Source organism: Mytilus galloprovincialis, chromosome 12 (assembly GCF_965363235.1).
Source record: "Mytilus galloprovincialis chromosome 12, xbMytGall1.hap1.1, whole genome shotgun sequence".
Classification (NCBI taxonomy): Eukaryota; Metazoa; Mollusca; class Bivalvia; order Mytilida; family Mytilidae; genus Mytilus; species Mytilus galloprovincialis.
In genome coordinates, this window is record NC_134849.1 from 23,117,574 (window position 1) to 23,261,752 (window position 144,179).

At 32.1% G+C, this 144,179-nt stretch overlaps 3 protein-coding genes and 1 long non-coding RNA gene across 4 annotated transcripts in view; all 4 read left to right on the plus strand.

Moving 5' to 3' along the window:
• Positions 1–1,282, plus strand: part of LOC143054451 (tyrosyl-DNA phosphodiesterase 2-like) — a 15,648-nt gene extending 14,366 nt beyond the window's left edge. The window contains exon 6 of the mRNA XM_076227460.1: positions 973–1,282. Within this exon, the coding sequence (XP_076083575.1) occupies positions 973–1,266 (294 nt within the window). The 3' untranslated portion in view covers positions 1,267–1,282. The remainder of the gene's footprint in view (positions 1–972) is intronic.
• Positions 1,283–20,981: 19,699 nt separating this feature from the next.
• LOC143054128 (putative GMC-type oxidoreductase Mb1310) lies at positions 20,982–44,693 on the plus strand. Its single transcript, XM_076227032.1, has 12 exons — positions 20,982–21,052; positions 23,455–23,600; positions 27,906–28,111; positions 29,946–30,135; positions 31,048–31,176; positions 35,752–35,873; positions 36,476–36,643; positions 38,656–38,806; positions 39,574–39,725; positions 41,982–42,156; positions 43,426–43,651; positions 44,508–44,693. Exons 2-12 carry the CDS (start codon positions 23,468–23,470, stop codon positions 44,641–44,643), a joined length of 1,788 nt encoding a protein of 595 aa, XP_076083147.1. The 5' UTR covers positions 20,982–21,052; positions 23,455–23,467; the 3' UTR covers positions 44,644–44,693.
• A 13,836-nt stretch (positions 44,694–58,529) lies between these two features.
• On the plus strand, positions 58,530–66,663 carry LOC143054252 (uncharacterized). Its single transcript, XR_012971617.1, has 4 exons — positions 58,530–58,662; positions 61,415–61,627; positions 65,166–65,237; positions 66,592–66,663. It is a non-coding gene; the product is annotated as an uncharacterized LOC143054252 (long non-coding RNA).
• Positions 66,664–86,201: 19,538 nt separating this feature from the next.
• On the plus strand, positions 86,202–98,166 carry LOC143054253 (thrombospondin-1-like). The gene is made up of 8 exons (XM_076227179.1): positions 86,202–86,267; positions 87,102–87,173; positions 89,093–89,164; positions 90,931–91,085; positions 91,920–92,087; positions 92,701–92,868; positions 97,406–97,471; positions 97,942–98,166. Exons 2-7 carry the CDS (start codon positions 87,160–87,162, stop codon positions 97,432–97,434), a joined length of 606 nt encoding a protein of 201 aa, XP_076083294.1. The 5' UTR covers positions 86,202–86,267; positions 87,102–87,159; the 3' UTR covers positions 97,435–97,471; positions 97,942–98,166.
• The last annotated feature ends 46,013 nt before the right edge of the window (positions 98,167–144,179 follow it).

Consider the following 144,179-nt stretch of genomic DNA (forward strand, 5'->3'; position numbering starts at 1 on the left):
TGCTTCATAAATATGGACTGTTTTTGACAATACAATGCACAAATATCGGGTACTAGCATCATAAAGTCATGCTATATTACTGAAATCTTCACAATTTTAGCATTTTAGCTAAATTTTAGACGGTTTCCGTCTTAAATGAAAGTGGCCGCATTCCTGTTCATTCATAATATTGAAATCTAAGTTGTATTTGGTGATAATACATAACATATATAAAGGTTGAGGATGAACACGGATGCGGCCACTTTCATTTTTGACAAAAACCATCTGAAAAGTGACGTTTTTTGGCATATTTGATAGATTTTTCATATTTAAGCTTGAATCGGAGCGTTTTTAAAGACTAAATCAGTCAAAATCTTTCACATACACGAATTGAATCAATTGAAATAGACACTTAAGTGTTTAAAAAGTGTCCAAAATCTTTCTTTAGATGAACCTGAAATTTGAGGCCAAAATCAGCCCTTACCGGACCTACTCCTTTCTATCTAGATGTATTACTGTAAAATTTCTATCTAGATGTATTACATGTTGAAAACCAAGAAATTGACTACAGGTAATCAAATTTACACACAAATCGACATAATTTTAATCTCACAAACATTTATTTTTCTATAGGAAGTTACAAGTACATGTATTAAAAAATATAGATTCCACCACTACATCAAATGTGTAACAATATTTCTCCACTCGCATTTAAATTTTGATATTTAAAGTAGGAGGCTTGACAATCCTAGTCAATTTAGATTGGGAGTCGAGTGCACCTGCCACATGCATGGTGTAGGGAATGACTTTTAGGTGTACATATCTTGCTTGAAGGGTTCACTTAAATTTTAACTCATTAACATGGATCATTGCAAATGTTCGGTTTATGTGATACTTGTAGTAAAACTGTTAAAGACTTTCAACATAAATTTCATCATTATCAGTAAAGCAGACAAGCATAATAAATTCTATTTCAAACTTTTGTTTTTTCAGCTACAAGAGCTAAAGGGTCTTCCAGAGGGAGTTTCCGACATGTGGCAAGTAACTGGAAGTAGAAAGGAAGCTGAATTCACATGGGATATGACGAGAAATACCAACCTAGAATGGGCAGGAAAGTTCAAGCCTCGTTGTCGTTTTGATCGTATATACACTAGACATTGTAAACCAAAATCTGTTATTGTTCCTAAATATTTTGAACTTGTTGGACTGGAAAAAATACCAAGTTGTGGACTGTTCCCTAGTGACCATTGGGGCCTTTTGGCTCATTATGATAAAATTGAGAAATAAATTAATGTATATTGTTGACTTGTAGCTGTATTTAATTGGTCTTCTATTACTTAGGGACGACATCAAAATATCAATAAAGGATAAAAAAATTACTTCAAATAGTTTTGGGTAAGGGGGTCAAAATTGCTGCAAGTTTTGTTTATTTGACATTGATTTTTTATATATTCTTATTGGTCAATCAACTTTTGCCAAATTAAGTTAAGAGGGGGTGGGGGGGGGGGGGGGTCAGTGAAAAAACTAAATGAATTAAGGTTTTTTATTATACATTAAACTTTTGATGTCACCCCTTACAGTAATAAGTTAATACTGGACTAACTATACTGTCAGTTTAACCTGTAATCTTTATTCTCACCTAAAAGCAAGGGCCATGTGAGCTTTTGCCATCACTCTGTGTCTGCCGTTTGTCCTTAAGCTTTTCTGTAAAAATAGTCTCCTCTGCAACTGCTCATTTGAATGAAATGAATAGTGTATGTTCATCTATAGGAAGTCAACTTTAAGGAAGTTCGCTGCTCAGTTTCAAAATGTATAGCTTCCCATTACACTAGTATATATTGATAGGAGATTAGTTGAGAAATCAAAAAAGCCAAAAAAATATAGGGGTCAATGTGCTTGTTTTCGAGATATTAGCCATTGGAATTCTGGCGGAAAAAATTTCTCTCTTGATTTTTCATAGCTGGATCATTGACCAGTTAAATTTCTCAAAAACTATAAAAAATAAATAATATTTTATAAGACTTTTACAAATGGCTTAAAATTATACATATAAAAGATTTATAAAAAGTAAAATGGGGAGTCCATGGGTGATCATTTTTAAGGCATTCAAATGGATAAAACCAGAGGATTTCGAAAATCTGACAGAAATTCAAAAACATGACGCACACACATCCTTAAAGTTTGTTATTTTATTCTTGGTTGATCAACCAACAAGACTGCCTTGTACTGTGGATTCAGGATTATTCATTGAATACCAATTTTTGTGGTATACGCAGGTATAGATTAACCATGAATTCAAATGTTCAATGATTTACACTTTTTCTTTAGACTTCATGGACTTTGTATGCAGAGTTTGGCAAAACCAGGAAATCAAATTCCCACGAAGTTTTTCTCAATCCACAAAAATTAATATAAAAAAAAAAGAAAATGAATCCACAGTATAAGAATTTTTTTTATATTTTTTTTGCATTTCCCTGCCAATGTTCCAAAAACAAGTGAAAGTTGCAAACATGGCAAGCATGATGAGATGTATCTGACCTGAAAGTTGAAAAAAAATCTGACTACTTGCATTAGAGTAATTGCATTTGAAATATATTCATTTGCCATTTTTCAGCTGTTTTGGACTGTTATCATGAACACTTAAGTGTGAACTTCAAACAAGTTCATAAGGACTAGGTGTATCTAACTTGAAAATTGCAGAAACAAGAATGTGTCCCCAGTACACGGATGACCCATCTGCACTATCATTTTCTATGTTCAGTGGACCGTGAAAATGGGGGAAAATCTCTAATTTGGCAATAATATTAGAAAGATCATATCATAGGGAACATGTGTACTACGTTTCAAGTTGATTAGGACTTCAACTTCATCCAAAACTACCTCGACCAAAAACGTTAGCCTGAAGTGGGACGAATGGCAGTCATCATAAAAGGATCCAAAATGAAAAGAAATTTTATGGAAGACACTAGTAAATTTATTGTTGATTTAAGTACAGCTCTTTGTAAGAACCAGGCAGAGTGCGATACATGAAGGTTTCAGATTTTTTCTATAATTGGTCTAGTAGAAGCAGTAAATGAATACTGCTCAAAAAAGTGGTTGAAATAATTTGTAGTGGGAAAATATGAATGGTTGCCATGGTAACGGACACACTATTTTATGGTTGATAAGCGTGATAAAATCTTTCAAAAATCAGCTAAATCACCAGAACTCAGAGCCTGATTATGAATAGAATCATGCTTTTTTCATTAATGTTCATATGTAACATTGATACAACTTGGTTTAAGCTTAATTTAAGTGATTTTTAAAAGATTTTACCACGCTTATCAACCAAAAAATAGTGTGTCCGTTACCATGGCAACCACTCATATTTTCCCACTACAAATTATTTTTTGAGCAGGATTCATTTATTGCTTCTACTAGGCCAATTATAGATAAAATCTGAAACCCCCCATGTATCACATGTATATGGCACTCTGCCTGGTTCTTATAAAGAGCTGTACTTAATCTGTGTATCTTACGCTTATGAACGATGCACTTTAAGAATATGCCTTATGTTATGAAGTTATATGTCTATTTTCCTTGACCTCATTTTCATGGTTTTGTGACTACCTTTTTATGAGTAACAGGATAACTTTATTTGGTATGTGCGTACCTTGCAAGTTCCTCATTCTTGTCAGACAATGTTCACATGACCTCAACCTCATTTCATTGGTCTGTGAAACAGATTAAGTTTTCGTGGTTCAGTCTATATCTCAGATACTATTAACAATAGGTCTACGATATTTGGTGTATAAAATAATTGTAAGATGTATATATGTATGTGTCAATTATCATCTGGCCATGACCTCATTTTCTTCATTCTGTTCATTGGTCAATCTTAAAGTTTTCCTGGTTAAGTTTGTTTCTTAGATACTATATGCAATAGGTCAACCAATTTAAAGCTTGTTATAATTGTAAGGTGTAAATGTCAGTCTGGCAAGTTTCATATGACCTTGGCCTCATTTTCAGGGTTCATTGATCAATGTACAGTTTTCTTAGTTACGTTTGTGTCTAAGATGTGCAAGAGATGAACTATAATAAAGTACATTTGGTGTATGGAATGATTGAAAGTTGTTTATGTATTTCCAGTTTGATTTATCTGATCTTGACCTCATTTTCTCGGATCATGTTAAGTTTATGTGATAGTTGTAGTAAAGCTCTATATTTTTGTTATCAACATAAAATCAATGGATAGTAAAGAAAGCAACAATGTCTGCGTGTAAAACTTTTGTTTTTTTTAAAGGCATTGCTAATTTAACGAAGATATCACAATTTAAATTGTAAACAACAGAGTGCTCATTTAATAATACAAAATCTGATACCCTTCACCATGTTCACATCTTCCACTCGGTGATCATTGATACCTGTGACGACTGTCGCTGATAAACCAGAGCACTTTCAAGTTCTTGCACACGTTCCTTCAGTTGTTGATTTTGTGTTTGTAAAGTTGTGCTTTCTCTTGATAGAGATAGTATCTGTTTGGTTTTTACTTTCAATGAGGATTCTAGTTTTTTGTTAGCTTCTTTTTGTTTTTCGAGGGCTTTTTTCGTTTTAGTGATTTCCTTTTCATATTTTTGGTCTAAGACTATAATATTTGATTTGTTCTTTTTCTTCTTCTCCTCATGGAGTGACCATTTCATTTCAGTAAGACTGTTTTGTAAACAATGAACTTTACGGTCTATAAGTTGTGAAAGTGACAGGCACGTCATTATTGGATCCTGATCACGTAACGATATTCCTAGAGATCGGTAACATCTGCTATGCAGAATACGCACACTGTCGGATATTTGATTAACTAAATATTCAGGATGCGTTTCTAGTGGCAACACAGAGCTTTGGTCATAAAGACCATGAACCAATCGACATAATTGGTTGTTATAGACATCCAACAATTTTGTATTGATATCTTTGGGTATTTCTCTTTTCGCCTTTTCATGTTCTGTATCAAGTTTTTCTGCAATCCAAGGATAGTCTTGGCGTAATTTGTTAACAAATTGTCGAAAACAAGATGGTCCTCTGCGTGGTAAAACCTCTAATAGTTTGGAAGCTTTTGCTCTCCTGGTTGTTTCTTGCTGTAAGTAAAACATACATTTTACAAGAATATCAATTGTGAAGTATACGATATTTTGATATGAAATAGAGATTGATACAAATAAATTAGTTCACAAGCAAAATTTGAACACAGTATGCTATGACCAAGGTAAAGATTGAGCCATGGTGTAGTGGTTAGTGCATTGGACTACTAACACAAAGGTTCCTGGTTCGATCCCAGTTCCAGGGAGAAAATTTCAGGGACTTAGTTTTCGGCTCTCCATTGACACCATTTGCGAGTATGGTCTTGAGAAACGATTATAGTCCTTTGGAAGGGGACAATAAATGGCTGACCCGTGTTAAGAGAAAGCACTTGCATGCATCGCAAAGTTGAAAGGGATTAATATAAGTTGCGCAATAATGTGTTTCCCAATCCCCTATAAATAGATATGTTTAAACTAAGGTAAAGTTTCATCTCTATCATCCAAAATTAGTAAATCGTTGCAAACTATATTGGATAATATATTAGTCAACGCATTTTAAAAATCAATAAACACTATCCGACTTCCACTTTTGTTTTTTCGTTTTATTTTATCACGGGGTATTTTGGACATTTTTACCACTTGTGTCCGTTTATTTTCTTCACACATCGTTGTCAATATAATGGAATTTGATGCGATTGTCATACAAGTGAGAGGTTAAGCTAGCTATAAAACAAGGTTATAAAAGATATTAAAAGATATCAAACTTCATTTTTAGAATATGAAGTATCTTTATCTTTATAATATTAATAATAATGATTTGCTCTCTAAGGTTGATGTTTCAGTCAAACAAAAATGGTATTTCAAAATAAATCAGGTCATTTATATATCTGATAAACTAAACGATGTTGGATTTCCTCACTGTGGAAATTCATATCATGCAAATAAATACTGCAGACTGTGATTTAGATTGAAAATGCCCAAAATTGTGTCAGTTCTTTTTCGCCTGTTCAGTTCTTAATACAGTTGATGAAAACATGGACCAAATTGTTTTCGTCGTTATTCCTCTTTTTTGGCAATTACCTAACACTGAAGAACATTCAAAACGGAAATTCCCTGACCAAATGACAAAATCAAAAGCCCAAACATATAAAACGAATGGATAACAACTGACTTTTCCCAATTTGGTAAGGCACTTTCAGATTTGACAGTCCTCAATGCTCCTAAATTCGTACTTTATTTGACCTTCTGCTACTAATTTTAAGAGCATTATACGTACTGCACGTCTAGTTTACAAAATTTATAGCCTGGTATATTTTACAACAACTGTCGTTTGAGGTCAGTTTTTGTTTTCCGAGGGTATCATATGCCCAGAAGTGAAACATTCTGTGTTGTCATGAACCATCATTGATACTGTCAAATTGTATACGGTGTAGGAAATGCTTACCCTTCCAGAGCACCTGATTTCACTCCTGGTTTTTAGTGGAGTTCGTGTTGTTTCTTATTTATTATTTATAACTGTTGATGTAAATGTCTTTTGGTTTTATGAGTCTTTGTTTACTCCTTGGTTTTGATTGTAAATCAACTGCTTTAAAACCTTTAAATTGATCGGAAAACAAAGATTTTCTACCAAAGATATGAATTGATTACCATAGCTGTTAATTGCAAAAGCTTTCGGAATCTAATGTTGTGAATGCTCTTCAACTTCGTGCTTTATTTAAATTATCAATCAGTATACATCCAATATATCCAATGGATTAAGGGTAAAGACTTTATAAACAGTCAGAGAAACACATACCCTGTGCAATGCCAAGATATAGGTATAGACAGATTGTAGATCCATGAATTGGTTTACTTTTATAAATTGTGACTTGGATGACGAGTTGGTCTCATTGGTACTCAAACCACATCTTCCTATATCTATATATGTATGTAACAACAATATTTAGTTTGCTTTTAATTGACTGATAACAAAATCAAAATTAATACCAATAAAATAACAGTATTCAATAATTACAGTGTTGAATTGGTAACTTTATTAACTTTAAGTTAATTAAAAGGATCAATAAGTTTAGCAGGATCGTTTCTTAATTTCACAGCATGGTAAACAACATTTACATAAAGATGATAATGTGCTATCCTGTTTGAAATAAGTTTTATACAGATACAATCTAACTTCAAAACCAAATCTTTAAATTTATGGAAGATTTAAATAAAGGTTTTAAGTAAGTTGTGGTAACAAAATCCCTGGTTAATAATTTACCAGTAATACATGGTCCGTCAAAACGAACATAATGCAGCGCTATTAATAAACAAATGAAATTTCACTGCCATATTCCTACGGTATTCACCGAAGTAAATGGTGGGGAAAATTGGTGTTACTGCTAGATAAATTACACACTTATATGCTATTTGGGCCCTTTTAATTAGGTCAGGAGTATGAAAGTGTTGTCCATTCTTTTGATGTGATTTGGCGTTTGATTTTGCAATTTGATTAGGGACTTTCGGTTTTGAATTTTTCTCTGAGTTCAGTTTTGCTGTGATTTTACTTCTAACAGTACCGTTTAAATGAACATGTGATATTCCGTTGTTAATATTCTGTAGAAAATGGGGCATTAAACCCGGTTGTATAGCTACTTCTCACTTGTGTGACAGTCGTATACAATTTCATTATATAGACAACAAAGCAAACAGACACAATAGTAATACAGCGGTGTACATTGTGTTATAATCTTACAATCAAATATTTAACATAGAAACACCAATATATGAAACCCCATAATATCAATTAAATAATGTTATAACAAAACGAAGAAGAACGAGACAATACTATTACTTAAATTATTTGTAGGATCACAATGTTATCACGTGTGTTAAACAATCCGTTAATCAAAATATCAAGATCAACAGATATTTGTTATTACATTTCTGTCGTAAATGATTCAAATGCATACTTCAATGTCATTTATCTACATGTATATCAACTGTTAAACAATCGATAAGAACCTCGTGTGAATATAAAATTATTTCACAAAAGTATTAATACTAATTGTAGTAGAATAATTATTATAAGTTTAATCAACCTACAGTTTGTTGATATAAACTCTAATAATTACTTTTTTAAGGTCTGTTCTATACCCCTTATACTGTTTTATTTTTTTCCTGCAATTTCTTTTGCAATTAATACAATGATTTCCATTAAATCTTTTTTAGCTTGAAGTTTTTTCTTCGCAGATTGCAAACATTTGAATTCTCTTTTTTTTGCGGCAAAATAAATCAAAATATACCAGTCAAGGAATTTGTGTTATCATTTTAAACTTTCTTTCTCATACATTCTTTAAAAACTTTTTTTCTTAAATGTTATAACCAATGTTATTTCAACTGATCGGGCGGAGCTAATGATTTAATTTGCATAATGACAGTCTATTTGAAGATGTGTGTGATAAGAATGATTGCCACTATAGTTATTATTGAATTCTAATTACTTATTAGTGTCACCGAACGTATATACAAAAGAACTGAGTGTATTATATGGGACGAATGACTGGATATTTCATTGATGAGGTTATCCGAAACTCCTGTCTATAGATGGACTGGTCTTAAATACGCGAACTTCATAAACCCCGCCCAGTCAAGGGAAATAAATCTAGATATAGTATTTATTCAAGAGCTGTTAAAACGATACGATGCTGCTAGTATTTAATTTTTTTTTACATCTTCCAACATAAACAACAGCTATATGTTACCCTTTGGATTCTTTATTTTTCGTTGGATACCTAATTTGGTAAATTTTGTGGGTACAGGAAAACTACGAAATTAAATGTTTAACGAATAACAATTTTCTGTAGGCATGTATGCAGGTTTCAACAAAAACACGAAAATAAAATCCACGAAGTTTTACTTAATCCACGAAAATTGGTACCCATGAAAATAAATAAATCCACAGTATTGGGAGGTTATACACCTATATGTACATTATGAGAAGAAATTGTTTTTGTTTTTATTTCTAACCTCTATCTCATCGCTTTGAGCTTGAGTTATAATGTTGTCTATGTACATTCTGAGAAGAAATTGTTTGTCAATGTCCACGTCTCGTAGAATGTCTGGATGACATTGGTCCAGTGCTCTCATTTGATTAGGATCCATTGCTAAAGAAATAAAAACAATCAATTATCGTGCATTAGAAATTAAATATAAACAAAAGAGCTACACATATTAGTCACACCATAAATGCTATGTTTCATAATTGCAAGTCTTCAGATTTTGTAAATAAAAAGGAAAATTGCCAGCCCTAACTGATGTCAACTGTTAATTTAGAAATTAATTATAGTGAGGTTTTTATTGATACGATTTAGTGGGTGTCGCATTAATAAAAACTGGCAGTCTGATATCGGAAATATTTATCACATGCTTTACCTAACAGTAGGTCCATTATTGAAAATTCACAATTATAACGAATGCATGCAATTATATCTAGATTTACAGTATTTAACATGTATAAACTATTTTAAGTTTTTATGATGTATGGTGGAGAAACTATAACTTCCAAAAGATATTTATGTTCTCCAGATTAATTCACAGTGCTATGGTAAAAGTATAATCTAAGAGACTAATGCTACGTCACAATTCCCGTCGCGACATGATGTACTGTTTCTAATTAAATGTTGGTTACATACAAATATATCAAAATGAACGGTGTTTTCCCGTATGCAAAGAACAAATGTCTTAAAATTTCAAAACAATCAACACCTAACCTGTTTGTAAATATAAGTTCCAAATATAATCCGGTTGTATCAATACATTGTTTTTGTGGTAACTTTCTTTGTGCACATAGTAATCGTATGATAAAATCAATTATAAGTGTATGAACATGTGCGTCTATAAAACTTCCATTATTAGTCATTAATGTGATCAAATCTTTGTTTTATCTACTATAAATTTATATTGAGCATGTGGGTATAAAGAACTTCCATCATATCTATTAATGTGATAAAATCTTTAATCTTTATTATCTTGATCAAGATATCAAACTGATAAAATTGCTATTAGATTGTCATTGGTTCTCATAAAGAAGTAATTTGGAAGCGAGTTTTATAGGCCATTAACCTGTACATATAGGGAATCAGGACACTTATAATTAGGAATGTTGGTCCTCAATGCTGTTCTACTTTATTTGGCCTTTTAAACATTTTTTTATTCGAGCGTCACTGATGAGTGTTTTGTAGACATGGTAGACGAAACGCGCGTCTGGCGTAAATATAAAATTTCAATCCTTGTATCTATGATAAGTTTGTTTTGGAAGTACACTGATTGATACGTAGAGTGAGAAAACATGATTTATTTATGAGGTGTTATTGGCTCTGAACTAAATGAATTTATCAAGAACTGTTATACTGTGAATTCATTTATTTTCCTGAGTACTAGTTTTCGTGGAATAAACTTGCATGTTGGTGGATATTACATTTCGTTGTTTTGCTGAAATCTGCATACAAGCCGAAAGAAAATTTGGATTTTGTTGAACATTCTAGTTCGTTGTTCACCTGTTCTCATGAAATTTTTTATTCGACAAATAATGATGAATCCATAGTATCTGTCTTTCAACTTATTTATACCTAACTTAATCGAGTGTCTCGATTTTATAGCAGGCAATTACAACTGTTTGTTTTTACTTTGTGCTGCAACACTACTGTCTCAGGTTTAATAAAACTTCCGTGCTAGCAATCATTTTTATCCCCGTCATATTCTTGATTGGTTTGTCTCATACCAGGAGCATGTATTTCATTAGTTGTCGCGACTGTCTCTCATATCTATTTTTTGAACTGATTTGTTATAAATAAGACCGTTATTAATCTTTATTTTCAATATCGTTGCCTTTTGAAGCTCACAATTCTTTTATTCTATTTTTTTTTTAGCTCTAGTGAATATTGTTTTCATTAGCAATCATACCACAGAATATACAATGTTTACTTTTATCTAAGAATGGAAAAAAATACAATTCTTGTTTTCTCATTGTTCAAGGTCTTTTAGAAACCTATAATTGCATGTATTCACTTTTTTGTGCTCTAGTGAATATTGTTCTCATTTGCAATCATACCAAATAATATACTATGTTTACTTTTATCTAAAAATAGAAAAAAATACAATTCTTGCTTTTTAACACATTCCAGAAAATATAATGTAAAAGTATCGAAAGTATTGCACCTATCGTTCAATGGTTGTAGTTGGTTTATGTCTGTCATGTTTTTTCTTCTTTAATCGTTAAGTTATAAATTAGAGTCAAAGACGTATAAGTTTTCATATCGTTCGAACGAATAAGAACTGTACCTAAATGTTCGTATATATAATACTGTGGATACCAATTTTCGTCGATTGAGAAATGTTTTTGAGGATATTTGATTTCGTAGTTTATATGCCAATGTCTCCATACCATGTCTTTAAAAAAAAAAAAAAAAAACATGCAATTAGTTGTACATTGGAATTTAAAGTTATTTGGTAGCCACCAAATCCACGAAAATGGCAATTGATATCCAACGAATAATGATGAATCCACAGTAATGTACCATATGGATGCACTTTCTACAATGTTATCCAAAAGATATAAGAATTTGATAGGACAATGTTAAGGCACGGTGATGCACCACATGATTTTCTTGTTACGCTTCTATAGCTCCTTTTGAGATGTTCTTTAATGTTCATTTCAGACTTCAAAAATAATCAGTATGTTGTTGGTGTTCAGTTTCACACAACTGGATACTCTGTAAACAGATTTTGTTCTGTGGTTGTCGTTTGTTGATGTGGCTTATAAATGTTTCTCGTTTCTCGTTTTTGATATAGATTCGAACGTTTATTTTCCCCGTTTCAATTGTTTTAAAATAGTCTTTTTTCCGGGGCATTTATAGCTTGCTGTTCTGTGTGAGCCAATGCTCCGTGTTGAAGACCGTGCTTATGGTTTAATAGTTTACTTTTACAAATTATGACTTTAATTGAGAGTTGTCTCATTGGCACTCATATCACATCTTCTAATATCTGCTTAATTGAATACAAGAGAGTTTCTGAATTCATTGCAATAAATGAGTCGGAATTCATTGCAATAAATGAGTCGAAAATTGATTCAAAAACTAAAAATAATGAAATAATCTATTGTTTAGTCTTTTAAGAGTTATTTAGACTCGACATGTTCAGAACAAATAGACCGTTTCAAATCAAATTAGTTCTATCAGTAAAATCTGTTGTTCAGTATTTTCAGAGTTATTCAGAACACATAAACCGTTTCAAATTAAATCAGATTTATCAGTAAAATCTATTGTACAGTCCTTTTTGCTTTGTATTGAATATAAATACTGTTTCATATCAAATAAGGTCTATCAGTAGTATCTAATGGTCAGTCCTTTTAGAGTTGTTTAGAACATAAATATCGTTTCAAAACAAATAAGGTCAGTCAGTTAAATCTTCTGTTCAGTCTTTTAAAATTTATTCAGATAACATAGACCGTTTCAAATCAGCCGCGGCTACCTACCTGGTGGAGCGACCCGCTGCCTTCTCTCTCCACAAATTAGGTCTATCAGTAAAACCTATTGTTCAGTCTTTTTAGAGTTGTTTAGAACACAAGTACCGTTTCACAACCAATAAGGTCTGTCATAAAAATATATTGTTCTGTCTTTTTAGAGTTGTTTATAACACATATACCGTTTCAAATAAAACTAGGTGTATCAGTAAAATATATTGTTCCGTCCTTTTAGAGTTGTTTAAAACACAAATACCGTTTCAAAACAAATATGGTTTGACAGTTAAAACTGAAAAGTGTGTTTTCTGAAAATACCACGACATACCATATTTACTGCCAGTCTATTCTTCTTCTACTTATCATAGGATGGATAGGGCTTTCACTGAAACTTGTATAGAAAAATGATTTGACGAAAAAATATGTTTTAATGATAGCTTATACAAGTATTCGCTAGTGTAATGAAAAATACCATTTTCATGGTCAATTTTATGATAAAAGATAACTATGTTGAACTTAACTGGTGTGTCGCATATGTAATAGCTACAAACTATGCCCCTGATTGGTTTGGATGATTTCACATCATGAATGTTTTTTATCCTTCTTTACAAACCGATGAAATTTAAAATTATCGTATGTATAAAATCATATGCACTATATATAACAATATCTATTATATTTCCATGTGCTGTAAAAGTTTTTTTTTATGTTGGTCTAATTTGAAAAAGTAATGAAAATTGAAAAAAACCCAAATTATTCAGACATGTCGGTATGTAAATAATGTAACTAGTAATCATACTATCCCTCAATGACTTCAAAAATCTGTTCTATCGTGCAATTTGCTTGTCAATTAATTAGTCCTATAATCTAAACGTATGTACTACCCTGATATGTGTTGATGTCAACTTGTTTAACATTGTATTTTTTCTTTTCTTGTAACAATATCCAAAAATTATCATTAAGGTAGTTAAGGGGTATAGTAAAAAATGACAGAATTTTCTTATACTTTGCCAAAATTTGCTTAGATTGTTCATGAATTAAACACATTTTTGTGCATAAAGAGAAATCTATGAGACAGATTGAGAAGATAGGTTTTATAATGTATTTTAAGAAAATTCAAAAGAAATGGGGTCACCGAACTTGTTTTCTTGCCACCAGTAAACAACTAAAATTTCCTTATATGTCCAGTATAAATTTTGTTCTAAGAGAGTCATCTCCTCTAAAATGGCTTATTTGAAAAAAATAATCCTAAAAGCAAATATATTTGGTATTTAAAAAATAAACTGAGAATGCGATGAATATCTATGTTTTCTTTATTTAAATAATCAGAGTAATCAATAATTTGCAAATCTGTCTCCAAATTTGCAGATTTGGACAAATAACTAGAGAGATTATTTACTGTTATTGTACAATGCAAGATGGCAGTATACTCCCGAATTACCTTAAAGGTGTTGCCAAAGGTTTTAAATAACCTTATATCGTATTTAATACTACGCGAGAATTTACCTTGATCGTTATCTTTCACGTAACTTACGTTAACGTTTCACAAGGTTTGATAGTAAAAAACGCCACTCAAGGGTGAACAAGTAAATATAGTTGTTTAGCATAACTCCAAAATCTTCTTTTTCATTATTGGTTAATTCCATGCGGCATAAAAAACAGACATTATAGAACCAAAAACTGTATGCAATCCTTTAAGGAAATGTTGATTTCCATGTGCTATCTTTTATCGCGGAGGATTAAAACACTTTAAGTAAACTGTCCAATTTGATAATATTTGTATGCGTTCCTTTAATTCAAGAATTAAAAGCTTATTTTTGTGAATGTATTGGGTGTAAAAGCGTTGACCGAAGTAATTTTGTTTGATCCGCGGAAGCGCTTCATTCAAAAAATGAACGTACGGTCTAAGCTTTTACAACCCTTTAAAATAACTAAAAGTAGTACCATTCAATACTTATAATTACATTTTTTGCTAGGATCATAAAAACACGATTTTCGTCAAGTTTGTTTTAGTTTATCTGTGCACTTTGATGTAAAATTTCGTGTTATCATGAAAGAGGAACGCAAGATACCAAAGGGACAGTCAAACTCAGAAATTTAAAATAAACTGACAACGCCATGGAATGACGTTGTCAGTTTATGTTCATTCTGAAATGAATGTAGATTTCAGGATGACGCTAGATTCAAGTTATCAGAGGCGGAGTTAGGGGGAGCAGGCCCCCCTTTTTCAGAAAAAAGTTTGGTTGGTTATATAGGGAATCACTGAAGCGTGACGGAATCGGCCCCCTTAGGCAGTCAGTGGGCCCCCTCTTATGAAAATTTCTAGATCCGCCACTGTTTATCCAATTATAATAACGTATTGTATTGAAATATATATGTAATATGATAAGTGTTAAATATAGAAATAGATCATGACATGTCAGTGATTTAACAATCAAACAAATTTTCAATCAATCACAACTAGGAACATATGTGGCAGAACACGTCTTCATTTAAATCTATTTAAAACTATGTAGATGAAAGTATTATTATTCATCAACAATTATATTTGTAATTACTTATTTCTCCAAACTATTTAATTTATTAAATGCGCGTCCTTGGTTTTGCTTTAGCATATTTTTACAGATATGATTTATTTTTGTTTGCGGTAGATATTTATTGTTCTCTTATTTAAGTACTATTATAATGAAATGCCTGAATTGATATGGTCGAATCAATTTGATACGTGGTTACTCTTAATTAGATCTAATTAGAAACACAACTCATGAGTTATGATGTCTGAGTGTAGCGCTGTATTGTTTGCATTATAAACGTTGGTCTTTTGGTTGACTTATCAAGGCATGTGCTTAAACCCATTAGAGAGAAATATATAGGATAAAATCTACAAACGCTAGTTATTATAAATATGAATCTGCTTCACTTATTAGTCATTTAATTTTTACTTTTTGTTGTACACATTTTGCAAATACAGGGATGGAGTCCTTAATCCTGGTCCAACTGAAGAACTCGATAACTCTCAAAGTTTGATGAGTTTAACAGTCATATTGGATGTACAAACCTCAAAACAAATTTGACGAAACGTGTAATGTTGAAAACCCACACATTTGTTTGCTTATTTACAACATGAAGACGTCACAGCCGAGACAGATAGTCATGATATAACTTTAAATTTGGTGGTGCAGAAACACATTTACAAAAAGAGCTCCGAGTAAAACTTCAAACGGAAATGGCAAAATCAGAAGCTGAAACACATCAAACGAATAAATTACAACTGTCATATTCTTGATTTGGTGTAGGCATTTTCTTATATAGAAAAAGGTAGACAAAACATGCTTTAATAGCAAGCAAAACCCCTTTATGTGTATGACAGTCAAAAACAACAAACTTGTCAAGTATATTAATGTTAATGCTCCATATAAAAAACCCACCCATATCATCTCATACTTATAAAAATGGGATGGGGTGTTGACAATGAGACAACTCTTCACAAAAGACCAACTGACAAAAAAAAATACAACTATAAGTAACCGTACGGCCACCGACAAAGACCATAACACATAGTCAGCTACAAAAAGCCAAAAATGACAAATGTAAAATAATTCAAACGAGCCAACTAACGGCCTTATTTATGTAACAAAAACGAAATAAAACCCAACAAATATGTACCAAGCAACAAACGACAAACACGGACTTACAGGCTCGTGACTTGTACAAAAAGTAAAATTACAGAAAAATACTGAAAAATCCAAATTCAAAGTCCCTTATCAAAAGACAAAATAAAAAGTCTCAAACACAATCAAACGAAGTCACATACACAAATGTGGCGGAGTTTAACATATACGCGGGATCTCAACCAACTCAACTTATGACATTGTTGCAACAGTACAACATATGAACGAACTTCATGCATTACAACATTTAATGTTTATTCCTACTTCTGTGATATGATTAACCTTTTTCTCATTCTTATATGTCGTGAAGAGAATGAATGACAATATCAAATAAATAAATGTTTTTAAAATACTATGGTTATTTCTGAATCCGTTATATTTATTTCAGGTGTATCCTATAATAAGGTTGTGAAGTACCTCATATTATAATGTTTTAAACTAAGCTTCTTCTACTATTATGATAGTTTACGTCAATTTAAATGCCCAAATCGGTTAAACTACTGATCATAATACGCTTTCTTCTATCATAAAATCTAAGAATGCGAAACAATGTCGGTAACACATGAATTGATTTCCATTTCGAAATGCATTAATAACATTTTATATAATTGTAAATATTTATGAGTCCTTAATTAACATATTGCCCTATATAAAACACAGACTTGAAGTTGCATCACGTATGAAGTGGCTTCCGGGTAATAAATAAGATCATTATACGACGAGTCTTATGTACATAAAACACGTATCTTGTGTACAAATTTATTCATCTGATATTATTTATGGATTTTTTTGTTAAACTGTGACATGATTTAAGAATTGTCTGTTTGATTGTATAAAAGTAGGTTGAAATATTTGACAAGAACATTGATCATTTGTTCGTGCAAATTATATATAAATGACAAAATATATTTTAATGTTTAGTTACATCTTTCTGCTAGTATAAAAACATTGTTAAGTTCAGCGTTTGTTTATGATTTAAGGAAGAGGGCATACATACTCTATATTGTGTTTTATCAAATTATTAGTTATTACTCTTAAAAAGAAAACACAGATTTTTTCTGCTAATTATTTTACATGCAAATTTTTAAATTATGAATTTACTTATTTAACTTTAGAGAAGGCAGTAAACATACAAATGATTATACTAATCTTATTATGACTGTGCTTTGTTTTCTAAACCAGAACTGCACTAAATATTTTTTGGCAAACGGCCGTCATCATAAAACGATAACTATCTATTTCTTTTTTGACTTGCAAATACGTCCAAATTCTAATGGGGCCTGGTAGGCCCAGTCGTTTAGTTCCTACTATTAACACTAACCAGTCAACAATGAGGTTCTGAGCTCGAACCCCGCTCATGCGGGTGCACTCGACGCCTATCTTAATAGACTAGGTTTGCCAGTCTTCCTATCAAGGTCGGCTTCCTCCACTAATAGAAACTTGCTGCCAAAAAATAGTCCAACAGTGGTGCTTAAAAGTGGCGTTAAAACACACAAAAAAAAAAAAAAAAAACAACCAATCAATCAATCAAATGTTAAAGGGTTAAATAAAGGCAACATTAGTATAACGCTGTTAAATATTTATAAATTGATTAAGCAGAAACACATCAATGATCAAACTAAACCGATTGAAACACATCAACTATAAAACATAAACAACGGAACGACATGAACACTGTATGCACCAAAAAACAAACGCCAACATACATTAAAACGGACTATTCGTAAGACTTGGTTCAGGACACTTTCAGAAAATTATTTTCTACTAGTTCATTTCCAAAAATTTGTTTTTCTCAAGCGTATCTTCCGCTGGACAAGAGTGGTTATTTTACAGCGTGCACATTCGTACTCGATTATTTTGCGAACGAGCAGTCTCCCAACGAACAATTTGATCAAATGTTAGTATTATTCTATTAATGATACCTATGGTAAAGTATAACAATGTTTTCATCCGGGTTGGTTTCAAAATCTATCAAATGAATTTAGTTGTAACAAATGTATCATTCATGTTTTAATAATTGCGTTTTCGTTAATTTGAAAACAATACAGTGCATTATATGTCTGACATTTGCATATGAGGATCTGAGGACGACCAGTTCCGCTTTCTGTTTCAAAGACCGTTCTTGATACTCTAGTTTTGTCAGATTAAAACACACATGGAAACTGAAATGTCATTATATATTTAACACATAGCTGAGAGGGTGAGAGAGCAGATTGTTACACCGCCAATCAAGCTATGGCATTTTAACGAAAAGTATTATCATAGCTTTTGTTAATGTTACCAGAATAGACAGTGTTCTCAGATTCTTGTGAATAAAGCTATGACACAGGATTCATCGACATCTTCCTTAGTTAAGGGCAATAACTCGGTCGGTGATAATTTAGGTTCAAATGTATCCGTTACTAACGAGAAAAAAAGCAAAAACTTCATCTGTTTACCCTCACAGTGAAAATAACCCCAGGTTTTTGGTGGGGTTCCTGTTGCTTAGTCTTTAGCTTTGTATGTTGTGTTTTATGTGCTATTGTTTGTCTGTTTGACTTTTTCTTTGTTAGCCTTTTCATTGTCAGTTTATTTTCAATTTATAAGTTTGACTGTCCCTCTGGTATCTTTCGCAACATATAAACTAAATACTGAGCAACACGAAAGCCACCGAAAACTGGGGTAAGTAGATCCTGCTCCACATATGGCACCCGTATAAGGTTCGATGCAAATGATTGAGTTGCGGAACATAATTGATTTGTCAAGGTTAAGGATATTTTCATTTACAATTGAACGTTTGATAGGTCCAATTTTTATTGTTGAACTATACCGTTTACAGCTGTTTGATTTAATAACATTATGTTCATCACATTTGATATGTTTTAAAAAAAAATATGTTTAAATTCAAAAAATGTTCAATCAGTATGGAAATTCTGATTTTTGATGCAAAATGAAAACAACAATCAGAAAAAATCTAATTAACCGATCCTTTAAAAATGTGGCTGGATGTTTTTTTTTATACTAGGAAGTAGAACGTAGCTAAATGTGGAAGTATTATTGGCTGTTCGTGGTTAAGGAAGTTCGCTTGTCATGTTTTTGAATTTTTGTCAGATTTTCGGAATCCTCCTGTTTTATCTATTTGAATGCCATACAAAAAATTGCCCATTGACCCCCAATTTTCTTTTTGAAAATCTGTTACGAGTATAATGATAGACCATCTGCAAAAGTCTTATAAAATTTTAATTATATTTTATTAGATTTTGAGAACTTAAACTTGTCAACGATAAAGGTTTTGAAATATCAAGAGAGAACATTTTCCCGCCAAAATTTCAATAGCTAATATCTCGAAACAAGCACATTTACCTTAATTCGTTTTTTGCTCTTTTGATTCCTTTATTACTCCCATATCAACATGATCAATATATACCAGTTTTATGAAAAGCTTATAATTTTGAAACTGAGAAGCGAACTCCCTTAATAGGCAACCATGTCCCGTAATAGGGTTGGTTTAAGATAGAGTACAAGTGATAATTACAGGCACACACTTTGCAATATAAAGTATACACAGGAACTGTATGCATTACCTTCAAAAACGAATGTCTCATTTCACGAAAGTTGAAAACGGTAAACCGAATTCGGATTTCGTATTTTCTTGTTTAGACTTCCATTTTGTCGACAGGTCGAAAACCTTCATTTTCCACCAGTTATTTTCGGATTTGTGTTGCCAAGTATTTAGTTTTCTATGTAGTGATGTATCATAATATGGTCAGTTTTTCTCTAACTTGTGAATTTGCCATGGTATCGTTCGGTTTTTTTTAAGCGCATTTAACCTGATATTCGCTTATCAATCAATTAATAATCAATCAATAACATTAAGATGAATAAAGTATAGACAATTATTAATTTGGTTATTTTTACAATGCTATGCTGTATCGTTCACTTAACAAACAAACATAATATAATCATAAACTAGTTATCTATAATATATGTATATGCTAGTTGTCTATAATATATGTATGTTTTCCGATGCCTCATTAAGCATAGCGATTTATTAAACCTGAAAAAATACGTTTAATTGTTTATTACATACTAAATATTCGTGCAAATAATTTTAATTGTTTTAAATATTACAAATACTTAAAAACATGTTCCCTGGAGTTACACGTTAAGGGCACTATCTGTTTAGGCAATTACGGTAGGAATTTATTTCTTATATAATTCTATAATATTTGATCAATGTCTTTTACAGTTAACTTTTACAGATAAGACATGTATTTTCGTTGTCAGATATTATATCATATTTATAACATATATGTCATTAGGTGAATGGGTTATTTAGATAGCTTACAAGAATAATACTTGAAGGGTCTATGAGCTGTCAAATTTATGTTAACCGATTCGACCCAAAATTTCATACTATACATATAACATACTAACGTATATCAAATTTATAAAAACTGTAAAAAAAAAAAAAAAAAATTTACGATGCACGAAAACGCTAATTTGTTTCAGCATTACGTGTGTAGTTTAGTCTAGACTGCATCAAATTATTCAACGAGGTGACCTACGACGGTCATATAACTCGATACAAACATAAACATAAATAAAAGTAGATTAAAAAATCGTATATTTAAGTACATTCTTGTAGGTTTGTTTAATTATACATTGTAGGAAAAACACATATTTTAATCGTCGTTTTTACCTGAAAAAGAATGATTTTTTTTGTGGATCACATCTATCAAACAAAGGTTTACCCTTGTTTAAATTCTTATGTTAACATTCTTTTCCTTTCAATTCAGGGGTAACCTATGTCTAGGAGTTAAATTGGAGGTCACATGAATACGGATTCAATAAGGTCGAATCGTTCACTTGTAAGTGTATAATTCATCAATGATGTTTCTTCACTTATTTTTGACAAATTTGAACCAGATTTAATTCTTTTTAAAATCTTGTAGCTAATGCTCCATTAGGACTTAAAACATAGTTGTTGTCTATGATTTTTTCTTTTCTATTTTTTTTATGACCTTTTTAGAATGTGCTGAGGTGAAATTAAAATTATTCTAGAATTTAAAAATCATACTTTAAATCAGAAGAACGTTAACATCAGTTCAATATCATAATGAGCTTAAATATTGGGGTGATATGGTAAAATATATTTTACCCTAAAACACAGGAAATTATCAAGGATTCTGAAAATCTAACAAACATTCTTTACCTGAAAAACTACAGCTTTACGGAACATTAACCTGAATTACACTAATAGACGATCAAACAAAACACACCAGGGTGGTCAGAAGAATAAATGTGTCAGTCATTAATACATACTGTTAATTTTCTCCTTGATAATATTTATGTACGTTTCGGCAACAAAGTTTATCGACAGGTTGTAGGTATCCCCATGGGCACTTATTGTGCCCCTTTAATAGCAGACTTGTTTTTGTACTGTTACGAATCACAGTTTAAAACTAAACTCAGTAAAGACCCGTCGAAATTGCATTTAATTGATAAATTCAACAACACTTACCGTTATCTTGATGATATTTTTTCGTTAAATAATCAAGAATTTTCTCAATATACTGCTGAAATTTACCCCAAGGAACTTACTTTAAGTAAATCAAATTTATTCGGTAATAACTGTCCTTTCCTGGATTTAGATATTTCGGTTTTAAAAGGGAAACTCCACACTAAAATTTAAGACAAAAGAGACGATTTTTCGTTCCCTATTGTTAATTTTCCATTTTTAGATGGTGATGTTCCTTTGGCACCATCTTATGGTGTTTATATTTCACAGCTCGTTCGCTATGCCCGTGTCTGTTGTGACGTTTTTGATTTTAACGAACTCAATGTATGTATTACTGGTAAATTATTAAACCAGGGATATCGTTACCATAAATTACTAAAAAACCTTTACAAAATTTTTCCATAGATATAAAGATTTGGTTTTGAAGTTTGGTTGTACCTGTAGAAAACTTATTTCAAACGGGATACCACATCCTCATTTTTACGGAAATGTTGTCAACCGTGCCCGGAAATTTAGAAATGATCCATGTAAACTTGCCACTCCTTTAAATAAACTTATTCTAAAAGGTTACCTATTCAACACTGTAATAAGATCATTGAATATTGTTTTTATTGGTATAAATATTGATTTTGTTATCAGTAAATTAAAAGCTAACTAAATACTACTGGTATGTTATATACATATACATATTCATGGATCTACAATCTGTCGATACCTGTTACTTGGCATTGCACAAGGTCATGTTTTTCTCTGGCTGTTTATGACGTCTTTACACCAAATCCATTGGATATTGGAAGTGTATGGATTGATAGTTTAGTCTTAGATGCATGATTTTTTTTTATTAGTTGTTAGTGGCTTTGAACTAGCTGCCAGATAACTGCGAGTACTCTCAGATCTGTTCATTGTGTCTTTTTGTGTCGGGATGTATAAGTACCGGGCCACGTCCACTTGTATTTTTGTCCATCTGATGAGTTAAGTCTTTTTCAACTGATTTTTATAGTTCGTTCTTCTGTTGTACTGTTATACCACTGCCCAGGTTAGGGCGAGGGTTGGGATCCCGCTAACATGTTTAACCCCGCCACATTATTTATGTATGTGCCTGTCCCATGTCAGGAGCCTGTAATGCAGTGGGTTGTCGTTTGTTTATGTGTTACATATTTGTTTTTCGTTTATTTTCTTATATAAATAAGGCCGTTAGTTTTATCGTTTGAATTGTTTTACATTGTCTTATCGGGGCCTTTTATAGCTGACTATGAGGTATGGGCTTTGCTCATTGTTGAAGGCCGTACGGTGACCTATAGTTGTTTTAAAATGTCTGTGTCATTTTGGTCTGTTGTGGACAGTTGTCTCATTGGTAATCATACCACATCTTCTTTTTCAAATAGTCGCCCTTTGGAAAATTGGCACCATGTTTTTTGACGATATCTTTTTTTTGCCAGCCGCATTTAATCAAGATGACGTTTTCCAAGTGGTGGAATAATAAAAATGTTTCCCCAAAACAGCACTGTCGTAGCTTTTGTTGTGTTTAACTATTTAAACCACAACAAGAAAGTTCATATACATTATTGGAATCGAACGATACGTACTATCATATAATCTCCTCAAAGCTTACACAACTTATTTATTTAAAATTCAATTACTTTATATTGTTATATTTCCCTTGTCATATTTTTTAACGAACTGATTTCAAGATTTTGCATCTGGTAATGTCATTTTGAAATATTTTTTATCATAAACATGTTCATTTTCAAGGTGATCTTTCATCATGTTCCTCGGGCATTCGCTTTTAGGCAACATCACAATAGCAACTTACCTGCAAAATGTGTTGCCGCCCGGACCTAAAGACCCACCTGGAGTTTTTGACAGATCCTTACGACGATACTACGATTATATTATAGGTATGTGTACATAAATACATTGAGATATGTGATAAAACAGTGAAACCTGTCGGGACTTAAGATTTTGTTGAGTTTTGGCCGATGTTCTGTTTTATCAGGTTCACAACGCATGCGATTTGATGTGACGGTGCTTTAGAACATGTTTGGTTATGACAGGTTTTCTGTTTATGCAGGATTCGGTTTAGTCAGGTTTCACTGTATCCGAGATACCATACATAACAAATTATGTACGCCAGACCAGCGTTTGGCCTACAAAACTACAAAACTTCCTTGAGGGTACAATGTTTCAAAAGGTTTATTCCCAAAAACAAATATTGTAATCTATTCCGGAGGGAAAAGAAAGGTAACTTATGATCACAAAGTACCAACTGAATGGCCTAATCGAGTTAAATAATCTACAACAACACGAACAACCTCATTGTAAATCTCTGACAGTAAAACTATGCAATTGTTGAAAAGGAGCTTGAAAATTAAGATCACATTTACTGTGTTCCGCTGTCTTTGTTTGTCATGTATTGGATGAATTTTCATTTGACACAGTTTGTATTTGCTTCTATCAAAAAGGTTTCGGTATTTTTCGTTGACGAATGGCCATCTTCTTTTTTATTCTTTATACATTGTTATGATAATGTAAGAGTACCGGCTTCTATAAACAAGTCGCCTATCTCGTTGACAATTCTATTTATAAAAAATGTGCCTTTTACTACTTTCTCGGGACTACTTGATTAGTATTTTTATTAAAATAGTTTTATATCATTTACTTTAGTTACAATTCATCACTTTTCCGTTTGATTAACGTTTGTCCAATTCGAGACGTATTGTCATTGCTACATGTGTTTCAACTTATCCTCTGGCATAAAGATGAATGCTATTTTGACATGAGCGTTACTGATGAGTCTTGTGTAGACGAAACGCGCGTCTGGCGTACTAATTATTTAATTATAGTATCTTTGATAACTATTAACGGACAGTGGAGATCTAAATACATTATAATAAAGTCGAGTGCATCCAAACAATTTTGAAAGTTTGGTGTTCCGTTGAACTTATATCCAAAAAGTGAATCATTACATGTTAATTTGCCGATATATTTTCACCCCATCCGACAATTCATACAATACCAATAATTAAAATTGCTCATAAAAAAAAAACGACACCCAAGCCATCAGGGATGGGTTAATCGTAATCTGTAATCGATTGTAATTGATTACATGTTTTCAAGTTATCGATAGTAATCTGTAATCGACCATATTTTCGATAACATGTAATCGTAATTTAATCGATTACAGCAAAAATTATGATGTAATCATCGCAAAATTTCGAATACATTTCGATTACTTTAGTAAAATAGTTTGATAAAATAAAACCTAGAGTGTATTAATATTGTTTGGAGTCTATCATATACCTTCTTTAGATCTACATTAAGACTATCTAGATCTCTTTACAAAATTTACTATATATCCAGCTTTTGAAATGAATGACTTTTAATGTTTGTCAATACTTCTAGACCTTTTATGTAATACACACAAATGATAAACATAAGACAAAGGATTCAAAATTGATAAATACATGTAGTAATAAAATCCCTTAAAGCTTAATTTTCAATAAGAGTAACAATTTATCTTAGAATAGATAACCATTGATTCGTCATAATGGTAGATCGTCTGAATAAGGATAGAATACAAAATTATTTTGAAAATGAACCAATGCATTGGCATTTCAATTATGTCTAATTAATTATAAGTGAGAGATGTATTACATTATATAGATGCCTTAAGGTTATGAATTGTTCTCCATTGACAGTTTTTTTTTTAATTTAAAGGTGTAATTAGAAAAGGATAAATTCATTCATGTAATTATAAATTATAAATGTTTTAAAGCTGTTTTTGAAATGTTCTAAATTTCCACTCTAAATAAGTTGAGCAGCATAGTTGTGTTTAAACTTTATTCATCCTTTTATAGCGTGTAATTGACAGTAATCGATTAGTAATGTAATTGTAATTGATTACATTGAAAAATAAGTGTAATCGATTATTAATCGATTGCACGAAAATCCATTATGTAATCGATTATCAATCGATTACATTTGTCAGTAATTGTGTCCATCCCTGCAAGCCATATAAAATAATACAAAAAATTTGACAAATCCAAAACGCTATCAATCAAAACAGTAAACAAAAAACCAACTTCCATATTCCTGACGTGGTACGGTTGTTTTATGAGATTAGTGATTGGATGAATCTGGTTTTTAGCTAACGTGACCATTAACTTGTATGACTATTATTTAGAGATCTTTATAATCGTTACGAGAGCACACCGACTTTTTCTCAAGTAAAAGCAAATAGGTTCAACCCTAGAATTTGATTCAATCCTTATTACCTCGAATGTCATGAATAGTAATACTTACTAACGTAATTTGCCTGCATTCCTTCACTGTTAATCTTTAATTTCATCGATAATATTTTTTGGATTTATTTGTATAAAATCTTGATCAGTTGCCGTTCAGCTTTTAAAGTCTTCTACTATGGATATATGATCAAAATCGCTTGAACAATTAAAAAGCAAAATAACAAAAATGCCAAACTGCAATATTATTCAAAAACGAATGGCATAATCAAATGACCAAACATATCAAACAAAATGAAAACAACTGACATGTAACTGACTTGGTACAGGCACTTCATTGTGAAGATAATGATAGAGTAAATCTTGTTTTAAAGCTAGCGTCGTCTTTTACTTGAATTACTGTCGCGAAAAATTCCATTACATTGACAACCATGTGTTAGCAAAACAAACAGATGTTATAGGTAAAAATGTTAAAATTTTCGATACAGTTGTCAACATTGTGTTATCATCTTAATCACTAAAAATACAAATTACTTTGTCAGCAAAAAAATGGCATGAAGACAATCTACAGTAAAGCATCTTAGCAAACATGAACGTTATGAACACTCAAAATTATCATAGGACAATAGTCGATTGTAATTAAGGATGTATAAATACCCAGCCACGCCAAACTGATATTACAAAAAAGGGTGAACCAGTAAAGATTAAAAAAATAAAAAGAATACTTTACCACGTAATTGATATACAAAACAGGCAGTACCTATAATCTTTACTTTATGACTATCATGCATCACTTGTGTAGTTGATACTGGATATTTATCAACAAAGTCTTGGTATTTCCGATCAATCTTGTAGAAAAGAACGTGACGTTCTGTGACATAATTTTGTTCATCAACGTTTTACTCAGGCACTGGTGACGATATATAAAGTATAAGAAGCAACTACAAGCTCTTAAATACCGAGTGAGTTGGGCAATGTATATCCAACAAGTGGTGAATTTGGAATATTTAAGCTAAGGTGGGGGAAAATTGATAATTTCCAAATGGTAATCGTCTGATATGTTTTCGATTCTATAAGTCAAAGGTTCTTTGTATTGTGCGATCGGTGATATTTGTGTTCTCGCAGAATGTACAGTGTCGGTAGTAAAAGGATACTAGAAATTTAACCTTTAAGCTTTACGTTTGATAATTTTGATGTGTTCCCGTTAGAATTTTCTCCAAACCTATTCAATATCCGTATAAGTTTTGATCTCTTTAGTATAACAAGTATAAGAAAAAATAAAAAATTCATCGCAATCATCGTGTTTGTCTCTTGTAAATCAATAGCATCCTATGAATTTATAAGTTAAATATAGTATGCGTCTTTTAATATCGGAAACGTTTAAAGAAAATATCAAAAAATGTCAATATCGGAGTTTGGTTTACGTTTACCCAACCGCAACAATATTTAGGTGTTTTCGGTAATAAGTTAGTTCGTGCTCTTATACTTAACCTTTATGCGTTTTAACAACATCCCACTGTGAATTTTGAGTATTCTACAAAGGACCAATTTCATAAAAACAGTTTCATAAATTTTCAATAGAAATGTTAAAATTGGCAAAATGTTCCCTAGTGAATTTATTTTCATTCCAATTCCAAACATATACTCATTAGTAATATTGGTATTTCGATAGGAAAAGGACAAACAGCAATATTTCAAATCAACGCCTTTAACAGTGTTATTCTTAAGTTAAATTCTCAGTTGTTAATTAAAAGACTATAGCCATTGTTCCCAGTGGCGGATCCATAAATTTTCATAAGAGATGGTTGCCTAAGAGGGGGCCACTTTAGTCATGCTTCAGTAATTTTCTATATAATCAACCAAATTTTGTACACATAATGGGAAACCAGTCCCCTGCTCCCCTAAACCCGCTTCTGGTTCGCAATACTTTGCACAAGATGTATGAATATTTTTTTATTGTAGTTGGTGGCGGTTCTGCAGGGTCTTTGCTAGCTTCACGTTTAACAGAGGACAAAGCATCTGTCTTGGTTTTAGAAGCTGGGGGATCAGATTTAGAAAACGAAGCCACTGTAATACCAGGGGCATGGGCAACTCTCCTAAGGAGTAAGCAAGACTGGAATTATCATAGCGTTCCACAGAAACATTCATCTTTTGCTATGGAAGACCAGGTAAATACGATATATCAGTACTCAATTTATAGGAAGGTAGATTCACTATTTCCCACAATTTTTGATTGTACAAAATCAGAACATAATCGAAGTAAATCTTAGCCTAAATCTGCCTATTTTGACAAAGAAGTGTAATTTATATGTAAGAATATGTATATGTGTAAAGAAAAATTTATTGAATCATTTAAAATGTTTCATCAAATATTAAATATTTGTGTTTTTTTCTCTCTCAATTTAGCCATTAAACGGGAGATAACTCTTACAGTAAAGCTATATTTTTTTTTTCAAATTCTATCGCATAGATTTCTTTTTATTTACAAAAAAGCTTTTTGTTCATTTACAAGCTAAGCAACTTGTGCAATTTTGCACCATTTGTGTCTTAACAAATAGCATGGGGACACATACGTTTACTTTATTCTTGAAAAAGCATAGTGCAATCTACATGTTAGCATAGTTTAAGAAAAGTCTAACCGAGGGAGTATATACTAATGATCCAGTTTAGCTCTCATAAATGGATTACTTTTCTTTTGTCTAGACCTTTGTATTATAACAATATAAGCAACTTAGAGATTTGTTATTAAACTACTAGAAAGATGAAATATCATAGGCTGTCAACTTGAAGAATAGCTCCGTGTAAGAAATGAATGAAGTCGAGGCAGTTACTGAAAGAAAGTTACTGAAACAATACATAGCTTCTTGATCAGCATGTTCGTCCTAACATCGGTCTATAGCTCTAACTGGCGTTATTTCAACCTCAAAATATGGCTGCAAAATATTATGAGGACTGAGCAGCGAACTTCCTTAAGTCGCTTCTAACAACAAATGAAGAAGAGGTATCAGCTTCTTTAATTTCAAATTAAGGTGTACTGATGATAAACAGACTTTCAGCATTTATTATTTCAATGAGTGTTTATATCTATCATATGCCAACGACCTCGAAAATGAAGTATACTTTCGGTACAAGCAAGGATGCTTTATTTGTTCTCAAATATGGCACAGCCGGACTATTCCAAATTACGGTATATGTTCCACATGACGATGTTAGCTTTCTAAGTGTTGATACAACTACCAATTGCATAGAGTGCATTTCTTTCTAACGATGCAAACGGCTAAGCGCGCACATGTTTTGATCATGTGTTTCTAACATACGTTTGCAAAGTTTACCTAAACTTTGACAAACTATGCATCGCTAAAAATTCGTCCACAGTTTGTCGTTCATCGTTTGTCAGTAAAAAAAACCAAACATTGTGTCTAACTACAGCCTTATTAAACGTTGTATTTGTTTGAACTTTTATATTAAGTCTGTTTACCTATAACATGTACATGTATTATTGAAAGTTCAAACAGGGTCAGTAAACACTGATTAAACGATGTATTTGTTTCTACTCTTGTAGCGTTTAGTAAAATAACAAACGGCACACAACGTTTACAAAATTGTGGTTAGAAAGAAATGCTCCCTAAGTAAAAATACCATCTTTTCCATATTTGAGTGATTACATATCTCTATTTAATGATAACCGCGTGTATGCTGACATTATCTAGACTACAATAACCCGGATGTCATCCTTACAATTAAAATTTCCTCATTAGGGTTTCGGTTGGTTGTGATTTAAGAATTCAATCTTGTTTTATATTTTCAAGATGATTTTCTAGATTTGATTATCGTTATTCAAATTTTGCCTGAAATCTATAATTTTACAGCAAAAATAGTGATTTTATTAATTAAAACATTTTTTTTTTGAATTACCATTACATATCTTACCGTTTCATGCTCATTACCGTTACACTGTAATTGCATACTCTTTATATGTATATATATAAACAAATTTGACAGAAAATATATTTGGCCAGTGGTAAGATGTTGGGAGGATCCGGGAGTATGAATGGTTTGCTTATGGTAAGAGGTAGTCGTCATGATTTTAATGAGTGGGCAAGACAAGGATGCAAGGGTTGGAGCTACAAAGAAGTTTTACCTTACTTCAAAATGATAGAAAAAACTGAAATACCGGCACTAAAAGGATCACGTAAGTACGAGAGTTGGGTGTAAATATATAACCTATGGGGCATTGTCTGAATAAACCAACGTGTCAAGTCACACGGACAAACAACAAACTTCGAATGAACCACGGTAATATGTTATAGTAAGATGGTCACAGTAGGGAATGCAGATCAAGACTATCACTCGCTTGCACTCGTCATATGCCCGCTAACAGGCAAACCGAATAGAACATTAACAGCTGTACATATTTACTTCTGACATGTGCATTAATATTTTTTTATGATTTCGTTTTCTAAATAGGGTGATGATGACTTCGTTTTTTTTGTGCTAAATTTCAACAGGAATGGCAATTATCTCTCTTTGATATTTCAAATGTTCGTCCATTTTAAAGAACAAATAAAAAGTGTTGTTTCATTCGAAAGGTAAAAAAAAAAAAAAAAAAAATGCAGGAAATAACATGAATTTAATGATCGATATTGTGTTTTGCTAATATACATTCCAAGTATTGCATCTTTTGGAGAAATCTCATCTCAGGTGAAATATAAACAACGGTTTGTAGGAATGTTTATGAATAGTGAAATTTGAATAAGTATAGAAAAATACACAAAAATATCTTCTGCTCTATACATTTCCTTTTTTTTTGGCAAATTATTTCAATAGATATAAACGCGTTTCTACTAGATTGACAGTGATCAGGGGAAAAGAAAAGAATATTTGCATTATTTGTTTGGAGTTAATTCTAGAAAGCATCAACTTAAAGGTGAAGTAGTTATTGGCTTTTTCATATTACCACCAATTTCCTACAAAAGTAATGTCTGATTGTTTTGCCAATTATATATATAAAATGTTTTTTTGAGCGGTAACATATTTCGTTTGTGGGAATTCTTAAAAATTGGGTAAACAGTCCCAGTTCTTAAACATGTATTTATACTTTCAGCTTATAGAGGCACGAAAGGAAACATAGTAGTAACACCTCAGAAAAGCACAACTTTAGAATATTTCTATAGAAAAGCTGCTTCGGAAATTGGTTACCGTTCTGTGGATTGCAATGGATACAGCGAAATAGGTACAATTAACTCTGATTTCAATGGCAAGGTGTTCACAGCAAAATAGGTACAATTAACTCTGATTTCAATGGCAAGGTGTTCACAGCGAAATAGGTACAATTAACTCTGATTTCAATGGCAAGGTGTTCACAGCAAAATAGGTACAATTAACTCTGATTTCAATGGCAAGGTGTTCACAGCGAAATAGGTACAATTAACTCTGATTTCAATGGCAAGGTGTTCACAGCGAAATAGGTACAATTAACTCTGATTTCAATGGCAAGGTGTTCACAGCAAAATAGGTACTACTGACTGAATGTCAACGGTAAGGTGTCAACAGCTAAATAAGTACAACTAACTCTAGTTTCAATGACAAGGTGTAAACGGCGAGATAGGTTCAGTTAAATGTAGTAACAATTGCAATTTTAACTGCGAAACAGTTTACTGTAGTGTCTATGGCCAGGTGTGAACAGCAAAATAGGTACACTTAACTGCAGTGTCAACGGCAAGGTATAAATAGCGAAATAGGTACAATTAACTCTAGTGTCAGTGACAAAGTGTTAACATCGAGATAGGTTCAATTAACTGTAATGTCAATGGCTATGTTTTAACAGCGAGATAGGTACAATTAACTGTTTTGTCAATTGCAGTTAATTGCGAAACAGGCACAGTTTACTGTTGTGTCAATGACAAGGTGTGAACAGCATACTAGGTATACTTAACTGTAGTAACAATGGCAAGGTGTTACCACCGAAATATGTACATTTATCTCTATTGTCAATGGCAATTTGTTAATAGCGAAATAGGTACAATCAACTGTTTTGTTGATTGCAAGGAGTTAACTGCGAAACAGGCACAATTTACTGTAGTGTCTATGGCAAGGTGTGAACAGCAAAATAGGTATACTTAACTGTAGTAACAATGCCAAGATGTTACCACCGAAATATGTACAATAACCTCTATTGTCAATGGCAATTTGTTAATAGCGAAATAGGTATAATTAACTGTAGTGTTAACAGCAAACTCGGTACAATTAACTGTTTTGTTAATAGCAAGGAGTTAACTGCGAAACAGACACAGTTTACTGTAGTGTCAATGGCAAAGTGTTAAGGGCATACGATACAGTTTTGATCCTGTATTTACAGTTTGATGAAAGTTTCCATATAGGCTATTTTTTGCCTGATTAAATCAAATATGTGTAATAAAAAATATACCTGCATGTGTTACTTTTTGAGTTAAATGAGGTCGAAATTTTGTATATTTGCTCAAAATTCAGATTTGTGGCCGTATTTTTTCTTTCGAAAGAAAGACGTAACTTGTTTGTGCTAAAAGATAAACACAAATTGTTTTTTGTTAAATAATTTGTAATTTCTGTATTTTATAAGTATCCTCAAAATTTATGCATTTTTTAATCAGAAATAACTCATATTTATCAAATGGTCATGAATTGAGAAAAAAACGTAATTTTTTGCTGTATATTTATCAAAATTTAAAAAATTGCACTATTTACAGTTTTATAAAATTTGGTCCACATAATCTCCCTGGAAAATGAAACAAAATGTCGTTTTAAAAAATTGGGGTCCATGCACTCGTTTTCAAATTAAATCAGTTTGAATGATACAAATCAGTCGAAAAATGCATCTTTTCCCGATATGTCACAGTTTGACATCGCGAAAATAACATTTTACGTTAGTAACGTCATTACCTCCCCTGTAACTGTATCGTATGCCCTTAACAGCGAAATAGGTACAACATACTCAAATGTCAATAACCAGGTGTTAAATTTGAAACTGTTTCAATATCTACAATAAACTCTAGTGTCTATGACAATGGCCATGTGTTTACTGTGAATATACTGTATAGCGGGTTAATTTTGCGATGCGTAAATTTTCTCTTATTTTCGCGGAGAGAAAAAAATCGCCAAATTAAATTCCGCCAATTTAAAAGTGTACATTAAAGGTATTGATAAAAGTTATGAATCCGCAAAAATGATAACCACCAAAATATTTCGTATACCATTGTACATGTTGTATACCTTATTCAATAAAAATCGCGAAATTTTACACCCGCGAAAATATCCCCCTATACGGTATTTTTCTTATTTAAACAAAAAATCAAGGCATATAACTTGAAAAGAACTTAAGAATTTCAACAAAATGTTTTAGATATCAATACAACGGTACTATGCATTAGTCTAGTCTGTACAATTCTAAGACTTAAGTTATTATTATAAGAAAAATTAGCCTTATCGTCTTGCTAAACACTTAAAAGAAAGCATACTACAATATTCGCATTCATTCATTGTTGAAATCAACATAACGAGTGTTAATTTTATACAAATGAAATTTGATTTATAGCAGTCATGATGCACTTATAATAAAACCTTATACATGTTATAAGTCGGACATAAATTATGTAATACAATGTCATTGATGTACATTATAAGTTTTCTATGTTGTGTGTGCTTTTGTTGTCTGTTTGTCTTTTTCATTTTTTGCCATGGCATTGTTAGTTTATTTTCGATTTATGAGTTTGATTGTCCCTTTGGTATCTTTCGTCCCTATTTTCAAAGAAGAGCATCATTGTTATACTTCAAGTTGAGGATTATTAAAATATGATGTCACATTATGATAGTAGTTATCTTTTTTACATAAATTTGCTCTTGATTTTATAAACGACGATTTGTCAATCAAGAGATATATGAGTTCATGTTGAGCTGAAATTATGAATTTCTTGAAGTATAGATTCTAAGTACTGACGTTGTCTAATATCTTAATAACGTGTTACAGTATTGGTATATTTGTCTTTTCGAATACAATATTTACTGTTTATTGATATAGGAAGATGTGGTGTGAATGCCAATGAGACAACTCTCCATCCAATTCACAATTCATAAAAGTAAATAGGTCAAGGTTTGGTCTTCAATACGGAGCCTTGGCTTACGCTGAACAGCAAGCAGCTATTAAAGGCCCCCCAAAAATACTAGTGTAAATCCATTCAAACGGGAAAACCAACGGTCTGATATATATATAAAAAAGAGAAACGAGAAGCACTTATGAACCACATAAACAAATGTCTTTCTTTTTTGTTTATGTGCTTTGTTTATATGCTTTTTAGGGTTATTTTTATTACATTTTTGTTTTTTTTATAGTGATTAAGATTAGCATACAATGTTGAATGTTGTGCCCCTATTTTGACGTTTTTAACTATTGTGTCTGTTTGTTTTGTTCCCTGGTCGTTGTCAGTATAACGGATTTTTATGTGAGATGACTAGCTAGCTATATAATCAGGTTTAATCCATCATTTTCTACATGAGAAAATGCCAATATCAAGTCAGGAATATAACAGTTGTTATCAATTCATTAGATGTGTTTTAGCTTTTGATATCGGCTTTTATTTATGATTTTTTTTATTTTAATATTCCTCAGACATGTCAGAGTTTTGATTGTTTGTGATTTTACTTTCTCACATATAATATTAAGTCATAGAAAGAAGTATGTAATGGAGTGATGTATTGAATAATACAGCTTAATTTGATGCTGAGTACTTATAACAAAAATAACACTTTGTAAATTTCGTTCGTTTATAACTTGTTTTTTTCTGTATCCATCTTCTTACCAGGAACGCACTTACTAATTGAAAATGCAAGGAATGTTATATATGTTGAAACTTCAGACGCTATGTGACCGAAATAGACATATAAGTATTGGAATGTCTCTGACGTTTCTGCCAAGGCCAAAAATATTCTTAAATTTACTTTAAACAAACATTGAAGAGCTTAAAAAAAGAAAAACAGCTGAACACCAAACAGGGAAAATCGTTAGAAAGTGACAAAAATCAAACAATAGGATTTTTTATTCTAAAATTATACATATATTAACTGCTAAATACAGTACCAAATAAAACCATACTTTTAGCATGATTGACATAACATTTTCAAGACATACACGTACAGTCTCGCCATCAAACTATACATCTAAAACTGAACGGGATAACATGAAGCAAATGGATATATTGTACCAGTCAACAAAATTAATGTGTATAAGTATTCGTTATTATATGTTCCTTTTAACTCATATTCCCATTTAAATTTCGGCTTAATCAGTGAAATTGTATATGTTATTAGTAGTTGACTAAACATTAATTTCATTTTTTGCCGCAAGGAATTATGAATATTTTATTATCCAGTAATTTTATAGTTGTCAAGGGTGAATCGTATCTTCCTTTGACAAGGGTTACACATACGTAATTCTACGTCTGTTCTTGTTTAATACATACAAGTTTACCATATGCATGTCAACCCTTACATTGTGTCAATTAAACCTTTTTTATGTTTAATAAATATTATATAAAGTTTTTGCTTAATATAATTAGTTATCAAAAGGCACAAGGATTATAATTTGATACGCCAGACGCGCGTTTCGTCTACATAAGACTTATCAGTGACGCTCAGTTCAAATAGTTAGTAAGCCAAAAAAGTATAAAGTTTAAGAGCATTGGGGACTCAAAATTCCCAAAACAATTGTGCCAAATACGGCTGAGGTAATCAATTCCGTGGATAGATGGGTTCAATACATGTATTCTTACCATTTTAGGATATTGTCCAACACAGGCCAATATAAAAGATGGCGAACGTTGTAGCTCAGCTTCATGCTTTCTTAGACCTGTTATGTACCGACGTAATTTACAAATCAGTATAAACAGTTATGTAACAAAGGTAAGTAGAATTAGCGTTTAGTGTTAAATATCATAAATGATAATCGTCGATAAGCTTGCTTTTGTCTTATTACATGTTTTGTCAACATTGTCTGGTAAACGGGAGGTTATACTAGTCACAAAAGCGGCTTCAAACCACCTTCTTCTTTAATTTAATATCCAGTTCCAAGTCAGGAATATGGCAGATGTTATTCATGCATGTTATTAAATAATTCGTTTTATATATGTTTGCGTTTGATTTTGTTCCTGGTTTCTGTTGTTCTGTTGTTTTCATTTTATAGTTGATGTATTTCTCTTAGATTTGGATTTAGTTTCGTTTAAACGATTTATGACTTTTGAACAGCGGTATACTACTGTTGCCTTTGATAGAAATATGCTTTACTGTTGATGATTTTAATTATCAATCGTATATTATAATGCTCAACTGTTTTCATGACAGTTAAAATTGGCCCATTAACAAATAAAATTATACGACGAGAAAAATTAAGAAAGAAAATATAATAAATAACTGTCTAAGAATATGAGCATAAATGTATACTATTAAACCATGTTAAAACTATGTTGCACTATACTTTTCATTCTGATCATAATGGCCTTTTGTAGGTACTTATTAGACGCAAACGTGCTATTGGGGTTCAATTTGTGAAAGGAGGGCGGAAATATAACGTTTATGCTCGTAAAGAAGTCATAATGTCTGCAGGATCATATAATTCACCACATATATTACTTTTGTCTGGAATTGGACCCAGAGAGCATCTACAAGAACTCAAGGTTTGTTCTCTCTTTTCTACTCAAACATTGTCAATGTTAAAGATCTGAAGATGATAACTACTAGATATATAATTTATTTTCAAATTGGCCATATTATTCACATAAAAAATATATTGTGTCATATTTTGAACGATAATTATTTACACGATTAATGCGAAATACTAAAGGATTATTCGACGTGTTTTCCTATGATATTATAAGTAGTCGTTTTTCCTTTTACAGCTCATGCAATTCTTACAGTTTATTTACTATGCGAATATCTTTTAAATCAAATAATGGGATTTCAACATCAGAACACTACACTCTCCTAAATTTAAATTCCATAAGGGTTCAACTTTATCTAACGGTAAATGATTAATGTTATAAAAAGAAATTATATTTAAATGCACATTTTACCCTCAGCTACAAAAAGTTTAATTGCTTGTGTGAGGATGTAAAATTGCAAAAGCAATTATAATCTTCAGACTTAAATATAATTAATTTATTTATCGTATTGATTTTACTCTACCTATAATCATAAATTAGAAAAGAAATTGTCTAGCTGACTCTTTTTTCAAGGTAACCAAAACTAATACGGAATTTTCAAAAGAGACAAATGATACATTCTTACGGAAATGACATTTAAATCTTCATGTAAAGATTTACAATCGTTATTTGTATGCTAACGTAAAACAATTGTATTGCATTCATATGCGTTATAAATGGGATACATACCTGTCAACTGATTCTGGTTAATGTTTCACACCCTTGATTTAAAGAGCAAACCCGCAATTTTTCTATAGTTGCCCGCTTCATAACAAAACACGTTATATCGGCATGTGAGCTGTGTTCTCCCGTATTCTTGAGCCTTCAGACTTTTTTAAGTATGAAAAGATATATATTAAATTTGCCTTGAAACACCGTCGATTCTTCTTTGACATGCAGTTCAACTAGCTGTTTGAAAGAGGGACGGAAAGATACCAGAAGGACAAACTAACTCATAAATCGAAAATAAACTGACAACGCCATAGCTAAAAATGGAAAAGACAAACAGAAAAACAATAGTACACATGACAAAACTAGGAAAATAAAGAATAAGCAACACGAAACCCACCAAAAACTAGGAGTGACCTCATGTGCTCCGGAAGGGTAAGTAGATCCTGCTCCACATGTGGCACCCGTTGTGTTGATCATATTATAACAAATCCGGTAAATTGATTCGGTAGGTCACATGCATGATTTGTCAACACATGTGATCAATTAAGTGCGTGACTTTTGTGTTAAGCAGACTGATAAATAACATAATTTACATTGACATGATACTCTAAGAAAAAACAAAATGAAACATTCAGAGAGTGGAAGGTCGAAATATATATATTCTAAACAAATTGAAATGTCAATGCTTATTAAACACAAATAAACAATAAAATCAAAGTTTGTATTTATTTTTAGTAAATAACTCACCATACAATTATTAAAAAAGAAGATTCGGTGTGATTGCTAATGGCACAACTCTTCACAAGTGACAAAATAACACATACATTAACAACTATAGGTCATTTTACGGCCTTCAAAAGTGAGCAAAGATACGGGCTTATTATTTTTATCGCAAGGCGCTCGTTCCGTCTTTGAACCAGTAATTAACTACTATACAATGTTCACTTGAATTAAATAGATAAGAAGGTCAAATAGGGATTGAAAGTATACATAAAAAGATGATTGAAAACCTTACACCTAACAATGTAGTAGACTATGAATTTGATGTTCATTAGTTGTCGTTTGTTGATGTGGCCCATAAGTATGACTTCCTAGCTACAATATTCACTTGAAATAAATAGATTAGAAGGTTAAATATGGAATGGAAGTTTACATAACAATGTCAGATTAAGCGGGGTGTCAGAGTACTCAGGTTTTTTTCAGTAAGGATAGGCATGAAAAAGTAGGATGTTGGAATACTCAGGTGTCGGATTAGGCTAGTTACACTATAGAAGACTCTGTTTGAGGTTATTAACATTATATTTGTTTATAAACAGATACCAGTTCATGCTGATCTGCCGGTTGGAAACAACCTACAAGATCACCCTGTTGTAATAATGTCTTATTCAATCAATACGACGCTGAATACCAACGGCCAAAAATTTACAGATCCTGAGAATGTGTTAGACTATATACTACACAATAAAGGTATAGAACACACATTAAGGACATTTTGAGATATGTTATGATTGTTAAGGATCCTGCGATCTAACAGTGACCAGAAAAACTAGGACCATGGCGGAAAATAGCTCTTGATCATAGTGTGGCCTTCATACATGAGTCAAACTGTATTCTCTTACAAGACAAAATTTAATCAACGACATGGTGTTAGCTAAAAACGATATACAAAATCAAATATGGCAGATGAAAAAACAATTATTACAGGTCCAAAACCTGAGACAATCACATAAATCATTGGACAGTGTTAAACATGTTTATCAGCGGTGATTTCTCCGTCTATTCAAGGACGGTAAAACATTAAAACAAAATGTATAAATCAGTTAGAAATAGATACACTAAACAGTTCTTGGCAACAAAAGAACCACCATAAGAATGCACGAAATTACAAGTAACGTTTATTATGCTTATTGCTTGCATGCCTTAGTGAATATGCGAACGGAAATTACAGACCTTAGTCGATCTATCATTGAATTATATACCTCAATTCAAAGATATGTCTACCGATTTATTTTAGTTTTGCTATTTCATCGTATTTACGCTTGTTTAAAAATAAGAAGTATCTAGTCTAGGTTTTTGTCTATATTCAAACCGATAGGAAGGTGAAAGTTACATGTTTACATGTAGAACCCTATTAATATTAAATTGGAAAAAAAATAATTTGATAACAATTGCCCGTTGTAAAAAAAGTGTGTATACTTGAGAACACTTTGTATTTTCTGTTAATGTTTTTTCAGGTTTTTATACAACACCATTAATGGATGGATACATGCTTGATAAATTGGACAAAACATCGTCTTCAAAGTATGCAGACGCGCAAGATATCTTTGTTCCTATTGCATTTGAAAGGCCAAGTATTACGAGTACATACAGCGACTTTATTGACAAGGTATTTTACACTTTGCAGTTAAACCGAGTGACAGGGACTATATGGTACTTTACACTTTGTGGTCAATGACAATGACACAAAAATAATCGATCAATTTAGCATAAGAAGGTGTAAGGTAGATTCATAGTATACCGCCATCTTGGATTATACAATCCCAGTACAATATTGGTCTAGTTATTTGTCCAAATCTGCCAGTTTGGAGACAGATTTGCAATTTTATTGGCTAGACTGTTATTTATATAAAGAAAATTTGTTAAGTTTTTGTATACCTCAAAATATTTAACGAATATTAAACTTTGTGGCTTTAGAATCATTTTTTTCTCAAATAAGCAATGTGGGGGGAGATAACTCTTTCAGTAAAAACAAATACCAGACTGAAAGGGATTTTTTAAAATTTTTACTTGTAGCAAGAAAACAAGTTTGGTGACACCTTTTTTCTTTTTTTTTCTTAAATCATAATCCATTTTTATTATATTTAAAAATAAGCATGATAGTAAAATCTTCTATTTGGCAAAGTATAAGAACATTATATCTCATGTCAAAAAAAAAAAAAATACGTATGATCTACCTTAAGATTGAAACATAAGCAGACTATTACTAAGTAATCAATTGCACTTATGTCCGCCAACAAATTCACAATACTATTTGCTTCGATATTAAACAGACAGGTTTTTTTTAGTATAAATATCTTCCAACATAATGTTTACGATGTCAAAAAAGGACAAACACTAAAATGAAAAGTTGTGTATGTACAAACTTCCTCTCTGTGTGTAAACTTGGTCAACTATTGGTACCTTTTTAGTTATCAACAACTTTGATTTCAAAACATTGTAAAAAAATAATTATGTTACGAGACTTTGAATTCCAAAAAAATATTATAAATCTTCCAATTCAAATTCTTATGATGCTGATATGGTATTGGTGTTTATTATTTTTGAATTTTGGATTACGTATGTGCTGTAAAAATTAGTAATGCATATTGTTTTACCGTTCCTCATTACTGTACCATAGAACAACACTGTCGAAAAAGTCATATTACTCTGATCAATCTGCTCGATTCAAAAAGGAAGATATAATATAGTCTGCATGATACTTATAAATTCCACATGTTCTAATATGAGTGAGAGCTTTCTTAGATTGGATTGGTTTACTTGGTGTTAAGTAAAAATGATCAAATTGAAATAGCGGTACAATATGGTCACATACTCATCATGGAAAACAATCGTACCAAGTAATGTCAAAAAAATAAAAATAACTAGTTCCATTATACTATTATAAAAATTATCAAATTGAAACAGGAATACAATGTGGTCACATACTCATCATGGAAAACAATCGTACCAACTAATGTCAAAAAAATAAAAATAACTAGTTCCATTATTCTTGTAAAAATTATCAAATTGAAATAGCGGTACAATATGGCCTTATACTCATTATGGAAAACAATCGTACCAAGTATTGTCAAAAAGATAAAATAACTAGTTCCATTACTCTTGTAAAAAGTATCAAATTGAAACAGCGGTACAATATGGCTAATACTCATTATGAAAAACAATTGTACCAAGTATCGTCAAAAAGATAAAAATAACTAGTTCCATTACTCTTATAAAAATTATCAAATTGAAACAGGAGTACAATGTGGTCACTGACTCGTTATGGAAAACAGTCTTACTAAGTATGAGAGCGCTGTCAAACATTCTCCGTGAACTCGCTTTCACAAGGTTTCTTTGTTATTATACATGTACTAACAAAAATTATTAAAACCAAAAATCCTTAAAAATGGTGCGATTAAAATTTAAAGTGGCGATATAGCACAAACAATTGCATATGATGACAGACTACATTTTAAAAGTATGAAGACTGCATGTCAACGTATTTTTGTGTATTGATGTGTTTCGGACAGGATGACGAACGGACAGAGAACATTTCCATATATCTCGTAGCTCGACGGACAGGGTACTAAGATCTGACGTTGAATTATATTCGAACAACGTTAACCTTATAGGTCTTTTGGAGAATTATCCATTAAACAATCATGTTTTCGTTACTTTGCATGTATAGCAGGGAAGGCATATTAACCTTTATTTAAAATACAATGAGAAAGCTGAATAATACTCGTCTTTTAACTTTTTTAACACTAACAAAATTTCAATCATGGTATCTATGATGATTTGTTTTTTGTTTTTGAGAAAGAAAAAGGTGTAATTGATTTATATACAATGAAAATTTAATAAATATCTCATTTATCATTCCCAGGTAAAGCAAGAACTTTTGAAGCGAACTACTGAAAGTTCATTTGACGTTGCTCTTTTTTTGTTGCATCCAAAAAGCAAAGGATATGTACGACTGGAATCCACTAACCCTTCAAAACAACCTCTACTGGACCCAAGATTTTTAGAAGATCCATATGACATAGAAATGTTGTTAAAAAGTAAGTAGAAATAAAGAAAGTCGTTTTATATTGAAAAACAAGAGATAATTGGAAATTATAGTAGGATCAGTGATAAAAAAAATAATGGTTGAAAAAAGGAGTGCAACTTTCATATCCTCCAGACACCTATTTCTGCTAACCCTTCCGAGGCACCTGATATCACCCACAGTTGTTTGTGGGATTCCTAGTGCTTAGTTTTCTATGTTGTGTCTTGTGTACTGTTGTTTTTCTGTTTGTCTCTTTCCATTTTAGCCATGGCGTTGTCAGTTTGTTTTCGATCTATGAGTTTGACTGTCCCTCTGAAATATTTCGCCCCTCTTTTAACTAGAATTAATAAGACTGATATACAATGTGGTATATTGTTCACAAGGCAAAACAGATCAATGATGTATATTATAAATAATGTGTTATTCGTTAAAATTTGATAACGAGTACATTTATGTTTTTTTTTCAGTTTCACGCCCATATTGTTATGTTCAGCTTTTCGTAGGTCAAAAACAGCATTTTTGCACAGCACACGATTAAAATTTCCTTATTCTAAAGTTTGCAGGCAATAATTGTTGATTAATAACATGAATGATATTACAATTGAAGTCCTCGATTGAATTTATTAAGATGTTATATCTACCCAGAAAAGCATAATATTTTACAAGGTTGATATTATAAGTAATATTGTTCGCTACTGACTCCCTACGGATCCATGAGTCGGGCGATTCATACTTTTTATTATTATTTTTAAAAAGCCATGTTAAAAACTTCATTTTGACAATTTATCAAAAAATTCTAGGGACTTTGATGCAGACGTACCAGCCACCTTAACCAACTTAAATTACCATTCTACGTTTATGCTGGATTAATCTAGATCAATATGATTGAAACTGAGACGATATGATATCAATAAGTAAAGTGTGTTATTTGCTATAATGTTTATTGGAAGGACTTTGAATAACCTTACTACCAGGCAATGATACAAAAAAGTAATTTAATCTACTAACATTTTATCATTTGTGTAATACATAACTTATCAAAATTCAACAATTCGCAAATACAACTTTACTTCTAATTCTGTATTTTTATTTTGTAAACTTTTACGTTTTCGAATATGATATAATATTGATAAAGTGACATATAGGTCCAATGGGTCGGGTGTAAATATCAAATTGCTATGTATATGATTGTATAAATGTATGTTGTGATACACATGTCACTATAATAAATAATTACTTACACTGAAATTGCGTCCCATAATTCCAGTATTATAAATTATAGTGATTCGTTGGACACAGAAACTTGAAAAGACTTCGTCATGGAAGAGCCTTGGTGTAAAACTAATCAGATATGATATGGAAGGTCACTGTGGGGAAATAGAATTTAATACGGACGACTACTGGAGATGCATTATTCAACATTTTGTGGTCTCTGGACTTCATCCCACAAGTACGTGTAGAATGGGTTCAAGAAGAGATCCAACTGCAGTTGTAGACCCTACATTAAGGTATAATTATTATATTGTTAAAACTTTTCAATTGGTTTATTTATCTCTTTACGTGTTAATGCTTTATACATCCTTAACTTTGATTTTGTTTTTGTTTGAGTGTTCCTAATGACGGGTAATACAGATAATGATTCGGAAGCAAATACATAATTAATCAATTCGCCTTTTCTGAATCTAAAGGTCTATGAGTAAACTCATTATTTGTACGCCAATTGAAAATAACGTTCCGTCATTGGTTGGATTTCCATTGTTTAGAACGTTTTAAACCAATCACAACGTTTTGATGTACATTTCTGAAAATATTACGTTTCTGCGTAACTATACATCGCTTGTGTTTAAAAGTATAGATGATTGAGGTCCTTGTGGTGGATAACCGGAAAAGCAAAATGTTATTTTCATTAATTTAACACTTCAAAGATCACGAAATAAACAGTAAAACACAAAAAAAAAACCGAAGGAAAATATAAATAACAAACGCATAATAACATAAAACTGATGTGCAACCATTGTAAAAACAATATGTCAATTTGCCATCTATATTTTCATTTGCCTAATAATGTTTCACGTAGGAACGTTACAATGCAAGACTGTGACTATTGGTGTACAATGCAATTTTAAGAGTTTCAACACGTCAATTGTTACTATACAGTTTTTTAATGTACAATTATTACGTTTACTTTTACTAGTATACAGATTATTGTTTACACGTAGTATATTCATAGAGAGGTTCACATAATAAATATCACGTTCCTTTAATTCAAACTACTACTGTAGGGTATGTTTTGAATATAAGTATACATTCATCGAAAAAGCATTATTTGCTCCTAGTTGTTTAATGATAGTTAATATTTTTCAGGGTATATGGTATAAAAAATCTGAGGGTAGTCGATGCATCTGTCATGCGCAATGTTATATCCGGTAATACTTATTCACCAACCTTGATGATTGCAGAAAAAGCAGCTGATATGATCAAATGTGGAACTAGATATTAAAATATGACAATCACTAAGTGTGTACTTAATATATTATGACTTATTATTTACGTCGAGTTAGTTCATTTTCGGTATCTAAGGGACTAAAGGAAAATATCGTAATGTCATTGGCTGAATTTGCATTGTTTATGATCTTTTAATCAATCACAACGTTTTGATGTATCATTTTAAATCTCAGATGTGTTGTCTTTGATGAAAATTGCTGCAAAGATATAAAATGTTGTCGTCTTCAATTCGACAGCATATATAGTATGAGATATCATGCTTCATTTAGATATACATGTAGGTTATAAGATTAGAGCATAAATTGCTCATCCCTACAAAAATCACTCATATGAAGATTTTCTTATCAATGTGTTCTTAAGTACCCCTTCACAATCTAAAAGTTATTTTGGACAATTATTTTGTTCGAATTTATCTTGCGTATCAAATCATAAGAACTAAACGACCATTCACATTCAAATATTGTAATGACGTAAAACTGGCATCGCCAAGGACATTTCTATGTTAAAATGAGGATAATATCATCCGATTAACCACTGAACATCACTTCTTTTTGAAAACATCGAAGAAGAATATTATTTAAGCTATTTCATGAGCTAATTAACTGAAGGTTTAAGAAACTTTGATGTACCGGAAGAACACATACCTAAATTGTATTTCGATGGAAAGAGAAAATGTGTACAATAAGAAAAATGTGGTCGTAAAACTATGAGTGTTCACATTTTTGTGAAAGTGAGTTGAAAGGTCCAACCTCATCTTTATTACAATTTCAAACACGAAGTTAAAGAGAAGGAATTGATGAGATATAGTCAGAAGAATGATACAAAAACGGTTTAATAAAACAAGTTTTTTTTACGTACGAACATCTGGCAATAATGAATCTTTTGATTTTTGGGACAAAATGTGGAAGTGACCTTTACCTTTTCACATCTATTAACTTTTACATTGGTTATCATTTATTTTTGTCATTACGAGGTTTAACAAAGTAATAAGTATTACTTGCTTTGTTTGATCAGTGTAAAAAAAAACTGGTTTTATGTCATGAACAGTCACTTATACTGGTAAAAATGTGTAATCTCATTTTTTCTTTTAGAAAAGTGATTGATTATAATGATCTTCTGTTGTGATTTGACAATCGGTCAAGAACCCTGTATGACTTGGATTGCAAACATCAGGTCTTCATTAAATAGTTATCCTGTCTTCGTCGAGTGTCCCTAACGTTAAAATACAAATCCCTTGGATGTGTTTCAGTAGATGTTAGTCTCTGATGCATGTTTTTTTTATTATTAATTGTTTTGGCTTTTAACTAGCTGTCAGTAACTACGAATACTCTCAAATCATACTTTCTTGGTAATTTGACTTGTTGATAATATTCGTAGTGCTTTTTTTTTTTTATCTAATGTTAACATGTATCTGGTCTATATACCAGTTTTGATTAATTGGAATTACTACAAATTTTCAATTCTTTGTACTATGAATATCAAAATTATTTCCTTGATCCTTTTATACTATTCCGGCACCTGTACATGGAGAACACTGAATCGAGCACCAATTTTATAGTTTTATTGTTGAAATTTACCAACATTTAATTTTAGATTAGATTTATTGATACACGAAAAATTTCTTGGTATTCCTAAACTGAAGATTATACAGACAGAAAAAGAAGTACACTTATAACAACACAAATATTTTCATTTACCTGTGTATGATATGACTTATTTTTTCAAAGTTGATTGTTTTTTGAAATTGTTAACTATTTCACACTGGTATAATATTTTTACTTTAATTATTCATCCCTTATATTTTTAACAACTTTGTATTTACATTGTGTCATAGATCAAATTTATTCGTTCATTATGTGTTGAATGGTGTTACTACGTTTTTTGATTGAGTTAAGCCATTCCAATAGATATTTTATAGTGTGTCTTTTTATGTGATGTTGCACTATTGTTTCAGATAAGGGAGATTATTTGGTACCATTAAAACGTGTAATCCCACTGCAATTGTTTACACCTACCAAAGTTAGAAATCTTATGTTCAGTAGTTGTTGTATGTTTTTGGGGTTCATACGTGTTTCTCGATTCTCGTTTTTCATATAGATTAGACCGTTGGTTTTCCAATTTGAACGGTTTTACATTAGTTAATTTTCGGGGCCCTTTAATTATAGCTTGATATTCGGTGTGAGCCAATGCTCAGTGTTGAAAACCTTACCTTGACCCATAATGGTTTACTTAAGTTTGTGACTTTGATGGAGAGTTGTCTCCTTGGCACTCATGTCACATCTATCTATATCAGCAATAAATAATGCTTCACGTTGCGAAATTATAAACAAAAATCTGATTTCGTTATTCTCGCCGTCATTGTTTGAATCCTCTAAGCGCAGTTGCAGGCTTCACCACCGCCTAACACAGAAAAATGTCGTGTCATGAACGTCTCCTCGGAGACGTTATTAAGAATTGAACGATGGACAGTATGTGGGGTGATTGCTTCTTACTACATGATTGGAAAATATTACGAAACGTGAAAAATTAAAATTCGTTGATTGGTTAGGACAATCCAAACCTAGTAAATGTCTTTCAATCCCGTAAAGTATCGGATTTGTCCTCTCTATTTTAGCTATTAGATGTTGCTTGGTCATTAATCATGGATATTGGTATACAGGTTACTTTTATCTATAAATAGCCGAATCTTCTGGAGTTTTGTAAACACACACAACGTTGAACGATAAACTACTTCATAATGTGTGACCTCACGTGTATAGTAAAATTTGTTGATTGATTTGCAAGGCTATTCTAAATGAAGTAATCTACAAAGCGAGAACACTTTCCATTTTCATCAGCTAAGAGACGGCTAACCTTTTTTTGAAAAGATATTACTTTTAGTAGATTTAGGCTCAATGCAAATTATCTGAAGACCTTGCAGGAAGGTATTTATTGCTGGTTATTGTCCCTGTTTGAATAAACCCATCATAGACACCCAAATTAAAATTATGTGCATCGTATACGCGTTGTGTTGAAAAAAGATTTATCAGTGAAATGAATAAAGAAAGTTAAAAAAGGTAATTATAAAGAAAGAAATTGAAAAGCTTTAGTAATTATTTCCCAAATACAGCGAAGGTAATATATGAAACTACAATTTTTGACGTTTTTTTTTACATTATTGTGAAGAAAAAGATCATTTGTCTCTTAACACTTTTTACTTATTCGACCGTCTTGATTGTGCATCCAATTTCTCTGTCACCAAACACGACATGCAGAATCATTCGGTATTTGTCTCTTAGTGTGCCCTGCAAGTAAGTAACCTATGTTGAAGAGAAATTTTAACATAATTACTCGCTTGAAAGCGTTTGCGTACTTGTTCTGGACTAATATAAAAATGAGAATGGAAACGGGTAGTGTGTTAAAGAGACAACAGCCCAAAACTGCACAAAGCCACTTATGGGTCTCTATGCAACACAGCGAGTGAATCCCGTACCCGAAAGCGGTCTTTTGCAAGTTCCTAATAAAAAATGGACGTCACACTTAACTCCAAAACATATAAATGAAACAAATTTTAACCAATGATACAAGAATAACAAAGGCCATAGTCACCTCACTTGAGTCTGGGGCAAAAGGTTGGCAGAGTTAATCATGAATTGTGAGATAGCATTAATCCCCTATACATCTAGCCATTGTAGAATAAACAAAAACACACCTCAATATGCACAGTGAAACCTAGTTTAAACGAAGTCTGATTCCGATTAAAGTACTTGTTTGGCTTTATAAAAATTTTGATATGAGCGTCACTGATGAGTCTTTTGTAGACGAAACGCGCGTCTGACGTACTAAATTAATATGAGGAAGGCGCTACCTTAAATGCCAGCTTTATACCAAGACAATGTCCTATATATATTGATTGGTTGTTGGTTGCTTAACGTCCAGTGGCAAATATTTCATGCATGTTCAGGACGAATGTCCTAGGCTACATTAACATATATTTTTTGTCTAAAATAAAATAAAAAGTTCAGATGGACTGAAATGTTTAGGGAAATGATTAATTTTTCAATGTTTCAATGAACTTCAAAAGGCAGGAGGGGGTATGGTATTTTTTTTTAACAAAAAAAATATTCAATTTCCAAATTGATGAAAAAAATATCTGTTCAAGCAGAGGACAAACAAAATATTTTGAATCCAGATCTTCACCAAAAACGATTTTATCTTTCAGATATGCAAAATAAATTTAACTTTTATATATCTAAAAACATTTAAAACTTCCCAAACTGCACAGGTAAGTCTGAACACAGTATTTTTTTAGGTGAAAATTAGGTCGTATTTGCCAATTTGTCATGATGAACCTAAATACTAGTGTTAAATTTTGACTAAATAATTTATATCTATAGCGCTGTCAGAAGGGCTTTGGTGAAAAAAATCTAGTTTACTTTTCAAGTTTTCATTATATGACAGCAAAATAAAATTGAGCATGGAAATGGGAAATACAAGCATGTCAAAAATTTGCTTTTCGAGTAATGCTTTATCAAATCATAGTTGTTTTCAACAGACATACAATACAATCATATGTCTCTGTTTTCAAGAAGACACATTTGGTTTCCAGACAATAACTTTAGTTTAAGTGAACGGATTTCTATGAAATTGTGCTAGAAGGTTCAGTACTCAAAAGGAATATTAGAATTGATTTTGGGGTTATGGTACAACATTTTTTAGGGTGTTTTTTTACCAAAACTTTGGATTTTTCTTAAAAAATTTACCAAATATTTACATTGATTATTACTCATTTAGTATATATAGATGCAACTAATACTGATTTTGCAGGAGATGCACACAAAATAGGGTGGTTTAATTATTTTATCTGTAATTTGTGCATTTTTTCCTACGATGTGTAATCCTTGATAGTATCATGATAAAGAAAATATATTTGGTAAGTATATTCACAATTGACATGCGCCAGTGTGCGTCAAAAGGATTTTTTCCACTTTAATTCCAAAAATTGCACTTGATTTTTTTTCTCACAGAAACACATGAGTTATTTGGTAAATAAAACACTTGTCATTGTTTGAAACTTTCAGTAATCAAAATTTAGTTTAAAGCCTTTTTGAATGTTTCACTGATTGTGTGAAAATTTTATCAGAAAATGTAAAAAAAACACTTGATATAAAAATTGCATTATCTGCAGAATTATTGATGACTTTCCTTACTGTTCACAATGACATATATCTAACATATTGTCCATGCTATTCTGATCTGAGTTTTTATTCATACATATACTGGCATGGCTGGTGCTGTTCCAAGTTGTCTTCTTTTTCTGCTTCTTGAGAAGTATTTGTTTAACCTGTTCAGTCACTATAAAGTGTTACAATTCTTATTTAGACGCAACACATAAATAGTGACCAAAAAGGTACTGCTTTCACATGAGAGAAGCTAGAAAGAAAAAAATCTACACATTTTAAATATTTTTGTAGGACTATCATATAAAATTAAGGAGATATGTAGTTAGAGACTGCTGCTGAATAGATATGTTTGGGTTCACCTGATACCTGTTTTCAAATTAGTCCATATTGAAGTTTGAAGGGTCCAAATTAAAATATGCTTGATTTCAACTGACAAAAAAAATTTGGTGTTTTTTATATGCTAAATACACATCTGCATGTACCGTGGTCTTATCAGGCTGTGCATGGCGAAGCTTTTTATTGCCTTTAGGTTTGTTCTTTTTTTTGTTTTGGTCCTAAAAATAAATTTGTAGTTGTGAAGTTGCTAACATGAGAGTACACAAATTACACCTATATTGTCAGTTTTTTCACCAACTTTTTTTGAACCATTCTGTGCTTATTTTGTAGACTATCCTTGTTTACAATATAGTTACACTAATTCAATTTTGAGTCAATGTATGTAGTCATAGAGAAATGGGTTTGAACTGACCTCTAAACAATCCATGATTCTGTAATGAAGTCAGTACCAAAATTCCTTACATCATTACATGTTTAATTTCAAATCCTAAAAAATGGAATATAAACAGATGTTTTGATTTATTTCTTCAAATATTGAACAATTTGACATTATTCCATGCTTCAAACATTATTTTTTGAAGAAAAGGATGCTGGTAACAAAGTTAATTTTTGTTTTACATTGCAGTCTTCACGCTGAACTGCTAAATCTGCAGGCCCGCAGCTCAATTTTTGAAAAATTTTGGTTAGATTCTGTTGGCCTGTAGGTCTGATTTTTACAGGCCTGAGAGCAATTTTACCAGCCTGGGCTGTCACTCGGCGTGGAGACTGACATTGTCATATCAGGGTCTTTTATAGCTGACTATGCGGTATGGACTTTGCTCATTGTTGAAGGCTGTACGGTGACCTATAGTTGCTTATTTCTGTGTTATTTTGGTCTCTTGTGGACAGTTGTCTCATTGGCAATCATACCACATCTTCTTTTTTATAATTAATTTGCCCTTTTTAAAAATATGATAATTATATAACTTCACATGACATGCATGATGGTGAAAGAAAGCTTGAAAGATTTCTGCAGCTTTTTTTGTTAAATACATGTAGGTGCAATTTGGTTACTGAGTGCAATTTTGGTACTGTGATGTTATATAACCAAAGTGTGTATTGCTAAATAGGTTGAAATGTGAACCTGATAGTGATAAAGTACTTGGTAGATTGAAAATGTTATGATCAGGTTTAAACTGACGCAGCGGCATAAAATATACAGGCCACTGATGCAGCTTGAATTTTAATGGATGTAGCCCACATACTTCCAAGTAACATGCCATGTATATATTTATCAAAGTCATGGTATTCTCATGAGTTATCATAATAATTAACTCTATCTTCCCATAAAATCTTATTTTGGACAAAATGGGAGCATACTGTTACAATATGCATGTATAGTCAGTACTAAATGTACTACTCAGACTCAAGTCTCATTTTTTTTATTAAACTTAGAGAAAACAAAACAGTCTCCATCTCCTGTGACTTATAAGGTAGATATCTGAGATGTGACATAATCAATGAAAAAATTTGTTGAGAGTTTAGTTTGGCAAAGGAAGTACAGAATTCAATTATTGTAGAAGATTATGAATTATTTGCATATTTCTTTTTTGTTTTAAACTTTTGTTAAGTTTTGAATTAGTCTGTGGCTAGCTACCATAGGCGGATCCAGGGGTGACCTCCCCTTTCGTGGGAAAAAATCTGTTGATTATATAGAGCATGACAGGAGCCGCCCCCCCCCCACTTTTTCAGGTCAGTCAGGGGGGCTCCCTTGAAAAGTTCTGTATTCGCCAATGGCTACATGAATTACCGTGGTCACATTCAACAGTATAACCAACGTCAGTACCACTGTTCCTTGATGTGGGGAATTATGCGGCAGATGAACATAAGTAGTCATGGTCAACCAGTGCATCGGAGTTTACCCCGCATGCCGCATGGCCATTTAAAAAAAAATCGAAATGTATTGCTTGCGGAGGTTTTTTCTGTGTTCCCGTGGCTGGACGGAACTTTTACGCTAAATATGTTATCGTTAATTATGATTTTGTGACTTTTAAATAAAGTAACTGATTATTTTTAAAAGTAATTTGTTTTGATCTCACTGATATTATGGAAAGTCGAAGCAGACGAAACATGGCGTCAAATGTTGTTGTCCTAACTTCGGTAATTTCCGTGGTCATTGTGGTACATTAAAATTTAAATTAACTACACAAGTTACAAAACATTCTGAATTATTGTTTTTGTAAACAAATAAAAATTCGTGTCTTATTTAAAATCGAAATTACACCGATCTGTCCCGTTTTTTCATATTCGCGTTGAAACGTTAAATTCGGCCGCCATTAAAAAAAATAATCGTACGAGATTTCACGAGAGTGACGAAACTTTTCAGATGGGTCGTGTAGAGAGAGTTATCGTTCTTTATTCCAAAACGATGCTTCTACCATAAGTGCCAGCTAAAGCTGGCATATAATCCTGGTACCTTTGATAACTAATTAAGAATAGAAGAAATTAAACAACATGACAATGATACTTAAATTAACAAAGCAGTAAGTGACATGCCAAATCCAGCCTCCAATTAAACTGATTGAAAGTTTGGAATTATCTAGTTACATACCTACTTTAATATTTGTATAGTGTCTTTTTTTCTGTCATTCATGTTATGTGTATTTTCATTCTTAAAAAGCTTGAAATGGTGCTTCAATATCGTTTTGATATACTATGACGATCAAATTGTTAGTATCTGAATTGGGTTGCAAGATGAACCAATTGAGCTTGTGACTTATGAATAAATCGTGATGATCCCTTTCTAAGATTCGATAGATAGAAGGTTGATGAGTTTCAGATGCAAACACGAAGTACACATTGTTGAATTCTCACAACAAGCTTAATAACACAAGGGAAATTTATACAAAACCTTTTTTGAGAATAATGCGACGTTTATTTCGTTATTGTGTGTAAGTGTATGATATGTTTTGCTACACATTAATACTGACGAAAACCCAGATGGACTGACTAACGTAAACAAGCATAATATTACAGTGAAACCTGATTAAACCGAACCCTGAATAAACCGGAAACCTGTCTAATCCAAACTTGTTCTGAAGACCAATCATATCACATTTTATGCATTGTGAACCTGATGAAACCGAATACCTGCCAAAACCGAACGAAATCTCAAGTCCCGAAAGTGTTCGGTTTAGTCAGGTTTCACTGTATATTCAAATTTTCCCTATGCATGGGCACAACAACATGAACAACATATGCTACTTCACTTGATTTTTTTTTTTATTTTATGTTGTTCCTCCTGCCTTCTATTCCCCCTCCATCAGATGTTCCATAGTGTTAATTACTTCTCAGTTTCCCTTAAAGGCATCTGAAATAAAGGTGCGTACGCTTAATAAAAAAGTCTCAAATTATCATATCACCAACAAAAATATGAAGAATTTATCTTTTAACTTTAAAAAAAAACCAACCTGATTCATATCTAATTTAAATCCAAGTAGTAAATTATTGTCCAATAAGTTATGTCGCAAATTTATCTTTGCGATCTCGTGATTTAGTTAATATGTTTAGCGAATAATTAATTATTTCTACCATGTATTAGCTAATAATAGTACATAGAACGTTTTTCTCTTGATTATTGGGATTTGCCATCTGTTGCTAAAGTATTTCTATTTTTTGTATCTTGTTGTTTGTATAACGTGTTTAATTGTTCTTCCATAATTAAAAAATAAATTCATAGAAAACCAATGAAAATAATTTGACAAGAGCTTCCTTCTTCCTCATACGCAAATATGACAAAAACACATCATCGACCATACAGACTACTCTTTTACTCTTTACGCCTGGTAACTCCATGATGAAAACAAAATATCGATATATTAATTTTGACAATACAGACTACTCTTTACGCCTGGTAACTCCATGATGAAAACAAAATATCGATGTCTAAGTATTGACCATATAGACTACTCAAGCTTGCTCGTCACTTCTAAAAATATTTCCGATTAGTATACGTTTTTGTCGAGAAGAATAATAAATCCAATGAAAGAGGATCGCCATGAGGAGCCATTCAAATCTGTCATTTTTAATTGTCAAAATCGTTTTTTCCTTTTTCTTTAAAATCAAAATGTGCCTGTTATTCTCTGTTCTTTTTAGTATCCTTTAATTCTCTTTTTTTTTTGGCCTATTTGTCTTCGTTTCTATTTAGTTTTTTGGTTTATTTGTCTTCGTTTCTATTTAGTTTTTTGGCCTATTTGTCTTCGTTTCTATTTAGTTTTTTGGCCTATTTGTCTTCGTTTCTATTTAGTTTTTTGGCCTAGTTGTTTTCGTTTCTATTTAGTTTTTTGGCCTATTTGTCTTCGTTTCTATTTAGTTTTTTGGCCTATTTGTCTTCGTTTCTATTTAGTTTTTTGGCCTATTTGTCTTTTGTTTCTATTTCGTTTTTGCATATGATTCTGCACTTTTGACACATACTTTTCTTTCTGTAAACCCCATCCTGACCCTGAAGAAATTGTTGTGAACTACTTGCCTTAAAAATCATATTTGTTGTTGAGTATAACAATAAAGTTTATAGTATGATTGCAACAAACCAGAGTGGTGATCACAGTACGTCCTTCAATATTGTGTAATCATATGATTTTGGATTTAACATGTCTTTTGATTGACAGTAAGTGTTTTGTCTATCAGCTCATAGACATAATTTTTTCATGTCACCATGACTTCACCAACGTTTATTTTCAAAATTTACTCATAAAAAAAAAATTTAGAATCAAATTATAAGGATTGACTGAAATATGTGATTCTGTCCATTCAAAATATCCTAAAAAATGTGGTGCACACTTCTAAATAACTCGATCTGCGGTTTATTCAGTATGCACCACATTGTTTTGGTTATATCTTCATAAACATCAAAAACTACTATAGTTTCCTAAATATACACATTGTCTTTAAGCTGTAAAAAAAACTAACGACTATTCAAAATAGAATAGAAAGACTAATCAAATATACCAGATGTACAATTTTGTACTCGAAACACGTTTACCGTCTACGCAAGACTTATACCTCGAACAGTGGCAAAATACTGTTGTATTTGTTTATTCATAAACAATTCAATGCCAAATCAATTAAAAATGGAAGACCGAAAGTTCCAAAAAGAAAAGAAAAATGGGACTTCAGTGAGAAGTGACAATGACAACCATAATACGGTAGCTGGATTCAGTAAATATTTATAGTGTCAAGAAACCGAGGGTTAAGAATCTCAAACAGTTATTTGGTGACGAAACCAAACCAAAAATAGTTTCTACGTAAGTTGACTTTATTTAAGGCAAGAGTCAAAGTGAAATTATTTCTGTATCACGACATTGTGAAAACACAGAAAAGATGACTGCATATAAGGACAATACAAGTTGAGTTTTTTCCAATGCATGAAAATTACGAGAAACAATAAGATATACTTAGTCTTGATAGTTTTACATCATACTTACTGGTAACAAAAAATAAATTATTGCAAAAGTCTTTATAGTATCTAGTAAATATTTCAGACGGTAATTACAGCACATTTGTTTTTAACCCCAAGAAAACAGGGGACATGAGACCAGTAATAAATTCAAAACCCCTCAACAAGTATCTCCGAAAACAACATTTCAAAATGGATTCCCTTTCTACGATCTCAATCTGGTAACACAAGCTGTACAGTTCCAGGCACTACCTTTCGGTCCAACCTCAGCTCAAAGAAGTTAATAAAATAAATAAATAAAAGTTGCAGAAGTAAAGGCACCATAGACTATATTCATATTTTATCAAGACGACTGGTTTCTTCTGTAGCAAGAAAGAAGTCAAATAATATTAGAGAGAATTAGTACTCAATTTCGTTGTCGAACTAGGATTAATAATAAACTTTGAAAAGTCCACTTTGAATCCATCAACACAGATGCCATACTTTGGGGCAATGTTTCATTTTGATCTGGAGATCGTTTTTGTACAGTGAATATATAAATAAATTGAACAAGAAATTACTATAAAACACACAACAAAGTACTGCTTTGAATGTATCCAATTATGTAAACTTATGAGGTAAATGTAACGTAGTGAATATAAAATTATATAATTTGAATGACAAATTTGAATTTTGTAAACGGAGTTACAATTACCTGATATACTACCCATCTCCTCCCCTCAGTAATATGTTTTGGTGAATTCAGCTGGATTGTCGCCTGTAAATCTGAGGTTCTAAGCACTTAACCGATAAAGATGTATACGATTTTTAAAAGAATAGCTAAGTGCTTGAGCGGCTTATAACCAAATACAAGAACAAATAATCAACTTATATGTAAACCTATCAGGTAAGTGTATAATAAAGATCAAGGTATTTTCTTTTCAAAGAGATATATAGCAATTAGAAAATGTATTTAAAACGAAAGACAATTTTATGATTGTCAGCTAATTTTTAGGGTTATTCTAAACCTTCTATGTATTTGTTGAGTTTTTACACCTGTTGCGCAATGTCCGAACTGAACATATTAGAGCTTTCCACACAGTCATTTCACCTGAATGATTTTCCGTTTTAATTTCTTACATGTTTTTCCTCTGACTGTTCCCGGGCTTGTGTTAAACTTTACTATTATGATTTCTTTAATAGAGGGAGGCTGCTCACGGGAAAGCTATTAAACCAAAAGTTCCAAATGGTGAAGTTGAAATCATCCTTTCGTAAATTTAATGGACGTCTTGAGTTGGTTGACCGTTATGGAATTCCGTTTCACAGATGATATCGGATATGTTCCTTACGTCGTAACTACAATCCCCTGCCCTTTTCGTTAATGTTTTCTATCAAATTAGACTATTAACCGGATTTGTAATAACAAAACGACGGGTGCCACATGTGGAGCAGAATCTGCTTACCCTAACGGACAACATAACAGCACCCCATGTTTTTGTTGGGCTTTGTTTTGCTTAGTCTTTAGTTTTTATGTTGTGTCTTGTGTACTATTGTAAGTCTGTTTTTCTTTCTCATTTTTAGCAATGGTGTTTCCTTCTATAATACACCTTTCCTCTCGCATTTCTCGGTTTTATCAAATCAATAAACAACAGATTTATATCAAATTATATAATTATCAAAATATTAAAATTTCATACACGAGGTATTACCTTCGATAGTAACAGTCCAAATAAGACGAACGACTTATTATAGATTATAAATAGTTTATAAATGAAGTTTTCTTTAGTATTTTTAATTTGAGCTGGCTCGATCAGTCAGTTTAAACTAGGAGATTGGGTTTTTAAAAAGGTAAATAATCAAGTGCTGACTTTTATTCTAGTACCAAACCAAAAGTGGTAAATAACTGAAAATACAAAACAAAGTACAATTTTACAATGTGTCAAATAATTATTTAAGTTAATGATTCATCCGGTATTGAGTAGCGACGTAGTCCGGGATGTAGCAATTCAAAGCTCCGACATTGTGTATTTCAGAATGTAGAAATGAAAAACTTCCAATGTAAAGATAGATAAATTATACTTTTGTTGCACAGTTAAGAGGCTGTCCAAGTAAATATCAGGCAAATCCTATGATATTGGTGGCACAACATATTTTTTTTCCCACGGAATTTTTTTGTTCCAATGCAATGTTTATATTATACAAAGGATATATACAGAAAAGATATTTTTGAATCAACAGTGGATGGCTCAAAAAATGACTTTGAAGTTCACTAATAAAGCAACAAAAGTTTGTACAAAATGAAGAGTTATCTCCCCTTTTCAATGAATTTTCAGTGCTTTCTATGTATTTTTTTTCTCTTTATTTGTTGCAGTTAATAAAAAAACAAAATTTAACTTTGAGAAAGAAAGAATTTATGATATGAAATAGATGCAAAAATTTTGAAAACAAAATATATCATGTGCCATTCACTGCCTGGTTTTTCCATGGACACCCTCTTAAATGTATCACGGACAAGTTGAAGGCATCACTAATACTATTTCAAATGTTACTCACGCTGTGGTTAGCCACAAATTGTGATCAAGAAGAAAACCTGTGACAGTCCTTTGTCCAGTGATGTGACGTGGCAAGGTTGATTTGCAAAAGACAAATGTATGGCTACGGTAAAAAAAAGAATATTGTTCGGTTTAGTTCAGATCAAATCCGGAAATATATAAACTAATCGTGAATATAATTACACAGAATATATAAGGGATCCCAGACAACAGAGATTTGCTATATGTTATTCAAATTATTTCTGTATTTATCTAAACAAGTTTTTTGTATCAAACCATTGAAAATTCATTGATATCCTCATACGCAAATATAATCAAAATATGTAATAGCCATCTGTTACTAAAACATTTCTATAATAACAATAAAAAACTGTTTCGTAGCAAACAAATGAAAATCAATTGACTGAAGCTTCCTTCTTCCTTATACGCAAATTTAACAAACGATATGTAATTTGTCAGGGTATATATAAACAGGTGTATCATTATAACCAGCTACAGGAGATTACAAGACTAGATTGTCTGAATCAGCTGATTTGGGAACAGAATTAAAGGTAAGTAAAAACAAGTATTATATTGCTTTTTTTAATCTAACTGAATTTATAAGTTGAAGTTGAAGAGCATTTGAGGACCAAAAATTCAAAAACGTTGTGCCAAATACGGCTAAGGTAATCTTTTCCTGGGATAAGAAAATCTTCCGTTTTTCGATAAATTCAATGTTTTGTAACAGGAAATTTATAAAAATGACCATATAATTGATATTCATGTCAACACCGAAGTGCTGACTACTGGGCTTGTGATACCTTCGGATACGAAACGTCCATCAGCAGTGGCATCGACCCAATTTGTCAATTTTGTCTCACAACAGTCAATTTTGTCTCACAAAAGTCAATTGTTCGTGTTGTTTTTTCTTTAGTTTTTTATGTTGTGTCATGTGTACTATTGTTTTTCTGTTTGTCTTTTTCATATTCTTTATTGTCAACACTTTATTCATAGATAATTTCTTGCATTAATTGATATATTTCGTTATTAATATGATTCACTCTGATTTTATTTTTGTTGTCTCTTTTTATAAAGCATTTTCATTACACATGAATTAATTCATTTCTTTACGTATTTTTACCTTTGTCAATGGTGTTTGTTCCTACTTTTTTTAAAAAAATATTTATCAGATTTTCGGACGCCTCCGTTTGTATCCATGTAGTGCTAATAAATATTTTGTCCACTTACTCCTACTTTACTTTTCATAATTTTATAACATTTAGTTTAAAAACAAATTTTCAAACCCTTATAAACTCTCTGTTATATTTTAATAGTTTCTGAAAGAAAAAAGGTGCAAATATTAAATAAAGAGTTAAGAGAGTTGTACCCCACCCCTGTTTTCAATTGCACATATCTCAAAAAGAAGGGCACATATCTTTCATTAATTTCTGCTCTTTAAGTTCCATTATTCATAGATGATCAACTTACAACAGTCCTTTAAAGGCATGTTTAGAAGCAAACGTTCTTCAGAGTCAATGATCATAATATGTTCTTATTTTCTTTACAGTAAAACATGATAATTGTGTTTTAATATAAAGAGTCTATCGTGAGTGATACCGCAATCGGCAATCCTCAGGAAACTCCGCTAATCACATAATCGGCAGAGTTGTGACGAAAGATACCGAGCAAACGATCAATTTTGTAAATTTCTTTCTTTTATTATGACTCAACGTAAAATTACCCAGCTTGCAAATGTAGAATAAAGACAAAATATATTTACAAAAAGGTTTTAAAAAAGTTCTTTTGGCAAGCTAGTTAAAATTGCAGAAAATCAAACAAATTTTTCCTACACACGTTTTTTCAATTGTGTTTCAGCATTTATTTTCATCACTTACGTTAATGATAAATTATCATGTTTGATAACACTAATTTATCAACGTTCTTCAACCGAAAGTAAGTTTGAAATGTAGTTTCGTGCAGTATTCACGAGATCAAAGTTTTCAATGTGGATCGTGTTTCTAAAATATTTCATCAAAATTTTTGGATTCGTAGACACTTTTTTTTTGTCTATTCATGGTTATTTTTTTCTGTGGCGTTGTTAGTCTGTTTTGACTTATGAATTTGAGTATCGTATTGATATCTTCTCCGAGAGGGATATTCAAACTGATAAGTGGAAAATAAACTGACAGCACTTTTGCTAAAAAAGAAAAAAATGAACAGACAAACGCTAGTACTTTAACACAATATGAAAAGGAAGGACTGAGCAACACAAACTAAGGGTGGTCTCAGATGCTCTAGAAGGGTTAGCAAATTCTGTTCTAATGGGCGTAGCAACACAAACCAGGGGTGGTCTCAGATGCTCTAGAAGGGTAAGCACATTCTGTTCTATAGGACTGAGCAACACAAACCAGGGGTGGTCTCAGATGCTCTAGAAGGGTAAGCACATTCAGTTCTAAAGGACGTAGCAACACAAACCAGGGGTGGTCTCAGATGCTCTAGAAGGGTAAGCACATTCTGTTTCAAAGGACGTAGCAACACAAACCAGGGGTGGTCTCAGATGCTCTAGAAGGGTTAGCACATTGTGTTCTAAAGGACTATCATACATAGATTCTGCTATACTTCATGTCTGTGACCGGATCATCGATGTTTCTACAAATTCAATTACAAAAAAGACTATCAAAACGTTTAAATATTCTGTTTTTCTTAATTGCATACTTAAGGGAAAACCCGTTGACTGTTGAAGCATGATGACTTGGTAATGCCAAAATACAGAATTGATTTGAGTTTAGTCCAAACATGAGTTTTCGGTGTGATAAAGAATTGACCTTCATCGGATATATAAGTTGGGTTTCCTAAAAGTAATGTTTTGTTTAAAAAAAAGATTGAGTTATATCACTGAGATAGTATACGTTAACGGGTGAATATTTCTGGTAATAATTGATCCAAAAAAGTATGATTCAAACTCAACAAATGTAGGAAGCAGTATTTTCATATTAAGAACTGAGTGAAAGCCCATGTTGTTGTAAAAGATTAATCAATGTTTCATTGTTGTCATGATTTAAACAAACATTAGTTAATTTATGTTCTGTTAAAGTTAGACATTCTAAAGAACCTATGGTTCCGACCTCCATATTTGAAATTGGAATAAGTATGATTTTGACATTTTGTAAGGAAATGTACAGTATCAAATATTTTGAAGGGTATATTCATTTAAATGTATAATCATTACTTTTCCCGCTATGACCCGTTATACTGTATATTTCTCTAGAATATTTGAAAAATTAATTTTGACATTTTTCATTCCCTTCATTTTTTCTATTTTAGTACAATTCGAAATAGCATCATCACTAATTTTGAAACCATGATGTACAATGTGATAGTGGTGTTCATCCTCTGCTTTCTAAAAGACACGTATGCCCAGCAATGTACACAACCACCAGTGCCAATGTGTACTTGCTTCTTACGTACCAACCTATTTTGTTCTGAGAAAAATTTAACACAAGTACCGAGTAATATTCCTGCAACAACAACATCAATGTAAGTTTTGACCTAACGTGATATCTTTTATCATTGTCTATTTAAGATTTTCTATTTTGATCGATTATAATTTGAACAAATCGATTAGATGATATTACGTTTAAATTGCCAGAGCCGCGTTCAATATCGTAGCTGCTACGTAGTGCTACGTAGATTTTGACTATTGAACGTGTAGCTATAGACTAGTTGCTATATAGATATAAATAGCAGCAACGTAGCCGCTACGTTATTGAACTCAACCCTGGTGATGGTTCCGCAATATTTAAATTCCTTATGATCTTGAGTATGCTTAAACAAGATGCGATAAATTTTAATTAAATATTCCAAGTATTAAATAAACTCATCATAAATACCAGGATTGAAGTTAAGTATTTGTACCAGGCGCGCGTTTCGTCGACAATAGACTCATTAGTGTCGCTCGAATTAGAGAAGTTTAAAAGGCCAAATAAAATACGAAGTTAAAGAGAATTGAGGACCAAAAAAATCCTATTAGTGGTGTTGTGCTGGTATGTAATATTCAATCTTTTAAAAAACCCGTAAATCTGCAAAAAAGAGAGAGTTCAGTCTTCTTTCGGATATCATAACTTCGAATCTGAAGCTCTTTGATATCAAAAAGTAGGATTATTAGCTTTTAAATATCACGCTTTAGAATCAGTAGCCTTTTGATTATAAGAATGTAGAACCCTAAACGTTTTACTATTATCATTTTAATCAATGTAACATAGATATCAGGCATACAAAATGTGTACTTTTGCCTTCAAAAGACTCATCAGAGACGCTCAAATAAAAACAAATTAAGAATGCCAAAATAAGGTATAACGTTAACGAGCAATGAATATCACGATGTTGAATTGTATGAATTGAATTTCATGATGAAAAGCAAAAAGCCTTGAATGTCATGATGTGGATCTATAATTTTAAATCGTGAAGTAAAATGTTCTGGATAGAATTATTTAGAATTGTACACTATTTGGTATTATAATAACTAATCATAGGCTTTTGAATACAGTGATTAAATAAACTCTTTAAAAAGATGATGTAGAATATTATCCTTTTGCATTTAAACAATATAGAATCTTCTATATCATGATTACGATTAGAAAGACAAATAGAGAACGTTACCATTTCTAATAGTTCAAACTGTACAATCACTCTAGGGTTATATTTGTGTACGGATGTTACAAATAAATAACTATCTGATTAATTTCGGACATTTCACCTTCCTGCTAAAATATCATTTCCTCATGTCATTTTTGAAAATTCAAATACACTGGTGATACTCTGATAAAATTCAGAGTACATATTTATTCAGCAAACCATTTAGAATCAAAAGAGGGACGGAAGATACCAAAGTGACAGTCAAACTCATAGATCGAAAATAAACTGACAACGCCATGGCTAAAACAGAAATAAATAAACAGACAAGTAACAGCACACAAGGCACAACATATAAAACTAAAGAATATGCAACACGAACCCCACCAAAAACTGGGTGTGATCTCAGATGCTCCAAAATGTGGCACCCGTAGTGTTGCTCAAGTTATTTCCAATCTGGTAAACAATCTAATTCGAATAACATGCTGGGCATACATATTTTACCGTAATATCAAACTGAAATATAACAACGAATAATTAAATATCTATCTAAAAAATTATAAATCAGGTCAGTGGAAAACATCGGAATAACAAAAAGTATTCATAGAGTAAGGAGAAGGGAATCCGGACTTAATTAAGTAGGTCTAGGTAAACAGAACATATTCTATTTGGTTATTTTCATGATATTGTCACGATGGGATATCATTTAGATATTATCGGAAATTTGTTCACATTTACCTTTGATGTGTACTCGCTGATAATGTAAGTATCAGTGAAGATCAGTTAACTGGTTGTGATAAAAAAAAATATTGGGTCTGTCTGCATTAGACATGCGCGAGTACATTGCCTAAGAAACTATTTCCTCTTTGTATTTTCAAAATCGCGGGCAATTTTTTTTTCGAAGAAGAGTTTTAAGGTGAATAATTTTTGCTTTTGTTTCGAACAATTAGTTATATTTTTTTAACAATTTTTTCTAACTGCAAATGTACGAAATGTCAATTAAACTTTATAAATGTCCATAATCCGCAGTAGTATTGATACATGTATCTTACCCTACTCTTCCGAGCTGTTCCAATGTTTCTTGTTTGATACATGTATCTTACCCTACTCTTCCGAGCTGTTCCAATGTGTCTTATTTTTCTGTTTCTTGTGAAGAATTTGTCAACCTGTTTAGTCACCATTAACTGTTGAAATTCATATTTCTAAGAATATAATTTAGTGATAATTTGTTACCCCAATCGAACCATTTTGAAGACTATTCAGAATGGAAAATTAACAGTGAAAGGCTTATTGGCAACAACATACGACAACTTTCTAAAAACTATTAATTACAGGCGTCAATAGGGCTTTCAACGTTTTAATGGTCCAGGTTTACAAATAAATGAGATGACATAGACAATCACGAAAATGTAAAAGTAAATAAACCAAAGTTAACTTACAAGAATAAGCTTTAAGATTATCTACAGAATCGCTACCCCACCTTAAAGAATAAGTGTCTGCTTACAGTGCTTTCCTCAGATAAATGCGTCTAAAGAACAAATAAATAAAGGCAACATAAGTATACCGGTGTTTAAAAGTCATCAATCGATTCAGAAAGAACAATCCGGGTTACAATGAACGCCAGCGAATAACGACAAGATAAATATTGGCCCATGTTCATGCTCAAAGAAAGAATCCCAAAGCTCTAATTGCGTGCTTATCGTTTTTTGCTGTTTCTCAATAATTGTTTTTCGTTTATTGTTTTGTATAGTCTTCTTCTTGTGTGTCATTGCAACACACTCCCAGGTAAGATAAAGGGTTGGCGCTTTCAAACATGTTTTACCCCATCAGATTATGTGTGTGCCTGTCTAATGTCAGGAGTCTGTAAAAAAAAATAAAAAAAAATCAGTCATTTATTATATGTCACAAACAACCCTTACAAGAAGTTAACATTGTTTCAGCTGACGGTTATCTCGTTGTTGTTAAAATGTAGGTTGGCCAATCCTTAGTTTTCAACAGAACCTGTGAATTTCCGAACATTTCGAATAATGACAAAACCTTTGACTTAGGAATTTTTAGTATGTCACCGATCTTCCAATGATAATACCCATTCTGTATATTCATATGTTTTATACACCATTGAGAGTTCGTGACCTTTTGTTTAATTCAAGATTATTTAATTGTACAAACATGCCAAAAAACAACACACTTCAAATAACGTAAGAACATATAATGATAAATGCTAAAGACGAATACATCAATTCCCAATGAAGTGGATGACGAAAGGAAAGACTACTTAAAACTGAATTATTAATAATAATGTAAACACTATCGTGATAAAATGCACGTCTTTGTAGTTTTTCGATTACTGTGTCTTTTTTTTGGTATTTAATTAAGGCATACACATTACTATTAATTTATATAAAAAAAATAGCTGGTTGTATAATTGTACTTCGATTTTTAGATTCCTTAGCTACAATCAAATTAATTCTCTAGATGCTACATCATTTTCTGGATTAACATCGGTTCATACCATGTAAGTACATTAGAACTTGAAATCACATTTGATTGATATCATGATAATATATTACCTGATATCAAGACTAACATACCATATATTCAATTTATGTGTTCATTCCGAAATCCTTTTGTATCATTTCTCCATGTCTGAAGGACAAAGTAAAAGAGCGATTTTCTGATTTTATTTATTTTGATATAAACGTTAAATTGTGCGCTGATATCGTTATGAGAACGTTATTATGTAATACCTTAATGTATTTAATACACATGATCAACCTTGTATGTTAGCGTACTATAAAAGGATTTCAAATGGTAATTATAATCATTATATGATTTTTAACTCATCAGCTATTTTGTTTATTAATTATTACTTTTCACACACTAAAACTTCTAACAAAACCGGTAAACATTTTCTTTTAACATGGATGTTGTAAATTATAGCCTGTTATAAACTGTATTGATTTTTAGATAATTTGAATGATAATTGCAGTAAATGTTTAGTCATTTAATTTTTGAGTTAATTCATAACACTCATTATGAAGTAAATATCTAAATTTCGAATATGTATTTAATAGAACATTGCAATGATAGTGCTCTCATACGAACGTTTATTGTATGATTTTTATGAATCTGTATTAAAGGTGTATATAACAAGTATAATTTTTGTGGGACCTTTATAGCTTGCTGTTCGGTGTGAGCCTAGGATCCGTGTTAAAGACCGTACCTTGATCTATAATGGTTTACTTTTATGAAATTGTGACGTGGATGGAGAGTTCTCATTGGAACTCATACCAAATCTTCATGTATCTAATAACCATGTACCCGAAGATTGCCGACCAACTATTTGTGCTGGATTTATGAACCTTGAAAATAGAAATATTTGGTTTAATTTTCAGAGAACCTGTGTCTTAAACATTTCGAATAAAACCTTTGACTTATATATCATTCGAATAATGTCCATAACTTTTGACTTAGGAATATTTAGTATGTCAACTTTCTTTCAATTATTAAACACTGTCTGTAACAATTCTATTAAAATGTTATTTTTCTCCATTGAGAGTTCATGACCTGTTGTATTCTTCAAGGTTATTTAATTTATCAAAAATACCAGACAACAACACACTTCAAATGACGGTATAAAATTAAAAACAATAGAACATTTGATGAGCAACGCTTAAGACGAATAAATCTATCATCAGTGACGTGAACGACGAAGGAAAAGGCTACTTTAAACTTGATTAATTAATAAAAATGTAAACACTATCGTTACCTCTTGCACGGCTTTGTAGTTGTTTTTATATAGATGTTTTTTTTAGTATTAAATCAAGCCATAAATATTCCTATTCATTGATAAAATAGCTGCTTTTCAGAGACCTTAAACACAATCAACTTAATTCAATAGATGCTACAACATTTTCTGGACTAACATCGCTTAACAATTTGTAAGTACATAAGAACTTGAAATCATATTTGATTAATTTCATGATAATATATAACCTGGTATTAAGGGTAAATTAAATGTATTCAATATTTGTGTCCATTCCAACTTCCTTTTGAATCGTATCCGGATGCTGAAGGACATAGTAAGTGGCCAATTTTCAGATTTTAAACAGTTTGATATGAATGTTTCTTTAATTCATAGCCGCTTATCGTTTTCCTCACATGCTGATTATTTTTATTTAATCAACGTATGGTTCGTTTAATCTCAGATTTTTATTGGTTAAAGTTCGATTATGACGTCTTGCTGCCTCTGAATTTTCTATTTCACGAAAAAAGCAACCATGTCTGATGACGTCGAATAAATAAACTCATCATAGATACCAGGATTAAATTTTGTATTTACGCAAGACGCGCGTTTCGTCTACAAAAGAGTTATCAGTGACGCTCGAATCCCAAAAGGTTAAAAAGGCCAAATAAAGTACGAAGTTGAAGACCATTGAGGACCTAAATTCTTAAAACTTTTGCCAAATACAGCTAAGGTAATCTATTCCGGAGGTAAAAAAGGCCTTAGTATTTCAAAATTCAAAAGTTTGGTAAACAGTTAATTTATTAATATGACCATATCAATGATAATTCATGTCAGCACTTTACTACTTGGCTGGTGATACCGTCGGGGAATTAAAACTTCATCAACACATCTTTTTTTCTGATCAATTGTGAAGAATGAATAACTGTATACTGCATAAAAATCATTGGAGAAAATGATTCCACCACCAAATCTCGTGTAATACGATATTTATCCACTCTTGACAGTTAAAAAATATTCAAAACGCGTTTAAAATTAAAGAATTTAATTGTCTCGAGTGGATAAATATCGTATCACACTCGATGCAGGGATAAAATGGATATTTAATTATGCGCTGATATCGTTATATGAACGTGCTGTTGTTATTTCTTAATGTCGGGATACACATGATCAACCTTGTATGTATGTGTATAAAATGGGGATTTCAAATGGTGAACATAATAATTTTTTTCTAACTTATCAGCTGATTTTTATGTATGATTACTTTTCACACATTTTAACTTCTTACAAACCCGTTAAACATTCTTTTATGTCACCTTGACGGAGGTTGGGTGACATATTGTTATTGTTCAATCCTTTTAAGGAACCTTCAACGGAGTTGGGGTGACATACTGTTATTTTACGGTTCTCTTTTTTCTTATTATGGCACCCTGACGTAGGTCGAGTGACGTTTGTTATTATGGCACCCTCAACGGAGTTGGGGTGACATATTGTTATTCTACGTTTCTTTTTTTTTATATCTATGTCACCCTGGCGGAGGTCGGTTGACAGGGTGGAGGTCGGGTGACATACTGTTATTTTCCCATTCTTTTTATGGCACCCTCAATGGAGTTGGGGTGACATATTGTTATTGTTCGTTTCTTTTTGTCTTATTATTATTATGTCACCCGATCGACAATGTCGGGTGACATATTGCTTTTCCTCTGTTTCTTTTTTTATGGCACCCTCAACGGAGTTGGGGTGACGTATTGTTATTCTACGTTTCTTTTTATGGCACCCTCAACGGAGTTGGGGTGACATATTGTTATTCTACGTTTCTTTTTTTTCTTATTTTTCTTTTTCTTCTTCCACACATTTTGTCCGTCGTGTTTCTCGGAATCCAATGGACCAATGTTGATGGAACTTTACTATAAGGAGGACCCCCATGTAAAGTTGTGCACCTTGGTATGGAATGGTAAAAGATGGCCGCCGTTTCAATGGAAACAGCATAAATGCGAAAAAATCAAAGTGTTCTAAACTGGAAGAAACTCCACAGGAAAGTTGACTGGCATGTGCTGATTTCCAGTTTGACTTTGGAATTTTCAAAATGGCTGCCGTTACCATGGAAACAGCTTAAATATAAAAAATTCTAACTCTTTCGTCCAACTGGATGAAACTTTATGAAAATGTTTTCCAGTATGCCAAGATGTCAAGACAATATTTGGAAAGTTCAAAATGGCCGCCGTTGTCATGGAAACTGGGGCCAAGTTTTGCATTGACCCTATGGAAAAATGCATACAATCAGCATTTTCTCAGAGAGTATTGCACCAAAGTAAATGAAACTGTATTGATATATAACATGACATGTGGCAATGAGATTTACGCTTTTAGAATTTTGGAATTATCTACTGTAACCATGGTTGCAGCACAAATGTTCAAAATTTCCAAAAAAAATAAAGTGCTGCAAACTGGATGAAACTTAACAGGAATAATGACTGACATGTGCGGAGTTGCATTTTGAAGTTGGAATTTTCAAAATGGCCGCCGTAACCATGGAAACAGCAAAAATATAAAAAAATTCAAAATGCTTCAAACTTAATGAAACTTTGCAAAAATGTTACTAGACATCTGTAAATGCATTCTTTGACTTTGGAATTTTCAAAATGACTGCTGCTCACCTGGCAATGAGGGGAAGGGTGCCATCCGTTATTGCTAGCAATTACAAATCTAGTTTTTTCTTATTATTAGGTCTTTCCACTTTTCTGTGGAAAGACCTATTGTTTTTCTTCTGATTATTAGTTCTTTCCACTTTTCTGTGGAAAGACCTATTGTTTTTCTTCTGATTATTTTTTTTTTTTTTCTTCCGCCTAATTTTGTTCTTGCGATAAACATTTGTTTTTCAATATGTCGCTTAGATATTTGGTATATGATATCGAACAGTTTATGCGCTTTTGAAATTTACCCTGCGTAAACGAATACTTTTCTTTGTAGGAGTTATCTCCCCAAACACTGTTTTCCTTGTTAGCGCATCTCCTTCGCAACCGTTAAAGATTATGACAAATTTATTTTACAAAATTGCTCGTTATATCCTTGGCATGATTTGTCCTGTTTTGACCGAAGCGATATGACCGCTCCATATGAGAGTTATTTCCCCTTATGCATCTGATATAAGTGATATGAATTTCTATCTTATAAATCATAAGTGATAGAGACCTAGGATCTCTTGATTTGAGGTCCTTGTCCCAAAAAATAAAAATTAGGTCAAGGTCAAAGGTCAAGGTCATATTCTAATATTTGAATTTGGCTTATTTTGACTTATATCCAAAGACTGTATAAGATATCAACAAATTATTTTTACTAAATTGTTAGTTGCGACATGTCGTAAGATGTAAATTTTGATTGCAAGCGTACGTTGAATGTAAAAGGGAGTTTTCTCCCCTCTTGTATTTAAAAATACGCGTTTGGTGATATAACTCATTAACTAAATATAATTAAGACCTATGGTCTTTTGATTTGAGGTCCTTGGTTTATGACCTTGAAATTGATCTCAAGGTCATAGCTTAATTTGGCGTTCTAGATTTTGACCTTTGCTTTTATTCTATATGTATACATGATAAAGATATACAACTTTTAGAAAAAGGTATCAAACCATTTAACCTTGAAAAAAACAACCGGAAGTGACCTTTTGTAAACCGGAAGTAGCTATTTTTTTGTACTTTATTAATATAAAAGTATATAGAACCAGATATTTTTGGAATTAGTGTCAAGTAAATATTCAAATATAATCGGAAGTAACATTTTTCAAACCGGAAGTAACAAATTATCTCCCTTATTTAAAAAAAATGTATGGAAACAATATATTTTTGGAATCAGCTTACTAGGAGCTATCATTTGACGATTGAAATGACATTTTAAATTTAGTTTCACAACTTTTCATATCAAAATACATTGTTTTGATGGAAAGACCTTCAATTGTTCTCTGAACAATTGGTCTTTAATTTTTTTTTTTTTCTTCCGCCTAATTTTGTTCTTGCGATAAACATTTGTTTCGCAATATGTCGCTTAGATATTTTGTATATGATATAGAACAGTTTATGCGCTTTTGAAATTTACCCTGTGTAAACGAATACTTTTCTTTGTAGGAGTTATCTCCCCAAACACTGTTTTCCTTGTTAGCGCATCTCCTTCGCAACCGTAAAAGATTATGACAAATTTATTTTACGAAATTGCTCGTTATATCCTTCGCATGATTTGTCCTATTTTGACCGAGGGATATGACCGCTCCATATGAGAGTTATTTCCCATTATGCATCTGATATAAGTGATATGAATTTCTATCTTATAAATCATAAGTGATAGAGACCTAGGATCTTTTGATTTGAGGTCCTTGGTCCCAAAAAATGAAAATTAGGTCAAGGTCAAAGGTCAAGGTCATATTCTGATATTTAAATTTGGCTTATTTTCACTTATATCCAAAGACTGTATAAGATATCAACAAATTATTTTTACTAAATTGTTAGTTGCGACATGTCGTAAGATGTAAATTTTGATTGCAAGCGTACGTTGAATGTAAAAGGGAGTTTTCTCCCCTCTTGTATGTAAAAATACGCGTTTGGTGATATAACTCATTAACTAAATATAATTAAGACCTATGGTCTTTTGATTTGAGGTCCTTGGTTTATGACCTTGAAATTGATCTCAAGGTCATAGCTTAATTTGACGTTCTAGATTTTGACCTTTGATTTTATTCTATATGTATACATGATAAATATATACAACTTTTAGAAAAAGGTATCAAACCATTTAACCTTGAAAAAAAACAACCGGAATTGATCTTTTGTAAACCGGAAGTAGCTATTTTTTTGTACTTTATTAATATAAAAGTATATAGAACCAGATATTTTTGGAATCAGTGTCAAGTAAATATTCAAATATAATCGGAAGTAACATTTTTCAAACCGGAAGTAACAAATTATCTCCCTTATTTAAAAAAAAATGTATGGAAACAATATATTTTTGGAATCAGTTTACTAGGAGCTATCATTTGACGATTGAAATGACATTTTAAACTTAGTTTCACAACTTTTCATATCAAAATACATTGTTTTGATGGAAAGACCTTCAATTTTCTTCCACACATTTTGTCCAGGAGTTTTATGGAAATCCATTGCACCAAAGTTGATGGAACTCTTTTATATTAAGGACCCTTAGGTGAAGAGTTGCAAGCTCCATGGAATGGTTCAAGATGGCTGCCGTTTCCATGGAAACTGCAAAAATGTGAAAAATTTTCAAAATTCAAAATTCTTCATTATAAGACCCAAGTGAATGAAACTTTGTGGAAGTGTTACCTGATATACCTAGATGTGCATGCAATATCAAGAGGTTCCAAAATGGCCGCCATTGTCATGGAAACAGGGCGAAAGTTTAACATTGACACTATGGGAAAACACATAAAAACTACATTTTCTTGAAGAATATAGCATCAATCCCAATGAAACTTTATAGATATGTAACATGGCATGTTCCAATGTTGGACCTGTCTTTGGAATTTTGGAAATGGTAACTGTTACCATGGAAACAGCAAAAATTTCAAAAATTTCAAAATGCTCCAAACGAGATGAAATTTTACAACAATGTTAAGAAACATGTGTAAAAGCGCTCTTTGACTTTGGATTTTTCAAAATGGCTGCCGCTCACCTGGCAATTGGGGAAGGGTGCCATCCGTTATTGCTAGCAATTACAAATCTAGTTATGTCACCCGATCGACAATGTCGGGTGACATATTGCTTTTCTTATGTTTCTTTGTTATTATTATTATTCTTCCACCTTTTTTTGTCCGACAGATTTTTTGGAGTAAAATGGAACCAATCTTAATGATAATTCACTATAAGGAGGAACACAAAATTTCGGGTTGCAGTAGGGTCTAAGACCATAAAAAATTGTGCCGTTTCCATGGAAACGGAACAATTTTGAAAAATTCCAGTTTTTGGTTTTGTGAATAATTTAGAGATGCTTAAACTCAGAATCATCATATTTTATCACAATGTAGGTGCCAGCCATATATTGGTTTTGGATGATATTGGCAATCATTGGAACCACTATGTTGCCATGGAAACTACCCCAAAAATTTCAAAAATTTCAAAATGCTCCAAATTTTTTGAAACTTCATAGTAACGATGAGCAACTTTGGTAGATGCCTAATTTGGCGTTGGAATTTCCAAAATGTCTGCCGTTACCATGGAAACAGTGCATAAGTGTCAAAATGCTCTAAAAACCTCAGGGTTTGGTAAATAATTTTGGTATGCTAGAACTTGAAATCATCAAATTTTTACACAATATAGTTGTCCACTATATACAGCTTTTGAATGATTTTGACAATCATTGGAACTCTTCTGTTACCATGGATACAGGACCAAATATTTCAAAAATTTCAAAATGCTCCTAAATTGATCAAACTTAATATGATTGTTGACTGGCAAGTCTGGATGATACTTTTGACTTTGGAATTTCCAAAATGGCCACCGTTGCCATGGAAACTGCAAAAAAGTCAAAAATTCTCTAAATGCTTTGAACTTAATGAAACTTGATATTTTTGTTAACTGGCAAGTAAAGATGAGACTTTTGACTTCAAAATTTTCAAAATGGCTGCCGTTGCCATGGAAACATTAGAATTGTGAAATTTTTTAGAATGCTCTCAATGTACTGAAAATTTACACAAAGATGTATTGCCATGCATATATGTGCATTCACTGTTAAACAATTTTGAAATGGCTGCCGCTTAGTGGCAATTGGGGGAAGGGTGACATCCGCTATTGCTTGCAATGGCAATTCTAGTTTATTATTATTATTCTTCCGCCTAATTTTGTCCGGCAGTTTTTTCGGAGCCAATGGAACCAATCTTAATAATAGTTGTCTATAATAAGGAACACAAAATTTCGGGTTGCAGTAGGTCTTAAGACCATAAAAAATTGCTGCCGTTACCATGGAAACGGAACCATTGTGAAAAATTCCAGTTTTTGGTTTAAATGAATTATTTAGAGTTGCTTTAACTTAGAATCATTATATTTTGATACAATGTAAGTGCCGGGCATATACTGGTTTTGGATGATTTTGGCAATCATTGGAACTATCATGTTGCCATGGAAACTACACCAAAAATTTCCAAAATATCAAAATGCTCCAAATTTAATAAAACTCCACAGGAACGATGAGCAACATTGGCAGATGTGCAATTTGGCGTTGGAATTTCCAAAATGTCTGCCGTTACCATGGAAACAAGTCAAAAATGGTCAAAATGCTCCATAAACCATACAGTGGCATTTACTTTCTTAAAATGGTAGGTCAAATCCATTAAAACTTTGATGGTATGTTCCCTCCCATGTACCAATGGGGTATCTGCCATTAGAAATTTTGAATGGTATCTGTTACCATAGAAACCAGCCAAAATGTCAAAAATTTCAAAAATTTCAAAATACTCCAAAATTGATGAAACTTAATATATTTGTTGAATGTTAAGTCTGCATGAGACTTTTGAAAATGGAATTTTCAAAATGGCCACCGTTGCCATGGAAACTGCAGAAATGTCAAATATTTTCAAAATGCTTCAAACTTAATGAAACTTAATATTATTGTTAACTGGCATGTAAAGATGAGACTTTTGACTTCTGAATTTTCAAAATGGCTGCCGTTGCCATGGAAACAGAAGAAATGTGAAACTTTTAACAATGCTCAAAATGTACTGAAAATTTACAGAGAGATGAATTGCCATGCATATATGTGCATTCACTGTCTACATGCTTTTTAAATGCCTGCAATGGGGGGAAGGGTGATATCCGCTATTGCTTGCAATGGCAAATCTAGTTATATTTATTCTTCCACACTTTTTTGTCCATACTATTTCTCAGAATTGGCTTGAACAATATTGATGGAACTATACCATAATGTAGACCACCACATTAAATAGTGCATTGGAGTATGGCACCATCAAGATGGCTGCCGTTGCCATGGAAACGAAACAAATGTGAAAAAATCCAGTTTTTTGTTTTCTCGAACTGTTTGGATAGACTTGAACTTAGAAACATTATATTTTAATACAATGTAGGTGCCCACTATATACAGGTATTGGATGATTTTGACACTCATTGGAACTACTATGTTGCCATGGAAACAACACCAAAAATTTCAAAAATATCAAAATGCTCAAAACTTAATGAAACTTTAGTCACGATGAGCAACATTGGAAGATGTGGAATTTGGCGTTGGAATTTTCAAAATATCTGTTGTTACCATGGAAACAATGCAAAAAATGAATACCTAAAAAAATCGAATATTAATTTTGATAGTACATTGCAATGTTAAGGCTCCCGTACAAACGTTCATTGTTATGAATCTGTATTAAAGGTATATAAAACATGTATAACCAATGTACCCGAGGAATGCTGATCAACTTTTTGTGCAGGATTTATGTTCCATGGGAATAGATATATTTGGGTAAAAATACTGATAGCAAACTCAGATCTAAATTTCTTGTAAGATATTTAAACGGTACTGACTGCATACGTATCTCACATTACCAATTTTTTTTGTAGAGGTTTATCCTTCAACAGAATTTCTAGTATAGATGCTGATTTTTTTTCTGTTCTTCGGACTGTGAAAATGTTGTAAGTATTTTATCACAACATGCAGATGGAATAGATATATTTAAAATGCTAATCTTTTCGATTGACAAATGTAGATTGAAGAGAAATTTATCATTCTACATAGTTCCAATTATACGTCCGTGCTAGGGGTACGTTTTAATACGCATTTTTTTTCATTATGTTACAGATGAATAACTAGCTGATTAATTTACTTGCTAGATATACGTGTTGTGTCAGATAAAGTTATCGCCGTTAAACATGTTAAACCCCGCTATTTTTTACATGTGCTTGTTTAAAGTCATGATCCTGTAATTCAGCCATTTGTTGCTGTATATCATATTTTATTTTTCGTTCATTGATATAAACCTTTTTTTACACAATCAAATAACTTAATATTTTCATTTCATATATATAAGATGATTCTCAGCTTAGCGAAAAACGTATTGCTAGACAAAAGAGAGAATGCTATAATAATTATTAAGTCTTTCCACTTTTCTGTGGAAAGACTTATTGTTTTTGTTCTGATTATTATTATCATTAAGTCTTTCCACTTTTCTGTGGAAAGACTTATTGTTTTTGTTCTCATTATTAGCTCTGTCCACTTTTCTGTGGAAAGACCTATTGTACAATGTTGTATTTGTTCTGATTATTATTAGGTCTTTCCACTTTTCTGTGGAAAGACCTATTGTATTTGTTCTGATTATTAAGTCTTTCCACTTTTCTGTGGAAAGACTTATTGTTTTTGTTCTGATTATAATTATAAGGTCTTTCCACTTTTCTGTGGAAAGACCTATTGTTTTTCTTCTGATTATTTTTTTTTCTTCCGCCTAATTTTGTTCTTGCGATAAATATTTGTTTCGCAATATGTCGCTTAGATATTTGGTATATGATATCGAACAGTTTATGCGCCTTTGAAATTTACCCTGTGTAACCAAATAAATTTCTTTGTAGGAGTTATCCCCCCAAACACTGTTTTCCTTGTGTCCACATCTCCCCCGTAACCGTAAAAGAAAGCGACAAATTTATTTTATAAAATTGCTCTTTATATCGTTCGCATGATTTGTTCCATTTTGACCAAAGCGATATGAACCCTCCATATGAGAGTTATTTCCCCTTATGCATTGATATAAGTGAAATGAATTTCTATTTTGTAAACAATAAGTGAAAGACACCTAGGATCTTTTAATTTGAGATCCTTTGCTAAAAAAAATGAAAATAAGGTCAAGGTCAAAGGTCTAAATTTTGAATTTGGCTTATTTTTGCATTTTCTCAAATACTTTTAAAGATATATATATAAAAGAACAAGTGGAAAATGTTTGCTGTATTGTAATGAAGATATGTTACATTTGGTCTTAAACAATCCAATGGCATCTTATAGGAGTTACTGTCCCTGAAATGTTCAATTATAAGGTTAATTGATTATTTCTTCAACTTGGTTCAAAAGGTTGGGTGACATATGACCTTGAAAAATGTCAACGGGCAGTGACCTTAAGAAAACCGGAAGTAGCTATTTTTGCACTTTTTTCATGAAAAAGTACTAATAATTCATACATTTTGTTATTTGAATTTATTTACTTATCACTCAAGACTAGAACTGACTTTTGATCAATCAGAAGTTTCAAAACTATCCTGATTTTGAGGCAAAATGATATAGAAACTATATATTTTTGGAATTAGTGTGCAAGAAGCTATCATATGAGACAGGAAGAAATTTACTTCACAATAAGTAGCAAATTATCTCCCTTATTTCACTAAAAGTATATTGAAACTACTTATGTATCACATCAGTATAAAGTAACTAGCTTCTTTTCAAAATTCCTTTGATGTGGAAAGACCTTCAATTGTTCTCTGAACAATTGGTTTTTAATTATTAGGTCTTTCCACTTTTCTGTGGAAAGACCTATTGTATTTGTTCTGATTATTATTATTATTAGGTCTTTCCACTTTTCTGTGGAAAGACCTATTGTTTTTCTTCTGATTATTTTTTTTTTCTTCCGCCTAATTTTGTTCTTGCGATAAATATTTGTTTCGCAATATGTCGCTTAGATATTTGGTATATGATATCGAACAGTTTATGCGCTTTTAAAATTCACCCTGCGTAACCGAATACTTTTCTTTGCATGAGTTATCTCCCCAAACACTGTTTTCCTTGTGTCCACGACTCCTTCGCAACCGTAAAAGATTACGACAAATTTATTTTATAAAATTGCTCATTATATCCTTCGCATGATTTGTCCAATTTCGACCGAAGCAATATGAACGCTCCATATGAGAGTTATTTCCCCTTTTGTATTTGAAATTTTGAAATGTATTTTAAACTGGAACACCATAAGTGATAGACACCTAGGATCTTTTGATTTGAGGTCCTTGGTCCAAAAAAATTAAAATTAGGTCAAGGTCAAAGGTCAAGGTCATATTCTAATTTTTGAATTAGGCTTATTTCCACTCATTTCGAGAAACCGTATAAGATATCGACAAATTATTTGGACTAAATTGTTAGTTGCGACATGTCGTAACTTAATAATTTTAGTTGAAAGGGTGCAGAGACAATGAATGGGAGTGTTTGCCCCTATCATATCTAAAATTATGTGCAAAGTGATATAACTTATTAACCATACATATTAGAGACCTAGGGTCTTTTGATTTGAGATCCTCAGTTTGTGACCTTGAAATTGAGGTGAAGGTCATAGGTTAATTTGACGTTCTAGATTTTGACCTTTGCTTTAAATTCATATCTATACATCATAAAGCCATATGAACTGACATTTTAGACTGATTTTTAATATTTTAATATCAAAATAGATATTAACTGGTGGAATAATTAGTATTATTATTAAGTCTTTTCACTTTTTTGTGAAAAGACTTATTGTATTTGTTCTGATTATTAAGTTTTTTCACTTTTTTGTGAAAAGACTTATTGTATTTCTTCTGATTGTTATGATTAGGTCTTTCCACTTTTCTGTGGAAAGACCTATTGTATTTGTTCTGATTATTAGGTCTTTCCACTTTTCTGTGGAAAGACCTATTGTTTTTCTTCTGATTTTTTTTTTTTTTTTTCTTCCGCCTAATTTTGTTCTTGCGATAAACATTTGTTTCGCAATATGTCGCTTAGATATTTTGTATATGATATCGAACAGTTTATGCGCTTTTGAAATTTACCCTGCGTAAACAAATACTTTTCTTTGTAGGAGTTATCTCCCCAAACACTGTTTTCCTTGTTAGCGCATCTCCTTCGCAACCGTAAAAGATTATGACAAATTTATTTTACAAAATTGCTCGTTATATCCTTCGCATGATTTGTCCTATTTTGACCGAAGCGATATGACCGCTCCATATGAGAGTTATTTCCCCTTATGCATCTGATATAAGTGATATGAATTTCTATCTTATAAACCATAAGTGATAGAGACCTAGGATCTTTTGATTTGAGGTCCTTGGTCCCAAAAAATGAAAATTAGGTCAAGGTCAAAGGTCAAGGTCATATTTTAATATTTGAATTTGGCTTATTTTCACTTATATCCAAAGACTGTATAAGATATCAACAAATTATTTTTACTAAATTGTTAGTTGCGACATGTCGTAAAATGTAAATTTTGATTCCAAGCGTACGTTGAATGTGAAAGGGAGTTTTCTCCCCTCTTGTATTAAAAAATACGCATTTGGTGATATAACTCATTAACTAAATATAATTAAGACCTATGGTCTTTTGATTTGAGGTCCTTGGTTTATGACCTTGAAATTGATCTCAAGGTCATAGCTTAATTTGACGTTCTATATTTTGACCTTTGCTTTTATTTTAATGTATACATGATAAAGATATACAACTTTTAGAAAAAGGTATCAAGCCATTTAACCTTGAAAAAAAACAACCGGAAGTGACCTTTTGTAAACCGGAAGTAGCTATTTTTTGTACTTTATTAATATAAAAGTATATAGAACCAGATATTTTTGGAATCGGTTTCAAGTAAATATTTAAATATAATCGGAAGTAACATTTTTCAAACCGGAAGTAACAAATTATCTCCCTTATTTAAAAAAAAAATGTATGGAAACAATATATTTTTGGAATCAGCTTACTAGGAACTATCATTTGACAATTGAAATGACATTTTTTTTCTTCCGCCTAATTTTGTTCTTGCGATAAACATTTGTTTTGCAATATGTCGCTTAGATATTTGGTATATGATATCGAACAATTGATGCGCTTTTGAAAATTTACCCTGCGTAACCGAAAACTTTTCTTTGTAGGAGTAATCTCCCCAAACACTGTTTTCCTTGTGAGCGCAACTCCTTCGCAAACGTAAAATATTATGACAAATTTATTTTACAAAATTGCTCGTAATATCCTTTGCATGATTTGTCCTATTTTGACCGAAGTGATATGAATGCTCCATACGAGAGTTATTTCCCCTTATTCATTTGATATAAGTGAATTGCATTTCTAACTGGTAAACCATAATTGATAGAGACCTAGGATCTTTTGATTTGAGGTCCTTGGTCCAAAAAAATGAAAATTAGGTCAAGGTCAAAGGTAAAGGTCATATTCTAATTTTTGAATATGGCTCATTTCCACTCATTTCCAAAAAACGTTTAAGATATCGACAAATTATTTTTTCTAAATCGTTTGTTGTGAAATGTCGTAACACGTAAATTTTGATTGCAAGGGTACGTTGAATGTGAAAGCGAGTTTTCTCCCCTTTGGTATTTAAAAATACGCGTATGGTGATATAACTCATTAACTAAACATAATTAAGACCTATGGTCTTTTGATTTGAGGTTCTTGGTTAATGACCTTGAAATTGATCACAAGGTCATAGCTTAATTTGACGTTCTAGATTTTGACCTTTGCTTTTACCCCATCTGTATACATAATAAAGTCATGAGACTTTTTGACAAACGGTATCAAACCATTTAAACTTAAAAAAAACAACCGGAAGTGACCTTCTGTAAACCGGAAGTAGCTATTTATTGTACTTTATTACATAAAAGTATAAAAAACAAGATATTTTTGGAATCAGTTTCAAGTAAATAGTCAAATATTATCGGAAATAGAGTTTTTCAAACCGGAAGTATGAAATTATCTCCCTTATCTAAAAAAATATTGTTTAGAAACCATATATTTTTAGAATCAGCGTAAAATAAGCTATCATTTGACGATTGAAATGAGATTTTAAACCTATTTTTACACCTTTCATATTAAAATACATTGTTTTGGTGGAAAGACCTTCAATTGTTCTCTGAACAATTGGTTTTTAATTTTTTTTTTTTTTTTTCTTCCGCCTTATTTTGTTCTTGCGATAAACATTTGTTTCGCAATATGTCGCTTAGATATTTTGTATATGATATCGAACAGTTTATGCCCTTTTGAAATTTACCCTGCGTAAACGAATAATTTTCTTTGTAGGAGTTATCTCCCCAAACACTGTTTTCCTTGTTAGCGCATCTCCTTCGCAACCGTTAAAGATTATTACAAATTTATTTTACAAAATTGCTCGTTATATCCTTGGCATGATTTGTCCTATTTTGACCGAAGCGATATGACCGCTCCATATGAGAGTTATTTCCCCTTATGCATCTGATATAAGTGATATGAATTTCTATCTTATAAATCATAAGTGATAGAGACCTAGGATCTTTTGATTTGAGGTCCTTGGTCCCAAAAAATAAAAATTAGGTCAAGGTCAAAGGTCAAGGTCATATTCTAATATTTGAATTTGGCTTATTTTCACTTATATCCGAAGACTGTATAAGATATCAACAAATTATTTTTACTAAATTGTTAGTTGCGAAATGTCGTAACATGTAAATTTTGATTGCAAGCGTACGTTGAATGTAAAAGGGAGTTTTCTCCCCTCTTGTATTTAAAAATACGCATTTGGTGATATAACTCATCAACTAAATATAATTAAGACCTATGGTCTTTTGATTTGAGGTCCTTGGTTTATGACCTTGAAATTGATCTCAAGGTCATAGCTTAATTTGGCGTTCTAGATTTTGACCTTTGCTTTTATTCTATATGTATACATGATAAAGATATACAACTTTTAGAAAAAGGTATCAAACCATTTAACCTTGAAAAAAACAACCGGAAGTGACCTTTTGTAAACCGGAAGTAGCTATTTTTTTGTACTTTATTAATATAAAAGTATATAGAACCAGATATTTTTGGAATTAGTGTCAAGTAAATATTCAAATATAATCGGAAGTAACATTTTTCAAACCGGAAGTAACAAATTATCTCCCATATTTAAAAAAATGTATGGAAACAATATATTTTTGGAATCAGCTTACTAGGAGCTATCATTTGACGATTGAAATGACATTTTAAACTTAGTTTCACAACTTTTCATATCTAAATACATTGTTTTGATGGAAAGACCTTCAATTGTTCTCTGAACAATTGGTTTTTAATTATTATTATTATTATTATTATTAAGTCTTTTCACTTTTTTGTGAAAAGACTTATTGTATTTGTTCTGATTATTATTAGGTCTTTCCACTTTTCTGTGGAAAGACCTATTGTTTTTCTTCTGATTATTAGGTCTTTCCACTTTTCTGTGGAAAGACCTATTGTTTTTCTTCTGATTATTTTTTTTTTTTCTTCCGCCAAATTTTGTTCTTGCGATAAACATTTGTTTCGCAATATGTCGCTTAGATATTTGGTATATGATATCGAACAGTTTATGCGCTTTTGAAATTTACCCTGCGTAACCGAATACTTTTCTTTGTAGGAGTTATCTCCCCAAACACTGTTTTCCTTGTTAGCGCATCTCCTTCGCAACCGTAAAAGATTACGACAAATTTATTTTATAAAATTGCTCGTTATATCCTTCGCATGATTTGTCCAATTTCGACCGAAGCAATATGAACGCTCCATATGAGAGTTATTTCCCTTTTTGTATTTGAAATTTTGAAATGTATTTTAAACTGGAACACCATAAGTGATAGAGACCTAGGATCTTTTGATTTGAGGTCCTTGGTCCAAAAAAATGAAAATTAGGTCAAGGTCAAAGGTCAAGGTCATATTCTAATTTTTGAATTTGTCTTATTTTCATTCATTTTCATTAACCTTATAAGATATCGACAAATTATTTTTACTAAATTGTTAGTTGCGACATGTCGTAACATAATAATTTTGGTTGAAAGGGTGCGTAGACAATGAATGGGAGTTTTAGACCTATCATATCTAAAATTATGCGTTAAGTGATATAACTTATTTACCATACATATTAGAGACCTAGGGTCTTTTGATTTGAGATCCTCAGTTTGTGACCTTGAAATTGAGGTCAAGGTCAAAGGTCAAGGTCATATTCTAAATTTTTGATTTTGGCTTATTTTCACTCATTTTCATTAACCTTATAAGATATCGACAAATTATTTTTACTAAATTGTTAGTTGCAACATGTCATAACATAATTATTTTGGTTGAAAGGGTGCGTAGACAATAAATATGAGTTTTAGCCCCTATCATATCTAAAATTATGCGTAAAGTGATAAAACTTATTTACCATACAAATTAGAGACCTAGTGTCTTTTGATTTGAGATCCTCAGTTTGTGACCTTGAAATTGAGGTCAAGGTCAAAGGTCAAGGTCATATTCTAAATTTTTGGTTTTGGCTTATTTTCACTCATTTTCATTAACCTTATAAGATATCGACAAATAATTTTTACTAAATTGTTAGTTGCAACATGTCGTAACTTAATAATTTTGGTTGAAAGGGTGCGTAGTCAATAAACGTGAGTTTTAGCCCCTATCATATCTAAAATTATGCGTAAAGTCATATAACTTATTTACCATACATATTAGAGACCTAGGGTCTTTTGATTTGAGATCCTCAGTTTGTGACCTTGAAATTGAGGTCAAGGTCATAGGTAAATTTGACGTTCTAGATTATGACCTTTGCTTAAAATTCATATCTATACATCAAAAAGCCATAGGAATTGATATTTTAGACTGATTTTTAATATTTTAATATCAAAATAGATATTTACTGGTGGAAAGACCTTCAATTGTTCTCTGAACAATTGGTTTTTAATTATTTTTTTTTTTCTTCCGCCTTATTTTGTTCTTGCGATAAACATTTGTTTCGCAATATGTCGCTTTGATATTTGGTATATGATATCGAACGGTTTATGCGCTTTTGAAATTTACCCTGCGTAACCGAATACTTTTCTTTGTAGGAGTTATCTGCCCAAACACTGTTTTCCTTGTGCTCACAACTCCTTCGCAACCGTAAAAGATAACGACAAATTTATTTTACAAAATTGCTCGTTATATCCTTTGCATGATTTGTCCTATTTTGACCGAAGCAATATGACCGCTCCATATGAGAGTTATTTCCCCTTATGCATCTGATATAAGTGATATGCATTTCTATCTTATAAACCATAAGTGATAGAGACCTAGGATCTTTTGATTTGAGGTCCTTGGTCCAAAAAAATGAAAATTAGGTCAAGGTCAAAGGTCAAGGTCATGTTCTAATATTTGAATTTGGCTTATTTTCACTTATATCCAAAGACCGTATAAGATATCAACAAATTATTTTTACTAAATTGTTAGTTGGGACATGTCGTAACACATAAATTTTTATTGCAAGGGCACGTTGAACGTAAAAGGGAGTTTTCTCCCCTCTTGTATTTAAAAATACGTGTTTGGTGATATAAGTCATTAACCAAATATAATTAAGACCTATGGTCTTTTGATTTGAGGTCCTTAGTTCATGACCTTGAAATAGATCTCAAGGTCATAGCTTAATTTGACATTCTAGATTTTGACCTTTTCTTTTATTTTATATGTATACATGATAAAGCTATGAAACTTTTGGAAAAAGGTATCAAACCATTTAACCTTGAAAGAAACAACCGGAAGTGACCTTTTGTAAACCGGAATTGACTATTTTTTGTACTTTATTAATATAAAAGTATATAGAACCAGATATTTTTGGAATCAGTGTCAAGTAAATATTCAAATATAATCGTAAGTAACATTTTTCAAACCAGAAGTAACAAATTATCTCCCTTATTTAAAAAAATGTATGGAAACCAAATATTTTTGGAATCAGCGTACTAGAAGCTATCATTTGACGATTGAAATGACATTTTAAACTTACTTTCACAACTTTCATATCAAAATACATTGTTTTGATGGAAAGACCTTCAATTGTTCTCTGAACAATTGGTTTTTAATTTTTTTTTTTTTTTTTTTTTTCCGCCAAATTTTGTTCTTGCGATAAATGTTTGTTTCGCAATATGTCGCTTAGATATTTCTCATATGGTATCGTATAGTTTATGCGCTTTTACACTTCAGCCTGCTAAGGCGAACCATTTTCTTTGTAAGAGTTATCTCCCTATTCACTGTTTATCATCAGAGTGCATCTCCTTCGTAACAAAAAAAGATATCGACAAAATTCTTTTTAAAAATTGTTCGTTACATCCTCAGGAATTTTTGGCTAATTTGGATCGAAGCGATTGGAAGAAATTTTATAGGAGTTATCTACCTTTACAAAATAAATTTGTCAGTATATGTTTTCAACTCATCAACTATTAATCATATAACCCTGGAATGTTTTTATTTGAGGTCCCTACGTCCTAACTAAGAAATTGAGGTCAAGGTCAAAGGTCAAGGTCAAGTTATAAATTTTGACTTTTCCTTGTTTTGAGATTTTCAAAGGTCAAGGTCAAGTTCTCAATTGTGACTTTTGCTTGTTTTTGCATTTTCTCTGACACTTTGAAAGATACATATAAAAGAACAAGTGCAAAATGTCTGCTTTATTTTTATGAAGATTTGCTACATTATGTCTGATACAATTAAATGGCATCTTATGGGAGTTGGTGCCCCTGAATTGTCTGAATATGAGGTTATTTGATTAAAACTTCAACTAAGTTCATTATAAAGGCATTTGACCTTGTACAAAAGGTAAGGTGACAAATGACCTTGAAAAATGACAACCGGAAGTGACCTTGAGAAAACCGGAAGTAGCTTTTTTTGCATTGTTTTCATATAAAATTACTCAGAATCCATATATTTTGTCATATAGATACATAAACTGATAACTGAAGACTAAAAATGACATCCAACAAACCGGAAGTGTCCAATTATCTCCCATTCTACATACAAGAGTATATAAAAACTATATATTTTTGGAATCAGTGTGAAAGAAGCTATCATATGAGACCGGAAGTGACATTCATTTCACCGGAAGTAGCATTTTATCTCCCTTACATCACTCAAAAATATAATTAAACCATTATTTATCGAATTAGTTTGTCGTGATATGAGGTTATTTGATTAAAACTTCAACTAAGTTCATTATAAAGGCATTTGACCTTGTACAAAATGACAACCGGAAGTGACTTGAGAAAACCGGAAGTTTATATTTTGTCATATAGATACATGAACTGATAACTGAAGACTAAAAATGACATCCAACAAACCGGAAGTGTCCAATTATCTCCCATTCTACATACAAACGTATATATGGAAAGACTTTTAATTTTTCTTAAATTGTTTCTTGAGAAGATTTTATATCAATGACAAAAAATTTAGAACTAGCACATAGAAAACAAAAGTGTTCGTGAAACACAAAAAATGAATATTCGAAAATAATAATGGTCCATAGTACGATTTAGCTATGGCGTTGTCCGTTTATTTTCGATTTATGAGTTTGAATGTCCCTCTGGTATCGGGTTGACGCTTTCAGACATGTTTTACACAACCAGAATATGGATGTGTCTGTCCAATATCTGTAATTCAGTCAATTCTTGGTTTATTTTCAGCAGAACCTTTGTCTTAAACGTTTCTAATATTGTCTATAACGTTTGACTTGGTTTTTTTTTTAGCTTGTCAACAATCTTTCGATGATAATACCCATTCTGTAACAATTCTATTAAACTGTTAGTTTACTCTATTGAGAGTTCAAGACCTGTTGTATCATTCAAGATTATATAATTTTTCAAAGATGCAAGACGACAACACACTTCAAATAACGGTATAACATGTGATGAGCAACGCTTAAGACGAATATTTTTTTTAGTTTTAAATTAAGCCATAAATATTGCTATTTAGTGATAAAAAAAATATTGGCTTTTAGAATTGTACCTCGATTTTCAGATGGCTTGGAAACAATAAAATTAATTCCATCGACGCTACATCATTTTCTGGACAATCATCACTTAAAATATTGTAAGTATATTTTAACTTGAAATCATATTTGATTGATATCATGATAATATATTACCTGGTATTAAGGCTAAAATAAAATGTATAAAATATACGTGTTCATTCCAACGTCATTTTGTATCATTTATCGATGTCTGACTGACATAGTAAAAGGCCGATTTTCTGATTTTATTCATTTTGATATGAACATTTAAATATGCGCTGATATCGTTATGTGAAACTAATGTACCTGGTGAGTGCCGACCAACTCTATGTGCAGGATTTATGAGCCTTTAAAATAGAAATATTCGGGTCGGAATACTGATAGCAAATGCAGATTTAAATTTCTTGTAAGATATATATACGGCACTGACTGCATGCACAAGTTACATTTCAGTTTGTTTTTTTGCAGAAATTTACGCTACAACTAATTTAGTTATTTTTACATTGATGTTGTGAATTATAGCCTGTTATTTACTGCATTGCTTTTGAGTTAATTTGATTGATATTTGCTGTAGATATTTAGTCATTTAATTTGTGCATCAACCTTTAATAATTTATACAAAAATTATAAAGTGAATATCTAAAAAAATCGAATATTAATTTTGATAGAACATTGCAATGTTAAGGCGCTCCCGTACAAACGTTGATTGTTATGAATCTGTATTAAAGGTATATAAAACATGTATAACCAATGTACCCGAGGAATGCCGACCAACTTTTTGTGCAGGATTTATGTACCATAGGAATAGATATATTTGGGTTAAAATACAAATAGCAAACTCAGATCTAAATTTCTTGTAAGATATTTAAACGGTACTGACTGCATACGTAACTCACATTACCGATTTTTTGTAGAGATTTATCCTTCAACGAAATTCCAAGTATAAATGAAGATTTTTTTTCCAATTTTCCGATGTTGACCAGTTTGTAAGTATTTTATCACAGCATGCAAATATGGAATATATGTTTTTTTAAATGCTAACCTTTTCGATTGACAAATATAACTGGAAGAGAAATTTATCATTCTAAATATTCCCAATTGTACCTCCATGCTAGGGTATGTTTTGGTACGCATTTTATTCATCATGTTACAATTGAATATCTATCTGATTAATTTACTAGCTAGTTGTACATCTTGTATGTGTTGTGCATTAGCACGACTGTCCCAGGTTAGGGGATAGCTAGTGCCTTCAAACTGTTTAAACCCCACTACGTTTTGTATTTGCTTGTCTAAAGTCATGAGCCTGTAATTCAGCCATTTATTGTTGTATATCATATTTGTTTTTCGTTTGATATATAACTTTTTTTTTTACATATTCAAATAATTTAATATATTCTCACTTCATATCTTAGGTGATTTTAATTTATTGAGGGGAAAAACGTATTGCTAGACAAAAGAGTGAATGCTATTATTTTTCTAAAACTATTTCTTAGATACATTTTATAACAACTACAAAAAATTAAGAACAGGCACGTAGAAAAAAAAAAGTGTTCGTTAAACACAAAACATGGATATCCGTATGTCATAGCGGTCCATAGTACGATTTTAAATACGATGTTGATCAACACGATTGTTATTTTAGATGTTTATATTTTTGTGTTCGGAAAGGTTTTCCACTATAAATGATCTCATATATTGTTCCTATATTAAGCGATAAATAAACACAAACTTCAAATGTTTGTTTCTTTGAATTAACTCAACGTAGACGAACTGTTTCTTTCTTTTTTCTTTCAAAATTTTTCTGCCTTGAATCGTACGGATATCATTACGAGTTGGTTGACTGTTATGGAATATCCGTTTCACAGATGATAGAGAATATGTTCTTAATTTCGTTACGATAATTCCGTCCACTTTTCACGAATGTAACCTACCGAATAAGACTTGTTACCGGGTATATACTAACATAAAACAATACAACGACTGCCATATGTGAAGCAGAATCTGCTTTCCCTTCCGAGACACCGGATATCATCCCCAGTTTTTGGTGGAATTCATGTTGCTTAGTTTTTATTTTTCTATGTTGTGGTTTGTGTTATATAGTTTACATATTGTCTATTTCTTTTTTTAGCCATGGCGTTGTCCGTTTATTTTAGATTTATGAGTTTTTTTATGCCCCTCTCGTGAAGACTATTTAGAATGAATATTATCAATAAGATGCCAATTTGCAATAATATACGGTTTCTTTTTATAAACTAAATGTTCTACAAACTATTGCATGTTTGAAATCAGAATTTATGCAGCTCATAAGTGTATTCCCTAGTGCATATGTCATTGAAAGACCGAGTTGTTTCTTAAATAGTTATAGATTATCGTTGATCGTCTCAACGAGATTGATTTTATCGCTTGAGTCGGTACGGCGAAAGTGAGAGAAAAAATCGAGTTGAGATGTCCAATGATAATCTGTTTATCGCTATTATACCTATGACGACGTTGTTATTTTAATGTTAATTTCATTAACAACGGCACGTCCTCCCGAAGTTTCTAGCAATAATTTTTATATCACTTGACTCCGTTGAGAAAGAAAATTATCAGACAGTAAGATCAAAGGGAATAAAGCGACTAAAAGAAATATCGTTCTGAAAAGAAAAAAAATGAACCTAGGTACTATATACGTTGAATATAATTTTCATGTACGAGCTATTGTCAACTTCATCAAAAACGACTAAACCAAAATACTGACGGGCAGAGATGTGCTTACGTTTGTTTGGAGCTATATCAGTCGGATTGATAATGAAATTAGTTTTCAGGAAATTTAGTATATAAGCGCTCCTTGGGCGTGCGTTTAGACTCCATGACAAGGGCTAATATTTTTCGTGTAAATGAATTTGTCTTTCAAATTTTTCAGATATATAATAGATAACAATCTAACCACCTTTAATCCAATTACTAATAATAGTTTTGGAATACTGAATGAATTGTAAGTATTTTATTTTCTTATAGAAAATTATTCAAATGAAGATTATTATAAAGTTTCGGACAATTTGCATTTTTTTAGATTAAGCAAAATATTTACCTTGTGGAGACCTCTTGAGGTCTATCTTGGTTTGACTTAATAATTTATCAGGACTACAACGTTTGCACTAGGTTTTGGGCTTTCAAATGTTTTTGACTCGAGCATCACTAAAAAAAACCAAAAATCTAAAGGGACAACAACTGTCGAAACGCGCATCAGATGCAATGCCATATGGTCCGTGCATGCTATTATGTAATTGATTACGTAGTAAGTGTTACATGACCTCATGACAGCAAAGCATAGTTTCAATGTACTTATTGGTACATGTTGATAGAGTTTCAGATAGTATTTGATGTATGACAGATGTTATGACAGATAAAACATACGTGAGTGTACCCAAGAAAAAATCTAGCTGTCTGATTCTCTTCCTTATGAAATTAAACTTTAAACAATAATAATCGGCGACACACCATTTATTTTCATTCGCGTAATGACATTATCAATATGCTGATTCTCAAGAACTGAAAAAAGCTTCTGAAAATCAAATATCGGTCATTCTATGGAATAAATTCTTACAAAACCTTCGATATTTTCATTCTTCACACCACCATACGATTTGAAATAATGAAAATCTTTCTGGAATCATAGCCCACACGGTTTTTTTTACATACGCTTCACAGTTATAGTTTTTGGATATAACAAGTCATATGTTTTCTAAATTGAGTTTTAAATTAAAATGTGCCACACTATGGTACGAGTGATAAGTATGATGGAAGTGCACTGTAACAACATATTTGCTGCATTTGGAGATTAAGTTAGCATGTTTTTTTGAATTTCAACTGTCCTCCTCTCCTGGTTGAACTGCATTTTGAACTTTTGGCTGAAAAACTGTTTTGTGAGCAGCAAACCTCTAACAAGTGAACCATGTTGTGTCAACTGAGAGATGCAAATTGAATAGGCATGCGGTGATGTTACTCCGAAGTCATAGTGCTGAAGGATGTTCGGTTGTCATGTTTTGGAATTTTTTTCTGCAGATTTTCGGAATCCTCTGGTTTTATCTATTTGAATGCCTTAAAAACAGTTACATGTATAATGATTAGCTATCTGTAAAAGTCTTATGAAATTTTGATTATTTTTTAATAGTTTTTGAGAACCTTAACTTGTCAATGATAAAGCTATGAAAAGTCAAGAGAGGCCAAAATTTAAATAGCTCATATCTCGAAAATAAGCACATTGACCTCTATATTATTTTGCTCTTTTGATTCTTTTTTAATCCCCTATCAATATATAAACTAGTGTTTTGAAAAGCCTATTATTTTGAAACTCTCTTAAATCCGCTCTTTTATCGAACAGTTTTGTTCCACACGACCTCGTTGTCAATTTCTAGATTTAAGGCAAGCTTTGAGACATCTGTATCTGATGTATCCTTATTCAAGTTAGTATGTCTCCAGATAACGTAGTGACTTAAATTAATTAGCAATACTATGGCAGAGTAACACATTTTTGCAGGTCTCTACACATTAATATGACAAAGTGGCACACATGTTCATGTCTTCATATAACAGTGATATGTTTCTTTCGAACAAAATATCACGAGGTATTTAAGTAGAAATATCTTGCAGTATATATGGCAAATTAATAAGTTAATTTTTAAAGAAACTAAGTGTTGTCAAAAACAGTTGTTCAGTTTTACCAATATTATATTAAGCTCAGTTGATGTTTAATTTAAGAGGTTTGAGGGGGAACCCATTCGTCTGCTGTACAATGAAAGAATTCGTAGATTGGACCAAAACAGTATCATGGGAATTCTTTGACGGATCGTGTACTGATTTCAATGAAAGTACACCGATCCTACGTTTCAATACATCAACATGTATTGTTCCAGGTTTGTAGCATACTGTTTGTCCTATTAAGGTGGAACATAACACTACAAGGTGATATTTCTGTAAAATTCAGCAGAACGTTTTAATTACGATCTATTCATTTGCTATTGGTCAGGAAATATTAAGCCTATAAATGATCAAAATTGCTGTTTGTCCAACAAAACTTTTCCAACAAAGTGCATAAAGTGTGTGGTTCAAATTTTTTGAAATTTTATATTTTTGTCATATGGTCAAAGTAAACATGGTAAACATTTTGTCAAAATTTAATGATAATTAAACGAGCCAAATCAATTTTGGTGAAGGTGTTTGGTACCACCTTAAAGACGTTTTTATATACATAAAACTATCATTACTTCATTAATTATTATTATAAACACCATCATTATTATTTTATGATCATTATTGATGTAATTATTATTTTAACTATTTTTAGTATCATTTAGCAGTTCTTGTTTTGTGGTGTTTTTTTTTTTATTGTTCTTATGTCTTTTAGGAATGCTACATAATTTAAAAAACCGCCAATTATTGTACCTGTCTTTTCAAAATTATATTATTAAGAACGTTCATATCATATTATACTGATACTATAATCCTCATAGTTTACCTTTTTTTTATCGAATGTATCACTTAAAGTTAAATTTACTAAACATGTGTTGTCTTTTTCATTGATTACACCAGATAAGATAAAAATCAGTGCAAGTGCATGATGATCATAGAACTTTTTTAGGAATCAAAAATGATTGATGATTGATAATTGGATATAACATGTCTCTTTTTGCAATGTTGATGGTTTATAAATACTATGAATTAAAAAATACAACTTTCATTTCCTATAGTTGATGGTCGATGGAGCGCGTGGAATAACTCCACATGTTCTGTGACCTGTGGAGTAGGCATTGTGTCTAGTAGCAGAACATGTGACAGTCCCCTTCCATCTCATGGCGGAAATCAATGTTCTGGTGAAGCAAATATCACGACATCTTGTAACTTAGAAGATTGTCCAGGTATTTGCAATTTCAATTCTGTGTTTTAAATTCTTACCATTATTCGTCTTTTCTTAATAGATTTTAGAGTTTTGAAGTTTTGTGCATTACTGTCCTCTCAGACAAACTATAAATCATTGTAATCAGTAGTCTATTCAAAGCAGTAGTCCATTCAAAGCAGTAGTCCATTCAAAGCAGTAGTCCATTCAAAGCAGTAGTCCATTCTAAGCAGTAGTCGTATATTGGAACAGTTGAAATTAATCACCTGTCTAATAAGAATATACATAGTTATTAAGGAGGTAGACCTAGGTTAAGGGAAATAACTCTTAAAATCATCAGTACGTTTGTGTCAACCATTTTTAAAAATATATTCTAAGCTTCTAGGTTACATAGATTATTTTCAATCTGTTTCAGGCAAATGCTTAAAATACATTGATGAACTTGACTTTTACAAACGTACTGATGATTTAAAGAGTTATCTCCCTGAACCAAGGTCTACCCCCTTAAAGTGAGCTTTTATATAAAACATAAACCGTGAGTCACTGTACAATCTTTTGAGGAATTCAATTGTAAACAATTACTGTTGACACATGTTTCAATTTGAACTATACAAATACACAATTCATTTCTATAGTTGATGGTGGATGGAGCTCCTGGACTAACGCAACATGTTCTTTGACCTGTGGAGTAGGCATTGTATCTAGTAGCAGAACATGTGATAGTCCCCTGCCATCTGCTGGTGGAAAACAATGTATTGGTGAAGCAAATATCACGACATCCTGTAACTTAGTAGACTGTCCAAGTAAGGGCAATTACAATTCTGTCTATTGAATTCCCACCTTTATTTCTCTTTTCTTTATATATTTAAGAATATTACATTCTCTATATATAGCTATAAGGTAACAATAAACCATTTCGAGCAGTATTCATATATATATACATGATATGTATAGATTCTAACATTGATAGCTGTGTTTTTTTGGATTTATCTAATCGAGATAGTTAAAATAACAATTTTAAATTCAGAGCCTCGGCAAGGACTTTAACATTTATAATTTAACAATCGAGATGGAAAATCCGATAATCCACGAGTAACTATGTAAGAATCTGTTTCTCTAATAGTTAAACAATTTTTTTTTTGTTAAACGAATATCCCCTTCGATTGCCTTTCACATTCCACAAAGTTGTCAATTTCATTAACGCCTGTGAGCATATTTTGATTCTTACAGTTGTCTAAAAAAAGTCATGACACTTAAATGTGACCTACCGAATTAGACTATTTACCGGATTTGTTATCACATAAGCAACACGACGGGTGCCGCATGTGGAGCAGGATCTGCTTACCCTTCCGGAGCACCTGATATCACCCCTAGTTTTTTGGTGGGGTTCGTGTTGTTTATTCTTTAGTTTTCTATGTTGTGTCGTGTGTGCTGTTGTTTGTTTATCTTTTTCATTTTGAGCCATGGCGTTGTCAGTTTGTTTTAGACTTTTGAGTTTGACTGTCCCTTTGGTATCTTTTGTCCCTCTTTTATAACCACTGGGTCGATGTCTCTGCTGGTGGACATTTTGTCCCCGAGGACATCATCCGTCCAGTAGCAAAACTACCATTGCATGAATTTACGAAGATCTAAAAGGAAGCTGGCTCGGACGTCGCCCAGTATAAAAAGGTCCGAAACAGACGTCACCATGGACACGGTGTCGTCTGATACGGCAGGTGTCCCCTCATTACCATGATTACCAGACATGACAAATATCACAAACATGACTCATTCAGATCATCGTCCTAGTGACAACAGCAATATTACGCATATTCAGCCATGTTCAGTTCTCCTTAAAGACATTAAGGTTTTTGATGACACAGAACAACACTGTCGCATTTCGAAATGTGAGACCAAAGGCCGCAAAACTTGTGCAATTTTAATTACAGATGCTGAATTCACTAGTAATTTGACCAAGAAGTCATATTTTACCAGAAGTTACGATGATCTGAATTGTAAATCGATAAATGTCGTCTACGGATTAGAGTGCAACCTTTGCGTATTGGTATACGTCGGTGAAACGAAAGGAAGGCTAAACAAACGTATGTGCGGTCATAGATCAGATATTAACCTCAATGTTAACGACATTCTATACCAGCATTTCAATCAGCCCGATCATTCAATCGTTTCCATGACAGTTCACATTATCGAAAAGATATACCAAAGCTCTAACAATCCTAATCTTTCAACAACTCTCCGTAGACAAAAAGAGGACTACTGGATTAGACAATTGAGAACTGCGACACCTTATGGTTGCAATGATGAATTTGATGGTAAAGGTATTCTATCTAGTCCTTCGTGTAACTCGGTGAATGTGGTGAATATTTTCAACTCGACTCCTCGACGTAGACGCAGTCATGGTCATCGTCATTATACATCACCTTCTCTGCATGATGTATCTATCAATGACTTGCTGCCATTTATACAAAAGCCGTTAGGTATTCATCACATTCGCACGAAACTTTATTCATCACCCCTTTCAAAACTTCATTCTCTGTTCAATTTATGTTTGGAATCGACTGTTACAAACCCTCATTCAAACCAATACAAAATTACAGCTATAATTTCGGATATTGCAAGTCACAGACTTTTCAAGCCAGTCCGCATTGGCAAAGATGAAAAGGAGAAAAAATCTTTCCGTAATCTTTCCTTTGCCAACAAAGGTATCCATGGCGTCAACTTAGGCAATATCCTTCATCATAAATAAGTTCAATCGAAAATACCTCCTTATTTCAAAGACCAGTCTGTACCAATCATTTCTTATACCTATACCAAACCTATTGCAACTAAAATTTTCAATTACAAACACGATTTGCAGGATCTCGATATTGACGACTTCAAGTCTAAACCTCCTGATTGCACTTGTTCCCAATTCACATATAATCCTGCTGGCCACGTTATTACCGGTGACCTCAACATTGTTAATAACACTTCTCTACGAAATGTGTTATCGAAAGGTCCGAAATATCGTGAGCCTTAATCCATCAATTGGAAATACAACTTTAAAATTTTGATGGATTCAGTTGAGGATTATGCCAGGCAATGGGCTAACCGTGAGAAGGAAGACGTAGACACTCTTTCCGAATGGATTAAGGCAGTGAGGTCGTTGATACAAATTAGAATTAAAAAACTGAATGGGTCTATCAATGCCCATGCTACGTCAATCTTTAAAGACCCAAATGTTGCAAAACACCTATCCTACCTCCATGACAAAGATGTTGTTGTCCCCGCAGATAAAGCCCCAAACAACATCGTTTTTGTATGTAAAACTCATTACATTAACTGCTTGATAAACGAATTAGGTATTGACAATTCACTTGGAAACTCAACATATACCCTCACGACACTTACCAAAGAGGAAATTCTGGATAATCATAGGTCTGTTCTGTGTTTCTTTGGAATTTCAACCAACGATGAAGAACTGGATCTGCCATCGCTTCATTGGATACCTTAACTACATAAGTGTCCTTACAAACAACGGTATATTGCTGGGTCTTCCAAGTGCTCCACGAAACCTCTTTCTAAATTATTAACATCTATTTTATCAGCAATCAAAGACGGGCTTCAAAGTTGTTGTGAAACTGCCTATTCTAGAGGGGACGTGAATCAGATGTGGATACTTAAAAAATCCAAAGATCTTTTAGAGTACATGCAATCTAACTATATTCCATCTTGTAACAGTATTAAAATATTTGACTTTTCTACTCTGTACACAAGTATTCCACATTCCAAACTAAAAGACAAATTGAAAGAGTTGGTATTGCTTTGCTTCGTTAAAAAGAATGGCCAACGTAGATACAAGTATCTTGTCTTAGCGAGGGATAAATCCTACTTTGTAAAGGATCACTCTGATTCGAACAAAAAATTCTCTGAAACTGATATTATCAAGATGCTTGATTTCTTGATTGACAACATATTTGTTACTGTACGTTCGGAGGACGTGTTTTTCAACAGACTGTCGGCATTCCAATGGGAACAAACTGTGCCCCTCTACCTGTCGACTTGTTTCTTTATTATTATGAGGCTGACTTCATGCAGGAACTTCTTAGGAAGAAAGATAAGAAGTTAGCAATATCCTTTTACTCTACTTTTCGCTATGATGTTCTTTCACTAAATAATTCAAAATTTGGTGACTTTGTGGAACGCATCTATCCAATCGAGCTAGAGATAAAGAATACTACAGATACAGTTAAGTCGGCCTCATATCTTGACTTACATCTAGAAATTGACAATGAGGGTCGGTTGAAAACAAAACTTTACGACAAAAGAGATGATTTCAGCTTTCCAATTGTGAACTTTCATTTCTGAGTAGCAACAATCCAGCAGCACCTGCATACGGGGTATATATCTCCCAATTGATACGATATTCCCGTGCTTGCATTTCCTATCATGATTTTCTTGATAGAGGGTTGCTGCTCACAAGGAAGCTATTAAACAAAGAGTTCCAAATGGTGAAGTTGAAATCATCCCTTCGTAAGTTTTACGGACGCCATCACGGACTTGGTTGACCGTTATGGAATAACCGTTTTACAAATGATATCGGATATGTTTCTTACGTCCTACTACAATCCCCTTCCCTTTCATGAATGTGACCTACCGAATAAGACTATTTACCGGATTTGTTATCACATAAGCAACACGACATGTGCCGCATGTGGAGCAGGATATGTTTACCCTTCCGGAGCACCTGAGATCACCCCTATTTTTTTGGTGGGGTTCGTGTTGTTTATTCTTTAGTTTTCTATGTTGTGTCGTGTGTGCTGTTGTTTCTTGTTTGTTTTTTTTTCATTTTTAGCCATGTTGTTGTCAGTTTGTTTTAGATTTATGAGTTTGACTGTCCCTTTGGTATCTTTCGTCCCTCTTTTAAATCATCCAATGAGACTTTGTGATCCTTTGAGATCACCGGCAACCAAACGTTGATGAATTTTGTTTATACAATAATGGGTTCGGAAAGGGATAAATTTCCATAGAATTAGAGAAATATATAATCACCTAATAAAATTTACAAAGTTAGTGAGATGATTGATTTTAGAAATAAAAAGATTTTAAGTTCCTGGCAAATCTGTGAAAGAATCGAATCATAAAATATTGATATTGACTCAGTTTGTACTAAACAATTATTGATGTTTCTTGATTTTCATATACAACATAAGAAATGTAATAAACATTAGAAGATAAACTCAGTTCCTAGCTACGCGTTTATTTATTTTATTTTATTTATTTTTATTTATTTATTCATTTTATTATATTTATACTGGTGTTTGTAAAATAATATTCACCTATGCTATATTTTCTTTCCAGGACCGTGCAGACGTTCAAGAAAAAGGTAACGCAGGACATTTGGCTAACAGTTTGGCAATAAATGAGGTAAATAGTATTTTCCCAAAAACTAAGACTTTTTAAAATAAGTGATTGAATGTATAAGTCAGGATTTTTTTGAAAAAAACAGCAAGATATACCATGCTTCCTCTTTTCAAAATGCAGGTTGAACGGGCATTGTTTTAGATGAATAGTTATATGCATCTAGTAAATATATAGTTCGATGAGTGTATTCACTTACAAAAGATTATCTAAAAAACATACAACTTTAAAGTAAATGCTTTCTTAGTAGTCTGGTCATCAACGTTTGTAGCTGTTTTATAGATAAAAGTCAATATAACATACAAACAGGCATACATTGTTCTCAACATTCGGATAATCATTGCAATCAAATTCAATATGTATTTGCTTAAACATAAGTAGAAAATGGAGAACACAAATAACTTATTTAATATTTGTTGCTGTATAATTGTTAGAAGGTGAATTAAATAATTATGGTATTCTTTACTTTCTTTCAGGTGGAAAACGAATTGGAAATGAACCAAAACGGAAAAAAACGATATATATATTCATCAACATATTGAAAAGATTACAAATAACGGCTCTTTGACAGGCAACAGATGATAACAATATCTTTTCTCAAAATTGTGAAAATTCATTTATTGCATTCATCTGAAATTTTACAAAAGATGTTTTTGATTTATTTTCTTCGATTCGAAATATATACCTTTCGAAGCTTGATCCATGTGCAGTCTCCTTGATTTTTAATGGAGTCCAAATATACAGCTTTTATAGATTAATTTAGTTGAGCCCGAACATAAAATGTTTGTAGTATTTTTAAAAAAAAAATATTTTCAAATAAAAAGTCATTTAGTCTTTATTAATTATTTTGAGTCGAGCCCAAACATACTGTCTATATGAATAATTTTCAGTCGATTTACATTCATGTACTGCTGAACTTCTGGTTTAATTTTGTAGCATAAAGAGAAGACATTACGTTATACCGCTGTGCCCATTTTATACATTTGAAAACAATATTTATGGCATTATTTCGGGACATTTACTGGGATTATGAATTGGTAACTGGTAGCATTTATATATTTTATATCATTTGATGATAATTTTGGGAATATCAATTGGGTTACTGGTAGCATTTGTATTTGTTAAATCATTCATCATTTTTTGTGGGAATAACCATACTCTTTAATTGTTTGATAACTTACCATAGGGTTGTGATTTGTATCATTTTTAACGTTAAAATCATTGGATGATAATTTGTTGAAGAGAAAATTGTTCAGGGTAATTTGTAGCATCTTTTGAATCATATCTTATTATATGTGTGACTTTTTGTATGAATAAATGTGGGAAAACTATTATTGTGATTTGCCTTTGTGTCTGCCATATGAACATGTCCTGTTCCTGATTGTATTTAATAGTTATCCCACAAGGACGCGGTGTGTCAGTGTATGATCACTCCGTTAGCTGGAGGCCAGAGGGTGATCTAACACTGACACACCAAGTCCGACTGGGATAACTATTTTACATCCCAGCTGTTTTAGATTAGACGAAAAACCATTTACAATTCATAAAATCTAGTTAAGAACGCCACACAACCATTATAATATACTTTTTACATTACAATATGATGTATACCCTTTTGACCCCCGAACACGATGAGTATATATCATCATAAGGTAAACTCGCCCCACTGGCCAATTGCCCAACCTATATCGCCACTTTATGAAAAAAATCGCCCCACTCTTGTTTACCGACTCGCCTCACTTTTGAAAAAGTGTAAAATCAAACTGAACAATCACTGACAACTCACTTATTAACGAAAAGGGTTTAAACCCCACTGAATAAAGGTCTGCCAACTCGCCCCACTTATAAAAATATCTTGCTTTCTTTAAGTATGTTAAATTACTGATAGTACGTATCCAGTCGTCCTGGTGTAGTGGTTGTGTTGTGGCTTGATATGCTAAAGGTCTTGAGTTCGAATCCCAGCATATACACTGGATTTTTTTCTACGTGAATTTTGTTAGTCTTTTCCGTATAATTGTATATTTAATTATCAGTTTTATAGTGGATTTGACATTCCCGCCAAAATGTTACAGAACAAAGGAAAGCATGCATAAGAAAGAAACTCAAACTTGGATGATCTGGTAGGGGTGATCCAGCTCAGATCACCCCTGTTAGAACAAAGGAGTTGGGATGTAAATCATTATAGCTTCTGATATTCACCGATACGATTTTGTTCTTTTCAGAGTTCTGGGTTTTGGGTTTTTAACTTGATTTCTATTTGCTATCGATTAATGAGATTTGAATAACGTTAAACTACTGTTACTTGCAATTTGCATAATTATATACTGAACGACTTTAAAAACGCAACACTCATTTTATTGATTGTTTTTTTTACCAAATGCTGTTTGATTCTCTTACAACTACTTTTCATGTTTATCATACTTCTTCCTCTTTGCAAAAGATCAAAATCTCACTTATTGAGTATAGTGGTTATTGAACATACCAAATTTGTGAAGTCGCATGAATTTCTTAAAGCGAAATTTGGGACCCATGAAATATTGTTTCAGCTTTTTTGTTTTTTGAAACAGTTCTTTTAATCCTTTGCCACACTTAAATCAGTTTAAAATTGTTGCATCTCCATATTGCCAAGACTGAGAAATATTAAACTGAATCAGCCCTTGAGAATACTGCAAACAGGAAAACACAAACGTACTGCAACCATACTGTATGACTTCAAAAACATGTCTTACTGTCCTTTAGACAACGATACAAGTAGACAAGATGTGTTGCTAACCATCAATGAACAGATCAACGTGTAGTGACAATTAAACGTCAACAGAATTTTGATTACGTAACATCATTTGCCAGACATGTTTACGGCCGCAAGGTCAACTGCTAATCAAATTGCCGAATGTCATTGCGTACATATGCATTCCATAAATGTTTGCCATCATCTGAATTGCCAAAAATTCGACTGAAGGAAAACCTTTAAAGCCCTAAAATTCCAACCACATAATTGCCAAACCCAATTAATGGGTTGAACAAATGCAAAATCAGAAGGTGCAAAACAGAACCCAAATCATGTCAGACAGAATATGTTGACCATTCTGACAATCATTTTGGCATTTGTAACAGGCAGTCATCGCTTTTGACGATAACACATTCATTCAAAAATAACAAAACAATAATCTAGTGCTGCGTTTCTCAAGTCGCTCAGTATACAATGTAACAAGCATAAATTACGGTGAAAACCCTGTTTCCCGAAGTGTTGAAACATTATAGATAACCTATTAATTGCTATTTTTGGAGACATCGTAAATGAATTCATCGTATTTCTGGTCATCTAGGAATAAAATTCGTCGAGTAGCTTGATAATGGAAACTATCACATAAAAAAGATCAAGCAAAATAAGAAATAATAGCGACTCAATTTTTTTTTTCTTTTTTTTTCTCATAAAAATACAATATATAACGCATTTTCTATTGGGCATTTTGTATTAAAATGAAGTAAAAGATATCACAAGGATATTTAAAAGAGGGACGACAGATACCAGAGGGACAGTCAAACTCATAAATCAAACCTGACAACGCGTGGCTAAAAATGAAAGAAGACAAACAAACAACGCGTGGCTAAAAATGAAAGAAGACAAACAGACAAACATGTTCAAACACTCATCTTTTAAGGACAAACTACATTATTGGTAGGTTCGATGAGGTACGATGGTGGAAATGAAAATCGAATAATTGCTGCCTCCGCTGGAAATGAGGGTTTGCTAAATTACGGTATTAATTATCATTGCAATTGGTTTCAAATCCCGTTATGAGTTATTTCAAGGCAGTCTCCCTACACAAGAAATCAGATGTTACACAACCCCCTTTTCTGACTAGACCCGACTCACACTGCTATCTTCTGCTTTACAAAATAAACTTTATTCCCTAAAAACAAAATACAAGTTTACAGAAAAACATAATGTATAAATACAAAAACAGTATTGAGGTAAACAAATGCAGTACACTATTCTAAAAGGAAAGTACAAAATGTTTTGTAACATGTATAACACTAAATTTAACTCATTAGATAGAAACCAGTACAATGATTATGCATTTACGTTTACATGGAGGGACTTACTTTGTTATTACTACACTTGATAAATATTTTTGACAATCGCGATGTCAACATATCTCAAACTTGTGACTCATGTGTTATTTGAATACTGTCATATTTTGTATTTTTAGGATAAAACACCATTTACAATAAAAATGTTACAGCCTTTGACAAATTATCGTCATACACTCAATTATCTGTACTAAATTTCGTTGGGATTTATAAATTTCTGACACGTCTGGTACTTATTTTTGTATGAATCGATCAGATTAGTTAGGTCCTTTTCAATTGTTTTATTTATTGTTTGTTCATATGTTATTCTGCTATGCTTTCTGTATAAAACGGAAGTCATGTCCTCTTCTGATTGGTGGATAATGATTGTAATAAATATTTGATGAAAGGTGGATCAAAACTAGAGATAAAGCAGGTATAACTTTAATTCAAGACATTGATAAGCATAAAAGTCAATTGGACATTTTGTACTGAATTTACCCCTACGTGTATACCTGTCATAAACTATTTAATGAATAAAAAGCTAGATATTTTATGTTTTAGTATATTTTCATTTGTGAATAAACAATAGCAAAATGTTTCCGAATGCGATGTCACTGACAAAATAGGACCAAAAAAATACAAAGTTAACGTCAACAAGACAGATCCTCTAAACGAATCAGCAAATCCTGACTTAATACATTGTACTGTTTTAAACCATTTGAGGTTATTAAGCTTGACACTATTGGCTTTTGCTTAATATTACTTAAACTAGATGCTCTTAAGAGCCCGTGTCGCTCATCTTGGTCTATGTGCATATTAAACCAATTACACAGATGGATTCATGACAAAATTTTGTTTTGGTGATGGTGATGTGTTTGTAGATCTTACTTTATTTAACATTCTTGCTATTTACAATTTTCTCCATCTATAATAAACTTTGCCCTTTCATTAAAGAGGATTTTTTTTTAAATGTACAAAAATGAACTAAATTAATAAAAATTGTAAAAAATTGATTTAAAAGGGAAATAACTCCTTAAGGGGTCAACTGACCATTTTGATCTAGTTAACTTATTTGTAGATCTTACTTTGCTTAACATTATTGCTGTTTACAGTTTATTTCTATCTATAATAGTATTCAAGATAATATCCAAAAATGGCAAAATTTCTTTAAAAATTACCAATTGGTGGGCAGCAACCCAACAACAAGTTGTCCAATTCATCTGATAATTTTAGGGCAGTTAGCTATTGACCTGATAACCAATTCAACCTTGTCAGATTTGCTCTAAATGCTTTGGTTTCAGAGTTATAAGCCAAAATCTACATTTTACCCCTATGTTCTTTTTTTAGCCATGGCGGCAATTTTTGTTGGTTGACCGAGTCACCGCACACATTTTTCAAACTACATACCCTTATAATGATTGTGACCAAGTTTGATTTGATTTGGTCCAGTAGTTTCAGAGGAGAAGATTTTTGTAAAAGATAACAATTATTTTTTTGAAATTGGTAAAATTGACTATAAAGAGCAATAACTCCTTAAGGGGTCAACTGACTAATTTAATCAGTCAACTTATTTGTAGATTTTACTTGCTGAACATCATTGCTGTTTACAGTTTATCTCTATCTATAATAATATTCAAGATAATAACCAAAAACGACAAAATTTCCTTAAAGTTACCAATTCAGGGGCAGCAACCCAACAACCAGTTGTCCGATTCATCTGAAAATTTGCACTGAGGCAAATATAACATCGGTCACGTTATAATCGCACGGAGTGCCTTCTGGATTGGGTATACAGAATGTATGATAATGAACAAAAAGAGGGGACAGGAATAATGTGAAGCTAAGATATAGACTATAAGATAAAATTGCAGAAATAAATTTAAAAAACACCACTAAAACAGTTATATTTATTTCAGAAATAAATTATATTTGGAAGAGCGAAAAATTGCGCTTTATGTGAATGTAACCAATAGTAGGGAAAATTGACCTTTTCATTGATTTTAGCTATTACAATTCGTTAATATCAGTTTTGTTTTTTCTATTTAAAAGCATGAGTATTTTTACATCTTTGGTCTTTGGTATTTGTTAACGAAACAACATCATGTATGAGCTAAAATGAACTAGGGGTGTTTTCCCTTCCTTCGCAACGTGTATTCTAAAAAAGTTCTAACTATCAAAATACTTCTCCAAACAGTAGACAAGGTTTCGTTACGTTAGCATTTTTTTCGAAATGGCGACAAAATGGATAACGTTGTTATGAACTTTGATAAATAGGCAAGACAGTTATCTCATTTTCAGTCGCTGTTTATGTCGGTGACATTTAGTCTTAGTTTTATTACTTTTTATCGTTAAGAATAACATTGTAAAATCTACATGGAAAATTTATGAAACTGTCCAGCAATTTGTTAAGGATAGACAGATAGTATAATGGCAAAACTGTACGATTTCATTTTTCCTTACTTCACTGTTTCAGAGAAATTGGCCGTTTCAGAATCTAAAGGACTATGGGTAATTTCATTTTTCGTACAACAAAATGAAAATAACGGCACGTCATTGGTTGAATTTTCATTATCTTGGACGTTTTCAACCAATCACCACGTTTTGGTGTACACTTTTGAAAATATTACCCAGAATTTATTGGATTCTTAAACGGCAAATTGTGTTATGTCAGAACCTTTTGGAGTTTGCCTCGAAGGAAACACATACAAAAGAGCTAAATAAGACTTATCACCGGGTTTATACTAGCATGAACAGGACGATTTGTATCATACACTGAACAAGATAAGCTTAGGCTTTCAGAGATCCTGAGGTATCCCCTTTTTGTTGGGTTTTGTTGCTTAGTAAATAATTATCTATGCAGTGTTTTGAAGACTTGTCGTTTGCTTGATTTCCGTTCTTTGCCATTGCATTGTCAGTTTATTTCCAACTTATGAGTTTGAATATATCTTTGGTATTTTCCTCCTCTCTTCCATTTGTACGCTCAGTAATTAATAATCAGGAATAAATATAACATTTAATCCTGGTATCTATGATGTGTTTATTGAATGTCCGACAACAGTGTATCATTCTATGTTTTTTTTTTTATTTTCATCTAACACCATTTGAAACTCATTTCATTATTTTTATTAACAAACTATTACCATGATTTCTACATGTGAATGCCTTGATTGTTGTTGTTTGTACTCTGTTCAAGTTGTTTTTGCACCGATGATGTTCTTCTTCCTATTCTCAGACACTGTGTCAGTGGTGTCAATCATCCGATATCTGTTAATTATTTTGCCATTTAGGGAAATAATCTTGACCCATTAATAATGATTTCTACTCAAAAAGTCCTCATTTCATCGTGCTTTAAACTGTTAACAACTTCAACATTCGTTTATAAACAATTCGTCGGTGGCGCTCGAATTAAATCAAATTATCATTCTTCAATAATGATATTGATTCGAATGCTTTGAAGTACAAAGAAAGTGACGTGATGAATGTGACCTACAGAATTAGACTATTTAACGGATTTGTAATAACATGAGCAACATGACGAGTGTCACATGTGAAGTAAGATCCGATAACCATTCCGGATCACTTGAGATCACCCCAAGTTTATGGTGGGGTTCCTGTTGCTTAGTCTCTAGTATTCTATGTTGTGTCTTGTCTACTATTATTTGTCTGTTTGTCTTTTTTATTTTAGCCATGGCGTTGTCAGTTTATTTTCGATCTATAAATTTGACTGTCTCTTTGGTATCCTTTGCCCCTCTTTTGAAGCAGTCATTATGTTTTTCATACATGCATATATATCTACAGCTGCAAGGCAGAATTATATCAAAATGATTTGAAAATAAAAAAACTTTTTTTTCTGGGTTCGCCCTGATGAGGAAATTTTAAAACTAAAATGTTAAAGCTAAGTCTGTTTAACTACTGAAACAAGGAAAGAGCTAACATGAACCGTAAACATAGCATAATGTATCAAAGTCTAACTTGGCCTGAGGTAACTGAAACCTTCATTTCACTATATTTGATGGGGTAAACGTCCACCAAAAGCCGCATCAACTCAGTGGTGGAAAAAGAAATCGCATTTGTTTAAATAATTGCGTTCAAAGCTTGTATCTTGATTAACCTTCTGAAGAGACAATCACAATCAAATATCTATTGTCGTGTGTATGAAAAAAAAGAGCATTATGATACCCACATTTATTGACAGATAAAACAGTTGAAGTCTGTTATTCCAAAATACATATATTCATACAGATTACTTAAAGTTTCAGTTAGGGAAATTATCAATCAGTAGTATTTGGCATCCAAATTATCAGTCCCTATGATGAATACCTACCGAGATACATTGTTAAAAAATATTTGATAAAGGAAGAAAACATAACTCATAGCAAATAATTAGCCATGACAGACAAAACAAAGATTTTTTTTATTAAATCCCTCTTAAGTTATTCGAGAAATAATTCCAATGTCTTGCATCATCCTGATTTACAACACAAACAAGTTGTACATGTTAGATGTTGTTTTTGTATCTTCTAATATTCAGTCTTCTTCCATGATAGCTTCTGCTATTCAGTCTTCTTCCGTGATATCTACTGCTATATTCAGTCTTCTTCTATGATATCTACTGCTATTCAGTCTTCTTCCTTGATATCTACTGCTATTCAGTCTTCTTCCATATCTACTGCTATTCAGTCTTCTTCCTTGATATCTACTGCTATTCAGTCTTCTTCCGTGATATCTACTGCTATTCAGTCTTCTTCCATGATATCTACTGCTATTCAGTCTTCTTCCTTGATATCTACTGCTATTCAGTCTTCTTCCATGATATCTACTGCTATTCAGTCTTCTTCCTTGATATCTACTGCTATTCAGTCTTCTTCCTTGATATCTTTTCCATTCTCTTGCTGTCATTTTTCTTGATTCTACACGATAAAGAAATAAGAAGAAAAATATCATTCAAATATTTTCCTTTATTTATTAATTTTAAAAAGTAGAAAAAAATATGCTTTGGGTATTAATCAGACATTTTATATCCATAGTTTCAATATACTAATAAAGTAATGAAACTTTCAAAACTTTTCGTCTATCCTTCCTGTTAAACAAGCGTTTTAAAACATTTGATGTATGTTATTTACACGAGATGATATGATTCACCAAATAGGTTAAAAAGTAAAATCATAAAAATACTGAACTCTTAGGAAAGTTCTAATCGAATTGCAAAATTAAAAGCTAAAACACATCAAGCAGAACTGTTAATGAATTTACCATAACAACTAATTGACTTAATCAATCGGCCAAAGATATCGGAGGTTAAAAACATGGATACAACACTTACTTTAGGACAACAGAAGTAAATCAATTTTAAAATCTTATCAACCTTGATCAGCGTTATTTACATTAATGCTAACTTACCTGAACATAATTCTAAGGTACAAATCACAGAGACTGTGCAAGAACCAATACAACCTTGTCCATTGTTAGAAGCTAGTGGGCTGTCACAACTCCTCTTTCTATATCTTATACCATTACCACATGTGACAGAACATGGTCCAGTCGACCAGGAACCCCACTGACCATTAACTTTAATATATGAAACTTTAGTTGAATTTGTTTTCAAATTGTATCTAAATATTTGATATTTGACAGGAACCCCACTGACCATCAACTTCAATAGATGAAACTTTATTTAAGAATTGAATGCTCTTTTTTGTTAATTTATTGGGACGTAAAAGCGTTGACCGAAGTACATTTTGTATGAAGCACGGAAGCGTTTCATACTAAAAATGTGCGCACGGTCAACGCTTTTACAACCCTATAAAGTTACAAAAAGGCATTCAATACTTATAATTACATTTTTACCTATAGGATTTTTTTATTTCATTTACCTGAGCACTTGCATTTATTGTGGGACCTCGTGTCATCATGAATGAAAAGTTGCATTGTGTAATGCAATTGATTAAGGAATATCACGAGATTGCTAGTTAGCCAATCAGAATAACGTATTATAATGAAACATACATCTAATGTAATTATTTGAATTTGTTTTCAAATTGTATCTACATATTTGATATTTGACAGAATTATTGTTTCAAAACTTTCATATTTTTAGTATTACACAATGTCGATTAATGAAAAAAAGGTAAAGACGATTAACCAACTTTAAGTAAAAAAACACAAAAATGTTAGAAATAACATATATCCATTAAAATGGTTGCGAGTGACTTTACAATGTATGTCGTTTGTCACAACAATGATCGTCTTTACATTGAATGTTTTACCTAGGTCAACAATATTTCCTCTGAACTGATGTATGGGTCGACCTCCACAAGGAAACCTCAAAACAACATGAACTATGATTTGTTAAAAGAATAAAAAGTCATATCCATCTCCGTTTATTGGTGAGATGCATGAATATTTTGACAATTAATGAAGTTCGCTGCTCTGTTTCAAAATAACACGCTTTCTATAAAATTATTATATATAGATGGGGATTAACAAAGGAACCATAAGAGCGAAAAAATATATCGGCCTGTGTGCTTTTTTTTTTAGATATTAGCCATTGAATGTTTGGCTGGAAAATTTTGTCTCTTGATTTTTCATAGCTTTATCATTGTCAAGTTTAAGTTTCTAAAAACTGTTAAAAAATAGCAAAGATTTTATAAGACTTTTACAGATGGCTTATGATAATATATGTAAAAGATTGATGAAAAGAAAAAAGGGGGTTAACCACGAAAACAATTAAGACATTCAAATACATAAAACCAGAGGATTCCGAAAATCTGGTAGAAACTCCAAAACATGACAAGCCAACACCCTTAAATCGAAGTTCCGTAATAGTTTAGTATTTGTTCTTTTAGTCTCATTGACCATGTTGACTTACAAATTAATTGTATAAATCAGTTTTACACAGACATGGGTTTTATTTCGAATTCCGTACAAACAAATACCTGGACAATCACTTAAGCTGCAATCCGATGTATCTACACTCGATCCATTACATGTTTGACCATCCACAGAAGGAACTGGATTGTCACAAGCTCGATTTCTGGATTGAATACCGTTTCCACATGTGACAGAACATATTGGGTTCGACCAGGAGCCCCATCCGCCGTCAACTTTCAAAAATAAATAAATTCTATCTAAATGATCTCTTAACTTTACAATGAATAACAAAGTTATGTTTCTTTACAATTTTTAGTTGATTTTTTCACATTTTACAGGGAACTTATCTTACAAAGATATGTCTTAAATGTAATAAATGGCATGTTTTAATGCCTATGCTTGTAATCTATGAATACTTTGTAACTCACATGAATCAACAACGATATGTTTGGTAGGGTATTACATAATGATATAACCTATATAATAAACATATGATTTATGTTATAATACCATTAGAGATTCAGAAAAAAATACCACCTGCAAATTATGATATAACCAATGAATTTGATACATGGTTTTTAAATCAGACATGGATTTCATTTTGGTCCCCGTACAAACAAATACCTGGACAAACTCTTAAGCTGCAATCCGATGTATCTACACTCGACCCATTACATGTTTGGCCATCCGCAGAAGGAACTGGACTGTCACATGATCGATTTCTGGATTGAATACCGTTTCCACATGTAACCGAACATATTGGGTTCGACCAGGATCCCCATCCGCCGTCAACTATAAAAATAAATAAAGGTTATCAAAGTATCTCTTAATTTTGTTATGAATAACAAATTTATATTTCTTTACAATTTTTTAGTTGATTTTTTTCCATTTGACAGGGACCTTATCTTACAAAGAAATGTCTTAAATGTCTTAAATGACATGTTTTTAATGTCTGTGCTTGTAATCTATGAATAATTTGTAACTCACACCAATCAACAGCGATATGTTTGGTATGGTATTACATAATGATATAACCTTTCTAATAAAGTTCAACATATAATATATATTATAATACCATTAGTGATTCAGGAGAAATACCAATTGTGATATAACCAATGAATTTGATACATGATTTTTTTCAAAACATACGGATTTCATTTTGAACCCCGTACAAACAAATACCTGGACAATCCCTTAAGCTGCAATCCGATGTATCTACACTCGACCCATTACATATTTTGCCATCCGCAGAAGGAACTGGACTGTCACAAGCTCGATTTCTGGATTGAATACCGTTTCCACATGTGACAGAACATATTGGGTTCGACCAGGAGCCCCATCCGCCGTCAACTTTCAAAAATAAATAAATTCTATTTAAATGATCTCTTAACTTTACAATGCATAACAAATTTATGTTTCTTTACAATTTTTAGCTGATTTTTTCACATTTTACAGGGAACTTATCTTACAAAGATATGTCTTAAATGTAATAAATGGCATGTTTTAATGCCTATGCTTGTAATCTATGAATACTTTGTAACTCACATGAATCAACAGTGATATGTTTGGTAGGGTATTACATAATGATATAACCTATATAATAAAGTTCAACATATGATTTATGTTATAATACCATTAGAGATTCAGAAAAAAAAAACCACCTGCAAATTATGATATAACCAATGAATTTGATACATGGTTTTTAAATCAGACATGGATTTCATTTTGAACCCCGTACAAACAAATACCTGGACAAACTCTTAAGCTGCAATCCGATGTATCTACACTCGACCCATTACATGTTTGGCCATCCGCAGAAGGAACTGGACTGTCACATGATCGATTTCTGGATTGAACACCGTTTCCACATGTAACCGAACATATTGGGTTCGACCAGGAGCCCCATCCGCCGTCAACTATAAAAAATAAATAAAGGTTATCAAAGTATCTCTTAATTTTGTTATGAATAATAAATTTATATTTCTTTACAATTTTTTAGTTGATTTTTTTCCATTTGACAGGGACCTTATCTTACAAAGAAATGTCTTAAATGTCTTAAATGACATGTTTTTAATGTCTGTGCTTGTAATCTATGAATAATTTGTAGCTCACACGAATCAACAGCGATATGTTTGGTATGGTATTACATAATGATATAACCTTTCTAATAAAGTTCAACATATAATATATGTTATAATACCATTAGAGATTCAGGACAAATACCAATTGTGATATAACCAATGAATTTGATACATGATTTTTTTCAAAACAGACATGGATTTCATTTTGAACCCCGTACAAACAAATACCTGGACAATCCCTTAAGCTGCAATCCGATGTATCTACACTCGACCCATTACATATTTTGCCATCCGCAGAAGGAACTGGACTGTCACAAGATCGGTTTCTGGATTGAATACCGTTCCCACATGTGACGGAACAAGTTGGGTTCGACCAGGAGCCCCATCCGCCGTCAACTTTCAAAAAGAAATAAATTCTATCTAAATGATCTCTTAACTTTACAATGAATAACAAAGTTATGTTTCTTTACAATTTTTAGTTGATTTTTTCACATTTTACAGGGAACTTATCTTACAAAGAAATGTCTTAAATGTCTTGAATGGTATGTTTTGAATGTCTTTGCTTGTTATCTATGAATACTTTGTAACTCACATGAATCAACAGTGTTATGTTTGGTATGGTAAATCAGAAATGGGTTTCATTTTGAACCCCGTACAAACAAATACCTGGACAATCTCTTAAGCTGCAATCCGATGTATCAACATTCGACCCATTACAAGTTTGACCTCCTAAAGAAGGAACTGGACTGTCACAAGATCGATTTCTGGATTGAATACCGTTTCCACATGTAACCGAACATATTGGGTTCGACCACGTGCCCCATCCGCCGTCAACTTTAAAAAAAAAAGTTTCTTCTAATTGATCTCTATATGTTGTAATGAATATTAAAAAGATAATGCTTTACAATTAATACGGGGATTATCTTTATGTTTCCCATTGAACTTTCTGTTAACAAATTATGTCATAAATATCATGTCTTAATTGGCAGAGCTTGTATTCTATCAATTATTTTAAACTCACATAACGATTAAATTTTATGATGGTATTATATACCTGAAATATTGTATAAGATCAGAAAATGATAGAAAAATAGTTTAAACTACTAAGCTTTCTTTTCACCGTTATAGACACTTTTATGGAATAACCGTTTCACAAATGATATCGGATATGTTCCTTACGTCATAACTACAATCCCCTTCCCTTTCATGAATATGACCTACCGAATTAGACTATTTACCGGATTTGTAATCACTTAAGCAACACGACGGGTGCCACATGTGGAGCAGGATCTGCTTACCCTTCCGGAGCACCTGAGATCACCCCTAGTTTTTGGTGGGGTTCGTGTTGTTTATTCTTTAGTTTTCTATGTTGTGTCGTGTGTACTATTGTTTTTCTGTTTGTCTTTTTTTATTTTTAGCCATGGCGTTGTCAGTTTGTTTTAGATTTATGAGTTTGACTGTCCCTTTGGTATCTTTCGTCCCTCTTTTATCTAGAACATTTTGAAAAACTGTAACGAATTTTTCTTGTATGATATTGCATTCACCGCACTAGACAATTTGCCGTTTCAGAATCTAATGTATTCTGGGTAATATTTTCAAAAGCGTACACCAAAACGTCCTGATTGGTTAAAAATGTCATAAACAATAGAAATTTAACCAATGGCGTGACGTTACTTTCATTTTGGGGTACGATTCATGAAATTACCCATCATGCTTTAGAATCTGAAACGGCCAATTTCAGACGAAGTTTTGTGTTTGCATGTTTTTTTATTTTCATATTTAACGTATGAATATCATATATTTGTTTATATCGAAAATCTTGATATGTAAGGATTAAATGAATTTTTTTTAATTCATACGAAATGAAAGCAAGTGACCATCATATATTTAGCAGTAAGCATTTTTGCGATGCAAAATGAGAGAATCACTGCTTTTTATTCGTATAAACATGAATAAATACAAATAACATTTCAATTCTACAGCGAAATTAGCTCCTTTTTCATAGTATACAATTGTGATTGTTTTATACCATCACACAGTTTATTACGAACAAGTTATGGTTATTATAAGTCGATTATAAACTATAATGTATATTGAAATGACGACTGTGTGCCCTTTTCTTCTAGCACAACTATGGATTGGTTTACTCTTTCAATTAAGCTACTACATACTAACCTGGGCACTTTGATAAATCAATTTCATCTAAATCAGTACTTGTTTGAAAATCAGTGCAATCGCCTTCAAATACCTTAAGCTTGGTTTGATTAGACCACCAGTCAATCAAATCAGTCATCTTGCAGCATACCAATGGATTATATCTAAGATACCTTCAACGTGAACAAATACATTTATTTGAATATTCGATAAGTATATTTTCGTTCTTCACCTAATCTTCCTTTGGTAAAGGAGTAGGTCCAGTAAGACCCCTTTTTGGCCCCAAAATATAGCAGTTTTTAAAAAATGTTAAAATATAAACTTTTAGTTATTTATTAGAAAGTAGAAGGCTTCTGCTACATAATTGTGGGCTGTTTTTTTTACTATAGAACGCACACATATCGGGTACTAGCATCATTAAGTCATGCTAAATTACTGAAATCTTCACAATTTTAGCATTTAAGTTAAATTTTTGACGGTTTTCGTCTTAAATGAAAGTGGCCGCATTTTTGTTAAATTTTAATAATGAAATATAAATTGTATTTGATGATAATACATAATATATATAAAGGTTGAGAATGAACGCGGATGCGGCCACTTTCATTTTTGACAAAAGCCATCTGAAAAGTGACATTTTTTGGAATATTTGATAGATTTGTCATATTTAAGCTTGAATCGGAGAGTTTTTAATGACTAAAACAGTTGAAATATTTCACATAAACTAATTAAATCAACTGAAATAGACACTAAAGTGTTTAAAAAGTGTTCAAAATCTTTCGTCAGATGAACATGAAATTTGAGGCCAAAATCGGCCCTTACCGGACCTACTCCTTCCTCGTTCTTCACCTTAACGTATACTTCCTTTTGAATGATTTTTTTAAATGCAACGTGTTATTGCTAAAGAAATTAAACACTTCTTCATAATCGTTTGTCGTCCTATTGAATAAATATATTATTCTCTGTGGAGTTTATTCACTGGGACATTTACATTTCTCCAATCATTGATTAATTTATCCGAAGAGAATAAGTATTCTCTAAGTAAATGATAATACGTGTATCAACTCACAAAAATTGCATGTGATGTTGTATTCATACAATATCAATCATATATTTTCAATCTCTTCGATATACACACTGATTTAAACATAAAACAGTTGATTTTTGACAAAACTTTAGCGTTGTCCTATTTATATTTTGTTTGTGTGTGTTTGACAAATAAAAATGTAAAACAACAATGTTTAAATTAAGGCCTTCCTAAAAATATTCTATGAGTAGACAAACACAAAAAAAAAATCAACGCAAAATTATCTATATTGTAGATAATTGTTCTTTTCTGGTAAATTTATTAAAGAATGATGTAAAAACTTATCGGTCAGAACCATACCTATTGTATTTTTCAATGGGACAGTACATTGTTCAAAAATTTAAATTGACTCAGGTAATGCTACTCAAAGTGGGGACGTGTTTTATTTCCTTCTCAAACCAACAAAATAAAAACAAGAATGTGTCCCCGTACACGGAGGCCCCATCCGCCCTATCATTTTCAATGTTCAGTGGACCCTGAAAATGGGGGAAATCTTTAATTTGGCATTGAAATTAGAAAGATCACATCATAGAGAACATGTATACTAAGTTTCAAGTTGATTGGATTTCAACTTCGTCAAAAACTACCTACACCAAAAACTTTAATATGAAGCGGGACGAACGGACCGACGGACAGGCCAGAAAACATAATGCCCATAAATGGGGCATAAAACCTGCTTAATACGATAAAGATAAAATTAATTACCAATTAGGGTTGAATGAAAAGATACTAAGATTGATTTGAAATACTAAAAGATCATTGTAATTCATTTAACAGATACATATAATTTGACAGATATGTTGACTACTAAAAGTAAAATTCTTCCAACGAAGAATGATAATTTTGTTCCAATTATGCAATAATGCATAATGAGTTCTAAGAATATATGAAATACAAAAAATAGCGTTTTAAGATATGCCAATAGTACTCACAAATATACTATATCTGTTAAATCTGCAAATACACTAGCTGATACCGTTGTCAAGTCGTTATCTTTTAAATTTCTGAAATACAAATATTGCATAAAAAAACAAAATAAGGAAATACAACAAAGGATAATAATTAGACATCCGATGCCATTTTTATCAGATGCCGTTTTCAGAAAGTCACACAGTTTTTCAATGGGTATTGATGTTGGCCAGCTTTTATGCAAGGACTGTATATATGTCGGTGCTGAATATATGCCTTTTGGCTATAGTAGCAACAATTAATATTTGGATAAAGACAGCTTAAAAGTTATGTACTTTTGATTTAAAACATGTGTTATGCAAATCACTATTGGGTCTCTATTGAAAACAGCACTTTAAATATTCCATTACAGGACAAAATTGATACAGCAGGTTTTTGTTGTAAGGTAAGATTGGAATAAAAGCCCTGCATATAGGCTCCATATGAGGAATTTTTGAAAACAGTGCCAAAAGCAGTACAAGGAATAGTTATGTATGCCCCGTTATGTGTATCGTTGACAACTTCTGTCATGGTGGTGTACTCTCCTATTGTAGATACTGGGAGATAACTTCTATACCTTTAGATTTGAAAGCAACAATAGGGGTAGATTAACATTGTCATTAAAGCGGGAGGTTTGGCGTGCCACACAACCAGGTTCATCCCACCATTTTTCTTAAAATGCCCTGTACCAAGTCAGGAAAATGGCCATTGTTATATTATAGTTCGATTCTTTGAGTGTTACATTCAATATTGTGTTTCTGTTGTGTTGTAGTTATCTTATATTTGATACGTTTCCATCAGTTTTAGTTTGCAACCCGGATTTGGTTTTTTTTTCTCTATCGATTTATGTGTTTCGAACAGGGGTATACTACTGTTGCCTTTATGTAAGATACAGTGATACAGAAAAAAACTAAATAATAAATGCATTTCTCAATGACGCGCTCCTGTTTTTATCTTACACAAAACACATTAACCACAACAAATTACAAATTGTAGTTATGTAATAATGACCTCCTTTAAGTGAATGGTTTACGTTAAAAGAAATACTTACAATTCTCGCAATGATCCAAGACTTTTGAATGTATCGGGTTTTATGCTGGTTAATTTATTATCGTTGATGTTTCTGAAATGTATAAGAGGATCAATAGATCAACATAAAATTAAAAAAAATAGCACGCGATCACTTGTAGTGGGTTCTAGTTGTATTACTCAGGAGCGCTTGGTTGCTTCATTTTCTGATTATGAACTTTTTTATTTGTAATGTCTGTCATATAACTCCTAGTGTATTCATTTATAAATCTATATACTTAACTTATATACCTATATGGAGACATTTCCTTTTAGAAAGATCGGTGTATTGTTTGACGGAACAACCCGGACGATACCAAGTTTCAATGAAATATGGATCAAGTCATAATATAATGGACTGTGTAAGGTCATTATTTTCTCTGATTTTAAGCATGCAAAGTATAGTTTGTCAAAACTTTTAATTCATTTCATAGTAATCGTGTGTTATTGCCAATTTGACTTTTACCGTACAATTGTCCTTAGTCATTAAAAGTTTCAAGCAGAAACAATCATTTCTTCTGTTTATTAGACGCCAATGATAAAAACGTCGTAAACGCAGAGTTTAATTTTCGGATTTTCTTTTTAATTTATCACTACAATAAAGAGACAATATGTGAGATTATTTTATAACGCAAAACTTTTCAATTCCTTTTAAAACAAGCCAAACGTTATCACATTGATGTAAAGGATTATAAAAATAATAAATTAAGGTTGAATCAAATCGTATTGGCAATCGAAATCTGACCACTATGACTTTCTGATATTTCTTTTACACTATCAAATTAAAACATATTCACATTTTCTATATTTGAGCAGACATGTAATTAAATGGGGCGTTTGGGGTCGAGCAATATCTCTCGTGAAGAAGAAAAAACTGCATTTCATTAAACAGGAGAAATAAAATTAATCCCCTGTTATAAAGTTAATATGAGCTATACCTAAGCTATATTAGACAAAACCGTTCGGAATTTTGGGTCATCAATACTCTTCAACTTCGTATTTTTTTAGCCTTTTTTAATACTTTATTTGTAATTTTTAGCCTTTTTTTATTCGGGCGTAGTCTTTTTTCCTCGAAACGCACGTCTTGCGTACGCAATTTAATCCTGGTATCTATGCTGATAGGGCAAGGGGTAGGTGTAATTAAAATGTCAGCATGTCATTAGAAATGATTGGCTGATTAAATATCTGAAATAAAGGTTATCCGAATATCACCTCTTATTTGGGATTTTTGAACATTACACGAGGACAACCAATTCTAAAGGAGCAAGGTGACAGATCTGACTAAATCAGATTGTAATTTGTTTGTAACAATTTGAATAAAATCTGTTCAAAAACAAGAACCCTTTCAGTATGACAGTGTTCTATTATATGCCATTATGATATATTTCTATTATGAATTAGAAGATACGTTGAACCACAAACGTCAACATTATTCAATCGCGTTGTGGAATAAACTATTTGTGGATTCTTATAAATTCTATATAACTTTTGGACTATTTTTAAATAACGGTCTATTTCTGAAATTACTTCTTGCATACTTTTGATTTTTTAACCCTGTATGCCAATATTGCCTATGTGAAATTTTAAAATTGTTTGTATATACATTGAACGACAAGTATATGTGATGTATAAAATTTTCTGACGTCAGACACGCGAATCAATGAATGAGTTTGTAGATAGATGTTTGTGTGTTCTGTGAAGTTGTTCATTTTAAAATTGTTACAGGATGATAACTGATGTACCCATATTTTGACTATTTGATTTATTATGCCTGTTTAGTTCATGCATCATTGTAAATATTACTGAATTTGATAAGACTGTCACCAAAAGGGGGGGGGGGGGTTTAGCGCTATAAAAAGGTTTATATGATTTTGCCATGTGATTATGGACTTTCCGATTGGATTTTCCTCTCAGTTCAGTATTTTTGTGATTTTACTTTTTTCATGTACGTACAATCTTAACTATTTGGAATGTTAAATTTCTCTCATTAATCTATGTTGTCAATCAGAAAGGTTCGCATTTTTATTATTTTTACTTTGATGTTTGCATGTTGGGATAAAAAGTAAAATCACAAAAATACTGAACTTGTAGGAAAATAAAATCGGAAAGTCTTTAATTACATGGCAAAATCACATGACAAAACACATAAAAAACGAATGGACAACAAATGTCGTATTCCTGACTAGGTACAGGCATTTTCAAATGTAAAAATGGTGGATTGAACTTGGTTTTATAGAGCTAAACCTCTCACTGTGTACGACTGTCTCATCAAATTCCGTTATATTTACAACGATGCATGAACTAAACAGACATAATAAATAACATGGGTACATCAGTAAAATACTCACAAAAGTGACAAAGACCTAAGAGTAGAGAACGCACCATCTTCTATACTCGAAATTTCGTTGGATTCCAAATATCTGCAAAAATATTTTAATATTATTTCATAGTTATAAAATCATACATGATGTGAATGTCCTTTGGTTTTTTGAGTCTTTGTTTATTCCTTGGTTTTGATTGTTATTGTCTTATAGGTTCATGCTGCTTTAAACAAGAGTACTAGTAAACGTACGTTCCAACGTACGTCGTAATTGCCATTAAAGCGGGAGGTTTGGCATGCCACAAAACCGGGTTCATCCCACCATTTTTCTAAAAATGCACTGTACCAAGTCAGGAAAATGGCCATTGTTATATTATAGTTCGATTCTTTGAGTGTTTCATTCAATATTGTGTTTCTGTTGTGTTGTAGTTATCTTATATTTGATACGTTTTCCTCAGTTTTAGTTTGCAACCCGGATTTGTTTTTTTCTCTATCGATTTATGTGTTTCGAACAGGGGTATACTACTGTTGCCTTTATGTAAGATACAGTGATACAGAAAAAAAACTGAATAATAAATGCATTTCTCAATGACGCGCTGTGTTTTTATCTTTCACAAAACACATTAACCACAACAAATTACAAATTGTAGTTATGTAATAATGACCTCCTTTAAGTGAATGGTTTACGTTAAAATGAAATACTTACAATTCTCGCACTGATCCAAGACTTTTGAATGTATCGGGTTTTATGTTGGTTAATTTATTGTCGTATATGCTTCTGAAAAGTATAAGAGGATCAATTCATCAACATAACATAAAAAAAAACAGCACGCGATCACTTGTAGTGGGTTCTAGTTGTATTACTCAGGAGCGCTTGGTTGCTTCATTTTCTGATTATGAACTTTTTTATTTGTAATGTCTGTCATATAACTCCTAGTGTATTCATTTATAAATCTATATACTTAACTTATATACCTATATGGAGTCATTTCCTTTTAGAAAGATCGATCTATTGTTTGACGGAACAACCCGGACGATACCAAGTTTCAATGAAATATGGATCAAGTCATAATATAATGGCCTGTGTAAGGTCATTATTTTCTCTGATTTTAAACATGCGAACTAGTTTGTCAAAACTTTTAATTCATTTCATAGTAATCGTGTTTTATGCCAATTTGGCTTTAGTCATTAAAAGTTTCAAGCAGAAACAATCATTTCTATTGTTTATTAGACGCCAATGCTAAAAACGTCGTAAACGCAGAGTTTAATTTTCGGATTTTCTTTTTAATTTATCATTACAATAAAGAGACAATATGTGAGATTATTTTATAACGCAAAACTTTTCAAAACCCTTTTAAAACAGTTCTTGTCCATTCGTTTTTGATGTGTTTTGTCATTTGATTTTGCCATGTGATTATGGACTTTCCGATTGGATTTTCCTCTGAGTTCAGTATTTTTGTGATTTTACTTTTTTCATGTACGTACAATCTTAACTATTTGGAATGTTAAATTTCTCTCATTATTCTATGTTGTCAATCAGAAAGGTTTGTATTTTTATTATTTTTACTTTGATGTTTGCATGTTGGGATAAAAAGTAAAATCACAAAAATACTGAACTTCTAGGAAAATAAAATCGGAAAGTCTTTAATTACATGGCAAAATCACATGACAAAACACATCAAAAACGAATGGACAACAACTGTCGTATTCCTGACTAGGTACAGGCATTTTCAAATGCAAAAATGGTGGATTGAACCTGGTTTTATAGCGCTAAACCTCTCACTGTGTACGACTGTCTCATCAAAGCCCGTTATATTTACAACGATGCGTGAACTAAACAGACATAATAATTAACATGGGTACATCAGTAAAATACTCACAAAGTTACCAAAGACCTAAGAGTAGAGAACGCACCATCTTCTATACTCGAAATTTCGTTGTATTCCAAAAATCTGCAAAAATATTTTAATATCATTTCATAGTTATAAAATCATACATGATGTAAATGTCCTTTGGTTTTTTGAGTCTTTGTTTACTCCTTGGTTTTGAATGTTATTGTCTTATAGGTTCATGCTGCTTTAAACAAGAGTACTAGTAAACGTACGTTCCAATGTAATGATGGCGAACAAGTAATTTACAAATTTAAATAATACCAACTGAAAATAATACTACAGTAGTTTGTCTTAAAATCTATTAAAAACAAGATTGTTTCGGGTATCGTAATTTATTTGTGGTTATAAGAAACTGGAAGCAGCAATAGTTTACTGATTTTTCAAATCTTCGTTTAAGAGCATAACGTATTAATTGAGATATGTAAACGTCACACAAAATTACAGAAAGTGTACAAAACAGCACCAATATTAAAACAGAGATAATACTTTATTCCGATTGGCTAACTGCAAATCACGTGTTATTTCTATAATATCGATATATTGTTAATCCCATGTATTATAAATTCGTGTTCACATTCGAGAAGAAACAAAATGCGATTTCGAGTATTATTGTACTTACAACATCTCTAGCGATGTTAATCCAGATAATGATGTGGCATCTATCGACTGAATTTTATTTTGATTTAGCGCTCTGAAAATAAAACCACGTAGTACAATTCTAAGAGTAGCCATTTTAATCAATAAATAGCGATTATTACGAAATTGTTAACTACCAAAGTAACAAATAAATACTGTAAATTCAGAAATCATTGTGAGGTTTTTATTTATGCGAATAATGCGACTACTTGAGTATCGCAATAATAAGAATTCGTATTCTGATATCAAAAACATATATTTGTATGCAGCTTTGCCTAAAATCGCAATTATTAAACTTTCGTTTTTGTACATTCTTAAAAAAAACTTAATCATAAATGCACGCAATAATTTCTGAATTTACAGTAGCCTAACTAGTTCCGTTGATCATATATTTTAAAACAATATCTGCATATGGCATAACTCAATTACAGATACAGATAAACCTACACATATGTGACAAATTTTGACACATTAACCTAAATTTGGTGTTGTGTTAGTGTAACTCACACGTAAACTAAACACAATTGCGTTCCCATTGATAAAACGCAAAAAAAAGTGTGAGGTAAATGATGTTTGTCAAGTATCTCAGATCCGTTAAATTACACTTAAAATCAACAAAAACATTACCCTATCCCTTTACCAAATACTCCTTGGAGAAGAAATACCATTTGAAACAAACAGAAAAGATAAAAATGTAGTGATCCCTTATATCTCAATCCTTTTTTTCGTCTGTAAGCACGCTGCTGCAGCTTACGTAATCGAGACATCTTTAGTATATTTAAACTACTGCAAATCATAAAAATTGTTTTCATAAAGGAGCAACCACTTAACTCCAAAAAGGGAGGGGGTATTTTCTTTTATCTGAGTCAGATTTTTTTTCGAGCGAACGTTTTATTCCGGGTTTTTTTCGATGATGGTGATCAAATACTTTTTTTTTCAATATTTAACACTATAATGTATGGGGAAACTTTTCATTCAGAATAAATAAAATTTATCATCTGTATGACCAGATTTTTGTATCCAATTGGGGATCGGAATATTTCATCCCCTCTTTTTGAAGTCAAATGGTCGTTCCTTACTGCTAGAAAAGTTGTTCGAAAGCTTTTCAATCGGTTCTACGTAATGAACATGCAAATGACATATAGTTTACAAGTTTTAACAAATCTTATGTACAGGTAATTAAACAAGGTGTATAAATGTGAACAAATTTTTATTTTAATGAAACTGGTTTCATGTAAACATATGTTTACTGTACACCGCGTTTGGTGTGAACACGGCCTTAGACAATCGTTGATTAGACCATGGAAATGATATCGAGAAGAATAACAACGATTAGTTAGCATTCATTAGTTACATGGAGAGCTCTGTACTGTAGCATAGGATTTATCCAATTATTGTCTCCCTTTGATTTATATCATTAAATCACGATCATAATTGAAATGTGTAATTAAACGCCTATACTTACAAGCGTGTTGTATCTGTAGGAATATTTCTTGGAATTTGTGCTAAATTTTTATTCGCACAATTAACCACAGTTCCACTACAATCGCACATTGACAATGATGGTTCGGTACATGGCACAGCAAAAACTTCTTTTAAAAAGCTGAGGGTCAAAACTACTATTGTCTCAAACAACATGGTTCCAATTTTCAAGTCGGTGTTACTTTATGAAAAAAGAAAACAAAATTATGAAACATGTGAAAATACAGTTTTCTCAAATTTCCTAGAGACATTTCAAAAATAACGAGACATAGCTGGAAATAGTATCATTTAAAATTGGGATGAATTAATCCTCAAATACTTGTAGACATATTTGACCAAAAGCGACCTTAAGAAATATCAAAATCATCTTTAGTCCAATTTTGCATGCAATGTAGTAACCATATTTTTTAAAATAATTTCTAAATTTATCAATGAATATAAATTCAGAAAAGTTTGTTATAAATCATGACGATGATGAAGCAAAGGGACATTCAAACTCACAAGTCGAAAATAAACTGACATCGCCATGGCCAAAAAAGAAAAAGACAAACAGACAAACAATAGGACACAAAACACAACATAGAAAACTAAAGACTGAGCAACACGAACCCCACCAAAAACTGTGGGTGATCTTAGGTACCGCGGAAGGGTAAGCAGATCCTGCTCCACATGTGGCACCCGTCGTGTTGCTTATGTTAGTACAAACCCGTTAAATAATCTAATTCGATAGGTCACCTTCGGGGAGAACGGGACGGGATTGTAGTTACAACATTTGGAAAATATCCGCTATCATCTGTGAAACGGATATTCCATAACGGTCAACCAACTCGTGATGTCGTCCGTAAAATTTACGAAGGGATGATTTCAACTTCACCACTTGGAACTCTTTGTTTAATAGCTTTCTTGTGAGCAGCAACCCTGTATCAAGAAAATCATGAAAGGAAATACAAGCCCTACAATATCGTATCAACTCTTTTGCACTAGCAGTTCATTAACAGCGGTATCTATCCAGTGCTACACTATGAACATACTACTTCTTACATTCGGTGAGTTCGAAGCATACTTTTCTGGATTAATAATCATTTGAAATGCTCAACCCGAGAAAATATACTAACTGCATTATATCACTTAACTATAATAAAAAAAGAAGATGTGGTATGATTGCCAATGAGACAACTGTCCACAAGAGACCAAAATGACCCCGAAATTAACAACTATAGGTCACCGTACGGCCTTCAACAATGAGTAAAGTCCATACCGCATAGTCAGCTATAAAAGGCCCCGAAATGACAATGTAAAACAATTCAAACGAGAAAACTAACGGCCTTATTTAAATAAAAAAATGAACGAAAAACAAATATGTAACACATAAACAAACGACAACTACTGCATTACAGGCTCATGGCTTGAAACAGGCTCATACATACATAATGTGGCGGGGTTAAACATGTTAGCCTTTGTTTTAACAAAGCATGACAGATGTGAAACAAATAGAAATGACTGTTGAATGTGAACTTTTATCACATCAAAAACCTATGTTCGGAAAAAACACAAATCAGTTATTGTAAAAGAGGGACCAAAGATACCAGAAGGAGAGTCAACCTCATAGATAGAATATAAACTGACAACGCCTGGCTAAAAATAAAAAGACAAACAGACAAAAAATAGTACAGAAGACACAATATAGAAAACGAAAGACTAAGCAACACGAACCCCACCAAACACTGGAGGTGATCTCAGGTGCTCCAGAAGGGTAAGCAGTAATTTGGGCATAAGCTCGTCATCATGCTTCTGAAAAATTAGGTTTTTCCCTAAAGATAAAAATGCAGTAAAATAAACGAATATTTAAACATTTAAGAAAGTCTTGTATAGAAAATAAAATTGTAGACACATAGATGATGCTAACACAGGTATGAAGCATTGCAGAATAATTTGAAAATAACTTGAAATATGTTCCTTGTTACTTATATCCATTGTTTTGATTTGTTGATTTGACATGACTGGGTCAATCCCATCGCATACCCTGTCGACGAACCCAACCTCGGTTTCTTTTATTGTTCATTGTTTTACATTGATTTGCAGCTTGTATTTGAATTTTTATATTATGAAAATTGGTAAGCTACTTAATCCACAAATAAGACTTACCAAAGCAAACCGGACGGTCTATATCGACAGTAGGGACAAACTGTAAAGAGAATAAACTATTATGAAAAGAAGGACTAATATTTGATAATAAATTCCAAAATAAAACCAAATGCGTTTGCATTTACAAAGACATGTAACAGACATATGAACGTATGCCTTATAAATGAGTATTTTTTTATATCATCAATCACAATATTAACTTTGAACAAAACTTATAATGTGAAAGGAAAATATGAAGGATGTGCTTAATAAAAAATAATAACGTAACAATAAGGGAAAATTTGAATTGTTTGAACCTTTATCTAAATATTTTGAAAGAAAACTACCTGTAATAAAACGTTACAGAGAGGCGGAACATGAGAGGGATAGAACCTTTATCGGGAATCCGGGATCGGGTGTTTTTAGGCTCGGGATTTCGGGTTGGACCCTTTCGGGATCCGGGAATTCTTTTTTCGAATTTCGGGATGTCGTAATTTAAATTTATTTTAATTCGGGACCTCGGGATTTCGTGTTTTTAAGCCCGGGATTTCGAGATCAGGACCCCTCCTACCTCACCCCAACCCCATCCCCTCGAACATGTGAAAGGGATCTTCCAACTAATAAATTAAAAATCAAACTGACAACGCCATGGCAACAAAAAACGAATTACGACAAAAAGAACAGTCTACCAAACCCAAAATAAGAATATAAAGACTAAGAAACACGTACCCCATAGCAAAAAAAGTGATCTCTGGTTTTCTGGAAGAAACTTCACTGCAAAATTATTGTTGGCTTAACTGCATTGGTTGATTTGTGTAATCATCAGAAAACTTTATTGCAAAATTATATTTTGGCTTAACTGCATTGCTTAATTTGTGTAATCAAACTAAATAGTTTATCATTAGATGCAATTGATGAAACTAAATGCTGAAAACCAATTCAAAGGAAATACCTGTTTAGTAATAATTCAATTAAATAATACCAGCTAATTGAACATGTTGTTACTTGTTAGCACTTACATACAAGACAAAGATCTTCAGTTTTTAAAACTGGTTTGCCTTATAACCTTTTTAGCCATTCATAGACCTCTTTGTGAATATATGTCATCTGTATTGTCAGAATGGTGGTGGTACGATGAGTCAAAATAAATGAAAGAACTAGGAAGTTTAAAAGTTGATCGTATCCTTGGTAATACTAAGACTTTTGATAGTGAGACACCAATCTCATGTTTTACTTTAATTTTTTTTATTATGGTTGCCTCTTATGAAAGGTCAAAATACGAAAACAAGTCTAAAATGAATTTGCTTTATAAATTGAGACACAATAAAAAACTAAATACGTGTTTCAGGTTCATAATGCCCGCGTCACACTGTTCCGATTTTTACGCCGATGGCAACACGATTATGGAAATTTTCAAAATCGGGACTGATCGTATCCAAATCGGGCTATTCGTAGTGCCATCTTTAACCATCGTAGAACCATCGGCCACTTTTTCTAGCCTTCGGGGACAACTTCGGGAAGGGTTCTAAATATTTTAACATGTTAAAAAATCCCCGAAGGTGCGTCCGATGTTGATGGTTCGTATTGAGTTCGTATCACCATCCTCACCATCGTAATGTCACCGAGAATGCTATTTTGAACATCGTATTGCATTCGTGTTTCCATCGTTTCCATCGGGCAGTTTTGACATTACGATGTCTACACGAATGAATCACGAAGCTACCCGAGGTCTTACGATGGCAACACGACTTCGTGAAGACCTCGTAATCTCGTCGTTTTGCCATCGAATAAAAGTACGAAGGCGACAAGACGGAACTACGACGACAATAAATCCAGTTAAATGTAAGTTAATTTTCGCGCTAAAATACATTTAAAGTGCCATGCGCGATATGCACTGGTCAGTCTAATACGAAAGTTAAGAAAGACGTTCACAAAACATGGAGCTCATATCAAATGATTCTATGAGAACAAGAAAGGCGACAGCGTTGTTTCTATTAATTCAAATGGAACAAGAAGAGCAGCTACTACAGACTCAGGATTTACTTTTACAAGTAAAATATTATTTTTTGTCAATTTTTCATATCAAGTAACATAATGAAAATCATAAACGCGCCTCGTATACCAACACTGCAGGTACATGTATATAGGGAAACCAACTTTTTCTTCGTTATTCTGATTTTTAATGTATCGTCTGAGTTGTTGTCACACGAATGTTTACTCCATTACCATTTTGTTTTCTATATGTCATATTTTGCCGCATTTGTTGCTTTCCCACATCCTTCCTTTTGTCTATATTATTATGATATTCTCCTGGAAAGAGTTCTTTTTGAATAAAAGGGATCAACGAACCCATTACCTTACCTTTAAGATAGATCAGTAAACATGGGCATAAGTATGGGTGATTATTCAGACTAGCGCACACATTTTACAGTTCAAACAAGGCAATGCCGAGCGTGGCATCCCCTCGTATGTAACATATTGGGGACAAATATGGACACTTTATTTGTATATGACACATGCAGAAAATGGTAAATTGAATATGCATATTTGATACATAAACTATTTTTTTAGAAATCAACCGAAACATTCAGTAACTGGAAATACCTTTAATATTGTCTTTAGAACCAGCAGGTTAAAAAATGAGCAACCAATTTCCTGTGTATTATGCTATTTCAAGGAGAAAAAACAAGTCCATCTGCATAACCTTGACCTTTGAACTTGAACGTAAAAAATGTCAGATCATTAAAAGGAGGAACAATATACCAAATGTGGTTAAAATCTTTTGAAGCATATTGGATTTAGAGTGTCCACAAGGGTGATATTGCCTTGTATTACAACTGCCACTGTGACCTTGACCTTTGAACTTTAAAGTCAATAGCGGTTAAGATATTCTAAACGAGTAACACCATACCAAGTTTTGAGCATTTTGGTTCTAGAGTGTCGAAATTAAATGTACAATATAATATATATTCAATATTGATCAAACAATTTAAAACGCGCGTGATGCCTTCGGCATATAATTTAAATGCATCGTAAGCTGTACACGACGTCTTTATGACATCGTATGACCATCGCGCCATCATCGTAATCCATCGTGTAGCCTTCGTGATCCATCGTGTAGAGATATGAAGCTTAAATACCCGTCTTCGGTTAACCTTCGTATGTTATCTTTTGCTATCGTATATAATTTCGGCACCATCGTATAGACTTCGTTATTCATCATACTTGCTTCGGTCACTTTTTGGTATTTTAACGAGATCGGGACCAACTTCGTACGAACTTACAATTTTCGCATTCGGGTGTCCATCGTATATAAAAATCGGGACAGTGTGACGCGGGCATAACGAAATATCGATTGACGTAAGAAATGCTAGATTTAAGAAACGTGTTGACCATAAAGTTCATAATTTAAACATACGTAAAATTGAGAATGGAAATGGGGAATGTGCCAAAGAGACAACAACCCGACCATAGAAAAAAAAACAAAAAAAAAAAACAACACAACAGCAGAAGGTCACCAACAGGTCTTCAATGTAGCGAGAAATTCCCGCACCCGGAGGCGTCCTTCAGCTGGCCCCTAAACAAATATAGACTAGTACCTGCTGCTTTTGAGAAACCAATATAATGTTCATAGTCTGATGTACAAATATTGGCGCGAAGAATGCAATCTAACTCTTTGTATTTCATAATTGAAAGATAAATGTATATTTGCTGTTATAACAAAACTATCCGAAAAGCAAATGCAACCAATTCAAGAATAATATCGAAAAAAAACCATGCGAGGTCAACACCTTTGACGCACGAAAGAAGCAAACTACCATTACAGACAAGACACAAATGTTCGGCATGTTCAGAGTTACAGAAATGAAAATAATGACAAAACAGTTCTAATGTGACCTGACAAATAAAAATTTACCAAGCAATAACAAGTTGAAAAAGAATTAATTTATTATAACACAACGAAAATTTTGTCTTTACTTACATTCAAATCGGTTCCCAACGTGGCTGATTCAAACAATTTGATCTGGTTCATGTAGATACAGATACTTGCAATGCTATACATGTATACATATATACCCTGACAATAATGGAGTTTTTTTGTCATATTTGCGTATGAGGAAGAAGGAAGCTTTAATTCAATTAATGTCATTGGTTTGCTAAGAAACCTTTTTTCAATCAAGGATGAACGTTAAACAAATAACAAGATAAAAAAAATAGAAATTCTTGAGCAACAGATGGCAAATCCCAATAATCAAGAGAAAAATGTTGTATGTTATATTGTTAGTTGATTAAAGAGGGACAAAAGATACCAGAGAGACAGTCAAACTAATAAATCGAAAATAAACTGACAACGCCATGGCTAAAAATGAAAAGGACAAACAGACACACAATAGGACACACGACACAACATAGAAAACTAAAGAATAAACAACACGAACCCCACCACAAATAGGGGTGATCTCAGGTGCTCCTGAAGGATAAGCAGATTCTGCTCCACATGTGGCACCCGTCGTGTTGCTTATGAGATAACAAATCCGGTAAATAGACGTATAATTCGGTAGGCCACATTCGTGAAAAGGAAAGGGTATTGTAGTTATGACATAATGAACATATCCGATATCATCTGTGAAACGGTTATTCTATAACGGCCAACCAACTCGTGATGGCGTCCGTAAAGTGTACAAAGGAATTATTTCAACTTCACAATTTGGAACTCTTGGTTTAATAGCGTCCTTGTGAACAGCAATCCTCTATCAAGAAAATCATGATAGGATTTTGGTCTTACTTTTTATCTTAATCACTATGAAAACAAACAAATATGTCAACAAAGGAACACAAAAAGTCAAAAGACAAAACAAATAAGCAAAAATGAAAGACATTTTTTTTACCATGGCACAATAACACAGTGTTGGGGTATATATGTACTGAGCCATGTCAAATTAATAGTACCAAAAATAGACTAAACAGAAAACGCAATATTCTCAAAGACAAATAAAAGAATACTAAAACACGTTATTAAGATGATGATAAACAGTACCTACAAAAGAGGGACGAAAGATACCAGAGGGACAGTCAAACTTATAAATCTAAAACAAACTGACAACGCCATGGCTAAAAATGCAAAAAGACAAACAGACAAACAATAGTACACATGACACAACATAGAAAACTAACGAATAAACAACACGAACCCCACCAAAAACTAGGGGTGATATCAGGTGCTCCCGAAGGGTAAGCAGATCCTACTCCACATGTGGCACCCGTCGTGTTGCTTATGTGATAACAAATCCGGTAAATAGTCTAAACAAGGTCAGTACCTACAATATATACGTCAAGACCATCATATTTGTGAGGTTGATACGGAATATTTATCAACAGGGTCTTGGTATCTTCTGATGAACTTAAAAAAAAACGATTCGTCCTTTGATATACCTCTGATTCATCAACTTTCTGCTGGTGACGTTTTACAAAGTCTGAGTAGCTACTGCAAGCTCTTGAATACCGAATAAGTTGGAAAATGTATATCCCATATGTAGGAGAAGTTGGTATTTGCTACTAAGGGATCATATATTTATTCTTGCTAGGAAGCTCCAAGCATGCTAGGAGGATGCTCGAGGCTTTTTAGGTAGGCTCATCTCTGCAGTTTATGGGACAATAATTATAATTATCCATCAAGATGTCAATCAAATCTATAGCACTTCTATCATTAGGAAAGTAGAGTATTATAGAGGAAGCTCAATTAACACCAGTGTAAACATCAAGTCTATTCAAATAAATCTTGCATTCATTTCACAAACTATAAAAAAGATGAAAAAATTTTCATATTCTGTTACAAGGCCTAGTCGTGTAGTTATATTATACCTTATAAAGGGCTGTAACTAGAAATAGAATTTCCATCAAGATGAAAGTTTAAAAACATGCTATGTTTGATAAAATAGGCCTTTGATATCAATTAAATGAATATTTTTTAAGCATTCTAGTATGGGTTTTTTTCAATAATATGAACCAATTTGGTAATAATGATTATGCTATTGTTCACCTCTCAAATTTCCTTTGAATAAACTCATCATAAATACCCAGGACTAAATTTTGTATATACGCCAGACGCGCGTTTCGTCTACAAAAGACGCATCAGTGACGCTCGAATAAAAAAAAGTTAAAAAGGCCAAATAAAGTACGAAGTTGAAGAGCATTGAGGACCAAAATTCATAAATGTTTGAAGTGCAGAAAGAACACCAAAAGGTCAAATTTCAGATTTTTGAAAATTTAGAAAAAAATCAGGATTTCAAAGTCTTCCCAGGATTAGCCAGGATATCTATTTCTCTTAATTTTGGTCTTTTAACTATTTACAAAATCTGAAACAAATGTCGTCGGCAAATGAATTTGTCTCCATGCATTTTATTCATCTTTCAGTCATAGTTATGGGTTTTGACGATTTTTATAAATTTTCACTTGGTTACAGTAAATTCTCAAGTAGGATTATGTAACTGTCACAAACGTGCAGACAGATGTTCTTCTATGTTAAATATTGCATGCACATGTTTTGTATCAATTTGTGTTGTTTTCATTATTTGTACCCGTTTAAACAGTACTTGAACATATGTAAAATTGTGGAAAACCTGTTTAATGGATTATGAATTAAAGACCGTACCTATTATGGTTTACAAATTTGGACTTGGATGGAAGGTTGTCTCGTTGGCACCTTAAGTTTTAGTAATGCCTAATTCAAAACATGTCTCGGATATTCCATTGTTATGCAGTCGTGTAAAAACATTAAATCATTCGATTTACATGGAGCTATATTTGTAAAAAGCTTAGTCTCATGATATATGATTAATGTTTTGGGGTATACCTAAATTAGGAGAGGATATCAAGGGTAAAATCAACAATAAACACAATCGTTAGAAATAACAAAAACAATGCAGAGAAAAGACAAGACATCAATAAAAGGTATCAAAAGTTTGTCTGGGAATGATAAACAATGCGTTATACTGAAATTAAACTAGTCCCAAAACCTATACAATGAGGCACTACGAATAAGAAAAAGAAAAGAAAAGAAATATTAAACCCAGAAAGATGACATTCGAAAGGTCAATTTACAGTGATGGTATTTTTTCAAATGGATTGTAGCCGAGAAATTACATCTTTAAATAAAACTTCAAACATCTATTAATTTTAACAATTTCATTGCAACAACGAATATCGATGTACTAGACCGAACTTGTGAAGTATTGCATTATTATTTTTTCGTAATATAGCATTTATTGCGACAAAAATATCTATACTTACAATTAAAGTGTCCCAAAACGGTTGCGGAGACAAACCATGGAAATGCTATCAATTTGCTACACTTTCGATTATATATACTTTTGGCAAGAAGAACACGTAGGCGCATAATATATTAAAAACATGTTTGTTTTAAATCAATAGAAATATGTAAGCAACATATGCAACCAACACGGAAAAGAAAATACATGTATGTAAAAAAAGTACTTTTAGTTACAATAAATTAAACAAATTAACATGTCGAGTAACATTGATCAAGATTGTAAAATTAGTAAGTTAAAAATTGTATTCGTGATTGTATTGTGTAATGAAAGAAAAAAAAGTGTCAAACAAATATAACTAAACAGTTATCTAGAATGCACATTGCAACGTGCAATTTACCAACCGGTAAAATTATAGGTTACTTTATGCCGTTATAAGTATATTATCTTTATATTTTATTCACTAACATGTAAACAGTTACCAAAAGTCAAAGTTAAACTGACAACTTTAACTAAATTATTTCAAAGATACAGAGATTTGAGTAGTTAATCGGCTGTACCTGTAGAAAACTTATTAAAAACGGTATTTCACATTCTTAATTTCACGGTAATACTGTACTAAAAGCGCGGAAACCACTATGCGATCCATGTAATTTCACTCATCAAACCTTTAAACAAACTTATAAATAAAGGTTATCTTACCAATGTTGTAATTACATCTTTGACTATAACTAACATTGGCACTAATATCGATTTGATCATCAGCAAATTATAACTATTGAAAATTTGTATTCTTTTCAAAGGGGGTGTAAAAAGACACACCCACGTCTATTTTTATATATAAGAGGTTAACTATCCTACTGCCTGTCGAAACATTTATTTTTGGCATTGCACAAGTCATATCTTTTTTGACTGTCCATGACGTTAAAATACTAAATCCCTTTGTTTTAGTTGATTGAGTCACTGGTGCATGATTTTTTTATTATTTATTGTTTTTGGCTTTTAACTAGCTGTCATTAACTACAAGCACTCTCAATCGTACCTTCTTGTTAATTTAACCTGTAGATACTACTTGTAATGGTTTTTTTTATTTAATGTTTACTTTTTCTTAAATTGTTTAACATTTCACAGCGGTATGATACTGTACCTTTAATAATCCATCCCTTATTTTATTGATTTTGTATTTACATTGTATCATAGATCAAGTCTTTTCGTTCATTGTACGTTCACTTGTGTAAATATGTGTTTTGATTGAGTTAAGCCATTTCAATTGATATTTTATTGTGTGTCTTTCTATGTTGTGATGTTACACTATTGTTTCAGATAAAGGGTGAAGATTTGGTACCATTAAAATGTTTAAACCGCCGCTATAATTTGCACCTGTCCTAAGTCCGGAACCTGATTGTCAGTAGTGTTCGTTTGTATATTTGGTTCATAAGTGTTTCTCGTTTCTGTTTTTTTTTTCTTTCTATAAGACCGTTTTCTATAAGACCGTTGGTTTTCCCATTTGAATGGTTCATCACAAGTAATTTTTCGGTTCCTTTATTACTTGCTGTTAGGTGTGTGCCATGGCTCCGTGTTGAAGACCGTATTTAGACCTATAATGGTTTACTTTTATAAATTGTGACTTGGATGGAGAGTTGTCTCATTGGCACTCATACCACATCTTTTATATTTTACACATGGCAAAAAATGATAAAAAGACGGTCTACTAAAAACATCTGGAAAGCCACAAGTTAACTTATCATCACGAACCAAATATAGAACCAAACTACCTTCAACAAAATGGAGGTATAATTCAAAATCTCCTTCAATCATTGGTGATGAAGCTTATAGAAATGCAATTGTTATATATATATTAAAAAGGTTATTTTTTTACTGTTTTTTTTTTATATAAAAAACAATTTGTTTTACTCACGAAGGAGAAGTAAATTACTGGTTTTAATTAAGTTGCCTTTATAGCTGAGTAAAATACATTCGTATAATCTAACAAATTCGATATGTAAGTCTAACATGTTGTCATTCTGACATCATGAAAGCGGACCTGAATGATAACACTGTATTTCCTTTTTCATACATATATGACATTATACGTATGTGAAACCATTAAAATCTGTTTTGAATATTATTTAGCGTCTTTCATTTTCAAAGTCAAAAATGTTTTGAAACTTTTAAATTTATTTTGATACTAGCAGTGAATCAAATATAAGAAAATAAATGCAGGCAACAGAAATATACCGCTGTTCGAAATACATAAATCGATTGAGAAAAAAATTCCGGGTTACAAACTAAAACTGAGGAAAACAAATCAAATATAAGAGGAGAACTACAACACAACAGAAACAAACCACTAAAGGTAACAAAAACAGAAACGAACTATAATATAACAATGGTCATTTTCCTGACTTGGTACAGGACATTTGGCTGATTATTTTGAAAATTTTGAAAATTTTGTAATTTTTTTTCTCCATAATATAGCATTTATTGCTACAAAAACGTCTATACTTACAATTAAACTGTCCCAAAACGGTTTTAAAACAAACCAAGCAAATGCTATCAAATTCCTACTCTTTCGCTATTATGTACTTTAGACAAAAAATACACGAAATCGCAAAATTTATGAAAAACATTTTTTTTTTTTTTTTTAAATCAATAAAAATATGTAAGCAACATATGCAACCAACACGGAAAAGAATACATATGTAAAGAAGCACTTTTAGTTATTAAACAAATTAACATTTCCAGTGATATTTAACATTAATAAAGTTTATGATAAGTTAGTTAAAAATTGTATTGAGATTGCATTGTGTATTGATAGAAAAAAGTAAAATCACAAAAATACTGAACTTAGAAGAAAATCAATTCGGAAAGTCCATAATCACATGGCAAAATGATATAACAAAACACATAAAAAACGAATGAAAAACGAAAAAAAAAGTGTCATACAAATATAACTTAACAGTTATCTACAATGTACATTGCAACGTGTGATTTATCAACCGGTAAAAAACACTTGTTTGATATGTACTTAAAAAAAAGATTTGTTTTACTGTTTTAAAGTGGTACCTTTATATAAAATTTGAATCCATGTATCTATGATGAGTTTACCTAACACCTTGACAAAAATAATTTGGCTTGTTTAATTTTCATATAATTTTGACAAAATATTAACTTTGACCCTTTTAAAAAAATATTAAGATTTCAAAAAACTAGAACCAATAACTTTCTTGGAAAAAATTGGTTGGATATATAGCAGTTTGACACACACTAATTTTGATCACTGACAAGCTTAATATTACCTAAACAATATAATGTGATTAAAACATTCAGCCAATTTTACAGAGTTATCTCCCTGTAGTGTTAGGTACCACCTTAATATGTATAAAAACTATGTCTTCTACTCATGAAGTAAAATACATTCGTATAATCTAACAAATTCGAAATATAAGTCTAATATATTGTCATTCTGACATCTTGAAAGAGGACCTGAATGTATTTCAGTATTTTTACATAGATGACATTATACGTAACTATGTGAAATGATTTAAAATCTATTTTGAATATTATTTAGCGTCTTTTATTTTCAACATCCAAAATATATATACTTAAAAAAAGACTTTTTGTTTTACTTTTTTAATATGTATTTAATAAATGTTCTACTATAGAAGAAGATGTTAATTACTAGTTTTTAATGACATATACATGTATATTACATTATAGGTACGTGAAACCATTAAAATCTGTTTTTAATATTATCTAGCGACTTTCATTTTCAAAGTCAAAAATGTTTTGAAACTTTTAAATTTATTTTGGTACTAGCAATGAATCTAATATAAGGAAATAAATGCAGGCAACAGTAGTATACCGCTGTTCGAATACATAAATCGATTGAGAAACAAATTCCGGGTTACAAATTAAAACTGAGGAAAACAAATCAAATATAAGAGGAGAACTACATCACAATAGAAACAAACCACTAAAAAGTAACAAACTTTTATATAACAAGGGTCATTTTTCTGACTCGGTACAGGACATTTGCCTGATTATTTTGAAAATTTTGTAATTTTTTTTCCATAATATAGCATTTATTGCGACAAAACGTCAATACTTACAATTAAACTGTCCCAAAACGGTGTTGAAACAAACCAAGCAGATGCTATTAAATTCCTATTCTTTCGCTATTATATACTTTAAACAAGAAATACACGCAAGCGCAAAATTTATGATTTTTTTTTTTTTTAAATCAATAGAAATATGTAAGCAACATATACAGCCAACACGGAAATGTATATATATGTAAAGAAGCACTTTCTTTTGGATTATAGCTCTTCATCTTTTATATAAGCTTTGGATTTCAAATATTTTGGCCAGGAGCATCACTGAAGAGACATGTATTGTCGAAATGCCCATCTGGTGCAGGAAAATTGGTACCGTTAATGTTATTAGTTATTAAACAAATTAACATTTCGAGTGATATTTAACATTAATAAAGATTTATGATAAGTTAGTTAAAAATTGTATTAAGATTGCATTGTGTATTGATAGAAAAAAGTAAAATAAAAAAAATACTGAACTTAGAAGAAAATCAATTCGGAAAGTACATAATCACAAAATCAATTCATAAGGTACATAATCACATGGCAAAATCAAATAACAAAACACACCAAAAACGAATGAAAAACGAAAAAAAAAGTGTCATACAGATATAACTTAACAGCTATCTACAATGTATATTGCAACGTGTGATTTATCAACCGGTAAAAAACGCTTGCTTGATATTTACTAAAAAAAAGGATTTTTTAAATGTTTTAAGGTGGTACCTTATATAAAATTTGAATCCATGTATCTTTGATGAGTTTACCTAACACCTTGACAAAAATTAATTTGGCTTGTTAAATTTTCATTTAATTTTGACAAAATATTTACTTTGACCCTTTTAAAAAAAAATTTTTTTTTAAAAAACTTGAACCAATAAAAGAGGGACGAAAGATACCAAAGGGACAGTCACACTCATAAATCTAAAACAAACTGACAACGCCATGGCTAAAAATGAAAAAGACAAACAAACAACAGCACACATGACACAACATAGAAAACTAAAGAATAAACAACACGAACCCCACCAAAAAAATAGGGGTGATCTCAGGTGCTCCGGAAGGGTAAGTAGATCCTGCTCCACATGTGGCACCCGAAGTGTAGATTATGTGATAACAAATCCGGTAAATTGTCTAATTCGGTAGGTCACATTCATGAAAGGGAAGGGGATTGTAGTTACGACGTAAGGAACATATCCGATATCATTTGTGAAACGGTTATTCCATAACGGTCAACCAACTCGTGATGGCGTCCGTAAAATGTACGAAGGGATGATTTCAACTTCACCATTTGGAACTCTTGGTTTAATAGTTTCCTTATGAGCAGCAACCCTCTATCAGGAAAATCATGATAGGAAATGCAAGCACGGGAATATCGTATCAATTAGGAGATATATACCCCGTATGCAGGTGCTGCTGGTATGTTGCTACTTAGAAATGGAAAGTTCACAATTGGAAAGCTGAAATCATCTCTTTTGTCGTAAAATTTTGTTTTCAACCGACCCTCGTTGTCAATTTCTAGATGTAAGTCAAGATATGAGGCCAACTTAACGGTATCTGTAGTATCCTTTATCTCTAGCTCGATGGGATAGATGCGTTCCACATAGTCACCAAATTTTGAATTATTTAGTGAAAGAACATCATCTATATAGCGGAAAGTAGAGTTAAAGGATATTGCTAACTTCTTATCTTTATTCCTCAGAAGTTCCTGCATGAAGTCAGCCTCATAATAATAAAGAAACACGTCGGCAAGTAGAGGGGCACAGTTTGTTCCCATTGGAATGCCGACAGTCTGTTAAAAAACACGTCCTCCGAACGTAACAAATATGTAGTCAATCAAGAAATCAAGCATCCTGATAATATCAGTTTCAGAGAATTTTTTGTTTGAATCAGAGTGATCCTTTACAAAGTAGGATTTATCCCTCCCTAAGACAAGATACTTGTTTCTACGTTGGCCATTCTTTTTTATGAAGCAAAGCAATACCAACTCTTTCAATTTGTCTCTTAGTTTGTATAAAGAGTAGAAAAGTCATTTGTTTTAATACTGTTACAAGATGAAAGACAGTTAGATTGAATGTACTCTAAAAGATCTTTGGAATTTTTAAGCATTCACATCTGATTCACGCCCCCTCTAGAATAGGCAGTTTCACAATAACTTTGAAGCCCGTCTTTGATTGCTGATAAAATGGATGTTAATAAAAGAGGTTTCGTGGAGCACTTGGAAGACCCAGCAATATATCGTTGTTTGTAAGGACACTTATGTAGTTTAGGTATCCAATACAGTGATGGAAGATCCAGTTCTTCATCTTTGGTTGAAATTCCAACGGAACACAGAACAGACCTATGATTATCCAGGATTTCCTCTTTGGTAAGTGTCGTGAGGGTATATGTTGAGTTTCCAAGTGAATTGTCAATACCTAATTCGTTTATCAAGCAGTTAATGTAATGAGTTTTACACACAAAAACGATGTTGTTTGGGGCTTTATCTGCTGGGACAACAACATATTTGTCATGGAGGTAGGATAGGTGTTTTGCAACATTTGGGTCTTTAAAGATTGACGTAGCATGGTCATTGATCGACCCATACAGTTTCTTAATTCTGATTTGTATCAACGACGTCACTGCCTTAATCCATTCGGAAAGAGTGTCTACGTCTTCCTTCTCGCGCTTAGCCCATTGCCTGGCATAATCCTCAACTGAATTCATCAAAATTTTAAAGTTGTATTTCCAACTGATGGATTTAGGCTCACGATATTTCGATCTTTCTATAACACATTTCGTAGAGAAGTGTTATTAACAATGTTGAGGTCACCGGTAATAACGTGGCCAGCAGGAGACTTGAAGTCGTCAATATCGAGATCCTGCAAAACGTGTTTGTAACTGAAATTTTTTGTTGCAATAGGTTTGGTATAGGTATAAGAAATGATTGGTACAGACTGGTCTTTGAAATAAGAAGGTATTTTCGATTGAACTAATTTATGATGAAGGATATTGCCTAAGTTGACGCCATCGAGACCTTTGTTGGCAAAGATCTTTTCTCTTTTTCATCTTTGCAAAATTAATGCGGACTGGCTTGAAAAGTCCGTGACTTCTTGGAAAAAAATGGTTTGATATATAGCAGTTTGACACACACTAATTTTGATCACTGAGAAGCTTTATATTACCTAAACAATATAATGTGATTAAAACATTCAGCTGATTTTACAGAGTTATCTCCCTGTAGTGTTAGGTACCACCTTAATATGTATAAAAAAAATATGTGTTCTACTCATTAAGTAAAATATATTCGTATAATCTAACAAATTCGAAATATAAGTCTAATATATTGTCATTCTGACAACTTGAAAGAGGACCTGAATGTATTTCAGTATTTTTACATAGATGACATTATACGTATGTGAAATGATTTACAATCTATTTTGAATATTATTTAGCGTCTTTAATTTTCAACATCCAAAATGTTTTGAAACTTTTAATTTATTTTGATACTACCAGTGACTTTAATACAAGGAAAAGCTGATACTACCCAGTCTGTCTACGGGTGTTTCCAAAACGAATGTCTCATTTACAACCCTTGATGTCTTTTTTTCTTATTTTATTCAGACCTAAAAATACCTATTCTCACATCGGAGTTTGCATTCTTTTCAAATGAGTTCTACTCAGTCTTTTGCTGTTTGTTTGTTTTTCTACATTTGCTAGAAGTATAGGGGGAGGGTTGGGTAATCAATTGATTAACAGCAGGCCATAAATTGTATTTTTTTAAATAATTCTCATTTTGTAACACAGTGATGACTGCTGTACCCATAGTTTGACTATATTATTTATTTATTCTGTTCACGCAGCGTTGTAAATATCACAGAATTTGACGAGACTGTCGTACAAGCGGGAGGTTTAGCGCTATAAAACCAGGTTCAATCCACCATTTTCTCGTTTGAAAATGACTGTACCAAGTCAGAAATATGACAGTTGTTGTCCATTCGTTTGATGTGTTTTGTCATTTGATTAGGGACTTTCCGATTCAATTATCCTCGGACTTCAGTATTTTTGTGATTTTACTTTTTGATTTGACAAAGATAATTTAAGTAAAAGGTTTCGTAAATATACGTGTGTCAACAGAGTCGGATTTAGATTCTGGGTAAAAATTGGGTAAAAATTAGTTGATTATATAGGTAATCATTGAAACATGACTGGAGCAGAAACCCTTAGGCACTCAGTCCCCCCAGTGGCAGATTCAGAAATGTTCCCCCCACATATGAACATTTCTGAATCTGCCACTGGTCAATGTTTTCTCAAAGGAAGATCTATTGACCAGGAATGTATATACATATGTGATATCAAAATAATAAGATGTGGAAGGTTATAAACTATAAAGGTTACCGTACGGCTTTCAATAATGAGAAAACCCCAAACAGCATATTAATCTATAAATGGGTTCGAAATGACAAATGTAAAAATAATATCAAACAAGAAAACTGACAACCGTATTTAGTTAAAAAAAACACAACTGATAACATATCTGATATACAGAAACAAAAGAAAACCATTGAATAAATGACTTTGGATAGGCACACACGAATAAAGCGGGGATAAGATAAATGACTTTGGATAGGCACACACGAATAAAGCAGGGATAAGATGAATGACGTGTTTCACCTGGCACCAAACCCTCATAAATAAAGGCAACAGTAGTATACCGCTGTTCAAAATTCATAAATCGATAGAGAAAAAAACAAATCCGGGTTACAAACTAAAACTGAGGGAAACGTATCAAATATAAGAGAACTACGACACAACAGAGACACAACACCCAATTGTAACACACACAGAAACGAACTATAATGTAACAATGGCCATTTTCCTGACTTGGTACAGGGCATTGTATGAAAAAATGATGGGTTGAACCTGGTTTTGTGGCATGCCAAACCTCCCATTGAATACCATTTCCCCTTTAAATCTTACAGATAGACATATATAAATAGATGAAACCTTGTGAATAAATTAATAATTGAAGTTACTTATAATTTGAATCTTAATCAAAAACAATTACTTATGTTCCTTAAATAATCGTAAGTACTAAATTTCTAACTTGTACAAAATAGTTAATGAAAGGAGTATTTTTGTCATTATTTTTAAAAGTAACCTAAATCTATATTCATCTCAAATTGAATAATTACTTAATTCTATATAATGAAATGATATAACAATTATTCTTAAAAACTACATTTAGTCCATGCTCCTTTTGACATTTAAAACAATTTTGAAGTTACTTAATCATTTTAAAAAATATACCTACGCAAGTAATTAAGAAGTAACTTGCATATTAACGCACACTGACCGTTCCTTGTATCTTGATTGATTGATATCTTAATGGATAATGATAATTATTGTCCCATCAACTGCTGATAAGAGCCTTCGTAAAAAGTTCCGAGCATGCTCGCAGATTCCTCGTAAGAATAAATATATGATCCCTAGATAAATAGGTTTACCGAAACGGCGAAACATGTTTTGTTTGAAAATTAAAACGATCAATGCAATTTTGCCTTTCTTGCTTTCAAAGATGATAAAAGACGACAAAATTTGAATATTTGAACCTGTAGAATTGATTTGAATGGTATAAAGTACGGAATTTTATAATACAGCTTAATTAAAGTATATTTTCCTTCGTGCATAACCAATGGTGAAACGTTTCCGAGTGCGATATTACTGTCAAAATACGGCTAAACATACAAAATTAACGTCAACAAAACAGATGCCCTAAACGAATCATCAAAATCTGACTTAATACATTGTACTGTTGCAAAACTATTTACGATTATTTAGCTTGAGACTATTGGCTATTGCTTAATATTATTTAAAAAAAGGGTTTGCTTTGAGTTGCATATTAGTTTTTAGTGTCAAGAAAAAATGATTTGCCAAAATTGCACTGAGGCAAATATTACATCGGTCACGTTAGAATCGCACAGAGTGCCTTCTGGATTGGGTATACAGAACAAAAGATAATGAACAAAAAAGGGGGTAGGAATAATTTGAAGCTAAGATATAGAAGATAAAATTGCAAAAAAATACAAAAACAAAACACTACATGATAAATTTATGAAACTGTTCAGCAATATGTTAAGGCTAAACAGATAGTATAATGGCAAAAATGTACGATTTCATTTTCCTTACTTTACTGTTTCAGAAAAATTGTGTTATATCGGGACATACTGGAGATTTATACCGAAAAGAGCGCCCTGGTATGGTGGATGGTGGGAACGCTTTATAGGAATTACAAAAACTTGTTTGAGGAAAACATTAGGCAGATCTTACGTTACCATGGATACACTTCAAACAATTCTGACAGAAATAGAAGCCATCATTAATGATAGACCATTGACCTACGTATCACCGGATATTGAAGACGAGGAGCCGTTAACTCCGTCACACTTACTGTACGGAAGAAGAATAACTTTAACGCCGTATCCACAACCGAATATTGAGTACATTGCCGTGAATAGTGGAAAACAAGAACTGCATAAACATTTGAATAAACAGTTGAGTTTAATGGAGCATTTTTGAAACCGGTGGAAATCCGAGTATATAACGACGCTAAGAGAGTTTCATCGCCAAACAGGAAACAATTTACAAACTATTCAAGTTGGAGATGTAGTGCAAGTCCAAGATGATAAATTACCGAAAAACCGATGGAACATTGCCGTTGTTGATGAATTGATCACCGGAAACGATGGTTTTACATGAGCAGCTATAATACGAACTAGTGCAGGACGTACTTCACGTCCTATAGTAAAACTGTACCCGCTCGAAATCCGAACAAACATTGACAATTTAGATGACAAAAATGATGATACTTCGAATTCAACAGAGAGATTGACAAGAGTTCTACCAAAACGAGAGGCATCTGTCCGAGCTCGAGAGAACATCAAGAAATGGACTACCCAAAAGTGATAGACTTCGTTAAAAGTGAAAAATTAATAAGTAAATTATTTGAATTTGTTTTAGAAAGACAATTAATTATTTAGTTTTCAGTAATATCTATTCGATTGACATTTAAAGTGATTAATAATTTTATATTTTAACTTTTGCCGGCCCCGAGAATGTCGGGAATGTAGCGCGAATATTTACATGTTAACGTTGCTACTTGACTTATGTATTTATGACGTTACTTATATAGCAATGGCTAGACGTTAGAATAAACACGATCTATACACAACGCATTGTATCTACTTTACACAACAGAGGGTTGGGATCTCAATTGATTAACAGCAGGCCATACATTGTATTTTTAAATAATTCTCATTTTGTAACACAGTGATGACTGCTGTACCCATAGTTTGACTATATTATTTATTATGTCTGTTTTGTTCACGCAGTGTTGTAAATATAACAGAATTTGACGATATTGTCGTACAAGCGAGAGGTTTAGCGCTATAAAACCAGGTTCAATCCACCATTTTCTCGTTTGAAAATGTCTGTACCAAGTCAGGAATATGACAGTAGTTGTTCATTCGTTTGATAAGATTTGTCATTTGATTTTGCCATTTGATTAGGGACTTTCCGATTCAATTATCCTCGGAGTTTAGTATTTAGTGATTTTACTTTTTGATTTGACAAAGATATTTTAAGTAAAGGGTTTCGTAAATATACGTGTGTCAACAGAGTTGGATTTAGATTCTGGGTAAAAATTAGTTGATTATATAGGTAATCCTTGAAACATGACTGAAGCAGACACCTCTTAGGCAGTCAGTTCCCCCCTTTCCCCCCACATATGAATATTTCTGAATCTGCCACTGGTCAATGTTTTCTTAAAGGAAGATCTATTGGAATGCATATACATATGTAATATCAAAATAATAAGATGTGGAAGGTTATAAACTATAAAGGTTACCGCTTTCAATAATGAGAAAAACCCAAACAGCATATTAATCTATAAATGGGTTCGAAATGACAAATGTAAATATAATATCAAACAAGAAAACTAACGACCGTATTTATTAAAAAAAAACACATACAGAAACAAAAGAAAACCATTGAATAAATGACTTTGGATAGGCACACACGAATAAAGCGGGGATAAGATAAATGACTTTGGATAGGCACACACGAATAAAGCGGGGATAAGATAAATGACTTTGGATAGGCACACACGAATAAAGCGGGGATAAGATAAATGACTTTGGATAGGCACACACGAATAAAGCGGGGATAAGATAAATGACTTTGGATAGGCACACACGAATAAAGCGGGGATAAGATAAATGACTTTGGATAGGCACACACGAATAAAGCGGGGATAAGATAAATGACATGTTTCAGCTGGCACCAAACCCTCATAAAATACCATTTCCCCTTAAAATCTTAGAGATAGACATATATAAATAGATGAAACCTTGTGAATAAATTAATAATTGAAGTGACTTATTATTTGAATCTTAATCAAAAACAATTACTTATGTTCCTTAAATAATCGTAAGTACTAAATTAATTTTCTAACTTGAACAAAATAATTAATGAAAGGAATATTTTGTCATTATTTTTAAAGTAACCTAAATCTATATTCATCTCAAATTGAATAATTACTTAATTCTATCTGATGAAATGATATAAAAATTCTTAAAA

Bases quoted from the DNA above. Each gene is read 5' to 3' on its own strand.
- LOC143054128 (XM_076227032.1), top strand. From the start codon at position 23,468: ATGTTCCTCGGGCATTCGCTTTTAGGCAACATCACAATAGCAACTTAC. The intron at 35,874-36,475 runs GTAAGTAGAATT...GGCCTTTTGTAG, and splicing joins TAAACAGTTATGTAACAAAG to GTACTTATTAGACGCAAACG. The intron at 43,652-44,507 runs GTATAATTATTA...AATATTTTTCAG, and splicing joins GTTGTAGACCCTACATTAAG to GGTATATGGTATAAAAAATC.
- LOC143054253 (XM_076227179.1), top strand. The intron at 89,165-90,930 runs GTAAGTATTTTA...GTTTAATTTAAG, and splicing joins TTTGGAATACTGAATGAATT to AGGTTTGAGGGGGAACCCAT. The intron at 91,086-91,919 runs GTTTGTAGCATA...CATTTCCTATAG, and splicing joins ATCAACATGTATTGTTCCAG to TTGATGGTCGATGGAGCGCG.